This window comes from Hippocampus zosterae, chromosome 2 (genome assembly GCF_025434085.1).
Source record: "Hippocampus zosterae strain Florida chromosome 2, ASM2543408v3, whole genome shotgun sequence".
NCBI classification, from domain to species: domain Eukaryota; kingdom Metazoa; phylum Chordata; class Actinopteri; order Syngnathiformes; family Syngnathidae; genus Hippocampus; species Hippocampus zosterae.
The window spans coordinates 10954279-11074776 of NC_067452.1; the positions used below are offsets into that span (position 1 = coordinate 10954279).

Sequence of the window (120498 nt, forward strand, 5' to 3'; positions counted from 1 at the left end):
CTCCTGGAGGCCTCTGGAGGAGTGAATCCCATGTGTGTGAGAGTAAAAAAAACCCCTCGGTCTCTGTTGAGCGTGTGGGTGTTCCTGATGTCTGGTGTGTCTTTTATAAATAAATGTATCCTATGGATATAAAAGGTCCCCGTCACGTCGGCTGGGTTCAGGAACGTTAGCTGATGCAAGATGTCACAGTGCTCAGCTGACAACCTCTGAAGAAAGCGGGAGTGAACGTTGAAACTAGTAAATGTAAATACAAAACTTATTGTCTTTAAAAAATCATTTTATGTACTAGAAGACAAGGTGGACCTGTCCCCCAAGTGCCCACCCTCTAAGATTCTTGTGGCCCCCACTTGAGGCACAGATCTCTACAAATAAGCTTTTTATTTTTTTTTATTATTTACAAAGTAATTTGCATTTAATTTCATCTTAGTAGCTATCTTTGTGTAGTCGTTGAGTTGTTTATCACTAAAACAATGGTGTGACTTCATTTTTATGATGACCAGTCTTCTCTATAGCAGTCTATCGTAGCCTTAATGAAAATACTTTTAGGTGAACAGGCCTATAGGTGACAAATTTGTGAATGTTGGAATGCCTGAGTCCCACACATGTATCAAAGTGAATCTGCAATTTTTTTTGTGGCATGCAGAATCGCCCCCTCCCATCAAAATGCTTGTGCCTCCCCGATTTGAGCCATGCATCTCTAAAAATAAACTGATTAAATATCATTTTATTTCATCATAGTAGCCATCTTTTTGTTGCGAAATGCTAATGTGGAGTTTCTTATCCAACCGGTTCAGGGTGTCCCCCGCTTACGTCCCAAAGACAGCTGGGATAGACTCCAAGTCAAGTCAAGTCAACAGTATTTATAGAGCACTTTCAAACAGCCATCGCTGCATACAAAGTGCTGTACATGGAGCGATTTAACATACACAATAAACAGTAAGACGAAATGGTAATAAAGGCAGTAGAAAGCACCAATCAGTAAAATCATGCTGAGTCGAACGCCAAAGAATACAAGTGGGTTTTGAGGAGGGCTTTAAAGATGGGCAGCGAGGAGGCTTGCCGAATGTTCAGTGGGAGGTCATTCCAGAGAGAGGGACCAGCAACAGAAAAGGCGCGATCCCCTCTGAGCCTCAGTTTAGTTCTTGGTACTTCTAACAAAGACTGGTCCACAGACCTGAGGCGCCGGGCAGGTGTGTAGGGGCGGATGAGCTCAGAGAGGTAAGGTGGCGCGAGATTATTTAGAGATTTGAAAACAAAGAGGAGGATCTTGAAAATATCTCTAAAATGAATGGGGAGCAAATGAAGGGATGCCGGAGTAGGAGTTATATGCTCCCTCTTAGGAGTACCAGTCAAGAGGCGAGCAGCGGCATTCTGGACCAGCTGAAATCGGAAAATGGATGGATGGGTGGATGGATAGAGTTTCTGATCACCGAGACATTAAAAATATCAAGAAACAGCGGTGTGACTTTTGTTTGGTCGATGACCTTATCAAGCCAATAAGGCTTGGTATGTATGGCATGTGAGAATCCAGCACTTTTTAAAATAAATCTGCAATTTTATTTAAACTTTTATTTAGTTTGTCATGCATTGTGTCAACATGTCTATAAAAAAATTAACAAAGAAAAAAACCCAAATGTCCATAAAATCTGTGCATATTTGTAAATAACAAGGGCCAAGGACACTTAAGCAGACCGTCATTGAGCCCACTGCTGGTACTTTAAAACTCAACATTAATGTTATGTAATGTAAAGAGCTTACGTCGCTTTCGAAATTTCCTTGTAACAAGAAAAACTGTTCACGAACGTTTGTGATCTTGAACGAACCCTGATGTGAAAGACCAAAAAACTTTAGTGGGTTAAGGGCTAAAAGCCTGTCTATCACTAGATGGCAAAGATTTGCACTTTTGCGCATGTAGCAAATGTTTTTTGTCAGGGTTTCGTAAAGGGTTGTGAAAAAGGTTTTACTTATGGCAAAAAAAAAAAATCTCCTCATAAAGACATTTTAAACATGTTCAAAAAGAAAAATCGTTTGCAACATTTTTGCAACTCAGACAACCAACATTCGCTACTTGCGCAAATACTTGCGAGCAGTTGCGGTTCAGAGAGGTACCAGCTTTAATATGTTGGAAAACTGCAATAACTGTGCACCAAAACCTATATCGACATTGCAGTTTCAAAATTGAACAAAGATCCGTTGCATCTTTCAAAAAAATAAAGAAAGATACCCCCTGGCAACAACTGGCTATGGTTTTCGCGGTTCGTAGTGATAAGGAAAAGAGTTCTGCGGTACATCTGCGGTACAACTGATTCCTATCACTGCCCTTTTGACACTTGGTCTTCCTGTTCATTACCAAAACTGTTTCCTTCGTAAAGCTAAAGAAGATTGACCCTGTTTCTCAAAAAATACATTTTGCTTATTAATCCACCAAATAAAATGTAGCCATTCTTACAGTTAAACCTTCCCAACTGTCACACATTTGTCAATACCGGGCTTGGACACAGGACAAAGTTGCAGGGTTCAGAGTAAAGGGGAGATTTATTTGAGGGTCAGCTGGTCAGACCTGTGGCCAGAGACTGGAGTGCACACACAAGGACAAAACACACTGGAAAAGCACAAATGCAGGTGGGACTTTTTAAACAAGAAGTCTGGAGTAACAGGTGGAAACAATCAGAGCGAGGCTGACAATCAGACCGGCACAGGAGGAAGGGCAATGGATCTTCACCTTCGCACGGTGGGGTCCAGATGCGTGCGAGCATGGCGGATGACGCGTTTGCAGCGATGGGAAGTGAGCACATGCACCGAAAATTCACCAAGTATTTGAACTTTTTATGCGCTTCCCCTCGTGGCAGCCATTCTTGGCTTCGGTGCGTGCTGCGTCACACAGCGTCCCGCACACTTGGCGGGATTTGTGACCACATTTGAGAGCACAGTGGAGGAGATTATTCTTGTGGTCTCCGGACACTGAGCTGTATGTAAAATTCGTCCAGCTACTAGCGCCGCAACAAAAATAAACGTGAGCCAGCAGCGGAACTCCCGCTCTCTAATGCTAGCGAATAAAGCGAGGTGGAATGTTCGCAATGTTTATGACTGAGGTCTGGGGACGGGTCAGGCTGTGGGGATGTGCCCTTGAGTAAACATCAAGTGATTAACACCTCGTCAGTCATGCACTCTGTCTCTGATTGTTTGCTTTTCCTGGGGACGTTGCCTTCTGGCAAATCAAAATTTAAAAGTTAATACCTCATCTATTGCAGGGAATATATTCCAGTTTTCCGTCTAGGACAGACAAAATCCACAAAACAGCCATAAAACATTTATTATTAAATAGTATGATGTTTTTATTTTTTTTCCCCTGAGCTCGAAACCAATGCTATATTCATGTGAGCTGATTGTATTATTTTTGTCCACTCTGTGTTGCAACCCTCTCATTCTATAGTACTGTACTGTATCTGTGACTGAACGCGTGGCACTTTCAAAGCCGAGTCTTGACCTGGTGAGTGACGTGGGACTCAGCAAATACAGGTGTAGAGTTGGGTGGCTCTTAACTGACTCACTATTAGCGCCGTTGCGAGGAGACTGACTCTGCTTTTGGTGCTTGTGTTTATTTTGGTACCGTTGCTCAAAAACGAGAAATTGCACTGGTGGCTTAGTGAACTAAAGAATATTGGTCATTATTTGCCTTTTAAGCAGTCTTTCCTGCTAGCTCTCACTTTTGCTCTACAGAATTAGTTTGTGTGGAAAAATCCCATGACATATTAAAAATAATCTGCACTGCAACTTTGCTGCAAAAAGTGAACCACCATACAGATACTACTGTCTGGTACTACTGACACACATTTGGCAAAAACATGTTTTTAGGAGGTACAGTGGCGAATTCACTTATTACTTCAGCACCCTTAACTCCTGACCTGGACAGTTTGTGATGGTTGTACATTCTTGGACCAGGAAAACAATTTTGAAAAGCAAATGGGAGTTTTGATCACATGGCTGCTACACTACAATCACTTCCTTGACTCCCTGTGTCTTTTAGGATTCGGTTATTTATTTATTTATTGGATGTGCGTGAATGGTCTGGCTCCTGTATACAGTATGTCACAAATGTTGTGGATGAGCCCTCTGGTCTTGTGGCCAATTGTTGCCAACCTGGCCTCATTCAAGGCTGAAAATCACAGGTGAGAGGGCTTTTGCGGTCGCAGGACATAAGCGAAGGAATGAGTTTCCTCTGAACATCCGCTCTCCTTAATCTGTCGAGTTTTTTAAGTCATTCTTAAAAACACATTTGTTTGCACTGCCGTTTAAGAGGAAAGCTCGACATTTGCATCTTATTGTTTGAACTTGAATTTTTATTTCAAAATGTTATTGATAGTATGTGTTACACCTAAGGCTGTGTATTTTAAATGCGCTATATAGATAAAGCTTGCCTTTTTAAAATGAACCCTAAGGGTGACACAAGTGTTGGCTGAAACTTGAGATGCTCTCCTGCTGTTTCTACATTCACTGCTTCTGCAGTAATGGAAGAGCACATTGGAATGCAAGTCGCTGGACATATTTGTTTGGGGGACGTATTTGGAAAATGTGTCGCACTCACACAAAATTTGACATTCTGCCCCTCCCTGAGCCTGAATAGCATCGCCGGTGATTCGGTCAATCGTGGTGATGGCATATTCGCTGTTGTTTGACAACACTGATCACTCCAGCTGCATATCTTTCCTGCAGATTGCTAAAGCTGAAATTGTCTGCATTCCCCATGTGACTGATTCACATTTGATATTGTCGGCCGGATGCATTGGTGGTGATTTGAATTCAGCACCATCACCGAGGACTCTTTCACATGAGCGTGCACACACGGTGATGATGATCACACTGCAACTACAGCTCATTCACGCACTAATGACACAGCATGGGGAAGCAATTAGGGGATTCACTATGAGGCTTGGAGACATTTTAACACTTGAAGAGACTGGAGGATCAAACCAACAATCTTTTAATTGCAAGGCAGACGCTCAGCCTAAGTCGCGTCGCCGCTGCTGCTCCATCAAGGCTTTTGCTTTCCTAACCACTCATTCTACTGCGTCAATTTCAAATGAATTGAATTGGGATGGATGTTTGTATTACGAGGGCCTACGTTCTCATTCCTCCATGCACTGAATTTTTGAACTGGTATTTGCCTGCGTCTTTTAGATGTTTCCCTCCTCCGTCACACCTGATTCAAAAGATCATGATCATTGTCAGGCTTCTGCAGAGGTTGCTGATGAGCTGCTCATTTGAATCAGGCATGTTGGAGGAGGTAAACATCGAAAACATGTAGGATAGCAGCCCTCGAGGAATGGGATTGGTCACCAGCATCATAGAGGCCGCCTAAAACTGAAGCCACTTACAGTATTCATTCAGTGGAAGGTATTGTGTCAAATAATTCACCCGGAACTTGCAAAGCTATCCTAAAGTTTGGACGTGATAATGGCTGTTTCTATATGTATGCGTGTGTGTTACGGGCTGATAAGAGTTGCTCGGACGTGTCCTCTGGAGGTCACAATACCCTGTGGGAGAAGGTGTCACAGAGGAGGATATCAGGCAGAACGAGGACGACGCCGCTCTGTGATTGGTGTAGGGGCAGGGACCTTTCCCTTCTCGACGGCTCTGTTCATTACAGTGTCCCAGAACTGGCAGTACACATTACTTGGTTCCTATTTCATTCATATTTACATGTTAGGTATATTTTGATTATGTTACTGTACTCTGAGTTTTGAATGAAATGACATATTTTCTGTCACTAATAATAAAACAATATTCATCCTTATCACAGAATCAGAATCATCTTTATTGGCCAATTATGTAGAACACACAAGGAATTTGTCTCCGGTATGACACGCTGCATTAGTATCATCGTAAACAAGGACATGACAAATAGGTATGCAAGGACATTTCGTAATGTAAGTGAACCGTAGTGCGGTGGTACCACCCAGTGACAACTGTGAGCGATGTGCAAAGTATCAAGCAGAGCTAAAGTGAACAGTGGTAGAATACAATACTATGACAGTTTGTACAGTTGGTGCAAAAAATCATTGAACCATTTTAGGGTGACCAGTAGCAGTATTTGTAGTACAAGAACAGTGACTACTTCAGTGACTGTTTTGGGAGTTAATGGCTAGAGGGAAGACGTCGTTTAAGTGTCTACTGGATTTGGTGCGCATGGATCTGTAGCGCCTGCCTGAGGGGAGTAACTGGAAAAGGTGGTGGGCAGGGTGCGGGGGATCCAGGAGGATTTTCCGTGCCCTTGTCTTGATTCTTGCAGTGTGCAAGTCCTCAAGAGTGGGTAGGGCGGTGCCAATGATTTTTTTCGCCGTCCTAACTGTCCGTTGAAGTCGGATTTGGTCCTTTTTTGTGGCGGCCCCAAACCAAACCGTGATGGAAGAACACAGGATTGATTCGATGACTGCCGTGTAGAACTGTTGTAGCACCTCCTGTGGCAGGCCATGCTTCCTCAGCAGCCTCAGGAAGTACATCCTCTGCTGGACCTTTTTCAGGATGGAGATGGTGTTGACTTCCCACTTCATGTCCTGGGAGACTGTAGGGGTGTTCACACGGCACACATTTGCTCCGGCGCTGCACCGATGTACTTTGTTGCGATATATTTTGCACCGCACCAAATTGTGTGGAGCGTTCACACGTAGCCGCTGAGCGTAACAGCATCGGCACAGCGTCGGTGCAGCCCCACTTGCGTTCACACGACAGTTTCTGCAGCGGAGCAATGTGACAGAAAACAAATGAGCTGTCGTGTTGGTTCTTTTTAAAACGTACTGAATATACACAACTCAAGTGACTACTGGACAGGCACGTCCTTCTCCTTCTCGGTCTCCGTGCCTTCTGCTCAAGAGTGACCGCCCACGAAAACGTAAATCAACGATGACTTCAATGACACTCAGAAAAGCAAACACTAATGCACCAAACAGAAAATCAAGAGAGGAAATCACAAAATAAATTATATGGGAGTGCGGGGGGTTGTGAACAAACAACAAAGGAACAAACAACTCAGCGACAGCCCAGTCTCCTACAAAAGGAAAGATGTTACCAGCCAAGTCTTGTGTCGTTATTAAACAAACACATTACGGAAGTCCGACAGAGCACGAAAGCAACGCATTCTCGCCATACGTACTCTTCACAAGCATTTGCTCAGGAGCAAATTTAATCCAGTTGTGTTCACACGTGCAAATTTACATCGGTGCTGCTTCGCAAACGAGCATTTGCTCCGGAGCAAATTTTTAAACCACCTCCCTGAAGTGGATCAAATTTGGTCCGGTGTAAGCCTTTTTCCGGAGCTGCGCCGGAGCTAATTTGCACGTGTGAACGCTCTACTGGGGCAGCCCCGGCGCAGCACCGGGCCAAATCTTGCCGTGTGAACACCCCTTGTGATTCCCAGGAACTTGAAGGTCTCGACGGTTGACACAGGGCAGTTGGATAGTGTGAGGGGCAACTGTGGAGAAGAATGTTTCCTGACGTCCACGATCATCTCTACAGTCTTAAGCGTGTTCAGCCCAAGGTTGTGTTGGCTGCACCAGAGCTCCAGCTGCTCCACTTGTTGGCGGCATGCAGACTCGTCGCCGTCTTTGATGAGACCGATGACCGTGGTGTCGTCTGCGAACTTTATGAGTTTGACAGCTGGATTTGTTGAGGTGCAATCGTTTGTGTAGAGGGAGAAGAGAGGACACATCCCTGTGGGCCTCAGTGCTGGTGGTGCGTGTTGATGATGTTGTTGCTCCCAGTCTCACCTGTTGTGTCCGTCCCTTCAGGAAACTGGGGATCCACTGCCAGATCGTAGGGGACACACCGAGGTGGAGAAGTTTGGGGGTGAGGAGTTCCGGGATGATGGTGTTGAACGTAGGTCCCTGTGCTGTCGGTGTGCTTGAGGATGTAGTGCAGACCTATGTTGACTGCATCTTCCACAGACCTGTTTGCCCGGTAGGCAAACTGGAGAGGGTCCAGCAATCACACACATTTTTACCAGTTTAATAAACTTTTTTACTTCACATCTGACCATGATTAAAGATTATGATTTCTGTTCATCCAAGCCCGTTTCCACAAAATTTAGAATTGAAGAAAATAGAAAGTGCTGAGCAGCAGGTGAGCTGAATTCTTGATTTAGGAATGTGGAAGTGGTGTCTGGTGATGGTTGCGCCATCATTCATCCAATTACGTTCAGAACCTTGCTCATTCAATCAGATACAGACACCGAGATTGCCTCGCAGTTGGAAATTGTAAAAAAAAAAAAGTCTAGCCACTAATTCAGGTAATATAACTACAGGGTCGTATGATAATTAAAATGGCAGGAGAAGGGAATGCTTTGCATTCATGTATCGCAGTGGCTCTGCTCCTGACAGTGTTACAGAGATTCTTGTCGGGATTGTATAAATGAATACAGTGAGGCAGTAACGGTGCCGGCACTGGATTTGTGACTGGATTAGTCAGTTGGGCGGAAGGGTGACAACGTGTTGGTGTGTGTCCGCAGGATGCAGGCTTGAGTTAAACCCAAGCCAGGAATTTTGTTTTTGTCAGTGTGCTGGTTCAGGAGGGCGTTTTGGTCAATTTACTAATTGCTGCTCATCAGCTAGTGTCAGCAAATTACTTTTCAGATGGACGTTCATAACACTATTTTTGCTAGATTTGTGGATAGGCTTGCATATTTTGCAAGTGGCTGTGCTACTTGTTTTTGAAAAGTATTTCCACATGCTTGAGGTGCTACTGCTTGTTCACTATCCCGGCCAACCACCAGTTGGCTTCGGTTAGGCATCTGTGTTGTTATCGCCAAAACACGTGATTGACGATTCATTGACCTACCACTGATTGATTGAAGTTTCTAAATTAATGTCCACTAATATCCACAGGTTATTGCAGTGTTAATTTTTTTCTACATTTCAAATCGTCAAAAAGGCCGTAACATGCACCATAAAGTGACATAAGAACTTAGATTACTTGACTCAGATCATGAGCATGTTTGCCCCAATGTCTGTCCCGTTTGGTATAATTGCACACTGCTACTTAAACTTGTTAATTGCCAATCGACTGTTACTCACTCCTCTATAACAGTCCAGGCAGTACAGTGTCACGTTTCGGTTTTGCGGTCTGGCCAGCAGGTGGCATGAGCGGTCTTCCTAGCACACCTGCTGGCAATCGTTAATCAATAGAGACACTATTTAAGGACTCCAACGTTCTACACCTGTTGTGGGAGTATTGTTTATTGGCATTGCTATCCTCACTGTTCCTTGACTTAGTGGCTTTTTGACCTCGTCGTGATTTCGTGTATAGTTCTAGGTAGTGATGGGTCCAGCGACACCGATGCATTGACACATGCGCCGGGCTCACAGGGCAAACCACGTGTCGATGCATGTGCTGCTTCATTACGTCACGTGATTGACACGTGAACTGCATTGACACACCAGCTGCGTTGACACAGTCCAGGCTGCTAATTGACACATCGGCTGTGTTGACACAGTCCAGGCTGCTAATTGACACGTGAACTGCACCGGTGCAGTTTAGACTGCATCGGCTGCTTGGCACAGTCCAGGCTGCGCCACTTTGTCCAGGGGGCGTCGACTCAGTGCAGAGGGCGTTGACGCAGCAAAAGCCCGCCACACAGTGTTTATAAGGAACACCTGCCGAAACAAGCCAGACCTCACTCACGCTCGCTTGTCGAAGTTCGTGTCAGTGCAGACTTCGTGTTCGTGCCTTGGCTTCCTTGCCGATTATGGAGCAGAGACGCAAATCATCCGCCGTGTGGGACCATTTTGATGTCCTGGAGAATAAGGTATTATTTATTTATTTATTTATTTATTCAAATCGCCTTCTGTCGCCGAGAGCCTATCGGGCCGAGGCATTATCGGGCCAAGCATGAGAATGCAGTTCGCGATACACCCGGTATTACGCCAGGTATACAAACGTTCACGCATCTTTTCACGGTTGCTATGTTGATGATTAATTGACAATCAGTAATTATTATTGGTTGACTCTCCACTCCATGTTTGACAATCAAGGTTACAGGAAGCAGCTGTACTGGAAGGACCAACACACTTCTTTCCCAAACCTCTCCCACCTCGCAAAGGAATTCCTTTGTACGCCAGCCTCATCCGTCCCTTGTGAGCGTGTGTTCTCCACAGCAGGAGAAATTGCTTGTAAAAGACGCAACAGGCTGAAGTTTAAAACATTAAACAATAAAAAATTGTGAAGTCAAAGCCCACAAGCATCCTCATTCAAATGATCTTCACATTATTTGAACGTTGCAAAATGAATGCATGGATGTGAATGATATTGTATACACTTCATCATCAAATCGATGAATGACCTTATGAAAATGTTTTGGAACAGTTGTAGATGCAAAACCATGCTGGCAGCTACATAATAGATAATAAAAGAAAAATATCCCAAACCATAGGGATCCTCCCAAAACTAAGGATGTGCTGAATAAGAGATCCTTGTACACATTATACTTTTATTACTTCCATATTTGACCTATTGTGTGGAAATATGGGGAAATGCCAGTAAAACGCACTCTGTTTTAAAACTACAATACAAAGCAATCAGAACAATCACTGGCTCCAAATAGACGGAACCCACAAATCCACTGTTTATCAAATTAAACAATGAAATCTCATGACCTGGTTGACTTCAATTAATGTACAAAGCACACAACAACCTCCTTTGCCAAAACATCCAGAAGCTTTTTAAAATTCGAGAAAGTTGTCATAATTTAAGGGGTACTAACCTATACAAAAAAATCCAAAACACGAACAAACACCACGCAAAGGAGTGTATCTGTAATAGGTGTAAATCTGTGGAATGATTCTGAAACGGACCAGTAAAATGAGTAACTCTCTTGCTGAGATTTAAAATGAATTCGAGAGTAGTACAAGACAACTACACAAATCAGAATTAAGCTGATAAATTCGATACACTCATGAAATATAGCAATACATCAGAAATACATTGATGAGATTTAATATATTAATGAAATGTAGCATCAATTATGAATATGAGAAAATCGACATATACATGTGCTCCAATCAGTATGTACTGTATATACAAACCTAAAGTTGTAAAAATGTATAAGTACAGCAGACATAAGGGTAAAAGCATTTGTTGATATGTAGACTTTCTTTCCTATTTTGAAAAATGATCAATTCATATATAAGAAGGGGTAGGACTCGGGGTAGGTTTTTTACTTCTTTCTACTCCTTTGAACATATATTTGTGATGATGACTATTTTCTTTTCCTTTTTTTATATCTTACCTTCACTTTTTGCCAATTTATTACCGAATTGTATGTTTATATGTTCAATATACAAATAAATGTATCAGTCAGTTCAGTCTGTTAAGTGGGTTGGCTGCAGGGATCTTGAAGGTCCAGTAGGTGGCAGTGGTCAGTGACACAGTATCAGCACAGTATCAACACAGTGTGTCAGTGTGTCGACACGCCTCATGAGCCCTCATGGACCCATCACTAATAGAATGAATCCGGACCGTCAATGAAACCTGACTTACCCTGTGACTTCCCTGGTAGCTCTGCCTGAACTACGGCGGGAAGCTGGTGCCATACCGTGAGCTGATGCGTCACTTCCGTCATAATTTAATAAACGCAATATATCACTCCGTTACATATATACTGTGTAGTGACTTCTATATATATATAATTCACCACCAACTGCAAACGTGTGAATGCAATGTTGCATATGCGTGTCAGAGAGTTCACGATTTGGTAACGGGGTAGAAATAATTGCAGTCCCTTTAAGGACCGCCATGTTTATCTGCTGGTTTCTATGGAAACCGACTTTCGGCGGGTCTCGGTTGGCGTGGGAAGTTTTGCTGCTGTTTGTGCTAATAAAAAAATGCCACACTCTCTGAGTGCGAACGTGAGAAATTGTCGCTTTCTTCGCGTTGCTACAATTAACACGCTGGTGACCCTCAACGTTTTTTGCTGGACGATTCCAGACCGCGAAGATGTCCGTGAACGCTGTTTCGCTCAAGCTCCCCGAGTTTTGGGAATCATCTGCGTCTGTTGGTTCGCTCAGACTGAGGCCCAGTTCGCCCTACGCGACATCACTGCGGATACTACGAGATACTACTACGTTGTTTCCGCGCTGGGCGGTTCGACGGCGTCCAGGGTCGTGAGTTTCATCAAATCTCCTCCGACAGAAGGACGATATGATGCGCTGAAGGCTCACTTATTAAAAACCTTTGAACTTTCCGACGCTGAACGGGTCGACAAACTTTTTTCTCTCCACGGCCTGGGGGGGGGGGGCAAGCCCTCCGAATTAATGGATCGAATGCTCGAGCTGCTAGGCGAGCACAAACCGGACTTTCTTTTTCTTCACCTTTTTCTGCGCCAGGTGCCCACCCAGGTGAGGGCAGCTTTGGCTAATACCGCTATCACTGACTGTAGAGAGCTCGCTGCGGAGGCTGATAATTTTTTCCTGGCCGGCCGGCAACACTGTGCAGCGGCTCTCCTCCCCGTGACTGCCGCTAGTGCCTCCGATAATCACGCACTCGCCGCGGCGGCTGTCCCTCACCCGCGGCAGGCTACTGGTTTATGTTTTTACCACGCCAAGTTCGGACCGAAGGCTAAGAGGTGCCGCTCGCCATGCTCGTTCGGCGGGCCGGGAAACGCCGCGGCCGGCGCTCATTAGTGGCCATGAGCGTCGGCAACGTTAGCGGGCTGCTTTTCATCTGCGACTCTATCTCTGGACGGCGTTTCCTCTGCGACACAGGGGCACAGCGCAGCATTTTGCCCGCATCGCAGATCGACATGGTAGCTGACAGCCACGGCCCTCCTTTGGCAGCTGCGAATGGGAGCCCCATTCGCACCTACGGCATGAGGTTCGTGGAACTGTGCTTTGGTGGGCAGCGCTTTAGTTGGAACTTTGTTACAGCGCGTGTCGATGTACCTCTTTTGGGGGCGGATTTTTTGTGCGCTCATGGACTTTTGGTGGATGTGAAAAACCAACGCTTAATAGACGCTGCCGCTTTCTGTTCTTACGCGTGCACACTCGGACCGCCCGATGTTATCCGCCTCTCCAGCATAGTCCCCCTCACGGACGTTTTCCACCGCCTGCTTGCCGAATTCCCTGCACTCACACAGCCCACCTTCACTTCGGCGGCTGCCAGGCACGGGGTGGAACACCACATCACCACCACGGGCCCACCGGTCTACGCCCGAGCGCGGCGCCTGAACCCGGCCAAGCTGGCTGTGGCCAAGACAGAGTTCAACAACATGGAGCGCCTGGGAATTGTCCGCCGCTCGAACAGCCCTTGGGCCTCTCCTCTCCACATGGTCCCTAAACCCGGCGGCGGCTGCCGCCCTTGTGGAGATTATCGACGGCTCAACGACGCTACTACGCCCGACTGCTACCCTGTACCGCACATCCAGGATTTCTCAGCTCACCTAGCCGGCACGGTGATTTTCTCCAAGGTCGACCTCGTGAGGGGCTACCATCAGGTTCCCGTTCACCCCCCCGACATCCCTAAAACGGCAGTGATCACACCTTTTGGATTGTTCGAGTTTCTAAGCATGCCGTTTGGGCTTAAGAACGCTGCTCAGACCTTCCAACGCCTGATGGACTCTGTGCTGCGGGACCTTCCCTTTGTTTTCGTGTACCTTGACGACATCCTGGTAGCAAGTTCTTCCACGTCAGACCACATGGCACACCTCCGAACCCTTTTTCAACGGCTCAGTCAACACGGACTTATCATCAACCCTGCGAAGTGCCAGTTTGGTCTCTACACCATAGACTTCTTGGGGCACAGGGTCACGGAGGCAGGCGCGGTTCCTCTCCCGTCCAAGGTGGAGGCCGTCACAGCGTTCCCATGCCCAGTCACCGTGAAATCCCGGGAGGAATTTCTTGGCATGGTGAACTTCTATCATCGTTTCATCCCGGGAGCGGCTCGCACTATGCGGCTTCTATATGAGGCCCTTAAAGGCAAGAAGCCCAAACACACTGTTGACTGGACTGAAAGCAGGGTCAGGGGTTTTATGGACACCAAAGCAGCTTTGGCACGGGCTACGATGCTCCCACATCCCTCCTTTTCTGCCCCTGTGGCACTGACCACGGATGCTTCGGACTATGCGGTGGGGGCGGTGTTTGAACAATGGATGGATGGTACCTGGCAGCCTCTCGCTTTTTTCAGTAGGCAGTTACGCCCCCCTGAGCGAAAGTACAGTACTTTCGACCGTGAACTGCTTGGGATGTACCTCGCCATCCGCCATTTTCGACACATGCTGGAAGGCCGCCGGTTTACAGTTTACGTCGACCACAAACCGTTGACCTTCGCCATGTCCAAGGCAGCAGAACCATGGTCCGCCCGACAGCAACGCCAGCTGTCCTGTGTCTCCGAATTTACTACAGACATTCACCACGTGGCGGGGAAAGACGACTGTGTTGCTGACTGCCTCTCCAGAGCCATAGCTGGAGCGGTCCACCTGGGTCTCGACTACTGCAGTATGGCGAAGGACCAGGTTTCCGACACAACAGTGCAGCAGTGCCGGTCGTCCACTACAGGTTTGCAGCTGAGGGACATGGTTTTTGGCAGCTCCGGCACCACTTTGCTCTGTGACGTCTCCACAGGCACACCTCGGCCTGTGGTTCCCTTGAGCTGGCGACGGCCGGTTTTCGATGCTGTCCATGGACTCTCTCACCCAGGGACCAAGGCCTCTCAAAGACTGGTGGCAGCCAAGTTCGTGTGGCACGGCCTAAGGAAGGATGTCAGAGATTGGGCTCGTGCCTGCGTGGAGTGCCAGCGGGCCAAGGTGCACCGCCACACCAAGGCCCCTTTGGAACACTTTCACGTGCCTGAGCGACGTTTCGACCATGTCAACGTCGACCTGGTTGGCCCCCTGCTCCCTTCTCGGGGGTGCACTCACCTGTTAACTATGGTCGACCGCACCACACGTTGGGCGGAGGTCGCCCCGCTCTCGTCCATTACATCAGTCAACATGGCATGAGCGTTTATTGGCACCTGGATATCCCGTTTTGCCACCCCTTCAGATATTTCCTCGGATAGCGGCGTGCAGTTCACTTCTGAGCTTTGGACTGCAGTGGCAGACGGCTTAGGGGTGAAGTTGCACCGCACCACAGCGTATCACCCACAGGGCAACGGCCTTTACGAACGTTTCCACCGGTCGATGAAGGCTGCTCTTCGTGCCACTTTGAAGGATGGCAACTGGATTGACAGACTCCCGTGGGTCATGCTGGGCATCAGGACGGCGCCTAAGGAGGATCTCCGGTCTTCCTCTGTGGAGCTGGTTTATGGCCAGCCTCTGCGGGTGCCTGGAGATTTTGTGCCGACTGCTTCGACTCCTTGGTCGGCCACAACACAACGCCCCACCCACTTGGACAATGCCAGGCTCTTTGCCTCGCTGCCCACTTCTTGCCACGAGGTACCAGGTTCTCACATGCCCAAGGACCTTCTGTCAGCTGGTTATGTGTTCATTCGCGTTGATGGGCACAGAGGGCCCTTGCGCCCTTCTTATGAGGGCCTCTTCCGAGTTTTGGAGGCAGGACAGAAACATTTTGTCATTGACATGGGGGGTAAAGCCGAGCGGGTCTCGGTGGACCGCCTTAAGCCGGCTCACTTGGACTTGGCCGGGCCGGTTGAAGTGGCTCGCCCGCCGAGGCGTGGTCGTCCTCCTACTGGAAGCTTGTCTCCTGGCCTTCTCCCTTCTGACCCTTTCCCCGTGACTTCCCCGTCTTCGGTTTCTCCTGTTCCTCTGCAACCGCCCCCTGCGGATGCGCTTCCTCTCTCCCCCGTACGGCGTAGCCGTTACGGCCGCCGGATTCGCCCCCCACGACTTGAACTTTAGAGTGTCTGTTTTTGTTGGGTTGAATTCTGGGGGGACGTGTGTAGTGACTTCTATATATATAATTCACCACCAACTGCAAACGTGTGAATGCAATGTTCCATATGCGTGTCAGAGTTCACGATTTGGTAACGGGGTAGAAATAATTGCAGTCCCTTTACGGACCGCCATGTTTATCTGCTGGTTTCTATGGAAACCGACTTTCGGCGGGTCTCGGTTGGCGCGGGAAGTTTTGCTGCTGTTTGTGCTAATAAAAAAATGACACACTCTCTGAGTGCGAACGTGAGAAATTGTCGCTTTCTTCGCGTTGCTACAATTTCCACAATAGACACAATAGTTTCCCAACTTTTGACAATCATTGATATTCGGCTATTTTTGAGGGACAACATGCAAAGGGATTACGCCTGTTTGTGAATCCGTTACACACAGGTGCTTTCGTTTCTCAAAAAGTGGAATAAAGAGTCAACACTTTGATGTCTTTTCTTTTCATTCTTCCATCTCTTTCCTTCTCTTTATTCCAAAATCAAAAGTCGAGGCGAATTAGTCCGAATCGATTCTGAACTTTTAGAGGTTGACGCAGAGCGCGCTTAAACAGTTACAGAGATATGATAATATATGGAGTCGATGAAGTAAATGGGAGTGGAACAGTCACGTTCAATGTAAAACAGATACTAAAAAGGACACAAATCAAGTCGTGATCCGGTGTGGTCATAAAAGTTGGTATGTGTGAGGACACAGACAACTTGTTCCCCCTCCCCTCAGCTTGTCCTTTCTGGCTGGTGCCAGCGAAATATTGGAGATAACAGCTCCTTATATGATGTTGAACACATAAAATCACTATAATACATTTTATTTTATTGATAAGTGCCTTTCAATACACCAAGGACAGTTTACAATAACAAAACAAAAAAACACATGGGAGGGAGAGGGGGAGAAAAAAAACACGCTCGAACTATCCTCATTTTGAAGATAATTTGAGTTAGGCAAAGAAAAAAAAACTCCTGCACAAGCATATGACAGTTACAACAGGTCACAAGACATAAACAACGAAGGCGGTGATTGTCTGGTTGGGTGTGCGTGTCAGGCCGCAGCTGGTACGTCAAGGTCCTGGCATATCAGTCCATGGCCGAGAAGGAGGGGGTGATGGTGGGGGACTAGCTTTCGTGCGTACTTTCATCAGGGGAAGGTCGAGATAGCAGATGTTGTTTTGGTAGCAAGCTGCTCAAGAATTTAAGACAGCCTTGTGCCCGCTTAAGTCTCTTAAGTGGCGTGGATCAGCCAAATCCGTGATTTCTTTCAATATTTGAGCACAGATTTCAGTTTCTCCAAGTTGTTGACCATCTTGCAGTGACGCTCCATACCCTCAACCGTTTGTGGTTGAGCACAGTCTGAGTCCGAGTGTTGGACATCCGCACTATGCCATCCTTCGACTGGCAGCCTCTTCACTTCCAATAGAGCCGCTCCCGTCAGTTGAATTTTGCAATAGATCAGGAAACTGCTAACACCAAACAGCAGTTTTAGACAACAGAAGTATTAAATCCAAGTAAGCAGTTAATTCCTCTACAAATATGTTCTAAAATACAAACATTCTTTTTTCAAACTGTTGTTTCTCCACAATAGACGTGGCAATCCCTAAATTCTTCAAATTCACCAGTTTCCATTTATTTCAGTCGTCGCTGTGTGTTTCTCTCTTTTCATTACTTCATGAACAATTTTATCCAATGTGTACTTGTAATTCTGTTCTGTCTGTGTAGCCTTGTGTACTGTATGACAAGCATCATTTTACTTGTAAATAGACCCTTAAAATAGCTGGACTTTTTAGTGCATCGCAAAAAATAAATAAATATGCTTTCTCAGCAAGAGTGTCCCATGAATCGGTGTGACATCCTGCATTACATTCAGACCAAAACGCCTCAATTCAGACTTAGAAGTCAGCATTGTGGCTTGATGTAAATTTTTCATTACTACTGGGTGTGTAATTCATTTAACAATGTAATACTGTAAAAGAATATAGCAGGCCCAGAGCGGTAGTCGTGATTCCTTGTTCGCAAAAAGAAGACCATGAAAATGCCAGCGGCGAATTTTACCATGATGGAACGTGACAGTGTGGCCTTCACATGGGGAACAAATCTCCTTGTCAGTCACATTGTGTTTCTCTTTACTCCCCGTTGTGTGGCTCTACTTCCTATGTTACGTTTGGTGATTTTGTTCAAGGACAATTTGTGATGGATGGAAATCCCAAGGTAACTTTCTATAAACGCATGACGGAGAACATTTCAAATATTCAGCATAAAAATAAAAAATGCCAATGTCGGGTACATAATTTTGTTTAGCTAGTATTATTGCTGTTTATTTGGACGCAGACACTGTATTTTGGTGCAAGTGAAGGTCATTATGCAATCCCCAGGAGGGTCCAACTCTATCTTAGTGTTAATGAAAGTTTGAAATGCTAAATGTGTGTTTCTATGCATGAATATGAAGTTCTGCTTATCTCTCACAAAAGGGGTTGAGGAAATTGTTCTGCTTTATATACGCGCAACCACATGAGCTTTGTTGTTTATCACAACAGATAGGGGCCACCAACCTTAGCAATGCCGATGCATCACGTGCATGAATGAATGCCGGTTAATTAACATACACCACAGGACTAAACAGAGGCAGGAAATAAAGGACAACAATTACAGAAGTGTACAATTCTTCTCACTTTAAAGTGAGAATTCTGAGATTAAAGTGAGAATCTTGCCAACCTTATTTTTTCTTTCTTCATTGGCCCTAATCCTCTTCCGTAGGGATAGACCACAAATGATTACCAAAAAAAAAAAAATTCTTATCAGAATATGAGTGTTCACACCAGGCTTCTCCACCGTTCGCTCTCGGTGTAGATTTGAGTTGCGGAAAGATTTTGAATTTGACTATGTTTAGCTGCAAGGTTTGATATACACAAATACAATATGATGATGCTCGAGCATTCCACTATATTTGATTGGGTATATGCTAGCCAATCAAATAGCATTGATCTTCCGCTACCTCCACCCCATTTCCTGTACGATACTCTCCATTTTCCATCAATCAAACTGTTGATGTCTAGCTGTGTGTGGCTAGTAGGGGTGTAACAATATGTTTTTGGACCGATATGATATATAGTCTATGTTGCGCACTTCTGGCATCTGCGATTGGGTGAATGTACAGTACTGTACTAGGTGGTACTTGTGACAACATGCGTCAAAAGCTATTTGATTTGATTACACTGAAATTAAAGGCTTGTTCTTTTAAATATATATTTAATTATATAATATTTAATATTAAGATATTAAATATTAATTATTTAATATAATTAAAAAGAATATCTGTCGGACCTTATTCAAGCTAACCGTCACAACCCATGCACACTATTTAAAACGATTCTGTACTCAAACGCCCTCTGCCTACTTGCTCGGATTCTTCACCCGAGATGTGCAATAAATTCCTTCAGTTTTTCATTGATAAAGTCTCTACAGCTAGGACTCCGGTCTCAAATACCGCATCTGACCCCTCTGTCCATGTTCCGTGTTCAGCTGTGCTAAATTCTTTTGAAACCTTGTCCTTGGCGCTTTTGGAGGATGTAGTTCGCCAGACGAAGCCATCTGGCTCCCCTTACGACTCTCTTCCCCCGCACTTCTTTCAGGAGATTCTCCCAAGTGTTGGCGCATCGGTCTTGGATATCATCAACAGCAGCCTCTCTTCTGGTGTAGTTCCCCAACAGTTTAAACATGCTGTGGTCCAACCCATGATCAAGAAACCTGGTCTTGATACAGATGTGCTGTCAAGTTTCAGGCCGAGTTCCAAACTGCCTTTCATTTCCAAAATTCTGGAAAAAGTGGTGCACATGCAGTTGAAACTTTTCTTGGATGAACATAATTTCTTGGAGGTCTTCCAGTCAGGTTTCAAGATGATGCATAGCACGGAGTCAGCCCTGTTACGCGTTTCTAATGACATCCTCCTGGCAAATGACTCTGGAGACCATGTGTGTCTAGTTTTATTGGACTTAACTGCAGCATTTGATACAGTGGATCACAGTATTCTGCTGACTCATTTGCAGCACTTGGTGGGCATTGGCAGCAGTGCTCTTGAGTGGTTTAGGTTCTATCCAGCTGACAGAACCTTTTGTGTCAGCCTTGGCTGCTCTGAGTCACGCACTGCTCCCCTGTCATGTGGTGTTCCACAGGGCTCAATTCTGGGGCCTCTGCTGTTCTCGCTGTATCTGCGCCTATTGGGTTCCATCTTAAGGAAACATGGTATTCCCTTCCACTGCTATGCAGATGACTGCCAGATCTATGTCCCACTGAGCAAGAAAGACGCCTTCTCATTAAGGCCACTTCTATCCTGTCTGGAAGAAATCAAAACCTGGATGGCACAAAAAATCTTGAATTTCAACGAAAAGAACACAGAGGTGATATTGTTTGGTCCCAGTGGCCCTTGTACATTCCAACCTGTAGACTTGGGCCCCCTGTCTCCTTATCTTATGTCAACAGTCTCAAACCTTGGGCCTTAAACTGGACAGTGATTTTAAACACGATCGGCAAATTGGTGCCGTTGTTAAATCCAGCTTCTTTCACCTTAGACAGCTGGCCAAAATAAACATCTCCTCTCACATTAACACTTTGAGACAGTAACTCACGCCTTTGTCACATCCCGGCACGATTATTGCAATGCCCTTTACTTTGGAGTCAGCCGGTCCTCCATTAAGTGCCTTCAGCTGGTCCAGAATGCCGCTGCTCGCCTCTTGACTGTACTCGTAAGAGAGAGCACATAACTCCTACTTTGGCATCCCTTCACTGGCTCCCCATTCATTTTAGAGTTATTTTCAAGATCCTCCTATTTGTTTTCAAATCTCTGAATAATCTCGCGCCACCTTACCTCTCTGAGCTCATCCGCCCCTACACACCTGCCCGGCGCCTCAGGTCTGTGGACCAGACATTATTAGAAGTACCAAAACTAAACTGAGGCTCAGAGGGGATCGAGCCTTTTCTGTTGCTGGTCCCTCTCTCTGGAATGACCTCCCACTGAACATTCGGCAAGCCTCCTCGCTGCCCATCTTCAAAACCCTCCTCAAAACTCACTTGTATTCTTCTTCTTTGGCATTCGACTCAGCATGACTTAGATTTGTTCTTGGTTTTACTGTTTGGTGCTTTCTACCGCCTTTATTACCGATTTGTCTTACTGTTTATTGTGCATGTTAAATTGCTCCATGTACAGCACTTTGTATGCAGCGATGGCTGTTTGAAAGTGCTCTATAAATACTGTTGACTTGACTTGACTTGACTTAAATAAATAACACACGCTGTAAAGAGTGAAAATGAAATGATTTTCCGACTTCAAAAATGCAACTCCGATTTGTGATTGGATGATTGAGGATACAGAGGTGGAACTTTGCCCCCAAAAATTGTGGTATTCTGGAAAGAAGAAAAGTCGCAAGAAAACCTGCAAAATAGTGAGATAAAATTACAATAAATTAAGTTACGGTCACAAATAAACGTGAAACGTGATGTAATGAGAGCATACAGTAGAGACAGTGGTACCTCAATTTACAAGCCTAATTAAGTCATTGACCCCGCTTGTAACTCGAACCGTTTTAATCAAGGTTAATTTTCCCATTGAAATCAATAGAAATACAATTTTGTAATCCGTTCCAGCCTTGAAATTGTTTTATTCATATATATATTTTTAATGTTTTTTTCTCATTTTAAGCAGTGAGTAGTGATACATACAGATAAATAAAATAAATACAGTACAACTTAAGAAATAGGTGAAAATAAACGATCAGTGTTGGACCGGACCGAGTTTAATGAACAAAAGTTCGCGAACATTTTGGGCAAACATAAACTAAATATATTTTTGCCTGATGAACGTTTCCACAAACACACTCATTCTGTTTCTTTTTGTTTTGTCAAGAGTGTCAGGTTTTGTTAGTCTTCCGGGAAAAACCCTACTGAACACACATTGGCTAAAAATACTGTGAGAGCTGAGCAAGACTGAGTTAGTTTCAATCAGAAGAGAAAAACAGAGAGGAACTACCACGTGCACGGCTGGCCAGGAAATGTCAATAAATCTCCAAGAACTATGTCAATGACGATTCAAGCCCTATCATCAAACTACCCCCAAAACATTAACCAGTACAGACCACTGGGTGTTATTGATTGTACTCAGCGAAGTGACACTAATGACTTCATGCCTCCTGTAGCTGCTGAGTGGTCACTTTAACCCCATTGCATTCAGTACATACAGTTGAACCTTATTCTTTACACACATACATACACACACACACAAATACTCCCAAATGTTGCATTTCATGTTGAAGTTGGACTGAAGAACAGAATACATCGGTTGTTGACACCCCCTCACTGAAGAATATAGACGTCAGACTTAAGAAAAATGGAGGCTGATTCAGACAAAGGTGGATTGAAGTGGATGTTTTGCAAGGACCAGTTTATCCCTCTTGAACCTGGAGGATGAATAGGTTGTGTCTGACAACCTTCAGAGTTGCACCTGAAAAGCCATTTGACGTGGACACAATTTTGTTTCTACTTCTCGGGCCACATATTGTGATATTTAGCCTTATAATGAAAATGTGACATTAAAAGATTTTCAATACGTTTTCAGTTAAACGGTAAATTCCATCGTATTATAAAGTGAATGGAATTTGACCTACAGAACTTACTGACGGTGTCCACCAGTGAGTTTGGGGGTTGGTGCCACATCAGACACTGACCATCTTACGGCCACAACTCCGATCTGCCTGCCTCAACAATAGAGGTGGGGAACATGGTGGTCCACTCAGACTCAATGTCCCTTGCCTCTCCCAGAACGTGGGAGAAGCTTTGCCGGAAGATGAGCCAGATGCTCCCAACAAACCCTCACAATATGTTTGTGTTGATGGCAGCTATGGCTTCACCATTTGCACCATGAGCAGCCCCTGCACCATCTGTGGTGAATGCACCGAAGGCCGCTTGGTAAAGCAAATAAGTACACTAGGACAAAATACGTAAGTGATTTTAAAACGGGACTTTAAAACATTGAAATTACACATTTAAAAATTATTAAGTATGTACCGGTAAGAAACCTACATTTACATCTGAAAATATTTTGGCTTGTCATAGCTCCTAAACTGCTGCTCCAATTGACCTAAAATTTGAGATTTTGTGTTTTGTCATCACTATCAACAAGTGCACTACGTTTCAGTCGGCAACTTTGCTGAGGCCTTATGGTTTTGGTGCTCAAGTGAGGGTTTGCATTTTGGCAAATTGGACATGGCATTTCAAATTGGGGACTCACTCATGCCAGACTGGCCACTTTGCTGGCCCTGGTGGATATTTCCCATCTTGGTTGACAGCCAACTTTGTGTCATACTGACTTTTGTTGACTCCCCAGACTTTGGTTTGTTTATCAGCGCCTCTACAGAAGCACTTAAGTCGTACACCTGGAAGTAACAGTCCTCCTGTGATAGAGCATGAGGGTGTGGACAACTTTTTGTTTGGTTGCTCTTTTAATTAACTGTTACCACTTTTGATTGCTGTGTCAGTTGTGTGTGTGTGTGTGTGTCACTCAGCTTGAGTTACTCTTTCCCTCCTTCAGTCTCATTTTACCACAGTAATGCTGAGATTCATGATGCAATTCTGTTCAACCAGGGGCATAGGGAGATCTTTGGAGGGCCAGGTGCTCCAAGGTGACAAGGAGTAACAGATAACTTTTTAAGAATGATTATTATTGTGGAATGAATACAAAGTGTGCACTAATTTGCGGGTATTCTATACAGGTTAGAAAATTATGGCGCCCTTGTGAACACTTAGTTAAGCAAAATGAGAGCTCCTATTATGGAAATAGTCAGGTAGACGATATTGGAGGGATTGAATTTTCTTTTAGGCTGGAATTACTGTAGCAAAAAATCCATTCTCAAAAGCCATACTGTACAGGGAATTGATGAGAACAGAATACTGAATGCCACTTAAATTACAGAGGTTTCCAGCAAAGGTGCTCGCCATTTGCTGACAGAAATTTAACCAACAAATTAGAATTTTGTCCGCCCGTTATATCTATTTAATGGCCAAAAATTATTATTTTGTGCCCCTGTTTCCTCTATATTGTGGCTAAATCCCATGTCTTGTCTGTGGATCAGTAGATGAATCCACGCACCCACAGTCTCGCCTTCTGCACGTCGCTGTGTTCAACATAACATCTTGTTCTTGTTAACATACAATAGGTCCTGTCTGAATGTGGATAAGTTGCGACCATTGTGAGAAAGGAATACCTTTTCAGCTGAATGATTGATTGCTGGGGGTGCTGCACTCCTCTGCACCTGTGCAATTTCACACATTTCAACATCATTAGAATACAGGTAGCCTGATGTCAGGCGCCGACAGGTATGGCAGCCTCGGTCACACGCTCCCTAGTATTATCCCTGTTTTTGTCATTTTCGTTTGTTTTTGGCGACCCTGAGCGGCTTACTTACACGAGGGAAAAGTTGCTGCGCATTGGGGAGTCTACGCTCGGTCTTTTTTCACCAGTACACGAAAATACACAAGGTTTTTCTGAGCTAATCGCGAGCGGAGCGGCTGCGCTGTACGCAGCATGGAAACGCCGCCGGAGGGGGAAGCGAGCCGGCGTGCTCGTCAAGCTCCGGCAGCGTGGATTTCGAACCCCGCTCCCATCGATCCATCTTGCTAATCTACGATCTCTGCCAAACAAGATGGATGAACTTCTTCTCCTCACAAAGACCAACAAAACATTTGCACGTTCTGCTGCGCTCTGCTTCACTGAAACCTGGCTCAGTGACCGCCATCCAGATCCCGCGTTACATCTACCCGGCTTCCGCCTTCTCCGAGCCGACCGCGACACGGAGCTATCAGGGAAATCGAAAGGTGGTGGGATTTGCTTCTATATCAATGAAGAATGGTGCACTGATGTCACGAAGCTCGACGCACACTGCAGCCCGGACCTGGAGTCGCTGTCTTTAAACTGCAAGCCATTCTACTCGCCACGTGAGTTCACCTCCTTTTTACTAGTCGGTGTTTACATTGCGCCACAAGCTAACGCTAACACGGCGATACAAACGCTAGCCGAACAAGTAAACAAACTCGAGCTAAAATACCCAGAGTCACCCCTGATCATTTTGGGCGATTTTAATAGAGCACATCTTAACCGTGAACTTCCCAGATATAAGCAGCACATCGACTGTTTCACCAGAGAAGGCAACATTCTAGACCACTGCTATACAACAATCAAAAATGCATACCGATCGGTCGCCCGTGCAGCATTGGGTCTTTCTGACCACAATTTAATCCACTTAATACCTACATAGAGACAGAAACTCAAATGTGTTAAACCGGTTGTTAAGACTGTGAAAAAATGGACAGATGAAGCAAAGCTAGCTCTACAAGAATGCTTAGACTGCACTGATTGGGGCGTCTTTGAAACTTAAACGGGCACACTGGATGAATACACAGACACTGTAACATCATACATCAGTTTCTGTGAGGACATGTGTGTACCATCGAAGTCCTTCCGCTCGTTCAACAATAACAAGCCATGGTTTACTCCCAAACTCAGGCAACTCAGAAAAGAAAAAGAGGCCGCATTTAGAAGTGGAGATCGGGCACTGTACAAACATGCCCGAAACCAATTGACGAAGGAAATTAACATCGCAAAGAGAAGCTATGCAGAGAGGCTGAAAAACCAGTTCTCTGCTAATGACTCTGCATCTGTATGGAATGGCCTGAAAGCAATCACTAACTATAGAATGCCATCCCCCCAAACAGTGAACAATAAGGGTCTTGCTAATGAACTAAACATGTTTTTCTGCCGATTTGATAAGGACACCCTCATTTCCCACACACACCCACCTCTACCAGAAACCACTCTACCTACCCCCCCCCACCCTCTTTTTCTCCACTACAGATCCACGAACAGGACGTGAGACGGCTCTTCAAGCAGCAAAAGATCAAGAAAGCTCCGGGGCCCGACAAAGTGTCCCCCTCCTGCCTGAAAGTCTGCGCTGACCAGCTGGCTCCGGTCTTCACACAGATCTTCAACAGATCCCTGAAGCTGTGTGAGGTCCCATCCTGCTTCAAACAGTCTACTATCATCCCAGTTCCCAAGAAATCGGCAACATCGGAACTGAACGACTATAGGCCTGTCGCCCTGACGTCTGTGGTCATGAAGTCCTTTGAACGCCTTGTGCTGAACCACCTAAAGAACGTCACTGGACCCCTGCTGGACCCTCTCCAGTTTGCCTACCGGGCAAACAGGTCTGTGGAAGACGCAGTCAACATAGGTCTGCACTACATCCTCAAGCACCTCGACAGCACAGGGACCTACGCAAGGATTCTGTTTGTGGATTTCAGCTCTGCGTTCAACACCATCATCCCGGAACTCCTCACCCCCAAACTACTCCACCTCGGTGTGTCCCCTGCGATCTGCCAGTGGATCCTCAGCTTCCTGACGGGACGGACACAACAGGTGAGACTGGGAGCAACAACATCATCAATACGCACCACCAGCACTGGAGCCCCACAGGGATGTGTCCTCTCGCCACTGCTCTTCTCTCTCTACACAAACGATTGCACCTCAACAGATCCAGCTGTCAAACTCATAAAGTTCGCAGACGACACCACGGTCATCGGTCTCATCAAAGACGGCGACGAGTCTGCGTACCGCCAACAAGTGGAGCAGCTGGAGCTCTGGTGCGGCCGACACAACCTCGGGCTGAACACGCTCAAGACTGTAGAGATGATCGTGGACTTCAGGAAACATTCTTCTCCTCAGTTGCCTCTCACACTATCCAACTGCCCTGTGTCAACCGTCGAGACCTTCAAGTTCCTGGGAATCACAGTCTCCCAGGACATGAAGTGGGAAGTCAACACCATCTCCATCCTGAAAAGGGCCCGGCAGCGGATGTACTTCCTGAGGCTGCTGAGGAAGCATGGCTTGCCACAGGAGGTGCTACGACAGTTCTACACGGCAGTCATCGAATCAATCCTGTGTTCTTCCATCACGGTTTGGTTTGGGGCCGCCACAAAAAAGGACAAAATCCGACTTCAACGGACAGTTAGGACGGCAGAAAAAAATCGTTGGCACCGCCCTACCCACTCTTGAGGACTTGCACACTGCAAGAATCAAGACAAGGGCACGGAAAATCCTCCTGGATCCCCCGCACCCTGCCCACCACCTTTTTCAGCCACTCCCCTCAGGCAGACGCTACAGATCCCTGCGCACCAAATCCAGTAGACACTTAAACAGCTTCTTCCCTCTAGCCATTAACTCCTTAAACAGTCACTGACATAGTCACTCTTCTTGCACCACAAAATGGTACTACAAAACTACTGGTATACTCTAAAATGGTTCAATGATTTTCTTGTTTACGATGATACTAGTGCAGCGTGTTCTACCGGAGACAAATTCCTTGTGTTCTACATACTTGGCCAATAAAGATGATTCTGATTCTGATTCTGATTCTGATACAGTCGGAGTTCATCCATGTTGCCGTTGAAGACAAAGAAAAAGTTTATTCATGGGTTTCCTTCAGTTGTTTCTTTGAATTGTCACATGCATTTTATCAGCGTGTGTCAAAGGAGATGCATGCAAAGCAAGGAGGTGACCAGCAACTGTTCATGACGGTGATAAAGAACAACAGATTCAAACAATATGGTATTGCTTGTGCATAGACCAACTCGATGGATTCAGAACCACTACTCAAGGGGTGCATTAGACTACAGGGCAGTAATGAAATGAATATAATCAATACTGACGCTCTCTCAAAGGACAATTATCCACAACTATCCATTTTGCAGCATTGTTTCGCAAGTCACCATCTCGTCCATAAGATTATATCGACACCCCTGGAAGCATTTCAAGTGGGCATTTTGGAGTGCTGGTTTTTATTATTTCAGGTTGATCATATATTACCCCAGCATAGCCATATCATGGTGTTTCTGTTCCACTCCGTGGGCAATCTGTAAAAATAAAGTGTTCTGAGATGTATGTAATGCAATGGTAATGAAACGTTTTCAACACGTTACAGCCCACTTCAACCCTGTCAGCTATTGTTTAGGTAGTTTTATTTTCATATTGGTTTGAATTTAGCAGGCGGGAAAATGTATCACAGTTTACCTGAGAAGCTAATTTATTCAAATAGAAGTTGCATGATTTGCAAAGATCTGCTATAGCATAAGTACGAAACAAAATATACTCTTGGCCCCCAAAATTACTTTTCCAAAATGATTTTTGTTTTCGCTTGTAGAATCCACTTCCAGCTTTCACAAGAAACCTAAGTGATCAGGGAGGAAGTGGCTAAATACTGGAATGATTGTATGACCGCGCTCATCCCCGAGTGATGGAATTGGTCGTGTTACAACTCTCCCCCAATATATTTGTATTACTGATGATAGTTAAGCACAAATACAATACAATACAATACAATACATGCTGATTTATATAGCGCTTTCACAACAGCGGCAGCTGTAACAAAGCGCTTTACAAAACAGTTAACATAAAGTAAAATAATAAACACAACACATAACATAAAACACGGACAGTCGTGCAGTCCTAACCACTTTTCCGTCACACGCTTTGTTGTTTGAAGCGGTTTGAGATGAAAGAGGAGAGAATCAAAGTGTCCTTTAACCAGTGGATCAGAGACGTCATGCTCAAAATGTGCACACGTCGGCTACAAGCTAAGTTTCAAAGTTTCAAATCATGAATTAGCTCCATGGAACACAATTTGTGATCACAGTGTATTATGAGAAATGATATGAAATGTTGGACAGCCCGGTGGTCGACTGGTTAGCGCGTCGGCCTCACACGGGGCGGAGGTACTGGTTTCGATTCCAGCTCCGGCCTTCCTGTGTGGAGTTTGCATGTTCTCCATGTGTTTGCGTGGGTTTTCTCAGCGTACTCCGGTTTCCTCCCACATTCCAAAAACTTGCATGGCAGGTTGATGGAACACTCTAAATTGTCCCTAGGTGTGGGTGTGAGTGCGAACGCGGATGGTTGTTTGTTTCTGTGTGCCCTGCGATTGGCTGGCAACCAGTTCAGGGTGTCCCCCGCCTACTGCCCATAGACAGCTGGGATAGGCTTCAGCACGCCCCGCGACCCTTGTGAGGATATAAGCGGATTGGAAAATGGATGCATGGATATGAAATGTCACTGTTGCATGTTTTAGATGCATCCGATTATAGTTTGTCATTATTTCATTCTGCCGCAGCCGAGTCTCTCTCAAAGAGTCTCCTCGTCTCCAAACTGTCACCAGTAGAGTCAATAATTCACATTGCAACATTTCCAATGCATATGTGTTGTGATTATAGAATACTTGTCCAAACTATTCTCCCATTTTTGTTTGTATCTACTCTGGCCAGCAGTGCAGGAAAGCCATCAGTCTATTTTCAGTCTTTACTTTGAGCACCTGCCCTTCCAGAGATCACTGCACAACTTGTATTTTCTCCAACATTAAAGCACATCGTTTTTTTTTTTATCTATCGTGAGTCAATGGGGAAGAAAAAGCTTAATTGTAGATTACATTTTCAGGGGAAGTGGGCATGAGAAGAGACGTGCATGTGACTTTTGACGATTGGTCACTTTTCTCACATGAAGGTGTTTTTTTTACTTTAAGCTGTCACAAAACAGACCAAATAGCAATTATGTTTGCTTGAATGTAAATTTAATTTCAAGCGTAGAAATGAACAATCTGTTTAACCTTTAGGAGAAGCGGCCAGCAGGATGAGATGGTTAAGCCATTTATTTTCTTTGTGCGTATCAAAATATCACTTATTGTATGAGGGTGCAGATATTGTCAGCTCCTGATGTGGCACTCTACACACGCTTTGCTTCCATCTAGTGGCAAGATTTCTCGAAATGCTGATTTCATGCACCAGCAGTAATGGACACCTGACCCCGCTTCCAAAAGCATCTGTGAAGCAAACATGCCGTTACGTTTCTTGAATAGCCCGCAAACCTTCAAACACTGAAGCCCATGGGGTATTGCCAAGGCTAAACTAAGAAGCTAGATCTAGTAAAGCAGACAAACTTAAGTGTGACTCTAATGACACCGGATCAGTTTCATAAGCTGTGTGATGATCTCCATGCAACGCACGTATGCAGTCACTCATGAAAAAGTACCAACTGTATAAGCATGAATATACCTTTCAGAAACAATGTACAGTATCCATATCACAATATTTTAATGACATTTTCTTTTAGGCTGGCAAATCATGATAAAGAAAATCAAACAATATTTCGAAACGTTCCCATATGTGGCATGACTCTACATCATACAAGCATTTCACTTTGAACTACTGAAAGACTTCTACAAAATGACCGTGGTACACCATATTATCAACACGGCTTTGATGTTAAGTAAGATCATGTGAAATTTCTCCCAAGTTACAAAATCATCAAGAGCTCATATAAATGCAAACATGATGACAACCATTAATTTATGGGATTGTTTATTTTTTTTAATTACTCACACATTGTTTGAGGCGATTGTATCAAAGCAATGAAACACACAAACATTGTAATAAATAAACAGCAATTCATTTGTAGTGACCTTGATTAGAGAAGCACAGTAAATTTTACACAAGCCACAATTCTGGCTCTATTTAAAGCATAGTGAAGTTATGGGAATCTTGCCCGGGGATATAAATAAACATTGATCTCATCAGGCAGCCTGACTCGCAAATCACGGCAAATTGTAATGAGTCTGAAGGTTTCTTTATTTTCATGTTTATTTCTCTCTTTTCGTTGCCAAAATGAGCTGCTGTGTGCATTTGACACTTATGAAATGTTACCCTCATTCAGTAAGCTTCAGCTCATCAGTGGTGCTTACTAAGTAAAACACCCGGCCAGAAATATTGAGTCATAAAATATAAAATGACACTATTGCACATTCTTCACCTGATACAAAGTAAACTTTTCACTGAAGCAGGATAAAAACGAAAGGTGTTATTGTATTTCTTTACTGTACATTCAAAGAGTCTGTGACTTCACAAGTAGCAAACACAGTGATGTCGTGTCAAACATCAGTGATTTGAATTAACTGCTTATTATGGTGCAGACAACGTGACATTCAAGTCAGGAACAATCCTTTTCACAGAAATATTTTGCCTCGGGTGTTTGCTAGTGCAATTTTGCTGAACTTCCTCATGAGAGGAACACATCCCAGTAATCTCTTCACATCACCATGGTGGCAGTTGAAAAGGAGAAAAAAAAAGGGCATGTGACTGAAGTCTTTGTGACTCTCACGTGCCGTGGAATATGTGAGCGATCTGTATTTCCATCTGGCGGAAAAGTGTTCACTTCACAGAAGCTCTGCCTCGTCGTCGTCATCCTCTGAACCTGAGGGACCCTGACGAACTTCTTCATACCACTTGTTGGTTAGAGTCTTCATCTGGATCCGTCCGTGCATCAGGTCCTGTTGAATAGACATTACAAGTTAGCTCATGTGAACACGCACCACATTCAATAACAGGCTGTCACATTCCAGAAGGCTTTTCAGTTATATTAATGCAGTGAGAAGCTTTGAGAGAAAGAAAAAAAAACACTTCTTGCCAAGTCAACAAAAACTACAAACACTACACGCATATTCCAGTGGACATCTCCAGAATTTCGATCATGCATTCTGATTCAAAAGCAGTATACAAAACCGCAGTGTAGTTGCTCTTCCTAGTGGGGCTCAATGTCCCCTCAAGCTTATAGTCTGACTTAGAAATGTCGCAACTTTATCCCGACTGAAAATATGTGAAGGTCTCAATCTAGAAATTCTAAATGCAAGCAACTTTAATCCAAAAGGTGCAGCAGACAAAAGCCAAGAGAAGCGTAATGGTACGCCTGCGGGATACCATTCACCCTTTCAGGGACAGCGGTTAGTTACTACAGTGGACAGCTGACCATGTTATCAGGTTAAAGGGTGCATGAAAGTATAGCTATATCAATAAGCCAAGAAAAAAATCCTTGATAAAACACGCTTTAATGTCAAAACTGTTTGGTACTGGCACTTTTTTGTAACTTGAAAAATCCATCATTCAGCCATATGCAGAGTACTTTAATTGGCTTAAAGGATTGCCAGCAAAGCGGCGAAGCGGCCTCCCATATGTGACGGACGATTTCGGTCTCTCTTGCCATCTCTTACCTCCTGGGTGAGTCTTCGGGTGAAGAAGGGGTTAAGGTACTTTGCATCAAGCCACATGAAGCCCTTCAGATCCTGTCTCTGGTATATGTGAGCCTCATATTCCTCCTCTGTCAGTTCTGAAAGATGCTCCGACTCAACAGTATTCCCCTGGTGGGAGCAAGAAGAGGGTGGTGTCAGATAAATAGAGAGACATGAAAGAAGGGCTGACTGACCAGCCAGAGGGGGAAAAGGATGATGCAAAGGAAGGAGGATCATGGGTGGGGGGGTGGGGGGTCCAAACGACAAAATTTGTGTCGAGGATTGAGAGTAAAGAGAGGGCAAAGGGGCTTTTAGTAGTAGGGAGAAATGCAAGTTGTATGATCTCGCACCCTTTGAGTGCAGCATTCACATTAGAAAGACCTTAAATAAGCAAACACTGCACAAAAAAATACAAAACAACAAACTGCCTTAATTACTTTTAGCAGTCATGTCGACTCATTAACAAGTTGGCATTTCTTTTGTATATTAAGCATGTGACTGCAATGACAGCGGTCATTGTGGAAATCGTGTGCCCTTCGTACACCATCTCCAATCATTTGGTGGTTTTTTTCCCCCTCTCAAGAGAAACCCAACAGTCTGATAGCAGAAGATGACGAGGATGGCACAGCTTGGATCAACGCAAGACATCCGCACGAGTGCGCGCGTGCGTTACCATTTTCTGCGTCTTGCTCAGATTGATGTCCTTCTTATTCTTGCGTCGTGACTGACTATCTTCAATGTCCATGAGACGAATGAGTGGCATGGTCCCGCCCCCGAGGAAGAGGATAGTAAAGAGCACGATGATGATGGTGGTGGTGCCAATGAGTTGCCGCTTCTCAATTGGCTCCAGGCCAAGATGCAAGCTCAAAGCATATGGGATAGCACCTCTCAAACCTAAAGGTGCAGCAATAAAATAACAAAACAAACACACAAAAAACCCAGTAAAACCAAGAGGCCCTGAATGTTTTTCTTTGCCCCACCGTCTAGACAGCGCCTCTACATATAAATGTTAGTCAGTAACTGCGTGTATGTGAAAATGTGAATATTTTGTCTTTGGAAAGGCAGAATAATTTGATCCAGCATTTGCATTGAGTCTCAAAATAATGAGCACATGGAAATAATATTGTGGCTGGTCCGTGTATAAGAAATATATGTGATAATCCCCAAACGTTTGAAGTCTGATTGACCGCAGCTATAGTATGAGAGCCATTTTGTCAGACATAGTTAAGCGGTAGAGCTGGCAAGAAATTTCATGAAACAGAACAGACTCAGTCGACATCTATGTCTTGGGTAAACGGTTGTGGTGGGAAAAAAAGGTTAAAGGAAGGGATGGATTAGATTGAGATTAGATGAACAAAAGTAGCCAATTTAAAAGCGGAACAAAATCTTGCCTCCTGAGTCGTGAACAACACATTTCAATGAGATCTCAACACTCAGAGGGATTCGAACCCTTGCAAGGTGAAACATATCACCAGCTTTTTGTGAGAACAAACGCTAGATTTTGATTACTCTCTGACAAAGGGCAACCTAATTATCACATGCACACAGTCTTCTTTGTTCTTGATTTTAGTGCTTGGTGCTTTCTACCGCCTTTATTACCGATTCGTCTTACTGTTTATTGAGTATGTTAAATCGCTCCATGTACAGCACTTTGTATGCAGCGATGGCTGTTTGAAAGTGCTCTATAAATACTGTTGACTTGACTTGACTTCTTTGCATCATCGTTAACAGCACCAACAATTTAAAGCATTACTTCCCGTTTTTCTTGGGAAAACAAATATTGACTGTCTCCTCTCACCACTGAACCACATGATGAACATCATCTTGGGTGTGATCTTGTGATCTCTGCAAAAGTTGAGGAGGAATGACAGAGGGAAGATATTGATGGCACGGCCCAGTAAAACCAGCACCTAGGAGGAGACAAAACGGGAGTTAGTCTTCACGGTGATGGGAGACGTAAGCCACCGGATGTCAACAAAACAACAAAAGCACTTACGATGCACCATATGACAAAGGATATTTCAAAGTTGTGAGGGAAGCTGAAGATGGATAGGCCGAGGAAGGCAAACACACACGTCTCTGGAAGGAACAAACCGGCTTAACGGAAACAGTCGTGAGATTCGCGATGGGAAATGACGGTGGGAAGTAACTGACCGCACATAAAAGCCACGGTGCGCAGTGTCTGCTGCATGAGGATCTGGGTGACAGGAGACAGGTTGTGATGGGTGTAATGGGACATGACGATTCCCGCAAACAGGATGGACATAATTCCTGTGGAAGGAGAGTGGTCATGGCTCACATGAGATATTACAAGCCTAGGGGAGGGGAAAAAAGATATCCAGTCGACCTTCGAGTGGGCACCTACCAGACAGTTTAATACCCTCTGCTAGACCATAGGGAAGGTAAGCAAAGATGATCATCATGCCAAACTCGAGTGAGGGTGTCTTCCTCAAGTCAAAGTGTTTTAAGAACTGGTGTGCCAGTTAAGGAGTACCAATAAGGCTGCTTGAAAACCGATATTCATTCAGTACGCCGTACAGAAACAGCACAAACATAAGTGGATACAAGAGCGGAGATGAGTCCTGTCAGGGTCCCCAAGGCAGCAGAACCAAAGAACATTTTGAGGAAATAACCCACTGCCTGCAGAAATGTCTCCCAGCCTGTGACCCTGCTTGTATCTGAGCGGGAGAAGAAACCCTCAGCAGTACTGAAAACACCAGACAGAGAACAACATGACTAGTAATACCTTCGACTGGCCCTAGAGGGCAGACAAACTCCACCTATTCGACTCTCCAAATGCAACGTGGATACTCTGCAGCCAAACTCATGAAATGACTTTTTGGCAAATGTGTAATGCATTGCCACAAGAAAACACATTAATGGACAATATGCGACAGCATTCATAAAATGTAACAAAATACTGTACGTGATGTGAACAACTACACTTTGTATAGCATATTTCTGTCATACTTGGATATCAATCATCTATATGGTTAAAAAAAAAAAAGTTGAATTGAGTACGATAGCCGGGGGGAAAAAAAAGAACTGATGAGTTGCCAACTAATATGCCAACATATTTGTTGTGCGACAACCTTGCCAAGACAGAAGAAAAGTGAAAATGGACTCTTACTTTGTGAGGACGATAGAGACTGCATCGTTCAGGATGCTCTCACCAAACACCAACATGTTCAGGACGGGGTCCACGTTGAGTGCATTAAAGATGGCAATGGTAGCAACGGGGTCTACGGCGGAGATGAGTGAGCCAAAGGCAAAACTACAGCAAGAAAAAGGTCATTTCAAGAAGACAATAGTTAATCAGTGATATTAAATTAAAAAAAAAAAAACTACAACTGTTTCAAAACTGAGAGGAATCAGAGAAGCAAAATTAACATAAAATAAAGGCAGATTTCCATTTAAGTTGCATCATTTGACCAAAAAAATTGACCAAAATAATTTCTGAATAAACTGTGTGACTGAATTACAGGAATAAAACCCTCGAAAATCTATTACAGAAGGAAGTAAAATAAAACAAAGAATGTTGTTGGACAAATGTGCGCATCTTTTTACAAATGGGTATGTAGTGGTATTCACAATCAACCAATCACATTCGAACTCAGGTTAAACCGAAGTCCGTGCACACTTGCCACCACTTAAAGTGCCTCTCATGAACCACAAATTAAATTACCGGTAAGCTCTTCTCATAGGCGTTTCCTTTTTTTCCCTTTCTTCCCTCGAGCAGAAGCCCCGAGATTTTGTGCCAACACTCAATGCTTTATGCAATGGTTCAAAATTCCCGCCACCTTGATTTAAAGGCCTTTTCACACTGCAACTGCATTGCTCCCTTGACGAAGCCATTCATTTTCTATGTGCTGCGATGGAATTCCCAATACAAAATTCCGTCATTGCGCAAGGTTGCCGTTGTGCCATGCCTGGAATTGAAATATTTTCACCTCTGAAGCGGCTTTGCGGTGATGTCAGGCGGCCATCCAATGCGAGAAGGATTGGTGGGGACATTTCAGAGTGCTAACAGCAACAGACCAAGCATCAGGAAAAGCATCCATGGCACTTTCTGGTAGGCTGCAAAGTAACCGCTTGCAAATATGGGCTTGTATCGGAGTGCCGTTGTCCATACGTTCTGCAGGCGGTGAACAGCAAATAAACTAGCTGCAGTGTGGAAAGGCTTTTTGGACCCAGTTCCAGCGGAAGGAGGAAAAAAGACCCCCAAAGCATGCCGTTTCCAGCACCATGCTTAACTGTTTTTATGGTGTTCTTTGGGTGATAGCCAATATTGCGTTTGTGGCAAAGTGACCCTTTGAAATTATCACCAAAAAGTTATTAATTTGCAACATTGGATTGTGAGGTTACAAGTGTGTTTTTGCAAATCGTAGCCTGGCATTGATCTTTTTTCTTTGTACTGTAAGCTAAGGCTTCTGTTGTGACACCGGGACTACCCCAAAAGCACAGATGTGAAGATGGGAGATGACCGTCTTACACATAGAATTGCTACAAATGCAACTTGACTGTATAAAATACAGTACAATCCAATCTGCACGTTAAATGAGCAGTGATTGAATCTCGTAATATTCACATTTTAATGAAGAAACAGCAGTGAATCAATTTTGAGCAACAACAACAACAAAATATAATCAATGATAGCTATGATACGTAAGGGCTCTTTGTAGTACACTTTTTTACAATACATGCCGATTTATATAGCGCTTTCACAACAACGGCAGCTGTAACCAAGTGCTTAACAAAACAGTTAACATAAAGTAAAATAATAAACACTTTACGATAACAGAAGGCTCACCTATCTGTCATGGTCATCTTGTAGATCACATCTGCCTAAGGAGGTTTAAAAATAAAAAAGGAAGGACACTCAACACTAACGCACCACACTTTATTTTTGATGACAAAAACATGGCCTGAGCATATCTTACCTGTCCAAGAAAATAGATGCCTCCTCCGACAATGAAGGCCGAGATCGCCGTACCGATCACAGCAAACAGGGTGATGGAGCCAATGTTCTGGAAGAAGTTACCCTAAACACATAGGGGGGCAGACTTTTAGTACAGTGCTGAGGCAACGTTAGTCACAACAATACTCTCAGCAAATAACGTCAGGATGTCTGGGAACCATTTTAATAGAAACACAGTTTGGGATGTGAACTGTATGTGTTGCAAGTCAGCAACGTGGCAACTACGGTAATTGTAAAAATAAACAAATAAATAATTGTATTCTTTTTATTTTAAGACAGTGAACAAATATTAGCGCCTGCTATCTGCATTGGGCTCAAGTTGCTGTTTAACAATACAATTAGGAAAGTGGTTTGCTCTTTAGTACTTCGGGTGAATATATATATAATACTTGCAAAAGTATTAGCCTGCCTTGAGCTTTTTGACTTTTGGACACATTTCCAGTTTCAAACAAATGTGTTTTTTTTCTGTAGCGTGTCATATAAATCAGCCCCAAAATACTAATTGCTTTGTCGATTACCTCCCAAAGGGCAATATAAATATGGCTCGGTGATTAAATGATCATGAATCTACCGGCTATGAGCATCAGCGAACGATCAGACACAACAAGCATGTGCGTGACAGCAGCCAACCCGAGTCTGGCTTTTCCTTCCCTATTTTGGTTTGCAAGGTGACGATGTACGCAGAAAGTACCGGGAAAAGAAAAAGAAGTCAACAATGACAGAATCCGCAGCTGAACACAAGATGAAACTATTTTGACAGGATCGTTTCTCCACAGGTCGGCCCGGCAGTCGACGGCCTTCCTGTGTGGAGTTTGTATGTTCTCTCCGTGCTTGCGTGCAGTTTCCTCCCATATTCCAAAAAACATGTATGGCAGGTTAATGGAACACTCTGAATTGACCCTACGTCTGAGTGTGAGCGCGAATGATTGTTCGTTTCTGTCTGCCCTGCGATTGGCTGGCAACGGATTCAGGGTGTCCCCCCGCCTACTGCCCGAAGACAGCTGGGATAGGCTCCAGCACCCCTCGCGACCCAAGTGAGGATAAAGCGGTTCGGAAAATGAATGAATGTCCCCCCGTTGCTTGCGTGGCACAACAGCGGCGTTGAGTAAATGAAGCGGTTGAGCAAGTTAAGTCCTGAAAAACAAGCAACACAACAATCCTGTTGCATCACTTCAACAATTCGGTCCTCAGACACCACGTTCTTGTTTGAAAAGGTCCGCGCCAAAAAGGTTGGGGACCTGTGCTGGAAAGACATGCTTGATTTTGTTGTGCACCCTCTGAAGTTACACAAAACAATGGCTATGAAAGACAATTTATACATCCATCCATTATCCAAATAACTTATCCTCACGAGGGTCGCATCGCAGGCAAGTGTTCCATTAACCTGTCATGCATGTTTTTGGAATGTGGAAACAAACCGTCCTTTCACAAACTCTTAATTCTGATGTTGAGTACCTTATGTAAAGAGTATCCTGATTCAAAGATGATTGGTGGCAGGAGCAAAAGGAAGAACATGTTGGGTCGGAACATTTCCTCCTCCTTTTGGAAAGCAAAAAGAGGAAAAGTCAAGCAATATTTCACACTGTAAAAGCAATGAACAAAAAATAAATATACCGGTACTGATTACATTTTAGCAAGCTAATAGTGAAAAAGCAAACCAGGACAATTCTTGTGAATGGCCATCTTTGTAGCTCTTGGAAAATTCAACATGCAAATTAGCATGAACCATTTTTGAACATCCTGAAATGAAAAACCAACAAATCTAAAAAGGGAGTAATCGGAGATTCCATTTTTACAAAGTTACATCAACTGGATTAGTTGCTTTAGTTCCGCACATTTGTCTGTGTAAATACCCACAAAAGGACAGAGTAAAGCATTGAAAGGCCTTCAATTCAGGTGTGCAAAGGCGATCATGGGTGTGAGTAGAAATTAACTGAATGCGGTTGTCCTGTTAGAAGAATCTATGAGCAAAATTGTATCATGTTTAAAGTTTCGGTTACCGGTAATTTGGGCATGTCTGGACATGCTCAGCGCAGAGGTGTCGGCCGTTTGGTTGGAGGGCATTTTTCTTGAGTAATCACGTCAAAGCAAGGGGGGCGAAGGCTAGATTCAATCACAGAGTGGGAATAAACAAATTGGGAACAAAGAATTGTTGAATACCAAAAGACAGTTTGGGAACAGCTGTCGCGCCCAGGTGGACATTAGTCATCAGCAAAGTCTGTGACTTGTGTATTCGGGAAGATCAGATCACTACCGAGGGGCCGGACCGGGGGGCGCGGTATGCTAATCTCTGGGGCAGGGTCTTTCTTGTATTTTGCAATAAAAGTTCGAACCGGCGGAGAGGGAGCCGAGTGTGATCGCGGAGCAACAACCGTCGTACGCTCTCAGAGGTCCGCTCCCGCCGATATTGAAGACAATTTTCCTGTGTACCGAGTCGTTTCTTTAACTTTGTCCGAGAAAATCTCTGACATGTCCTTACAGGACATTGCAATCTGACAGAAACCCAAGAACACCATCGGGGCCAGCCTACGTGCTGCAACATGCCCAAAATGTGGTATCAAAGATGAAACATTTAACCATCCGCCGTGTGGGAATGTCTACAGTACTGCTGACTAGGATATTCGGAAACTATAAGCTGGTAGGGCTGGACGATGAATAGAAATTTAAACCATGATTTCGATTTTGGCTTCTCTCAATCATTAAAACATTCTCATCGAAGAAAAAAGATGAATGTGCACAACGGCACGGTGTGTTGACATTTTGAAAGTACCCTGAATGTGCCACATGTCGCTTGCGTAGCGAGGGTATAGTCTCTACTAAATACCACCCACAAACATCGCTTGATTCAAACAGGGAACTTGATGCAAATACACCCCACAGAAAATGAAATTTGGTTTGTTTTGGTTTGGTTTGTTTATTGAACATAAAACATATACAGTAATAATTTGACAGAAAATAAGGTAGATAAAAAAGTAAAAGAAAGAAATCAGTCTTCATTCAACACAGTTATTATGTTCAAGGGAGTAGGATGAAGTAAAAAAACTTATCTAGTCCTACCCCGTTATGTGTTTATATCTACTAAATCATTTTTATATCAATCAGAAAAGAAAAAGTAATAAGAAGTCTTCATTAAGGCTCATACTTTACCCTTAACCGTGATATTTTCACAACTTTTGGTTTGTATCGGGATTATATACATCCTCACCCTGGCACTCTTGTGTCAATTTTCTCTTGTATTCATAATGGATATTGCAATACCTTTCTCTATTTATCAACTTAGTTCTGATTTATCATTATATTTAATGTTTAGAATTTATCATTTTAACTCTGATTGGTGTAGGTTGTTTGTACTATTTTTTTGAATTTGTTTTTGAACTCAGCAAGCGATTTACTCATTTTTAGGTCCGTTTCGAGATTATTCCACAGATTAACACCTTTGCTAGATACACTTCTTTGCTTGATGTTTGTTCTTGTTTTGAGTTTTTTGAATAAGTTGGTACCTCTTAATTCATAGTTGCTTTCTCGAATTTCAAAAAACTTCTGAATGTTTTGGCAGAGCAGGTTATTGTGTGCTTTGTACATTAATTGGGCGATTTTAAAGTCAACCAGGTCATAAAATTTCATCGTATTTAATTTGATAAATAGTGGATTTGTGGCTTCCGTATATTTTGATCTATTAATAATTCGAATTGCTTTTTTTTGTAGTTTGAGAATAGGGAGTGTGTTTGTTTTGCAGGCATTTCCCCATATTTCCACACAGTAGGTCATGTAAGGTAATAATAATGAAGTGTATAATGTGTACAAGGATCTCTTATTTAGCACTTCCTTGGTTTTGTAGAGGATCCCTACGGTCTTGGCTATTTTTCTTTTTACGTTATCGATATGTGGTTTCCAACATAGTTTTGAGTCTATTACTAATCCGAGAAACTTGGTTTCATACGCTCTTTCTATTTCAATTGAGTTAACCATAATTTTAGCTTGGTGTTTGATTGGTCTTGTGCCAAAAACAATTGACTTCGATTTTTTCAGGTTAAGTGACAATTTATTTCTGTCGAACCAGTTTTTTAATTTGTTTAATTCGTTTTCTACGGTTGTCAGGAGCTGTTTCAGATTTATTCCAGAACAGTAGAAAGTTGTATCATCAGCAAATAGGACACATTTAAATTGTTTTGAGACCTTGCAGATATCATTTATATATAAGATGAATAGTTTTGGACCAAGCACTGACCCCTGAGGAACTCCGTGAGTGATTTTCAGTTGATTCGTTATTGTTGAGTTGCACGTACTGATTGATATCTGTTTTCTAGATAACTTTTTATCCATTTATAAGCTACACCTCTAATGCCATATCTTTCTAGTTTTTTCAATAATATACTGTGATCTATTGTGTCAAAAGCTTTTTTTAGATCTAGGAAAACCCCAACAGTAAATTCTTTGTTGTCTATATTAGTGGCTATTGCTTCCACAAACTCCATAACTGCCATTGAGGTGGTCCGTTTTTCCCTGAAGCCATATTGATTCTCACTTAACAGCGCATGCTTTTGTATAAAACTATCAAGTCTGCGAGAAAATAGTTTTTCTAATATTTTTGAAAATTGTGGTAGTAGTGGCGGCCCGGTAGCCCAGTGGTAAGCACGTCGGCTTCACAGTGCAGAGGTACCGGGTTCGATTCCAGCTCCGGCCTCCCTGTGTGGAGTTTGCATGTTCTCCCCGGGCCTGCGTGGGTTTTCTCCGGGTGCTCCGGTTTCCTCCCACATTCCAAAAACATGCGTGGCAGGCTGATTGAACACTCTAAAATGTCCCCTAGGTGTGAGTGTGCGTGCGAATGGTTGTTTGTTTCTGTGTGCCCTGCGATTGGCTGGCAACCGATTCAGGGTGTCCCCCGCCTACTGCCCGAAGACAGCTGGGATAGGCTCCAGCACCCCCCGCGACCCTAGTGAGGATCAAGCGGCTCGGAAGATGAATGAATGAATGAATGTGGTAGTAGTGATATTGGTCTATAATTTGTAAACAGATGTTTTTCTCCACTTTTATAGATTGGAATAACTTTAGCAATTTTCATTTTTGATGGAAAGATACCAGCTTTGAATGACAGGTTCCATATGTGTGTGAAAGGTCGCACTAAATATTCTATAATCTGCTTGATTATTGTCATATCAATATTAAAGCAATCAGTTGACTTTTTATTTTTAAAAGTTTTTATAATATTTGATACTTCTTCTTGTTTTACTGCAGTAAGGAACATCGTGGAGGAGTTTTTTTCTACGTATCTATCCACTTCAAACAGGTCTGTTGGATCAGGAATTTGTTTTGCTAGGTTACTGCCGATGTTGACAAAATACTCATTAAATTCAGTTGCTATTTCTGCAGTTTTTTTCCAAAATAGTATTTTTGCCTTTGATAAAATGCTCTGGATAATCCATTTTTTTAGGACTATTTCTGATTACCTCGTTAAGTATTTTCCATATTTCTTGTGTGTTACCTTTATTCTGCTCTAATAGTGCATGATAATGATCTCTTTTACTGGTTCTTATAATATTTACTAATTTATTTTTATAGGTCTTATATTTTTTTTCTGCTTCTTCAGTTCTGAATTTTAAAAACAATTTATATAAATTGTTTTTCTTTTTACATGCGTTTTCTATGCCTTTCGTTATCCATGGCTTACTTGGTTCTTTATACTTTTTGGAAACTTTAGTTAATGGAAAATGTTTATCATATAAGAAGATTATGGTAGACTGAAATACTTCAAACGCTGTATTTGGGTCTTCGTTTGAGTAGACCTCGGTCCAGTTTTGTTTTTCTAGGTCTTGCTTAAAGGCATCGATGGAACGTTGGGTTCTTAGTCTTATTTCTGTTATACAAGTTGTTGATTTAGCTTTTCTATCGAAATAATTATGAAAAACTGCAAAAACAGGCAGGTGGTCACTTATGTCATTAATGAGAAGTCCACTTTCCATTTTATGATCAATCTTATTTATAAATATGTTATCTATTAATGTGGCCGTGTCAACTGTTATTCTGCTAGGTTTCAGGATTACTGGGAAAAAGCTGTTGCTGTACATAATATTTATGAAGTCAGTTGTTTTTTTGTGTCTATTTGGGTTTAATAAGTCAATGTTAAAGTCACCACATATTATTCGTGTTTTCTTATCGTTGCAGTAACTGAGCATATCTGTTAGTTTTTTATTGAATGTGTCAATACATGTTCCTGGTGTCCTATAGATGCAACTTATGATGATATTTGATGCCTTTTTATTGTGTATTTCAATGGTTAGACATTCCATTAGGTTTTCTATTGTGTTTGTGAAATGAACACATCCTTCTTGTTCATACTAAATCTAACACAAATATTTCTTATTCCTTTTTCTAGTGGCACCAATCATCAGCTGGCTTCAATACTTGACCGTGGTCATTTGAGGAACAGAAGAGCTGAGTCTGAACGGCAAGGAAAAAAAGGGCTTTCTTTGACAGGACGTATTAGTATGTTTGCTTCTGGATGACTGGTGCACACACGCATGTGCGCGCACGCACGCACACAGCCGATGCCAGCAAATTCACGCATGAATTTAAACAGAATTACAGAGAAACTCAAACACACATGCTATAAAAAGACATGTGAACCTCCCCCGAAGAAGAATCCACATACACAATGCCTGAGACCTTAGCTTTCTGATCATTTCGGTGCGATAATGAAATCATTGTTGCATCTCAGCTAAATGGGCCAGTCTAGGTCAGGCGTGGGCTTCATCTGCCCGTGCATTGCTCTCTGCTTGCCACGCAGTCTGTGCACGACAGACCATGTGTTCTTGCATGAACAAGTTTACCGTGTATGCACTATGAACACGCACGCACACATACTGTAGACTGGTAAGTGGATGTGATGCACATGCGTTATCTGCCCATGCATGACATTCACTTGGAGGTGAATGCAAAAACAGAGAAGCCGAGGAAGGAGCTGAGTAACAAACTGTTCAGCAGAAATGTCCATAATTTCGCCTAGCACAAGTTAGACTCAATACACTAAGTGCATTAGAGCAGCAAAAGTGGGAACGATCCATTTCTGGGTGGTGGCTGACTGGACATTTGTATCAGTTTTCTGTCAGAAAGATCGAAGAGGGCCGGTCCATATTTAGTCCATCTAGTCAACAATCTCTCCCTTTGTGTATAGGCAGCAGTCTTGACAGCTTGTTCGAGTTTCTATGCCCCAATGACCCCACGAGCAGATGGAGGCGAACACAGTCTGCAGTCATCAGCTCCAGGCACAGCATACCCACGACGAATAGTTCTAGTTTTTGATACCTGAGCAAAGTACACGTCGTACACGGTTATGTTTAAATCGCTTACTTGTTCGTACGCTACCAGAATGATGCAAAAGCCAAAACAACAACACTGTTTCGAGCATTGGCATTGCAGGTCAAAGGAGATCCCATTCATATGCCGTGCCACAGATAAGTAACAGCTTTTTTCAAGACCTATATGAAAAAGCGGCCACCCAATTAAAAAATAAAACTGAAAAAAAGAAGAAATAATACAGTATACAGTGCCCTCCATAAGTATTGGCACCCCTGGTTGAGATGTGTTTTTTAGCTTCCAATTATTTTATTTTTTTTCTAAATAATATGGGACCTTAATGGAAAAAAAGAGAAAAATCCAACCTTCAATACAAGTGCATTTATTCAGTGGGGAAAAAATCCCACATAAAGAAATAATTATTTGACATCAAATAATGTGTGTCACAATTATTAGCACCCCTGGTGTTAATATTTTGTACAACCCCCTTTTGCCAACAAAACAGCACCTAATCTTCTCCTATAATGTTTCACAAGATGGGAAAAGACAGAAAGAGGGATCTTCAGCCATTCCTCTTTGCAGAATCTCTCTAAATCATCCAGAGACCTGGGTCCTCTCCTCTGTACTCTCCTCTTCAGCTCACCCCACAGGTTCTCAATGGGGTTGAGGTCAGGGGACTGAGATGGCCATGGGAGGAGCTTGATTTTGTGTCTGGTGAACCATTTCTGTGTAGATTTGGCCATATGTTTAGGGTCATTGTCTTGCTGAAAGACCCAGTGACGACCCAGCTTCAGCTTTCGGGCAGAGGGCAACAGATTTTGATTTAAAATGTCCTGGTATTTCAAAGCATTCATGATGCCATGCACCCTAACAAGGTTCCCAGGGCCTTTGGAAGCGAAACAGCCCCACAGCATCACTGACCCACCCCCATACTTCACAGTGGGTATGAGGTGCTTTTCAGCATGCGCATCTTTCGTGGTACGCCAGACCCACTTAGAGTGTTTGTTGCCAAAAAGCTCAATCTTGGTCTCATCTGACCAAAGCACACGGTCCCAGTTGAAGCCCCAATACCGCTTGGCGAACTCCAGACGCTTGCGTTTATGATTGTGAGTGAGGAAAGGTTTTCTCCGTGCATGCCTCCCAAACAGCTTGTTGGCGTGTAGACAGCGCCTGATGGTTGATTTGGAGACTTTGTGACCCCAGGATGCTACCATTTGTTGTAATTCTGTAACAGTGAGCTTTGGAGATCTTTTGATTTCTCTTACCATCCTCCTCACTGTGCGTGGTGGCAAAATAAACTTGGCTCCTCGTCCAGGCTTGTTTACCACTGTTCCAGTTGTTTTGAACTTCTTAATTATTCCTCTCACAGTGGATATGGGCAGCTGCAGTTGAGTGGCAATCTTCTTGTAGCCTCTGCCTGACCTGTGAAGGTCGACGCACATCTGCCTCACTTGTATGCTGTGTTCCTTTGTCTTTCCCATGTTTAAGAGTGGATAAGAGAAATGGCCTCGGTGTCACGTCATATTTATACCCCAGGGAGACAGGAAGTGATGAATTACTAATTAAATGTTCCTACATACTCTGGTAAACTTTGTAAACTACTGTAGAAATGACAGAAATGCTTCAATTATATTTATTTCCTGGGAATTGTTAAGGGTGCCAATAATTGTGGAACAGGTGATTTGATGTCAAATAATTATTTCTTTATGTGGGATTTTTTCCCCACTGAATAAATGCACTTGTATTGAAGGTTGGATTTTTCTCTTTTTTTCCATTAAGGTCCCATATTATTTAGAAAAAAAATAAAATAATTGGAAGCTAAAAAACACATCTCAACCAGGGGTGCCAATAATTATGGAGGGCACTGTAGCTGGAAATGAACCAAAAGGAAGTTTTTTACTAATTATATAAAAAGATCTCTGAAATCACAGCCTCTCTTTTTCATCGATTTTTGTCAATTATTCAGGGCTCAAACCCCAAAACAGCATGCCAACACAAATCTATAGTAGTCTAAATACAAGCTGTTTAAAAGGAGGTCAATCATAGGGTCTGCATACAGAGAATGTGTGGTGGTGGTGGGGGGGGGGGGGGGGGGGGGGAAGAGACGCCTCTTTTGCATAGTTCCTCACTCTGATGTAAGCGAAAAGAGCCTGTTCAGAAATTCGGCTAAGTTGCTGCTCTACCGGAACTGCCTTTCAGGGGAAGCGAAAGGTCAAACGTGAATATTAACATCTGAGACTGAGGATGGTAGGTCATGCATGCACAGTGGCTTGATAACCATGTGCCTCTGCATGAGTGCACAAGTTAAACAGTAAAACAAAAGAATGAGTATTGTGGAGTGACTAAGCGCACCACACAGTAAGTCAAAATGTATTTAATTAGATAGATTTTTTTGTAACAATATGCACAATTTTATTTACTGCCCCAGGAATGTGTTTATTATATATTTTTATACAATGTGTTTAATGCACAGCATGTTTGCACTGAGGATTGAGAGGCAGAAATTTCATCTATGTTGCATGTCATACATAAATCATATTTGACAGAATCAGAATCAGAATCAGAATCATCTTTATTGGCCAAGTATGTAGAACACACAAGGAATTTGTCTCCGGTATAACACGCTGCACTAGTATCATCGTAAACAACAAAATCATTGAACCATTTTAGAGTATACCAGTAAAGATGACCTTCAACCTTGAAGGGACACTGTCACAAAAACAAAACCCCTTCATATCAATATCAATCGTTTAAAAAGTTAGTGAGGAGATACTGTATATGATCGACGCACCTGTTATGAACCTTTCATTCACCATGTGCTATGATGAATAACTTTTGTAAATATATAACCATTATATACATATTCAAATTTACTTTCATTTTGCTTTGTTTTACTCTGCTGTCTGCAGCCAGATCATCAATGAAAACTATGGTATAAACCGTGGTGTTCATCAAATAGTTCGATTTTTTTCGATGCATCAATGGATGCTATTTTCTTAACATTACGGTGCGAGCATGCAACTGTAACACAGAAAACGCGGTTTAAACTGTCGTCGCAGATCGCGGCCGCCGCCATGTTTCAATGTTGTTGACAGATGACAGGGCAAGCGACGCACGCGCTCAACTTGAATATCACGAGAGTGTGCACCGATGTAAACCCTCTACACAAAAATGTAGAGGCTTGTTTGAAAAAATGCCGACCATGAAGTTTATTTTCAACGTAGAAATTCTTAGTCGGTCGGGTTGACGGAAACGCACGACTTTTTTTTCTACGCCTTATAGGGCACATAGAATAGAAGCTAAAATAGTGGCTGTGGTTGCATTATGCATCGCCTAGATGGAGCTACGCTAAAGGTGATAAAATACAGATTTATTTCTATAGAGCTTTGTTTCACAACCGCTGCAGCTGTAACAATAATAATAATAATAATTCATTCATTCATTCATCTTCCGAGCCGCTTGATCATCACGAGGGTCGCGGGGGGTGCTGGAGCCTATCCCAGCTGTCTTCGGGCAGTAGGCGGGGGACACCCTGAATCGGTTGCCAGCCAATCGCAGGGCACACAGAAACGAACAACCATCCGCACTCACACTCACACCTAGGGACAATTTAGAGCGTCCAATCAGCCTGCCATGCATGTTTTTTGGAATGTGGGAGGAAACCGGAGCACCCGGAGAAAACCCACGCAGGCCCGGGGAGAACATGCAAACTCCACACAGGGAGGCCGGAGCTGGAATCGAACCCGGTACCTCTGCACTGTGAAGCCGACGTGCTAACCACTGGACTACCGGGCCGCCCATAATAATAATACATTTCATTTATAAGCACCTTTCAAAACACTCAGGGACACTACAATCAAACCAAGAATAATAAAACCACAGATAACATTATAAATATATAAAAGGAGAGATGAATTTAAACTGACACAAAGCGCTTTACAGAACATTTTAAAATACTACAGCAAAGAAAGTAGAAAATTGATCCATAAATAAAGCACATCAGATTCCCAGGCACTGTCGGCTTTTGAGAAAAATTGAATGCTTTTAGATGTGTGTGCAGGTAGTGTGGAAAATACGGTGCATAAAAGGTAAAAACAATCGGCAAATATCGACTATTTGGCCCCTGTTCGCAGGGACAAAATCGGCTGATTTAATCAGTCAACCAATTGATTTGTTGGGCCCTAAAAATACACTTGAAAAAGAAGACAATTAAAAGAAAACTTCAATGATGATTATACTTATGACTGTGCCACAACAGAAAGATGTGAGCAGAATGATGAATGGAGATGAGACATACTGTATTTGCTTAGTTTCCACTGAGGTTTGACTGTGACCGCACTTGATGAGCAAAAAGGGCCCTGAAACCACAATTAATCGCTCTGCCTGTGTTGGTCTCATTTCTTGGTGTGAAGAGAGTGAATCAAATAAAAGTCTGTGGTGCCCTTTTGAGTGTCAAAACACACCACAATAATCACAGAGAAAACCCATGAGCCCATCACAAAGAGACCACTAAACTAGGAGACAGGAGATTGTACTCACTCGCGGAGCTTGATGTATGTGCTTTGACAGCTTTCAGAGATTAAGCATCTTTCTAGTTTTTCAGAATGACTTTATTCAGAATCCAAAAGAATGGAAAAATATTTCTTCTCTTCTATGCACACAAGTGCAGGTAGTTTGCAGGAAAGGGCAACAAAATCAGATTGGTGGTGAAAGGCAAGGCCAAAGCCTTGAATGCCAGGATGCGTCTGCCTCGGGGGTCTGTACACCCTTGCTGGTTTGTGAAGCAATGCTGAAAGCCTGATAGACTTGGAAAATGGGCCAATTTTGGAAACATGCTTTCTGAGGGTGTGAGCGAGAGGGGGATGGAGAGGGAGAGAGAGAAGACGAGAAAGTGTCTCCCGATAACTAGAAGCATAAAGGAGCGGCCTGTTTGAGCCCTCATTAAAAACATATTCAATAAAAAATTGAATGAAAGGAACAGATTGTTTCCGCTAAATATAACGGTAAAAAACTATTCACTACTTGGCAACATTTTAAAAGACTTTGGAGATACCGTGACATGAGTTTGTGTTCCTTGAGAACGCTCATAAATCAAAACACTCAATTTGTGAGCAGCTTTCCCAGTTCTGCCGAGTGTGTGATCGATACAGATGTCAAAATCAGTCGGCGGCTGTACCTGGAGTTGGACAAAGACAACATCACGGAAATTCGGGATTTCCAAGAAGAGCTATCACCCACCCAAGACCTGATTGAATTGGAGAACCAGATAATGCAGGGCAACAAATCCACAGCAGATCCAGAAGAAAGGCATTTCACAACCAAAGGCTGAACTGAGGCCTTTTCACTTCAAGACCAGGCCGAGTTGCGGTTCGAGGCAGAGGATCCCAATATGAACGATTTCAAAAAATTTCAAGTGGAGTGATGGATTAGTGTATGGTGAGATCTGGGAGGAAAAGAGGAAGATTTCCTACCAGCGAGTACTTCACCAAGGTGGAGAGGCCAGTAGAACCTGCACAAGCATCCTCAGCCATATCTCTTACAGCCTCCCCTCCTTCTTCTCAATCCACCCAGTAGCAATGGTAAGTGCAGTGTCTCTTTTTAAATGTGTTCTAGTTTTTTGTTATACAAAATACTTTGACGTAAATTTCAAATTTAACGGTGAAATCTGACTTAGGAGGAAATTGGGGTTAGGTCACAGTCATCGGATTGGTACTTGTTTGTAAACTGAAGACTCCCTGTCCTAAGGTAAAGGTATGGTTATTTTTGGTGTGCGTAGTTATGCCTGAAAACAAGAGAAGGACGAAAGGATGACATTGCAACGTCCTTGCCTAATGCACTTAAATCAGTCATTAAATTGTCAGCGGAGGAAGCACAAACAAACTGCAGAAGCGCTTTCTGCAGCCCAACAGCATGTTCCAGCCTGATTGCTCAACACAAGTGAGTTCTTTTACACCAGGGGTGCCAAACCTTTTTGGATCAAAGATCTACTTTTCGATCAACTAACCTCAACCTCAACCCTTACCGGCACGTGCGCACGCACACACACACGCACACCATGATGAGAAACAGCCTGGAAAATGAGGCATGCGACGCACTTTTGCAGCCTGTTAACTATCGTAGCTCACACGTACCATTTTAAAGTGCTTCCCTGGGCCCTCCTAGATTCCTATTCTTTGCCCATGCCTTCTGTGAATTGTACACGAAGCAAACTCTGAATGAGAATAATCATAGAAAAGATAGAGCACAACAGTTCTGTTCACAAGCTGCAATTGCAGACTGCTGAGAGCTAACAACACCCGGTGACGAAATCACGCGCCACCGTAAATTCAAGATTTACCTACTTTATTTTATTTTTTAAAATATTTTCTTGGTGAAAATGAGACTGATAAGATGATTAGGGTGCAGTGTACATTAACACAAAAATATATATTACTAACATGTACTAAGACACACAAATGGTTGTTTGTTTTTTTTTCTCCTCGACACTCCTCGGATCTACATCGGACCTGTCTTAGATCTACCTACCGGTAGATCAGGATCGACCTAATGGGCACCCCTGTTTTACAGTAAACAATTGTTGAAAAAATGTCTGAGAGTATAAGAATGATTTGTTCTTTTTGGGGGGGTTATTTATTTACATTCATGTCATAGTTACATGACAGGTGGCACAGTGGTTGACTGGTTAGCACGTCAGCCTCAAAATGCAGAGGTGTAAGGTTGGATCCTGGCTCTGGCCTTCTTGTGTGGAATTTGCATGTTCTCCCCGTGCCTGCGTGGGTTTTCTTTGGGTACTCCGGTTTCCTCCCACATTCCAAAAACATGCATAATGGAACACTCGAAATTGCCCCTAGGTGTGAGTGTGGATGGTTGTTTGTCTGTGTGTGCCCTGCGAGTGGTTGGCAACCGGTTCAGGGTGTCCCTCCCCTACTGCACAAAGATAGTTGCAAGACAACACATTTCTTTAAAAAAAGGCTGCAAGTTTGATATATTTTCCCTAAACAAAAAAAAAAAAGAAATAAGGGACCAGATCGATTAAGTATTGTAAAGAATTGTAGTATGAATAAAATCTTATCAATACCAATCCCTCCATACGGATAAAGAGTACTGTACCATCGACACAGCTCCTCTCTAGATTTTTGAGGACAGCAATAATATTAATCGTTCTTTGTAGAGGATATAGAATACATCGTGTGACTATTACATTGTCTATGTGCTTTGTTGTTAAATGTTCAGATGCTTAAAGGGGAACAACGCTGCCACAAAGATGCACATTGTTGTAATGTTAGCTCATGTACCAAAATAAATTCCATTTTGTTTACGAGGTAATATTTTTGGGAGGTTCTGAACACACTTTCTGAGGAGATAAAGAGCACCAAGGGCTCACGTTACTGGGGTCAATGACTACACTGAACCCGAAGCGGCCCAAAGGGGGACGGGAGGGGGGACGACATACAATGGCTCCCTGTGTGTACAAAACATTGACATAACCTGTCCCCTCCCTTCCCTCTTTTCTCCGTATTTCTCTCTCTCCTCTTCATTCATTCATTCATTCATTCATTCATTCATTCTTCACTCGATGGTAGAGAATGAGGAATGTTAATTAAAGGCTCCAAGTTCCACAAGAAAGACAACAGGTGGTACAGGCAAGGCTCTAAGAGAGAATGAGTGAGCAACAAACAGGCGTGAGCAGTTATGGGGTAGAAATCTATGCTTCATGACAAACACTAACAAGGGCAGAAGAGAAATGGACAGAAAAAAAATGGGGGTGCAACATGCCACTGCACGCAGAAACACAAATTCTAACCCAATTACAATTAATCTGGGAAATTGTGTTTTAGCAAATAATCACGAACTTAAAATTTGATGACTGCGACACGTTTCCATAATATTGAGACAGGTGGTGAAAAAAAAGACAAAGAAAGTTGAGGAATGCGCACCAAACATCCTTTGAAACATCTCACAAGTGAACAGGCTAACTGGGAAACAGGTGGGTGCCATGATTGTGTAGAAAAGGAAAACAGATGGGGAGAGGATCACCTCTTTGTGGGCAACTGCGTGAAAAAAGGGCCAAACTGTTCCCCAATGTACAATTGCAAGGAATTTAGGGATTTCATCATCTGCAGTCGAAAATATCATCAAAAGGTTCAGAGCATCGGGAGAAATCACTGGACGTAAGCGGCAAGACCAAAAATCCATCGTTGAATGCCCGTAACCTTCGATACCGCAAAACAGCACTGCAACAAATACAAACATTCATGTGTCAAGGATAGATTTTGGAGAGAAAGTCAGGGAGGCCAGACTGAGATGGTTTGGACATGTCCAAAGGAGAGAGCGTGAATAGATTGGTCAAAGAATGCTGAGGCTCGAACTACCAGGCAGGAGGCCGAGGTGAAGGACCAAAGAGGAGGTTTATGGATGTAGTCAAAGAGGACATGAAGGGAGCTGATGTGAGAGAAGTAGATCCACAAAACAGGGTTAGATGGAGGCAACTGATTCGATGTGGCGACCACTGATGGGAAAAGTCGAAATGAAATGAAGAATGTGTAAAGGATATCATCACATGGGTTAAAAAAAAACACTTCAGACAACCAATGTCAGTAAATACAGTTCAACGCTACATCCGTTAAGTGCAACTTCAAATTCTATGATGAAAAACAAAAGGCATTTATCAATAACTCCCAGCAATGTCGCTGGCTTCTCATCTCAGATGAACTGCTGCAAAGCGGAAAAGTGGTCTGTGGTCTGACGAGTCCACATTTGAAATTGTAGATGTCATGTCCTCCAGGCCAAAGAGGAAAAGAATTAACATAACTAACAACTGTCATAGACGCAAAATTCAAAAGCAAGCATCTGTGATGGTATGGGGCTTTGTTTGTGCCAATGGCATGGGTGAGTGACACATCTGTGAGTGCACCATTAATGCTGAAATGTACTTACAGGTTTTGGAAAAATATATGCTACCGTCCAAGCAACATCTTTTTTTCATGGATGCCCATGCTTATTTCAGCAAGACATATCCAAACCACATTCTGCACGTGTTACAATAGCGAGGCTTCATAGAAAGTGTGCAGGTATCTAGACTGGCCGCCCTGCAGTCCAGACATGCCTCACAATGAAAATGTGTGGCGCATTCGGAAGCTTAAAATACGATAAAAGAGACCCCAGAATGTTGAACAGCTGAAGCTGTACATCAAGCAAGAATAGCAAAGAATTCCACCTACAAAGCTTCACCAATTACTGTCCTCAGTTCCCAAACGTTGGTTGAACGGAAAAGGCGAGGTAACACAATGGAAAATATAACTCTGTGCGAGCTTTTTTGGAACCCGTTTAAGCCATAAAATTCTAAATTAATGATCATTTGCTAAAAACAATGATGTTTACCAGATCGAACATTAAAATATCTTGTCTTTGGGGTGTATTCAATTAAACACAGGTTTAACATGATTTGCAAATCATTGTATTGCATTGCATTTTTATTTATGTTTAACACAACGTCCCAACATCATTGGAATTGGTATTGTACAAGAAACAACAAACATGAGTCAAACCGTACCTTCCAGTTGGCCAATTCTTGGAACTCAATGATCTTAATAAATCCTCCCATTAGAATCCCTAAAAGAAACATAGAGACAAGAGAATAAAATACTGTACCACTTTTGATATATAAAAACTAGAGCTGTCAAACGATTAAAATACTTAATCTAATTAGAAATGCAACTGTCATAATTAACTCAAATGAACAAAAAAATTAATCGTTATTACTCACACATTTTTTATCGTTTCTGAATTTCCTTTTACATTTTTTGTCCTATTTTTCCCCAGTTTAATGCTCTCAACAACTTGGAATCATGAATCAGTTTTCTATGTGCCAAATGCAAATATTTACTGAAATTTAAATTTTCAATTTTACATGAACATTTTACACATGGAGCAGCTGTTCACACATTATCACTCACACAATATTACTGTCCATCAACAACTATAATATTTTGTCACACAACAGCTGCTTTAACAGCTTTTTTTAATTAAATCAAAACAGAGCAATATAACATTATAAAGTGCACATCTAAGGTAAACTAGTATTTAGCCTATAGTGGATTTAAACCATGGTTGCATACTTCATTTTTCTCAAGTTTGCTTTGAACACAGCAGCTGTTTCTGTATGTTTGTTGGAGAATAACGAGACCCCGGACACCAGTGTTCGTTATGTGCCGCTGTATTCAAAACTGCCGGCTGTACAAACAGGCGCAAGCACTTCCCCCGTGCTGCTGGGGCAAACCATTCTGAAAGGAGGGGGGCTATGTTGATTGTGTTAGTCCTTCTTGCGCGGAAGTCTCTCTACGGTTTTTGTGTCTACCTCATTTCGTATGACGACACTTCGTTCGATGACAACACTGGAGACATTTGATTTTCGCAAGGTCGCTACAACAGCAGCGCGCTGTCACTGTCAGACGAATACAGAGAAGCTCCACCCGCTCTATTTATGTGGACACGGAACGCTGTAACCTTCCACACAAAATAGTTCCAAACAAGTAACAATCGCGTCAGTGGCATACTTCGTATACCTGTATGATACACAGAGAGAGAAGAACAGGTAACTTTGGTCTTGTCAGTGGAGCAATCTGGCAACTTTTTAAAAGTAAACTTTCCATTCATAAACTCTTCAAGTATCAGTTTTCGGTGTCTCGCGCTGTGGTGCCTGGCAAAACAGACATGCGCGTGGACTTCTGCAGCGCGCTTGTTTTGTGTATTTATAGAGCAACGTAACATCCGCTTGTGACACGTGCCACGTTAATCTCGCGAGAAAAAAATTAATCCCGTTAAAATTCATTTAAATTAATGCCAATAAAAACGCGCTAAACTGACAGCTCTAATAAAAACATTTAATTCCAAACACAATGGAGATCAAAGACAAAATGGAGGCAAGTTGTCCGTTTAGAGCATGGGTCCCCAACCTTTTTTGCCCCACGGACCGCTTTATGTCAGACAATATTTTCAGGGACCGGCATTTAAGGTGTGGCAGAAATAATACAGTGCACTCCGCTTAATAGAACACCGGTTAATAGAATAATCCACTTACCGTATTTTCACGACTATAAGGCGCTATTAAAAGTCTAAAATTTTCTCCAAAATGGACAGTACGCCTTATAATGCGATGCGTCTTTTCTATGAGCCGAGTTCCAAAATCTGGCTGAGACCCGACATGCTGTTTATATAGAGAAAAGGCGGAAGTGAGGTCGGCCAATCAGTGAAGTGCGGGGAATCGGTCGGCCAATCAGTGAAGTGCGTCCGCGCACTTATATTTACATATCTCTCTCTCCATAATTTACATATATGAAGAGAGGTGGACGTGAGGGAGGACAGGCACGCAGGGGGTGGGTCCGGCAATGAGTGAAGGGTGGGCGTGTAAGGCACGCCTCTAGCAGGTACCAGCACATGTATAAAATGTGAGTGTGTGCATTATTGCAAAACAACTTCGGTTTTGGTTTTCAAGAACCCCCGAAAATGAGTTCCACAAAGAGACACGCCTACGAAGCGCAATTCAAGCTCCAAGCCATCGGTTATGCAGTGAAACACGGGAATCGAGCAGCCGCCAGAGAATTTAATATCAACGAATCCATGGTTCGCAAATGGAGGAAGCAGGAGAACGAGCTTCGCCAAGTCAAAAAGACCAAGCGCAGTTTCCGTGGAAATAAGGCGAGGTGGCCAGAGTTGGAAGACCAACTGGAGCGGTGGATTCTTGATCAAAGAGCAGCCGGCAGAAGCGTCTCCACGGTCACCATTCGACTAAGGGCGAAAACGTTAGCCGAAGAATTGAAAATTGAACATTTTCAAGGAGGTCCGTCTTGGTGCTTTCGCTTTATGAAACGGCGCCATCTATCTATGAGAGTGAAGACGACCGTGGCTCAGCAACTTCCAGCGGACTACAAAGAAAAGCTGGCCGTTTTCCGCACCTACTGCAGTAAAAAGATTGTCGACAAACGCATCCAGCCTAACCACATTACCAACATGGACGAGGTCCCGCTGACTTTCGACATCCCGGTGAACCACACTGTGGAGAAGAAGGGGACCAGCACGGTTGCGATACGCACAACGGGGCACGAGAAGTCAGCTTTCACTGTCGTTCTTGCTTGTCATGCTAACGGACAGAAACTGCCACCTATGGTGATTTTCAAGCGAAAGACGCTGCCGAAAGAAAAGTTTCCAGCCGGCGTCATCGTGAAAGCAAACCAAAAGGGCTGGATGGACGAGGAGAAAATGAGAGAGTGGCTAAGTGAGGTGTATGTTAAGAGACCGGATGGCTTTTTCCATGCCTCGCCGTCACTCTTGATTTGCGACTCCATGCGTGCCCATCTCACACCAGCGGTGAAAGACAAAGTCAAGCAAATGAACTCCGAGCTTGCCGTCATTCCCGGAGGCTTGACGAAAGAACTCCAACCGCTGGACATCGGCATCAACCGGGCGTTCAAGGTGAAGTTGCGAGCGGCATGGGAAAAATGGATGATCGATGGCGAACACAGCTTCACGAAGAGTGGGAGGCAGCGCCGGGCTAGTTACGCCAAGATCTGTGAATGGATTGTAGCTGCTTGGACGAACGTTGCTCCTAGTACAGTTGTTCGAGCTTTTGGCAAAGCCGGCATCATTTCCGTGGAGCCACATGACGACGAGAGTGACTCTGACAACGAGGGGGAACCCGGCGGTTTGAATGGATTACCGATACTTGCACAATTGTTTAATTCGGACACAGAAGATGACGACTTTGATGGCTTTCTGAGTGATGCTTGAGCAAAAAACGTGAGTACCTTGTAAATAAAATACACCCGAACTCAGTTCTGCTTTCGTTGCCTTTTTAAAAACGTGTTTTAGCTTCGAGCTTCAGTGTGTGCTTCAAGCTAACGTGTTAGCGAACGTGTTAGCATGCATGCATGCCGTATGTTTAAGCGTATGTTTTACCACTTTAAAACTGCGCCTATTCGTGCGGTGCGTCCTGTATATGTGTAAAATACAGAAATGTCACCCATTAATGAGACTGCGGCCATTGGTACGGTGCGCCGAATAGTCGTGAAAATACGGTAATAGAGCAAAAGGCTCTGGAACGGATTTGCCTAATGCAATTTCCTATAAAGATACTCCGCTTAGTAGAACAGATCTCCGCTTAATAGAACAGGCCGTAAGCAATGAACATTGTAAACTAGTGGTTTTCGAAGTGTAGCTATCGCGATACTGTACCACTATCGCGAGAAAACGCGGTAGTTCTAGCCGTATACAGTAACAGGTAGCACGCGTCACTCCACACATAGACACACGCACGTCACAATGGCTTCAACTTCATTCAAGAGACGAGGGCTATCACCTGCGGATAAGAAGGACATACTCAGACGATACGATGCATTGCTGGATTCTCAGAAGGTACGCCCGCGGTTTCCAGGACTTCCCTCTTATCCAGTGCATTGAGAGGGAAGTCAACCGCAAAATTACGGACTCCTGTTTCCAGACAAAAGTAACGAAATTTTTCTCTTGATTTGAGATGTTTGACCGAAGTTGATTAAAGTTGTTGTTTTGTTGTTTGATTAAAGATATGGACGTCCACAGTCGAAATATCTCTTCTAACTCGTCAGCAGGGGTTTTTCTGCGTGCATAACTTGGTCGTCGACGTGTCTGAAGGTGTACCTAATAAAGTGTCTCCGGTTAATAGAAACCCCGCTTAGTAGAACAGAAGCGCTTCGGCCCAATGGTGTTCTATTAAGCGGAGTGCACTGTACAACAAAATAATATGCTATGAGCTGCATGAAAACTGTGGCGTTTTCGAAATGTAATAACAATAAAGAAGGAACGTATAATCCGGCCGCAACACTCTGATCGCGTTAGTAATGTTTAATGCATTCAAAATACGATACAATGCAAAAAAGTGCAAGAAAATAACGACTCACCACAGCCCGAGCTTGATTTTCTGCAACCAGACGGTCCCATATCGTAGTAATAGGAAACAATGACACATCAAGTGTGTGTTTTATGTCCAGTCTACTTCGTAATTTTGTTTTAGTCGCCGTTGCTGCAGAAAACCCCCGCCACACACAGGTAGCATGTGGGAAATAGCAACGGTGCTATTGTGGCGATCTCGGAATATTCAGCCATAACTTTAATCCAGTTGTCTCGAACATCCTTTTAAGGCCGCCGTCATTTGCGATCTCCAAGAGTTTTTTAACTAATTTTTTAAAGTCTTTTTTTTGGTGTAATCGGTCACGTGACGCAGAAGCGTGGTTTGACGCGTGTCAAGCGTGACAGAGACGGATGTAACGGAGAATCCGGTCATTTTTCTAACTAAAACATCTTTCGTATTCCTAAATAAATAAAATGGAATTAAGGCAAGTTCTTTCTGTGCGGCCCGGCACCAAATGCCCTGCGGTTGGGGACCCCTGGTTTAGAGGTTAAAATAATGGACTCCTCGTACAACATGTTGAATTAAGTTACTGACTATTATATACTCCAAATAGTGTCCCAACACGCTTTAACACTCATGCAAATGGGAATGCAAACAGGGTGCGTGCTCTCAGTTAACCACATGGCCAATGAGTTGAAAGAGGGAGTGGTGAAGTAACTATTACTCATATTCTCCACTGGCAAAGGGCCAAGTCGTCCGTCAAAATTGCCCTGGGAAATCCTGCCTTAAAAGCTATAAAGTACCGATGTCCCATAAGAACCTTAATGAAATTACAGTAACATACTGGGCTTAAAATTTCATACAAATGAGGCAGGAATTTTATTCTTAAAATATACCTGTATATGTATGATTGTAAGCCATTGCAACTTGATGTTTATCGCATCAAAATCAAGATATGAACATTCAAGATATTAATATCTAAATGAGGACAAGATTAGTCACGTGGCCTTGTCAGACATTTGCATTGCATGTAAATTTCATTTCAGCGAAACGCATTCTTCATTCATTTTCCGAATCGCTTTATCTTCACTAGGGTAGTGGGGGGTGCTGGAGCCTATCCCAGCTGTCTTCGGGCAGTAGGCGGGGGACACCCAAGCCGATTGTCAGCCAATCGCAGGGCACATGGAGACGAACAAGCATTCACGCTCACTCACACCTAGGGACAATTTGGAGTGTTCAATCAGCCTGCCATGCATGTTTTTGGAATGTGGGAGGAAACTGGAGGACCCGGAGAAAACCCTCGCATGCAAACTCCACACAGGAAGGCCGGAGCTAGAATTGAACCCGGTACATCTCCACTGTGAAGTCAACGTGCTAACCACTCGACTACCAGGCCGCCCTTGAAATACAATAATACTTCCGAATTTGGCGTTGATCGACAGATCAAAGAAGCAGATGGCAATCATCTTGCGGAGGGAGCGAGCGAGCGAGGGACACACAAAGTCGCTGTTGCCTAGACAGCACACACCAAAGAATACATTTCCATGTCTGCTGCCAAGTATATACGGACGATACGCATAGATTGTCTTTCATACTCAGAGCCCCTGCACTGGACATGAAGAGTTCAATGGCCTTGCCACTTGGTTTGTCATTGACCATTGACCATATTTATAATTTCAGAATTACCTATGGATAAAACAGCAGTTTGTCGTAAAAAGGAACAAGCGCCTTGCCGAAGGCACTATCCTATTTTGGTCACATCGTAACAAAAACTTATACAATATAACGTAACATATAATGTTTTTGTAGGCGGGGCTGAAATGCAGGGGGAGCTGAGGCCACCAATCAACGGCTCCCTTACTGATGAGAGTAAGGATGACTTACTGATGATGACTTGGCCCATTTCTTCCACTACAAATACAGTAAGCCTTAAAGTATGCCTACATAATGTCTTTACCATGTGCACATTACTACATACACATGTGGCAATAAACAAGACAGCGGCAAAACAAACGGAATCTCTTAACTCACTACTCTTAAGTGTAGCTAGGAGAGTTTTATCTTGTGTAGCCACATTGGCAAAGAAGGTTCATGACCCAGTGCAGACCCTGACAAAGATCTGTAAGAGAGCACTGGAAGAACAAGATAACAGGGAAACTATAAGTGTAAGCATCAAACTAGAGAGTTTCAGATCTACAGGCACGTTTGATGGATTGGGATGGCGAGAAGCAAAGCAGACAATTAGTGGATGACAGAGAAGAGATAAGGAAGGAAGAGTGGTGTCTCCCTGGTTTGTTCGCACATTGTTATCTCTCCTCAGCAGAGTCCTGCTCCAAACACTCCCACATCTCAATGCGATTGAGGGGCTTGGTGGGGACAAAAAAGGAAAAGACCTTTGGGGCAGATACAGATACGCCCCTGAGTTTGAGGGAGTGTATCTTAACAAAATTATCCAGAGGTCGATTGGACTTAGAGGTAGCACAACGCACCTGACAACACATCGCTTGGCACTTTTTGCTATGGGAAACTTACCGGTACTAAAACTTAGTGAAGGTCTTAATAGTGCATGTACTCTCTTTCAGCTCTGCTCTAGTCCCCTTCAGTTCCCGTAGGAAATTAGCTACAAACTCAATCCCCATCCACCTTCTATGTTTACCAGCAAATTTAGGTTTGTGTGGCTTTGCCAAGTGGCGCATTGTGTTTTCCACCTTAAAAAATAAACAGAGTTGAAAACAAGACAATTAGGAAAATGTTTTGACAAATTAAACTCACCAAGGGACACAACAGCAACACTTTCTGGAAGAAAATGTAGCTTGAACTTGATAAGCAGATGAACCAAGATGATGCAGGTACCTGTGGTAACAAGAATGAACAAAAGAGCACAGATTGAGTTCCAAGATGCTCCTCACAGAGATGGGGAAAAACATTATCGATCTCAATTATATGTATGAAATAAACATTAGTCAGCAAGTTTGACGTCATCGATTCACCTATAGGTACCAGGCGGTTGACATTTCATCAATTAGCTTCCTGGGTATTTCAAACTGGTCACATGATATTTGCCAAGAAGGAGAAGTCGTTGCGCGTCCGGATTCGCACCTCACTGGGCGGCCACACCCTAATGCATATCCTGCACTATACTGAAAAAGCTCAGTGCTGCAATGGCTTGCGTTTAGCACCCAAAAGAACATGCCGTACCTGAACACTGACTGATGTGTAATCCTGCATTAAACAATGTGGTGTATTATAGAAGAGGGGCTCGAAAACGTTTTTGTATGAAGTGGAGTTGTCCATAAAGGCCGTTAAAATGCATAACGCAGTCTATATCAATGCAAGTGGAACAGATCCAATCAAGTTTCTTTGGTGCATTCCCACGTGACAACGGCATGTATTTGCTGTGGACTCAAAAACACTCATTGTTAATAAGCAGTTAGATACATTAAATTGACCCAAACTAAAAGAGCTCTCTATGACTGAAAAATGTCTATTAACCAAAGATCAGAGTCAATAACAATGTGCAGATGGTTTAAAATCAAAACTACAAACTGAGCTAATGTCAACACAATAAACTGTATGTACACTGATACTTCAGTATAAAGGGTGTCCACAAAAACAAAAAAACAAACAAACATTGAGTTAAAACACATAACTGTAATATGGCACACTTTGGAGCAAAAGTCACATGATTTCATCATGTTGTATCGAGGGGAATTCCAGACAATAAATGCATGCCGTTATTTGAGTAAACATCGCTGCCTTTTTTTTGTACATACCGGTACTCAGTATAATGTGGAGCGGTCATGCATATCGCTTCAGTGATATATATTTCTACTTTGTGTTTTTCAGCTCAACCAGGGTTGCAGAAAGATAGTCTATGGTGCTTGCAGAACACCTGGTCGTCTTCGAGAAAAATCCTTCTGCTCCCCATGCCACAGGAAATTATAGGAAATCGTGCAAATGTAGAGACTAACTGAAAACTGTATTGAAGTTACGCCTTACAAAAATCATGTGTCTTTCAACCTTAAAGCCAAACGCAACTTTATTATTGATTATGGCATTACCTCATTGACACGATGATACCAAACCCAAACTATCAATGGCTTGAACATTTATACACGATTGGCACAGCTTCAGAAACTACTCGGTATTCTTAAGGAATCTTCCACAAGACTGACCGTGAACTCGGAAAGAAGCCGGAACCTGTTGCAGCAATGTAATAAGGCTAGGCGATTAATGGAAAAATAAAATAACGATCATTTTGATTGAGATTTAAATCACGATTAACATAATTATTATTGATTTCAAAACTTTGTATTGTTTTCAAAAACTAAAAAGCCCATTTACTATTACATGTTTAACACTTTATTCGTGAACACCTTATTCTTTTTGTCAAGTACAAAATGACCATGTTCATTCATTCATTCATCTTCCGAGCCGCTTGATCCTCACTAGGGTCGCGGGGGGTGCTGGAGCCTATCCCAGCTGTCTTCGGGCAGCAGGCGGGGGACACCCTGAATCGGTTGCCAACCAATAGCAGGGTTAATTTGTAAAATTCAAACTCATGCTGTGAGATCCACACTTTTGACACCTTGCATTTTTAGCACAATTGAAGCTGTGAATTCTCTCTTCATCGTACTTATTTTAACTTATGTTATTTTCACAAGTCCTTGGATTTACTGGGCTAACTATGGACCTCATGGGTTGTGCCATGTCATGTGAAAAATTGTGTTGGTATGACAATAAAAAAAAGTTTGCCTGCGAATATTCGTTATTGGAAAGACTATCATAACCCAAGTCGATACTGCACTCATTTCCTGTTAGCATGTCAATGGTACACTGTATTACATTAGCCCCAGCGATGTTCTAAAACAAAGCATATTTTGTATTCAAGTAAAAAATGCTTGTAATTATTTTTGTTGTGTGTTTAGTTTTAAAGTAAACTCCAACTAGGGTGTCATCAAACAGCTTGAAGCATGCTCAGGGACAGCAAAATCACATACAATACACGCTTGCCAAGCAAAACAATATGGTGTATACAGGATACTTTCACAACGTCGGGAACTGTTCCGTATGTAAATCTCTTTTCTTCAATTATAATGTTCTAAAGATTGAGAGAAGCTATAATTGAAATCCCGGATAAATTTTCAATTAATCATTTAGCGCTACAATGCAACCACTCTGCCAGTTGAAAAACTGTCACAAATCAAGGTCTGCCTGCAATGAGCGCTCACCAAAATATTTTGTCAGACAGTATGCACAACCAAATAAAAGTTTGCGCAGCCTTTCGGTGTTATAATTTAGAAATTTCCTGAATTGTGAATTAATATGATAACAATCGATAAGAAGTGTTGATTGAATTATTTGGTAAACACAAAAAATGTTAATCAAAACGGAATATGTTGAATAATCTACATTCTTCAAGATGGCATCTTTTTCCAGGATAACAGCTCTGCACAGAAAAGACATGGAGAAGCTGCGGCACTGGTCACAGAAGAATTTACTGTTGATGCGTTTTGACTCAAAGATTCTTCATCGGGCCCAAATTAGGGACAAGCCCAATTTCTCGATCAGCTCATTGCTTACCAATAACCAATCTATGTTAAGTGCATACAATTCCATTTGTACATTTCAGAGATCATATTATCCATGACAAACTGGATTCCATAATATTTTTGACCCTGTATGCTGCAAGTAAGTGCCGTACCCAACATCCTGTTTGGTCTTCCCTTGTTGCTTATGGAGATGAACTCAATGAAAGGCAACCTACCAATAACAAGAAGGCTGAAGAAAATGGTCAGCCCGTTGGACTGCTCTTCTTCTTGAGCCTGGACGCCTGTTTGCACGGGCAGAATGGCCTTGGGATTTGGGGGTGCTGGCATTGTTGGCTTGGTTGATGATGATGTGAAGTGGATGGACTCATTTGCGCGGTTATCTGTGTCATTAGTCTTGCTGAAAAGAAAAAGGCAGAACAGTTTGAGTGGTGGGTGAACAGTAACAAGTTAGTTTTACTCAAGAAACATTTCTTCAAAATTTTACCCGTTAGAGTCATTTTCATGCAACATACAGTACTTTCTACATTTCTTTGAGGATTTTTGCTACATAGAGACAATACTTCTACTAGGTGGCACTGAGCTACATTTCGATTGCTACTTATAGTTTTATCTGCAGGTATTTATTACTACTTGTGCACTCTATTTTGAGAGGTCAGACAGACTTGTGTCACATGACTGTTTCGCCAATCCAACATAACTACTAGTAATGTTTGACTCCATTTGAAAAAGAAAAAAACACCTCTGCTAGAGTGATAAACCATCTAAGTAGTTTGACTTGTATTGCTTACACAATGCCAAAGAGACGATACATTTCTGACTAGAGAAAGGAATTTAGTTTTGACACATGGCTAACCTGTTTTGGGAGTGCTATAAACTTTTGCGGGTGATCCATAGTGTTCCGATGAATCATGCAGATTATTTTGGGCAAAACCACTAAGTGAATACAGAGCAAAGCAATTAACAATGATCTTTGCTGTTTTGATGGTACTGACTCCAGGTTTGAAAAAAGATCTTGTTTTGAAGTGTGTGTGAACAGGTTTGGGAGAGACATGAGAGTTTGCTAATGAGCTGTACTGTTGTGCAATAATACAAGACTGTTTAGCCAAATGAGAGGTGGTAGTTTTAAGAATGTCATTTCTGATTCAAGAAATGAGCCAAATCAATGGAGGAAAATGTTACATTTCAATGTGCGTCAATTATACGCACATTTTGTCAAGTGCTGGGACAATCCCAATCCCAGGTGAAAAGTGGAGATGGATTTGACAGTAAATAAATCGCTTAAAGAAACTGGATAAATTGTTTCGCCTTCTGATCGGATTTGTGATTGGTTATTGATTTGAATTTGTATTTGTAAAACTGAACGGGGAAAATATACAGAATAGAAAGAATTCAGATTCTTTCTGAAAATTAAAGATTATTATATAGATTATATAAAGATTTATTATATAGATGGCAAATTAAAGATTTATACAGAATTTGAAGAAATATTTTATTATATTTTGAAGAAAATATTTCTTCAAATTCTGTATAAATTCATAACAGATTCAAATAGAACATGCAAATTCATTTTCTGTAATCAGATTCAGTGTTTCAAGTTTAGTGATTTAAATTCCAATATAAATTATTCAGATTCAGTTTTTGGTGGCACATATTTTTGCCCAAAAATTACATCTAACAATGACAAACGTACGTAGCCTTCGAGTGGTTTCGTCCATCCGGTATTCTTTTTTTTTCCTTAGCAACATATTGAGAGCTATAGGCTTCTCCACAAAGGACTTAAATTAAAACCATAAGATCAAACCTGACAGTCGGTATGTCTTCGGATCGGTCGAGTGAATCGCGTGCCTCTTCAGTGTCATGTTTGGTTGATGAAAGCCGGTTGTCAGAAAGAGCATAATCCTTATGGAAACCGTCCCTTCCCTCGTTATCTCGCTGCAACACATGCAAAGTCTTTACTGTCTCTGTTTTTACTGACATGCACGGGTAGGGAAACACAACTAATACCAACAACAGAACGTAAACTCTAGTATTTGCCATTATGTAAAAACATCAGTCCAAACAAGAAAACGAACGTTTGAACTCAAAAAGTGGAGCACTTCCATATCGACGACGCCATACCCGTTTCAATGTCAAAATTTAACTTCCGGAGTGTATGTTTCTGGGAGTAGTAGTTCTACGTATACACGCATGCGCAGCAAAGATCAATGTAGTTTAATTTGCGCTTCGCTGTTAAAAATTTGATTTCATGTGTTTATATATTAATTGAGGGTTAACATAAGTGGTTATGAGTTTCTTTGAATAAAAACATTGATGTTTCACGTAGTAGTTTTTAGTAAACAGACGCAATTTCCCAAAAGCCATTGCAACGGCGCCAGTTGTCAGGTGCCTTCCAAGTGTGTAACGCAATAAAGTGATGCTTTATGGAGGTAGGTAGCGGCACTTAAGAACCCTGCTACCAAATGGAGAGGGAATTTGAGGCTTTTCACAAAAGAAAGTCGTGAAGCAAAATGATGTGGCGTTTCGCGATACAGTCTTCGCATTTGGCGGTTTCCTTTCATAATTAACTCCAGAGCCCCGTTCGTTCATAGATGACGTCGTACGAGCCGTCCCCGAAGGCAATAACGAAAAATTTAAAAATAATAATTCGCGTGTCTGTGTCTGTTTCAATGCGAATATATGCCGCCAGAAACCAGACCCCCCCCCCCCCTCCCACACCCCACCCTCTCCTCCGTGTACTGTGGAAAGGCACGTTGCAGTGGTGCTCGGCGTCTACGCCCACTGAGGTGCCGCTGCTCATTTTCCTGCGGGAAACACTCATCACGGCACGGCAAGCAAGGAAAGGCAGACAGGCTAGAAGGCTGGGAAGGAAAGATCAGGCGCGTCCGAGTTCCATCAGCGACGTACATCGTGACAAATGATGGCCCAGCAGTGAAAAACGACAAGGCCGCCGGGTTGCTTCGCTCTGTCACCGCTAAAGCCCGTTGTTGTCGTGTGCGTGTGTATGTGATTTTATGATTTGCACCCCGGACTTTAGCCGCCATTAGAGCCGAAGCCACCCCATGCCAGAAATGGAATTCGTATGACTGGACTGATTACCGGAGGACCGCTCTTGTCAACCTGCCGAGGAAATCGACGTGAGCTTTTGTCGCCTGCTGCCTCGACGCTGCCGCAGACAGGCACGACCACACCGCTCGGATCGTTAAAAGCGTACCACTGTCCGAACCTTCGAGCACCTGGACACATCGAAACCTCTGCTGGCAGTGTATAGATAACGCGAACGTGCCACCGTGTGCTTCTTGCTGCCTGTATAATGTCGACACATTTGCGTTTCCGGAGAAGGTCATACCTTGGGCTTTTATTCCTCTTTTCGCTTTCAACCTCGGCACTGTATTTCATCTACTCCGCACCTGGTATCGGTAAGTCACATTAATTGTTTTTATATGTCATTATCTTGTTGTCTGGGATCGGCTGGTTAAGTCATGTGTGACAGCCGTTGGGAGTGGAGACATGCGCCTATATGGGCTGAGGCTCATCAGTTCCCAATCTCTCGACGATGATGATTCCCAACTGGATGGAGCTCAATTCCATTATGATAATGATGATAATGATAAAGTATCATAATGCATAGCTCACTGTGATTAATAGAACTACTGGCTACTGTAATCCGGGTCAAATTAGCAGGCCTAACTACTATGATTACACAGTTTAAAAATGCTTTTGCTTCAATTGTGAGGCCCACTCAACAGTCCAATTTGACCATGTGTGTATTGGGCAAATAACAACCGCAACCCACTGCTTATTGGTGTGCGAAGGGTTACGCCGTGAGTCATGGTGCTTGAAAAATGGTGCTTCTCAAACTAATTTCACTGTCAGTTTACTGACAGTCAAGTGATTCAGGCAACCAATCTCATCATTTTCAGCCAGGAAGTCATGTGCATGTGGGTCATCCCACGTTACTTATTTCTATCTTCCTTTGCTTGCCTCTTTTCAACGTGTGTGGAAACACCAGTGTCAGCCAAATCTCTTCCAATAACTGCATATCATCCATCCCTTTGATGAAGTCCTCTAATCTTCGGTCATGGTCCAGAATTTATCATTTGAGATATGAAGAGCCGATCCCAGTTGGTGGTGGAGGATTATTATCCAAGATGCAAGGCTGTCTAAGCTCAAAGGACAGATGCATGTACAGTGATCCCTCGCTCTAATGCGGTTCACTTTCCGCGGCTTCGCTGTTTAACATTTTTTTACTGCAGTTTTTTTTTTAATGCTTTGAAACAATGAATTGCGTTCTGCATCCTGATTGGCTAAGGCACTGACCAACGTGAACAGTCTCCGCACCTCGTCTCTGTACAGCTTGCTAAATTTACCGTTGCAAAATATTTGGTCTTTGGTTTCATTGTATAGTGACTGATGCTGGTCTGTCAAGGAGGGGAAGCTCAATTTCGGCCTACATCATAACATGTATCCGTTTATTTATACGTGAATTATACTCTCTGTTCCTTGTTTAAAAACCCCACCATAAGATCGGTGATTGGCTCATTTCGCTGTTAATCAAAAAGAAGATTCAGCCTCAGACAGATCATCCATCATCATCCAGCTTATAAACGCCCACTATCCATAGACTCCCAGAGACGCCGAGTGTCCACGTTGGACAAAACTGGCATTTATCCAATGACTCGTCTCATTTCAATGCATTGGGACAACCTACAATGAACTCTCGAGACGCCCAGCGTACGTGCGGTCGACGCTCAGCGTCCACACAGTTTAAAGCACAGTGAAGATACAGGAATGAATAAGAAGAGAGTCGTGTCGCAACCAGTAATAAGAAGCTGATTCGGAACAAAAGTTGGGCGCATTGTAGCACATATTTGGTCAATGACATGTCCACACAATTGTACGTACGCACATATATTTGATCACTTACCTTTTGACATTTTAGGGGAAGCTGAGCTTCCCTTGCAGTCTTAGAGCAATCGTCTCCGCATTGTATACAGTAAATATTCTCTAGTACGGACTCGTGTTTGCGCTGTCCAATTTGTCCTGATAACAGAAATTCCTCATTTGGGAGATGAGCATGGTACATGTCCTTTATGAACCTGCAAGTATGTTGACTAAATGCACGTGTAACAACACAATCAATAAAATACAAAACTATACTGTCCAAAAACTGTTTACATAACAAAAACTGCAATACAGGTGTATCCCAAAAAAAATCACAACAGTAAAATACATACAGTATTTTAATGTTTATTTTTTTCTGTCTTGGGGAAAAATGTGTATTTTGGATTGTTTTGTTGGATGCATTCTTTGGTTTATGACAATGTTTGCCTGCGTGTCATAGTTTTATTGCTAGTTGCAAGTAACTGTCCCGTTGATCACCGATATCTGGTAATTCTTGTGCATACTGAAGGATTTTTGTTGCCATTTGCATTGCTTCCTTGCTGGATGGTGGCTTGTCATCAGGAGTTGCATCGATGCCTTGTTTTTTTTAAAGTTTCGTCAATTTGCGTCTTTCCGACTCCAAGTGTCTCCGGGTCTTTTTAACTTTGTGTCCAGCCTCGCTCAAACGGATGCATTTCACTCGCTCCGCTCCAGTCGTTACAATTCTTCTACGTTTCGATGCGATGATCTACACGACGTAAGTGAATAAAGTTAAAATATTTCGCAATTACAGTAAAACGCACGCCAATAAAAAGTCGCTTACACGTCTTCGTTTCGAATCTGATGAATGAGAACGGCGAAGCGAACACGTTTCTTCGGTCATGTCGAGTGGGTGCTGCTTTTAAGCTGGTGCCACGTTCTCCAGGACGTAAGTGAATAAAGTTAAAATCATTCACAATTACAGTAAAACGCACACCAATAAAAAATCACTTACAAGTCGTCGTTTAGAATCTAATGATTGAAAAACGCGAAGTGAAAATTTGTTTTAGCGTTGTCTTTTCCGTCGCATCGGCTGGGCGTTGCGTGTATCCGGGTTACGGGTAGGGGAATTTCCGCTTCCGTAGTCAAAATGTTAATGCATAGGTTTTTATTCCGGGTGAGGGATATTGCTTTCCATAGAATTCCGGGGATGGGAATATTTACTGTACATAGTTCAGTATTGTATAATAACTAACTAAAATAAAAGCTGACTATCAAGTACCACGTACAACTTTTTTTGTCAAATGTCTGAAATTTCGTCCCTCTCACATTTTTTTGCTTTTTTTTTTTAATAAATCCTACTTCACGGATTTCACTTATCACTGTTTTTAGGGGATGACTGGGTTACACTCATACACTAAAACCTTTTGGTTCACTTGATCATTTTGTGTAAATTCTCATCTATAATGCTTCCACAAAGTACCAGTAGCAGAAACACTAGAAAAGTACAATGTACATGTGAGAGGCCTTTTCCATTTACTGCTTGAGTCAGCATCAGTTGGATATCCTGTTGTGCTGGCAGAACAAGGCACTCTTACTAAAGCCGGGCTGCTTTAGTTAGGTGTCATTCATTCTAAATGAACCTGCAAAAAAAATTGATGGTGACCAAATGTTCAAACTGATTTGAAAATGTAAAACGTGAAGTCCCTGCGAAGTGGAAATACATTTATTTAAAGTATGACACACCATAGAAAAAAAGTGTTGTCAGCAACCCTGACAAATTTGACTAATTAAAAAAAACGTTTATATTAATTGAGGCTTCAGAATACAAAACAACAAAAAAAAACCTTGACAGTTGTGTACTCTCTCAAACACTGTGGGTGTGTTCACTGAATTTTGAAAGCACGACCTGTTGAGATATCAACACTATTTCGTCCAGAGCAACCTTCTAATGAATACACATACATACATGATTTAGTTGTGAACATCTGTCTGCTTAAAGTGCCTGTTAGCTGGAATATATGCCACCAGGTCTTCACGGAGCTTTCCATGCCATGACCAGAGGCGCTAGCTTACAAGTCAACAAACACTTGAGGGGCACATCTCGGTTAGTGAATAGGCAGTGAGCCCACCTGCGACATCACCTAATGCTGTTAAATTTCAATAATAACACTGAGCCATTCCGTAAATTGTAGCATTCTGCAAAGATGCTTTTCGGGTGATGTAAACACAGCTAGCTCGTGGTAGAATTGGACTTGGTCATAATAACTCGGAATTGTGCCAGATATCTGCTGATGTGAACGAAGGCGGCCAAGTTATTGTTCAGTGAGGGACTGGAACTCTTGCTTGTCAACAAGTCTGTCACTGGGCACCTGTTTTAGCCATACCTAAAATAAATCAGGAACACGGAAACGGGGAAAACACTTGGACACGATATCTCCACAATTCAATACTTTGTAGTCATCAATTATCTTCAAACGTGTAAATGTATTTAGAAACAAATCTCCAAATTCACATTACAGGGTATTTTCTTGTCCCGGAGCGCTTGTGTCTTGCACCTGTAATAGGCAGCATTTTTCACAGCCCCGCTTTGTTCAGCGGAGAGATCGGTGCTGTTGAACGGTCTGCGGCTGGATGGATGTAAGGCTTGAGGAGCCGACGATGAGAAAAAAGGAGCGTTGGTGCACAGCGCCGATGCGGATGTGGAAATGGGAGTCGCGGCTTGGAACTAAAGTTGATTTACATGGGACAGGAGATGTGAGCCAATCTCTTTTTCGTTAATGGATGCTACAGTTTCGTGTAGCTTGTAGCAGACGTGTGCACATTTTCAGCATGACGTCTCTGATCCACTGGCGAAAGGACACTTTGATCCTCTCCTCTTTCATCTATAACTGCTTCAGACAACAAAGTGTATGCAGAAAAGTGGTGAAGATTGCACGACTGTGTCCTATGTGTTGTGTTATTTTTGTTATCCTCTTTCTGCTTGGCTCTCGACGAAGGCGGACGCTTTTTTGCACAGCTCCCCTGCCCTCGCACTTTTTTTTTTTTTTCCCTGCTCGCCACTTAGTCTTTTGTGCCGTCTTTGTCCAACTTTTTTCCCCTAGCCTCCTACACTGTTTTCATCCGAAGAACTAACCATGGAATTAGTTGGCTGGTCTCTCAATGTAATCGACAACATTTTTTGACGGAAAGAGCGGGGAGTGGGGAGCCTGCTTGCCCTCCGGGGACACTTATAGCCGGATACGCCCTGGATCCACGGAGAAAGTGGAGACCGTTGTGCCTGACAGTACTGTCCGTTGAGGATGTGGAAGACGGTGTGCTGTTTGGTGATGGCAGCTTGCTGTTCTATCGCAAAATTCAACCGACGTGAGCGGCTCTATTGGAAGTGAAGAAGCTGCCGGTCACTCCGGATGGCTTGGCGCAAATGTCCAACAGTCGGACTCAAGCGGTGACTGAGCTCAACCGCAATATTGTTGCGATTTTGCGGTTTTGGAGCGACTCCGCGCGATTTAAAATACCATGGAGACGTTGGAATCCACGCTGCGAAAGAATTTTCGGATCTGAATGATTGGCGCCAGTGAGGAGATACAGACCAAGGACTCAAGGCTGTCTGGAATTGTTGGCGGCCGTCTCTCCAAAACAAACAACGCTATCTGGCCTTTCCCCTGGATGGAAATACGCATGGAGTCTAGGGCCCCCACCACCACCACCCTCCTTCTTGGCCATGGACTGATAAGCCGGGACTGTCTTCATGATGAGCAGACATCGACGAAGCAGCTATGACCTGTACACGCATACACATACACAACTGGACAAGCACACGCGCATAAACATCCTTGTTATCGCCGCCTTCATCGCTCCGATTCTTTTTCCCCCCGTGACGTGGTTCGATAATGCGGAGCGCAACGGTGACCGTGCAGCTGGTTATTTTCGGCCGCGTCGCGGAAGGAAAATGGTGATTGATCCATTCTTGCTTTTTACCTGCTTTGGATAACAAAGTCAAAATTGAAACTATGGTGCCTTGCATATGAGAATAGAGACAGGAATATCTTGTGTAATTTGTATATCCATGGCCAAATCCATCCTCTTGGGTGTGAGGTCCAGGAATGAAAAGGTCATTGGCCTTGGCCTCTGAGTCAAGTTCTTGGTCCTTGGCCTTGACCTCAGGTTGCCGGTCCTTGGACACAACGAAGGATTTGAGCCTCTAATCCTTAGTCCATGGGTGGCCTGGCGTGGGGCTGTGCGGGGCGGGGTCCGGGTCTTCGAGACTCGACGCGTCGCTGCGGAGGAGGACCGGCGAGCGCGGAGGAAGGAGAGGGCCCTGCACCCGCCCGGCCCCCTAACCCACTTCTGTCAATCCTGCGGGCGGGGTTTTCGGTTGAAGACTGGGCCTCCACAGTCATCGGAGACACAAGCACCAGGAGCAGTCGCCCTGACCTGGGGGCCGCATTCCTCGATAACGAGGGCCTTCATCGACCGACCGACCGACCTTAGTCCACAGATATGAAGTGGGCCAGAGGACCGCAAACATCATGAAGAAATCAAACAAAATCCATCCAGGGAAACCCATGTTGATGACTATCTGGCGCCTTAAGAGGGGCGAGGCTGCCACTGACAGGTGACAGTCAGTGCAACGTGTAAAGAGAGGGCATCACAGTTAGTTTCAATCACGGTTCATTCCGTTCGCGATCGGCAGTTTAAATAGCGTGTAAAGCCTTTCTGTAACAGTGGTGTCTTTTATTTAGTTAATTTAGCACAGTCGTCACGTTTGTGCGGTGGCACTAGAATGTATGTTTGAACCAAGTATATTGCGTTACAGCTGGAGTCAATAATGCCGGCACTTCACTTCCGGGTTTGGCCGTTGGGATTTGGAGTCCTTTTGCTCGATTCCAATTATGTTTGCTGAATGCTTTTGGAATAATGAATATTGATAATATATACCGTAGTTTAAAATCATGGTTGATTTAATTATTGTCTATTATTACTGTGAAGTTGAAGGTATTAAATTAATTAATGTAGTATTAGTGGGAGTGGTAATAATTATAGAGAATGTTTAGAGATCAGCCATCTTGTTACATCTGCGTCCCGCGTCCTAGACGCATAATTTTCCCACGGGACGCACAGTTCCAAACGATGTGCGTTTTTGGGACGCGAAAAAAACTACAGCTAGCCTGAGGATTTCACAGTAACAATTGTTACTGGTATTGGTAGTGTGTCGTTTCCGTGGCGTCATTTTCACGGTACCGATAAATAGTGTAACTATAAAAGTCACCGCACTTGACTGTGTGATCAACGTGATTTCTTGGACTCAACACTGATCTTTAGTAGTTGACATCATAAAGGAGCAATGTTCTCATTTCCCCAAAACATTAATACATCCTCCCACCTCACTTGTCTGTCAGTCTCGTCTCCTTGATGGAATTAGTGGTGGAAGGAGCTACAATATAAACAGAAGCAAGGAGGGAGAAAAAGTGGAGAAACCTCTGAAGTTGTTTTGTGTGCGCATTGAATTGAATAAAACTTTGTCAAATGTACATACAGCACAAATGACATTTCGTCTCTCTCAACATAAAATAAGAGCAGCACATCCATTCACATTAGAAGTCACATTTGTTCTTGTAATGTCGTGTAAAATGGGCTGTAACAAAATTGCAATTGGGAGTCAAACCGCACAATGTTGCTTCCCTAAGGTTTGTACAAGAGGGAATTGATTCCAACAAACATGAGCCCTGCTTCCTGTGTTCGTCAGGTGACTTCAGTTCAGAATGCCCCACTTACACAGCTTAGGTAAATTGTCTCCCCCCTTTCACGGGCTGCCCCTGTCTTTCCTTATTTGTCTGCTGCCACACACACTCATGCACTCACGCCGCCGCCTCTATGGTACCCCAGAGCGTGGATGCTGACTGATGCAGGGTGAGGATGCAGCTCACAGCTGTGCACGATTGCAGCTGGGTTTTTTTCTCATTATAACATGAGAGAATCCCATTGGTGCGAAAAGCTAGGGAAGACACAAATTCTATTTATAGGTTTGAACACGGATGCATGCACACACACCTCCACATCCAGGGGAAGCGGAGCAGAGGAGACGGGCCAGGTGGCTCCCTTTTGTCTCTGGAGACGAGGCTGATCTCTCCATTGAAAGGCAGTATGTAGTTGTGCTCATCTGAATCTGTTCATCTGCTGTTGTAGAAATGTTCCTGCGTTTATCTTCTTTTGAGGGTTTTTATATATGTACCGTATTTTCACGACCATTCGGCGCACCATGTAGTTGGGCGCAGTCTCAGTAAGGGGTGCTATTTCTGTATTTGACACATACACAAAATGCACTGTATTATTGGGCGCAGCCAGGCATGGTAAAACATACGCCAGCTTAAACATACGGTATTCATGCACGCCCGCCCGTTAAAAACACGTTTTTAAAAAGGCAACGGAAGCAAAACTGAGTTCGGTTGTATTTTATTTCGCCATTTTACAATGTACTCACGCAATTGGTACTTGCGAGGGCCGTGCCTTTAGCGTCCTCTTACACGCCCACCCTTCACTCATTGGCGACTGGTACCTGCGAGGGGCATGCCTTTAGCATCCTCTTACACGCCCACCCTTCACTCGTTGGCGACAGGTACCTGCTAGGGACATGCCTTTAGCATCCTATTACACGCCCACCCTTCACTAATTGGCGGACTTCCGCATGCCTGTCGTCACTCACTCCGCCTTTTCTCTATAAACAGCGTGTCGGCCAGAGATGCTCTCAGTCAGGCTTTGGAACTCGGCGCATACACTAGACGCTCCCCATTATAAGGCGTCCTGTCCATTTTGGAGAAAATTTAAGACTTTTAATGGCGCCTTATAGTCGTAAAAATACGGTGTATATATACACACTTATATTTTATATACACACACACATATACTGTGTATATATATAATATATTGTGTGTGTGTGTGTATATATATATATATATATATATATATATATATATATATATATATTAGTGCTGTCAAACGATTAACATTTTTTAATCATGATTAAAAACGCAACTGTCATAATTAACTCAATCGTGATTACTCACATTTTTTATCGTTTCTAAATTTCCTTTTCTATCTTTTTGTCCTATTTTTTCATGTTTTAATGCTCACATCAACATGGAATCATGGATCAGTTGTCTATGCAGAAAATGTAAATATTTACTGAAACAACAATTTCGATTTGAATTTCAATTTTACATGAAAATTTTTCACGTGGAGCAGTTATTCACACATAATCTCTCACACAATATTACTGTCCATCAACAACAGTGAAAAAAAATATTGTGTCAAAGAGCTCCTTTAGCAGCTCTTTTTATGGAATCAAAACAGAGCAATATAACATTATAAAGTGCACATCTAAGGTAAACTAGTGCTCAGCCTACAGTGGATTTAAGCCAAGGTTGCATACTTCGTTTTTCTCAAGTTTGCTTTGAACACAGCAGTCAGGCTATGTTGATTCTGTTGGTCCTTCTAGCGCAGAAGTCTCTATTGTTTTGTGCGGACATCATTTCGGATGACTACGCTTGCTTCGAGGCACAACACTGGAGATATTTTCTTATTTTCAGTGTGGTCACTCCCACTGCACCTCTGAACTCTCGATGTTCCTCAGCGCACCGTCACTGTCAGACAAACACAGAGAAGCTCCACCCCCTTTATTTATATGGGCATTGAACATGGTAACCCTTCCACACTAAATGGTTCCAAACAAGTAACAATCGTGTCAGTGGCATATATCATATTCAACATGCTACCTGCTCTTTATTCACCAGAGGCTCATCAACCTAGTCACTTATTTCTCTCCCGAAACAGTGTCTTCTCCCTCTCGGTGTACCTTAGCCTTCTCCGCTACGTACAATTTCTCTTCATAGCTTGTAATGGAGGCTCTCGCTGGCAATCCGTAGTGGAGTCGTTAGAGGCAATGCGAATGACTTCAGCTTGAGTCAAGCTGTGGACAATGTTGACAGGCTTGCATGCAGTAGCCATACATTTAGCTATGGCTTCAGCAAATTTGTTCTTCGTCATGTTATCCATTTTCTTCGGTTTGAAAAGATCTAAGGCTGTCTGTCTTAGACGAGGGGGCGGAGTACTCACATCAGCTGTGTGCTTGGCCATTAAGTGGTATTTCAGACTCGACGTGCGATGATGATGGCTCAGTTTACGACTGCATAACATCCAGGTACTACAACTTTTTAAAAGTAAACTTTCCATTCATAAACTCTAAGTATCCGTTTTCAGTGTCTCACGCTGCCATGGCTGGCAAAACAGACATGGGCGTAGACCTGTGCAGCGCGCTTGTTGTTTTGTTTCTGGTTTATTTATGGAGCAACGTAACATTCGCTGTGATGTGTTGCCGCATTAATCTCGCGATAAAAAATGTAATCACATTAAAATTGATTTAAATTAATGCCGATAATAACGCGCTAAACTGACAGCACTAATATATCCATATAAAATATCCAGTCATCTCGTTACCTCTGCGTCCTGCGTCCGAAACGTATAATTTTCCCGTGGGACACACAGTTCCAAATAACGTACATTTTTGGGATGCAAGGAAATTTCTCAGTCAAAACAAAAAAAAGAACTATGATACATCTTTTTTTCCAGCAACGCAGTGTCGCGGTTCGACAATCGCCGCCATTGTTGTTTTGATCTCGCGTTAAGTAATCTCGTGTGACGAGATTTCCGTTCTTGCACATCAGCTGACCTCAACTCTGAACAGACTCCACAGTTTACATCAAAACTGCACGACAGTCTCTCAGGGTTTTGCTTCATCATACTGCCACATACCACCCGCAAGGCAACTGACTCTGTGAGCGATTTCATTGTTCGATTTAAGCCGTTCTGCGGGCCAGCCTCATGCACAGCAACTGGGTTGACCCTCTCACGTGGGTCATGCTCGGTCTCCGATATGCTCCCAAGTACAACCTTCACACCCCATTTGCTCAACTGATCGATGTCCAGCCAATGCGTGTTCCAGGGAAGTTCTTCCCAAATGCTATAGCTCCTCGGTCTGCTGCCATTTATTGCGCTGTGTCCCGGGTTTTTCCTTCGTCCACCATGATGACCAGTGGACCCCTACTAAGGGCCCTTCCAGCTGGTGTAGGTAGACCCGAAGAGCTTTGTGGTAGGCAGTGGAGTCAGCCATGACGGATCACAATAGCTCTGCTCAAGCTTGCTCACGTGCACGTTGATTATCTGTTGCAGTTGGTTCTGCCACTACAAGCCACCCCGACCCCAGCTCCGGACCTACCCCTGGTCCCTGACCCTCCTCTTGTTCAGCGCAGCCGTTTTGGCTGCTTTTGCTGGTCTTCACCGTGTAAGCTTTTGTTAAATTGTTAATTATTATCATTTTATATTCATGCATTATATTCTTTTATGTTAGTTACCTTAATTATACTCTGTTTAATATGTCCTGAAATATTCTTAGGTTGCTTACATGTGATTGGAGAAGAAAAACAGGAAGGCGGGTCGTTACCGGAAGGGGGAGTGTTCATTGGAGAGTTAGTGGGGGGAACGGTTGAGAAGAAAAAAAATAAAGAGAAAGAGCTGTGATCAAACGAAGTCGTCCTCTCCTTTTTGCCCATTCTAAACGTAGAGCAATCCATTTAAAACCTGCGAACCCCTCAACTTACAACTGCATTGACTGTTTTTCTTGATATTGTTCATGAGTGGGGGTGGGGGTGTGTGTTTTTGACCCACAAGAGAGAGACAATAATCAGATGAAAGGGTTGAAGGAAGTTTGCTGCTTTTTCTGGAAACGATCAGTTTTGTGTGGAGAGTAAATTTGGTATGACTTGCCTTTGTCTCCTCATCTTGTCATTTATCACATCTCCACAATATAGCAATTATCATCTGATAAATAAATGAATAGATAATGGTCTCTGTGAAAACCCATAATAGATTGATCAACCTAATTAGAGTTCAAAGTTTGCTGATGTTTGTGGTACAATGGAATGATTGATAAAGTTCTATCAGCATGCACTGCTGTGGTATATTGTGATTTATACTGTACAGTCACTGTCCTACAAATGCAAACTATGCGTAAAGATTTGCAGTCTCTGTGCCATGTTTCACTTAAACTTACACGTTTGTTTGTTTTTTTAACGAGAAAAATGCGGATTTTTGTGCTCTATAAATACAGTTGAGTTGAGATCGGTGCATTGGCATGCACATACAGGATGTGATTGTTCAATCTATGTCTGGCTATCCTGTTGAACGTGCCTTCTTCAAACATATTTGAATCCTAATTTGGGTAAGAACTGGCACTTGATAGAGCCGTAGCCTACTAAAAGAGAACATGCGAATAATGTTTGTACCAATATGTTTGGGGTTGTGCAGATTGCACGTTGCAATAGAAGAAAACGGAATAAGACCAGAAGTATTTAGCCACAGTGTTGAAGCTTTAATATGACCCGACCTTAGTTAACAATGGTAAATGATTAATTTAGAACCTTGCTTCCTTGTTAGCTTGTTGAATAACACTTGTTTGAATTTTTGACATCACTGCCGTGGACATAAACCCCCAATCATAACCAGTTGGCATGACTTCAATCTCTTTGTATACCCTCTCTCGGCTCCATTTGAAGTAGCGAGTGTTTGCATTCCGATTTTTACACTACTATGTTTATGATCAGATTTCTATGTAAATAGGTGTGTGAACATGAATGCATGCACGCTGATGACTTCTTGCATTCATCAAATCTGATGACTTCTTGCATTCATCAAATAGATAGGGACAATACGGTCCCGGACCCACTGTAATGTTACATTCACCCGACCACCTTATGCTACCTAAAATATCCATCCATTTAACTCCTGCTTCATAAGGGTCCTTTCCAGATGATAACTGGTGTGAAAAGAGAGCTAATGTATGCAACTTGTAATCCAGCTTCTTACAGAAGCATTTTTAATTTTTTAATTTTTTTTAGCTAACAGCCTTAATAACAAACAACATGGAATAAAAGGACAACATAGGGAATTTAATGGATGCCGTTTTAATCACTGTAATTCTTGCGTCTGGAGCATGAAAGGCTAGTGTTTGACATTTTCACTACAGTTGCCATGGGACCCACAGGGCTTATTCCCATCTAGGACTAACTCTTATTTATTGTCACAGAAACCATAGAAACCCGCTACTTGTGATAACACGTGTCCTGCTCTTTTCCAGTGACTGACTGGAGCAATGGACCTGCATTAATAAATAAAAGGGGAGCCATTTTTTTGTTTCTGCACCCAGCTAGACAAATGTATGCTGGAGAAATACACCTTGTCTTCTATACATGTATGAGCACAGACTAAGGACATGTGACTAAAAAAACCCCATTCCGTTGTTAATAGTCTTTTTAGTTAAACATCAATAGCGCAGGAGTTCATTGCACTCGGAGTCAGTCAGAGGCATGAGCAATCCTCTTAAAGCCTTTTGTTGACCGTGCATGCTCACGCACACATAGCAGGAAGGAAATGAGGTACATACCTGTTTTGGCTGGGGACAGTGGAAACTGAGAAATGTTAATTCTGCTTTGTGTAAGTCACTTTAAAGCAAGACACTGGCTGTAAATCTTTGAACACCCTTCTCAAATGGCAGGTATTTGTGACTTTAAAAAAAACACACACAAGACCAAGATAAATAATTTCAATGCTTTTTTCACATTTTATGTGACATGTATGATCCAAAAAACACACCATGAATGGGGAAAATAAAAACACAAATAAGCTAGTAGCATATCTATGCCCACTCTCAACATAATAACATAATAACATCTCAAATGGAAATGCCATTAATCCATTCCAGCACCCCCCCAAAACATTTTTGGTTTGTTTTGGTTTAAAGTACTCTGTATTGTAATTTATGAAACTGAGTAAAGATGCAATTACATAGAATGTAAAGAATTAAACAAGTTGTGCATCATGATTTAATGCTGCAAACGAATTCAATGTGCTGTACCTGCTTGGTCACCGGGAGGCCATACGGTGTATTTCAGTCATGTAGACGCAAATGAAGACGAATGTTTTACTACTTCTGTTAGTGACTTGTACAGTAAAATATTGTTATCAAGGAAAAATAATTGATGTCTGTGAGTAATTATATGTTTAATTCTGTTGCTCCACCGTTTGTGTTCAAATAGCTGGTCCTTATGTATTGGTTAGTAAGGTTGTAAAGTACATCACAACATGAGCATTTATTTATTTATATTTTTTCCTGCTCTTCAAAATAAGGACCTGGAGAAAAAAAAATGTTGAATTTAGGTGAATTTATTTTAAAATATAATACTTAACCTTAAATAAGAGGTCAAGGCAGCAATGGAAAGATCAAATTAACTGGTCAATTTAAAGAATAAACATCTCTTTAAACATAATGTGCTTATCAAGGCAATGGGAATCACGATGTACGTATTAATTTCAGTCTATCGATAATTATTGATTTTTTTAAAAGATGCAGTATTTAAAATAAGAGACACACTTAAATTGATTAAAGAAAAAATTAAGAACTATTAAAATGATTAGGGAGCACTGCACCGCAGCCCCGGGGGAAGCAGTGTGTGGCTTAACCTTAACTTCTCAAAAGTAAATGGCCAGTTGCCTCAGTGCAACGTTTGCAATATGATTATATTGTGCGTACTAACACAATCAAACACTTTCAAATGGAAATAATGTTGTGGAAATAAAGTACTTGCTAGCTCTGGTGTTAACCAGTTCCGATCCTCTCAGTGTCACACTTCACAGGCCGTAAAACAATGTCCTATGACATGACCTATAAGCCACCTAAAAAGATGAAGTCACCCGAAGATGGATGCTCAACTGTGATGCATGCACTCCAAGAGAGTATTAGTTCGCTACGCTTACATTGTTTGAACAACGAATGAAGGTTAGTGTAACTGCATCAACAATACTGCTTTGGGGTATAGTATCTTCCAAAAATAAGCATTTATGGCGCAATGCCAGAGGGGCATGGATGTTCACATGGCATGTTGCACTCCATTAATTTTACTACCTTGAATGAATGGTATTTTTCCTCTGATTGTTGTGCTTAATTAAATTTGATCTGTATTGATTTATCAATTTGAATCTATTTAATTAGTTTTTCTCATTTTGTGTGGCTAAAAAAATGTGTTATTATCAGTCTTGACTGAAATGAGTTACTTATACTGTGAAACATTTTTCCACCTTGGTTTCATATGACCGTAACACATTTCCCACACACGTTTGGGAGCTTTCAAGTGTGTTTTTGCAGAACAATAGGGTTTGGATGTTTTTCTCTGTTAGCTAAGAGCCTAACAAAGCTCAGAGAACTGAAGATGATAGGAGATTGTTGTCACGTAGTCATCAGCTGATACTTGCCAGGAATTCCTGTAGCTTCTATGGTGTTGCTGTTGGCCACTTAACACCTCCCTGACATGTTTTCTCCTCATCTTTTCATTAACTTCAAAGGGCCTTGGTAGTGTCACTGTTGTGCCATATTTTTTCCACTTGATGATGACTGTCTTCCATGGTACATGGCATTGGGCATTCTTTTATTCCCTTCTCCAGACTTTGAACAATGTGATCCATCTGATGCTGGAGAAGCTCTCTGTAGGCTTGTGAATCAAGATGTGACTGCAAAGATGTCAGAAAAAGCCTACTAGAAAATCTGAATTTAAGCGTTGAATCAGAATAATGGCAAATGTGTGCTGACTTACATTTAACAGGAGTTGAAATGTGATTGGTTAATTCCAAACACATCACCATTTACAAGTGGGCATTTACACTTGTGTAATGTGTGTAATCTTACGTGTTTATTTTTTCTTATCTTCTATGTATCTCCTCCTGTTTCTTGTCTCGAAAAACGTTGTCTCAGTTGAGCTGTACAGGTTGTACACCCTGTTCGAAATTATTATACAAAAGCTGATTTTTTTTTCAAATGTGTATAGGTCTTATGCAAATGGCCCTCATCCTAGCTTTCAAGACATCAACGAGAATAATTTGAATGTTTTTAAACAAACCTTACAATGACAGCAGCATTTTAATTTTAAAAATGGTTACAATACACTTTTCTTATTTGTTATGGACAGCAGTGTTGCAAGACATATGTAGGTTGTGAAGAAGTGAAAATAGCTATTCGTTGAATTTGCAGCATTAGAGGTTGCAAAAGCTGAAGTGTCAAACTCAAGACAGATCTGGCCCACCACATCATTTTACATGGCCTGCACAAACCAAATTAGCGGCATCAACTTTGTTTTTTGCTGAAATATCAAAATTGCAAAATGTCTACTTTAAAAACGTAGAGATATTGCAAGCACGTTTTTTTACCAAGCTTCCTTTTTGGCTACCAATCCCACTTTCAAAATAAATTTAAGAAGCAGTTTTTCTGCCAGTTGATTTCAAAAATAGTTACTCAGCAATGTGTTGTGTTTGTGGAATATGAGGCTATCATATACTTATTTGGGGTCACAGTCATAATGGCCTTCCGAAGAAAGCCGTACCTCCCATTCGGTCCGCGACAACAATGGATTTGACAAACCTGAGTAACGACCTCTTATTTGATAGCATCTTCGCAATTCTTGCAGCCATTGAACTGTTTTTCAATCATTTGGAACGCAGTGTAGGCCACGTTAACGGTGGGAAACGTTTGGAGTGATTTATTTGAGTCTCATTTTTTTATGATGAATACATACCTGGCATTTGAGCAGGTGTGTTTAGATGTACATCTGTTTGTACTTTGTATCCTCGTTTGTTGTGTTTATCCGTTGGTTCTTGTAATCTTGTATTTGGCAAAATGTGCCTAATACGCCTAATATGAAACTTCCAGTTTCATCATGGATTTTAAAACCCCAATTTACCCAACTGTGTACCAAGGTAACCTTGCAGCATCCTTCAGTTCCTCATAGTAGATATTTCCATGCGTTTTACTTTAGTGACCGTAACATGACCCTTGTCCAACCCCACAGACAGATGGAGGGGCCGAGTGCAATCGAGGTGATCCAGGAAGGCGGGCCGCTGTTTGTAGGTCTATGGGGAGAGTTGGGAGTGAGCACTGGGGTGGGCCAAAGCGCTTACGTTGCCGCTCTAATCATTTATGTAACCTAATCATCCTGAGGAGAATCCCAGCCTTTGTTGACTCGGCCTGGGCCCGCCTTTGTTACTGAAACTGTTACCGTGGTTACAGTGGCCCTGTGTTTGAGGACGAACTGTAGCCTGTAAATGAGATGGCCCAAGTGACGAGGCCACTGACTCATAACCCTAATGCACAAGTTAATAACAATGTGATTGCTGTCTGTTGTCTTCGAGTCGAGTTGATTAAAAACAAAACGCCAGAGATGCAAGTCACTCCTGAGCTCTTCGCTGAGGCTGTTGTGCGAGCACCAATGTGTCATGTCAATTGGTCTTTGTGATGTCATTCAGCCACTGAGTTGTTGTGTGTGAAACAAAACGTGCAAAAAATGATCCTCCCTCCATATCCTACTCTCTGTCCTCTCCCGTTGTGTGCAATGTTTGGAACAGGTGCGGATACCTGACATCCATTCATCCAAATTAGAGAGATGATTGTACAACTCCGCAAAGTGTGAACAACAGTTGTATTTGTTTTTTTCCAACAAAGTTGGCACCGAAGTTTACTCTGCTGGGAAATGCATCGGGGTACCTGCCAATGTAACCAGATCAACGCCTCAATTAGTAAAGCCCTGGTAAGATTCATTCGATTGTGCTTGTTTGATCTACCCTGTGGACGGTTTAGACCAGGGGTGTCCAAACTTTTTGCCAAGGGGGCCAGATTTTATGTGGTAAAATGTCGGGGTGCCGACCTTGGCTGACATTCTTTACATTGAACAACAATATTGTTCAACAAATTTTTGTAAGCCAGTCTGTTTCACATTTCCATTTTTATTTTAATTTCAACAATCTTAAGAATTTATTTTGGTTCATTTGAAACAGGTATATCACATGCAACTGCTTATTCGCTTGACTTTTTCTTAAACAGAAGTCTCCTGAGTGCAAATTGATTGATTTGAAACATAAAATGTATCACCATGACTTTTCAATAGTCACAAAACCTTTGACTCGAACAACGGGGAAATGAACAAGCAATACACATATCCACAACTGCAAGGATCATTTGAAATATGACATATCAGTCAATATAAACACGGAGTGATGTCTTGTTAACTCGTGAGTGATGCCCTCTAGTGTCTAAATGCTATTACTCATTTAGCCACTAGAGGGAAGCAGTACTCTATGAAACATCACTCACCAGTCTACGAGACCTCAGTCAATGCAACACGTGTTCCATTGCGCCCAACCTGCAGGCCAGACGGCACTGACTTTATGACAGGGGCCGAGGGCCGGATGAAATTCGACCGCGAGCCGGATTTGGCCCGTGGGCCGGACTTTGGACATGCTGGTTTAGACAATTGTAGAATATATGTGCCGAAAGCTGATTTCCAACCGCTTCATGGTCATATTCACAACCAATGGCTGATCATTAGCTTGCTTCTTTCTTTCTTACTTTCCTTCTTTTTTATGCATGTGTGCATCCTCCTCCTATAAACACAATTAAATATTCGCAATGTGCAGTGGAAAATATACTGTAGGTATGATGATTCCCTGTTGCACTCCGATTTCGCGTCTGCAGCAGAAATGTAACTGAGATCAGCCTGACTTGTAAAACATTTTATTGATCGTTAGAGCGGAAACTGTAGGTTGAAATAATGCTGGCACCCTGTTTTGGGGTAATGGGTGCAAGTTAGGCACAGCTGATGTGTGGGTATAATTAGTTTTTTCATTACAGCAACATTGGAATGGATAGTTCCAAATGATGACAGATAATTACAGTATGTGACAGATATTCAAATAAAAAGTCAGACAAATTTACCCAAAATTATGTTCGCGCTTTCCAAATTTCCATCTTGATGGAGTTTAAAAACGAAAATAAAATAGAACATATACCGTACTTTCAAAGTTGTTGCTTTGAGCAACAACTTCATTGTTGTCAACTTCACTACTTTGTAGCTGTACAGAATTATTTTTTTTCTGACCTTGCGAGCAAGTACTTTTCCAAAAGTCACTCATGCGAACGATGCCAACAGTGGTTTTTATGTTAGCAACGTTCTTATTTCCTGCAGGATCGAAGTAAGACATGGGAATCAGCCCTGATTTTAGGATTCCCAACTAAGAAAGGCGAATATCCATTAGCAGTTCGTGATCAATTGGCTTGGACGCTTTAAAACGAAAGATAAATTGATAGACACTGCAGTCATGGCTTTATCAATGTTTAAGAAATGGTGATATAAGAATAAGGTGTATTTATCCAATTCTATTATGACTGTTTATCATTACTTTTTCCCCTAATTATACCAACCTATATTGCACGTATATGACATGAAATTCCTATTGAACACGGGTGAAGTTAGTATGGCGTGGCCGTCGACCAACACTCCCGTTTCTCAAGTCACCATGGAATAGTAATTGCTCAACGCTGATCAATAGCCTTCTAATCAACTACAAATTTCTGTCGTGAGACATAGATTGTGTTCATAATTGTGTCTATTTCTTTCAAAATGTAAAAAGTCAGCCATTTTTTCTCTCTCCCTTTTACTGTGTCATTATTAGCGAACCAAGGTAGATGAATTATTAATCTTGGCCAGAGTATGAATGCAAGTATGCAACCATGCATGTTTTTCTATACATCTAATCTGCTATACTGTATGTGGAACCTTAACTGACAAACCCAATGAACATGATTCTTCACTTCCTGGGTGTGCTTCAATATTTATATGTGTATGTATAAACCTTTATGGACGGGGTCTTTGGACGAATGTTGAATTCATATATATTGTTTATTTATCCAAATATGATTCAAAGATATCAAAACGTGTATTCTAAACAACATTAACACAAAGATTTAAAAATGCAAAGTATGTACAGGTTATAATAAAAGTACAGAAGCAAAGCTTGTGAAATGAATCCTTCCCTCAATAACAATGTGCTTGTATTTATTCATAACAGAATAACAAAATACAAAAAAAACTAGTGAAGCTGATACAAATGTTGATAATTGTTTCCTACATTAAGTTTAATGTAAAAAAATCAATATTGTATTTCAATATTTACATAGAAATTATGTAATATGAACTTGAATAATGGGGATGGAGTAGATATTTAGTAGGAATGGTGTGTTTTTTTTTTTTTTTTTAAATATAAGTGAGTGTGTTTTAATGATCTGATACATGTAAACACTAACAAAGTCCAAGCATTGCCTAATGTCATCTTTGGTGGCTACGGTGACAAAAAAAAGAGAAATTGTAAACATCAAAGGTTCCCACAGGTGTTATATTTTGCTTCACCATTTACCTAAAGTAGGACAAAATACTTTTGACGAATGCGGAAGTAGGTTGCGCATATAACTAATTGTGACCACAATGGGCGTGGGGTAACAAACAGTAAAATGCAAAAACGTTATCTGCAGATATCAGACATGATTCTTTACTTTGTCTCTGTATGTGGTGTGCGCGCTGTGCGTCTTTCCTGTAGCAGTAGTCCAGCGACAACAATAACGTTGAGAATGTTCTGGGAGGCTGCCAAATACAAAAACCGGTAGAAACGAGCTGACAGAAGAGAGAGGTAGTTGGCCCTGCAGGAATGAATCATGATTTGGTGGCCTCAGTCCTGCCAGAATTCTCTCTGTCACCATCCTGTGAGACGGCAAATGGAATTTGCTTCTTTACAACAGTCAAATCAAGACCAGTATGTCTAGTAATGCGCTGTAATCAAATTGTCATGTCTGCCATTCATCATCTGAAAAAGTTTCTTCCTTTTGTTTCATCGAATTAAGAGATGGAATTGCAGCAATGTGCCAATGATTCAATGTATGTATTTGGACTTAAAATATTACCCGGACTTCAAATACATTAGAAAAAAGTAACACAGTGGCTATAATTGTGGTGTATCTAAACTTTTCACGATTTACATTCATTTTTCTGCACATGGTTATAAATACACACTAACTGTTGTCAGTTTGTCATTTGTGCTTAAAAGTATACTAAAAAGCTGTAGAATAAGCCTGGAGTAAAAAAGGATTTTTAAAAATAACAATGCATTAGATTTATGTAGTGCATGTACGGTACTGGTGCACTTTATGTTCTTTAGAAGTTTAGTGTGTCAGATACAGTCGAACCTCTTTTCACCGTACCCCGTTTATGTTTCCAACCCTATAACCTTTACACTTCTAAGTCCCAATTTCACCCAATTCCTTTTCCATTTACTGATTTTTCTTACAACGAACACCTTGATGTCGTAAAGGTAAACGACCAGATTTTTCCCACAAAATAGTGAGAAGGCCTTTGTTACAATGAACCGTGGGAGGGTATTTGCCGCCGCGACCTTGCTTATGAGCAAAATGTACAGCGCGGGATTCCCCTCCGTTGCATAGCAACGCTAATGATCGACATGTACATTGTTGTACTTTTGGAGGCACAGCGTCGTCCTGAGCACATGGTCTGAAAACATGCGGTAAACGGAAGCATGTATCGCTCTTTATGAAGGCTGAAATTGTCTCTCATTTTCGAAAGGGAGTATACCAGACGAAGCTCAGCGGAGACTTTGAATTGGCAAAGTCGACAATTGTTTTGTTTGTTTGTTTGTTTATTGAGCATATATATTACACACAATAACAGATTGACAAAATTCAAACAAAAATTATGAAAGGAAAATTAAAAAGTACCGTATTTTCACGACTATTCGACGCATCGTACTAATGGCCGCAGTCTCATTAATGCGTGACATTTCTGTATTTTACACATACACAGGACGCATCGTACGAATAGCCGCAGTTTTACAGTGGTAAAACATACGCCAGCTTAAACATACGGCATGCATGCGCGCACTCTAACACGTTAGCTTGAAGCATACGGTAGCATGCCAAGACATACAGATAAGATAAAAACACGTTTTTTAAAAAGGCAACGAAAGCAGAACTGAGTTCGGGTGTATTTTATTTAGCCATCGTACAATATTCTCACGTTTTTTGATCAATCATCACCCAGAAATCCATCAAAGTCCTCATCCTCTGTATCAGAAGCAGAGGACTGCACATCTCAGTTGTCATTGAATGCATCACATGCTAGTGTGAGTTGCTACGCATTGCCGAGTGGAAAGAAGGAGTAGCAACAGCAAAGTCAACATTTCTCTCGTGTGAAGCTTTCCCACATTTGAAAGTAAAGAACAGAGCGAAACATGGTGGCAGCGCGTGTGTGTGTAGAAAGAATTGAACAATTGTGCAAGTACCGTAATCCATCAAAAACGCCGCGTTCCCTCTCGTTGTTGCGTATTGTGGCGTAACTCGCCCAGCGCTGCCTCTCACTCTTTGTAAAGTTGTGTTTGCCATCGATCATTGTTCCCATGCTGTTCGCAACTTTACTTTGAACGCCCGGTTGATGCCAATGTCCAGCGGTTGGAGTTCTTTAGTCAAGCTTCCGGGAATAACGGCAAGCTCAGAGTTCATTTGCTTGACTTGATTTTTCACCGCTGCTGTGAGATGGTCACGCATGCCAAAAGCATAACCGGTGGCTTTAAGTTTTAACTGAGCTTCGTAGGCATGTCTCTTTGTCGAATTTATTTTCAGGGGTTCTTAGAAACCAAAACCGGAGTTGTTTTGCAACAATGCACATTGCCACACGCTATACAAGTGTTGGTACTGGCTTGAGGCGTCCACTTACACGCCCACCCTTCACCATTGGCGGACTAGCTTGTCTGTCCTCTCTCTCCCTCTCTCTCTATATATACACGCCCACCCTTCCCTGATTGGCCGACTTCTTTCACAGTCACTTCCGCCTTTTCTCTATATAAACAGCGTGTCGGCTGTCAGTCAGATTTTGGAACTCAGCGCATATAAAGGACGCTCCGCACCATAAGGCGTCCTGTCCATTTTGGAGAAAATTTAAGACTTTTAATGGCGCCTTATAGTCGTGAAAATACGGTAAGTAAAATAAAATTACACATCATCACAGTTGTATGCTCAAAGGAGTAGGAAGAAGTACCGGTAAATAACTTATCTAGTCCTACCCCTTATTATGTAGCAATTTGAATTGATAATTTTTCAAAACAAAGGAGAAGAAGAAAAATCTACATATCATCAAATACTTTTACGCTTATGCATATTATACTTTTCTATTTATACACCTTTCGGTTTGTATATATCATTATTCTTTCTCCTTTTTTACTTCAATTTTCTCATATTCATTATAACTAGCATTTCTTGAATACAATTGATAAGTTGATCAATTTCGACAATCATCAATAATGGCAACAAAATAATGGCAGAATTTAAGGGCAACAAATAGAAAGTTGATCGTAAAATTATTCGGGGCGTGGCACATCCTGGACTGGAGAAGGTACTTTTCATTTACTGAATGTTTTCAGAGATCAAGTAGTAATATTACAGTTGTTTGTTTTACATCTAATAAAATATTTTTTTTCTTGATACTGTATAAACATATTTGTAATTGACATGTTTATTCGGATTACATGTTCATGCTTTTACATCTATAAATGTTCATACTGCATAATACATCGTAGTTGGCGGCCATTTTGTGGGACGTGGTTACAACAAACTACCGTTATAACGTACAGATTTGTTCCATCCCTCAAGGTACCGGTACGTTGTAACGAGGTTCGACTACGTTTCATACCGCAATATGATCGCACACAACACTATGCTGGGACAGGAAGGAGTCACAGGTGCCTCTCTTGCATGATGCTTGCAATGTAGCACAATGGATCGTCTTTGATTCTGAAAATATATCTGATATGATCATTTTTTTGCTCTTTAGAAACAAGATCAGAGAGGTTGAAGGTGCAAACTAACATTCATATTGCCTGAATAAATAGAGAGTTCATTTGAATTATTTCTCCAGGACTGTTAACTGGACCATTTAGGGCATGGCTTCTTGGGGCCAGTTCAGTACCGGGGTCCATACCCATCCCTGCACACAAGTAAACTGTAAAGCTTATCTAAGCAGTCTACGAAAACACATGCAGTATATGTAAGTACGTATATGCTGTGTATGCTACAAGGTAAATATTAGTTGGCCATTTGCATTTGTATTTTGACCTACTCGTTTAGTACCAGTTTATCTTGTTGGTTCTCAATGTTAGCCTAAGACGTATTTTATTGTTTTACAAACCCGATTCTGACTTCGGTGCATTCGGTGCGGTACCAGGGTGAGTGTTGGAGCCAGAGTTGGTGGCAGCTCAGGAACATCGAATACAGGCCACAATCAACTTTATTCTATGTACGCAGACGTGTTTTATCATACTGTATATGAAAAGCACCCTGTGATATTATTTGCTTTGACTCGATTCTCGATGCTCAACCATACACACAAGCTAACTGCTAGCAATGAGCATCATTTATTAGGAAAGCCACAAAAAGTCCAGAGATTATTTTAAGAATTTTTCTCCAGTGTAAAAACAAAAATCCCTCTAAACTATAACCATGATTGCGATTAGAGATGCAAGGATCAATCAATTAATCAACTAATTGATTATCAAATACATTGATAATTATTTTTGATCATCGTTGGCCGGCTCGGAAAATGGATGGTTGGATTAATCCAATCCTTGTTTGATTTAAAATACTTCGAATCCTGTGAATTTCAGCCTCTTAACATTAAATGTTCTCTCCTTTCTGCAATCTGAATTAAGATGATTAATAATCAAAATGTATGCAATTTATTTCTCTGAAATTACAGCCCAAATCTGAAATTCTTAGTAACATGTAAATGTTTGTGCATTTTCTGCAGTATCAATTTGAGAAAAAAAAAATTAACTACGGAAATAAAAACATTTTTTCTTAATCCAATTCATCGATTAATAGGCCAAACAATTGACTGATTCATCAACTTTATAATCATCGTTAGTTGCTGCCCTAATTGTTTATTTTTGTTTGTTTGTTTGTTTGTTTTTCTAAAAGCTGGCACTTGCAGCTCTCTTCTGCACCCAATGCCATTTATTTGATGGATCTTTCTATTTACGCGAATCTATTCATGTTTTCAGTTGGTGCAGAAGGACGATTGAGTACTGCAACTTGTCAGTTCTGTTAACCTTGCTTACCCCATCTCTCAGGGCAGGCTATTTTTGCTCATTGATGCAGTCAATAGCGACAGCAGGAAAGATAAAATGAGTTTGTGCTCGGAAAATAGAGTGCATTTCCCTGTCTCCCTCTCTCTTTATCTCAGTCACTCACACACATACAAATACCGGTAGTTGAAATCTGTCTGCCTTCCTGATTCCATTTTTCACACACCCTCCCACCAATGTGTGTTTCACAATTTGCTTGCAGCAGAGGGGAAAACAAGGGCTCCTGGCACCTCTGCAGTGTCCATCCGCATGCTTGCAGCGCATCTGTTCTCCGTGCCATGTAACGTCTCAGTAGACGCGGTGACTCAGGGGAGGGTCTTGAATGCACACAGTTAGCTGATACGCACACATGGACTATGGTGCAGCAGAGCATGTAGGGGGCTTGAGTGGCTTGTCCAAGATAAAGGAATTCAACGCTGAGTAGACGTGTTCTCCCCCTGCTCTGTCGGTGTGTGCCATCTGTGCTTGTAAATCAGTGGTCACCAACATGGTGCCCGCGGGCACCAGGTAGCCCGTGAAGACCACTTGAGTAGCCCGCCAGTGCCTGGACATTGTGATTTGCTAGTAGAAATTATGATTTAAAAATGCAAACATTGGCAGTACTGTGAGACATTTCGAAACACGATCAAAGTCTGACAATTTAAATCATCAAGTATTAAAAATAACACATCCTCATATTATTGAAGGTATTTTGGACAAATATGTTATTTCAGACGTGTATCAATTTGGTAGCCCTTCACACAATCGGTACACATGAAGTTGCTCTCACCCTCAAAAATGTTGGTGACACCTGTTGTAAATGATCACACTGCAGTCTGTATTTTCATTGCACTGCACGTCACAACACACAGCACACAGTATGTTCGTTTTGGCAAGTGTAAATCGACACACAGCATATTTGTATGTACAGGTATACAGTATGCAAAATTGACAATAAAGTTGACTTGTCTTGGAGAAATTATTGGTTGTAACTCAGTGTTATCTCATTAAAGTACAAAGTATGACAACAAGGCTCCACCATTATAAAGAATGAATGCACTGATTAAAAACCAGCACTTGCACTAAAGAGTATTTGTCTCACAGGATAATATGAAATTGTTTGCAAGTGTTCTGCTTGATTAAACAAAGTAGCATATTCATTGAGACTTTTTGATCATTGGTCCGGGTTGATTTTAAAAAGACAATGAGGAAGCGAGGGCAACGGAAGGCTTGATGCTTTAGATAAATGAAAATTGTATTAATGAATGAAAGTGACCAGCCAAGCGGAAATGGGAAGCAGAAAAAGAGGGGCATGAGCTTATTTTGGAGACTCTCAGGAAGTAGGCCTGATGCCAGAGACTGTGATAAATGTTGTCATTTGTGGACTCTCAGGAAGTAGGCCTGATGCCAGAGACTGTGATAAATGTTGTCATTTGTGGACTTTCAAACCTGTCAAAGGGACATCTGCTCAGAGTATCCGTCTCTTTGTTTTGTTTGCTTCTATTGCCTGTATATATTACCTAGCCAGTGCTTTTGAGTTCCGATGCCCATTGGGCAGCTATGTCGTTTCTGGTCATTGTATTTCCACCCACTCCTGTCATTTTCACAGTGGAGTGCCTTGAATTGCACACATGAATTAGATTTGAAATGAATAGATATACAATTAATCTGTTTCAATCCCCAAGTTAAGTTATATCAGACGTTTCTTTTTAAACCGTGTGTAGTCAAAATATATATGATGTAATTTAGAAGCAAATCAGTGCTGTTGTTCAATCCAGCTTTTTTTTCGTCTGAAGCAACTGGCTAAGATAAAGTCCTAGTTTCTCAACATCACAACAGTAATCAGTGTCTTTGTTATTTTGAATCAGACAGTGCTCCCTCAAGCATTTCCAGTCGGTCCAAAATACTGCTGCTTGCCTCCTAAAACTACTGCTCGCCTCCTAACTGGTGCTCTTAAGAGGGAGCATATACTGTAACTCTAATTTTGCCCCCCCCCCTCTTTTCACTGGCTACCTAATCATTTTGGGCTCCTTTTAAAATACTTATATTTGTTTTCAAATCTTCAAATGTTCTCACAACACCGTACTTCTCTGAGCTATTCCACCCCTGCACGCCTGCCCGGTGCCTTGGGTCTGTGGACCAGATGCTACTGGAAGTACCGAGAACTAAGCAGAGCCTCAGAGGGAATCAAGCCTTTTCTGTTGCAGGTCCCTCCCTTCGGATTGACCTTGCGTTAAATGTTCGGAAGCCCCCTCTCTGTCCATCTTTAAAACTTGTTTTAAGACGCATTTTTATTCTAAGGCTTTTGACTCAGCCTTGTAGTCTTTCCTGGTGTCTGCTGTATTTTTGTTCGTATTGATCAAGGAATTGATTAATTTGTTGTTGGATAACTTATAATTGGTTGATGATATTGATTAAAAAAGTATGAATTTGTGTTATTAATTTAGTGTTTTCACTGTCTTTGTCATTGTATAATTGAGTTTTACTCCATGTAGAGCATTTTATATGCAGCAAAGGTCATGTCAAAGTGCGATATAAATAAACTTGAGATCAGTTGAGCCTCACACTCTGTCAATTTTAATTGCCTTATGTTTTAATTGTTAAACAAAGAAAATTTGCCGAAGCTCTCATGGTTTTGGTGGAACCGTTAAGGTAGAGATTGCAGAATGCTTCTGCAGCGTTTCAACCGAATACTTGACTGAAGTTTGATTAAACAAATGCGCTACTGTACTTCTTCTGGCTTGTCTTTGTGTTCTGTTATATCTATCCTTTTTCTGGATTTCTTGTTGTATGAGCTGGAGCCTATCCCAGCTGACTCTTGGCGAGAAGCAGGCTACGTCCTGGACTGGTCACAAGTCAATGACACGGCACATTATCAAACCTTTTCCATTTGTTAGGGTAGCAAAAGACACAGTTACATGTTGGTCTTATTTTTAATGTTCATGGAATAACATGATTCAGAGATTATATTTTTATTTACCCCATAATACATTTTAAGGTTAAGCTATGTACGACTTTTGACCCCGTGATACTCTGATTAGCTCAGTCATCATTACACAGTTTAATTGATATTCCACAACTTTTTCAAAATGATTTTTTTATTTATCATTGAAATAATTCAAATTCTTTGTCTGATTGAATGATTGATTTAGCCATTGTAGCATATATTTCTTTTCCTTGCTGATCACAACACACTTCCCCTTTGCTTGGGAATTCAATGTTACAGATTGGAACATGTTTCAATATGGGCTGGATCGAGGTGTTTACAATTACCGGTACACGCAAGAGAAATGTGTTTGTTAATCAAACATTTGCAGAGGTCGGTTAAAGTCTGCTTTAAATTTCTGCTGTAGGTTGGCTTTCTTTAGTGCACGTTCAAGTACTGACTGTGCCCTTGTGCCCAATGCTGGGGGGTTTCACAAGGACTCCCGTGATCCACTTATGACTGTCATGTGACTACTATTACTACTACTTCCTTTATGTCACATTAACCACACAAGGAAAGAATTACTTTTTGAGGCTTCCTTTGTGCCCGTTGTCTTGTGATTAATTCCATCATCAATGACGTCCTGCGGTTAACTCAGGTTTTCACTTTTTCCAGTTGAAATAAGTTTCATAACAATTGTATCAACAAATTTATGAATGTATGCTCATACAAACATGGGGAAATGTCTTTGGTTCAACCCATAAATGCCATTGCAAGCTTTATCAACCTGTTTCGTATAGAGGGCATCACAGAGTGTCACTGAACATATACACATATATTGTTTTAGAGCAGCATTTTATCATATTAACAATTTCATATGTACCAATGGATGAAATAGTGAATCTTGTGGATGTGTGTGAATTTTTATGAGTGTTGCACATCTCGCCGAATCCATTCAAGTGAATGAGAGCGAGCCCCGTCTATCAGGTTATTATAGCCACACATTTCCTCTTTTACGGGCGCTGCACCTAGCATCTTATCAGTCAAGGAAGACACACAGGTTGTTCCAGAAAGAGGACATGACCTTCAATGAAGGCCAAAATGGAGATATATTGAAAGACGGGTCTCACTCTTGAATCGGTCCATTCAAGTGAATGAAAGTGGTGACATGCGTGTCACTTGCAAATATTTTTACCACACGCTAGAGCATTTCATCCACAGGTACATATAACATTTTAAATATGGATGTGTTCTGTATATGCTATGTTCATGCTCAGAATCTGCCCAAACGTAGTAGCCAAAACTCTAGTGAACTCTTGAGTCAGAAACCCGCTGAATGACAAAATGGGTTCCCATGATAACATTAGGATCACATACATCTGAAACTGCTGTATTACGTTATGAGTATTACGCTGCTACATTGATCCACTCCAGCCTCAGGGTCTCGACATCACTTAGAGAAGCTTAAACGAGGCAATAACAGGCTCATTGCCTTTCGGGAAGATTAATAATGGTTTGTTTTTAATGGTGGCATATTTCACATGCTTGTTTGAAAATAAGCTCTATCAGAAATGCATAACCTTCAACATATGTATCCTCAGCATCCTCTGGGGAACAATACATTCAAATTATCATTGCTATTGGAGTTAAATGTGAGACATTATGTGCTAATGCGTTGCGAGCACAGCTTTTTACATCCCTATGAGATGTTGAAATGGGCTGTGGCCAGTTTAGAGTGGCACCTCACTCATGGGTGCCATTAATTTAGTTTTGACTCTGACATAACACTCATTCGCTGTTCACTGAAAACATTGGAACTCAGGTCCTCCACTACCTGGGTGTCTGTGGGCATCACTGATATGCAGTGGCAGTAAAAATGTCCCTTTTCTCAGAGTGACAGCTTTAATCCTTGAAAGATGGGAGTGCATTTATAGGGTGTGTGCTTGTGGTCACTGCGTGTGCGCATACAGGGAGGTAAACTGCCTTTCAGCTCTTATCAGTGAGGCAGCAGCGTGAGGCTGATCACCTAGCACCGCTGAGCTATCAAAGAGCAGTCAATTGCCTTTCAGAGGAAAAATAAAGCTGGGGGTGGAAGGGTTTCTTTTTTTTTTTGTTTCCTGGTGGTTTGGCTTTTTCTATTTTGATTAACTCAAGTTACAGTGTAAATTGCTGAGCCTCAGTCTGGAGTTGTCTACATAAGATGGGGCCCAATCCTTTTAAATTGTTCAATGAATCAGTGAGTACAAACAGATTTGACACACCGTTTTGCAAATGACATTACACAGGCAACAGAAGAGAGAGAGATCAAGTGTGGTGATAAAGGAAGAGCAGGGAGGGAGAGTGGAGGGGTATCTGCAATCAGAATGAGCGAAAGGTGGACGGGATTTGGCATGTGGATTACTTGCTCTGTCGAAGCTATAGCACATAAGGTTGTTCAAGGTCTACTTTCATGCTTGATAGATCCCCTTTTGTTTCTGGAGCACGATGGAAATGTGGTAGCTTTCTAATTTTGTATCGTCAATCATCATGTAGCACAGTGGAAACTCTGTTGATGACAGCGTTGTTTAATGCAAAACTTGGTGTACTTGTTGATAGTGATGGCACAAAACAAAATCTTAAATTTCGGGTCAATAGGCTCAGGGGTTTGGGATGTACGGCCCACGGAATTGTGCCCGTTTTGTTGTCCTCCTTCTTTTGAACCCTTATCTCTCAATGATCAAAATGGTGGTTGACTGGTTAGCACGTCCCTCTCACAGCACAGAGGTGCAAGGCACGATTCCGGGCACCGGCCTTGCCGTTTGAAGAATGTTCCCCTCTGTGCCATGCACCGTAGGTTAATTGAACACTCCAATTGTGAGTGAGTGAGTGAGTGAGTGAGTGAGTGAGTGAGTGAGTGAGTGAGTGAGTGAGTGAGTGAGTGAGTGAGTGAGTGAGTGAGTGAGTGAGTGAGTGAGTGAGTGAGTGAGTGAGTGAGTGAGTGAGTGAGTGAGTGAGTGAGTGAGTGAGGGGGAGAGGGGGAGAGGGAGAGACTGGACAAGCTTATTTCTCTGTCAGTGCTGCTACTATGTACAACAGCACAATTTTGTGCTTTTATTTTTCTCAGTGCTATGACCTTTTTTAATTATTACAGTAATGTTTTTCCTTTTTTATAATATCACTAACCTCCCACAATATTGTAGTAATTATCATATTGTGAGGTTCATGTCATGATAATATTGTATCGTGACATTTGGATATCATTCCATGCACATCCCTTAGCCACTGCTCAGTCTGGTACAAGTGGCCTTGTGTTGTCGACTGCCACATTTTCTTCCTCTGAACGCTGAGTCTCATATGTCTAATTGCATTTGTCACTGTTTCTAGCCTCCAATGCCTTGCACTCACCATTACTTCATTCCACAGAGATGCGTCTATGCTGCTTTGCTGGAAACGGAATCAAATGTTGACATTATCTGTCTCCTGCAAGAGTATTTCCCGCAAGCTCAACCCTTGAATGAATACAGTCACTGTGCTTTTAGAGGAGTGCCCACAATTTTTCAAGGAAAGCATGACAATGTCCAGGCCTTTATGCTTTGCTTCCTGTGCAGTGGAAGTATGCAGTGTGACACCGTAGTCACCCGCAATGGAAATTAGAACCAATTCGTGGGTTACGTAACCACTGAGAATAATGAAGATTGTGTGGAATAGGTTGTTGATTGATCACAATTTGAAAATCCCTCGAATGGGCCATGAATTAGTGCTGGGCAATATCGAAAAAATCATCTACCACGATAGTGATGATTTTATAACATGATAATGATAAACAGCAATATATTTTCAGTTATTCTAGACTATGACTTTATTTTGGAGCGACATTCAACAGACCAGTATCAAATGTGAAATGTATCCAGTGGTGCTACTCTATAAAGTTATCAAATGTAAACAGAAGTACAGAACATACTTTTGTCAAAGGTACTGGTATATGTCAATCTAAATAAGAGGCATAAAAATTAATGTTGCCGATAGAAAATTGTGGACTTTACTGTACTGAAATTTTGAAAACATTTATTTTGCAGATATCAAAAGTCAAAATCAATATTAAGAACTGTATTGTGAAATCAAATCACATTTTTAATATTGTATGCATTCAATATCCTATCTGCATCCATTTTTGGAATCACGTATCCTCAATGTTAACATACATTTAATCTTCTAGGCCTTTCTTCCTGGCTGACAAACAGAACGGCGTAACATTTATTGTTTAGCTTTGCGTGTTGTATTATTTTGTATTAATTTCCTCTCCGACACTTAAATTTCCTGCTATTTTTCTCCTCAAATTTGTATACGTGTCGCTTTAACGTGGTTACACCGAGACCTTTTTCAGGAACATTACACATTAATTATACAATATATGTAAACAAAAAAAGTTGCGTCCACACACTCTTTTAGCGCAACATTTAAAATGAAGCTGTTTACTCACGTTGCCAAGCACTTTAATTCTGGTCTTTTACGATTGCATAGCGTTAGCTTAGCAATTAGCATGGATTCTATGGTTTTCCCTCTGATTAATCACTCCTCGTAATTCCGTCATGAAAACGATACTTGTAAGAAGTGTAGTTCATACACCGCCATGGAGGCGAGCTATGGAGGCTGTGACTGCTGATTTAGCAGCGAAACAGCAACATGTTAAGCAGGCGGTGGTAGTCAACCAAACCTTATTGCTAACTTGCTATCGCTAGCTGCAGCGGCGTCTTGCCTCAACCTGCCAACTACCTGGCTGCAGCCGACATAACCGGCCCAAAGTTTTTTGGGGGAAATCTCCACCGTTCAATTTTGGAAAAACAGAAAAGATGCTGTTCTTTGTGTTTTGAAGAGGATCAAAGTAAAAACTGCTGTGCTTGTCTAGTTTGAGGGCATATGCAGCATGCCTTGAGTGCATTCGTTTTTCATAATTACGGATTACTTGTTAGTGTATTCTTTCCCAGCACAGTAATATTTATTTGTATTCACTCATCTCGTTATTTACTCATTTTTATTGTTTCTTAGACTTCATTTTGCACCGTAGGTTTGTTATGTACAATGACTCTTTTGTTTCACTTCCCTGTATATTTCAGTCTTTCACCTGGTGGCAGCAGTGCGCCATAAAATTGTTAAGTGAAAGCCTTTGCCCATCAAATCAAGCTTATTTGACGGATTAATTGCATGCAGTTTGATGCAGCTGACAAATGACGAAAAGACAATTGTAAAAAAAAAGTGACCTTATAAAATGTTATATATTTTCTTGGCAATATATTTTGTCCACCGCCCAGCTCTACCATAAATAGAGTGACCTTCACCAGGCTAACAAGTTGCTACATCATTCTGTCTGCTTAACAGCGGCCATGTTTATTGTTGAAGAGGGTTCAGGCTTGACTGTCATCGTCTGGACTTCCACCCATGCATCCATCCATTTTCTATACCGCTTATCCTCATTAGGGTTGCAGGTGAGCTGGAGCTTATCCCATCTGACTTTTTGTCGAGTGGTGGGATACAACTTGGACTGTTGTCTCTTTTTGTTTTTTGTTTTTTTGTCTGCTGTACCCCTTTTTTTAACATTTAAATGGTACGCTTTTCGACACTTATATCCGCTGTCATAATTTTCAACCTTGATAAATAAAATGTCAAGTGCGCAACCCAAGCATTCACTTGTATGTAGTAGCAGGAGTGCCATCTCCATATGCTTGGCAGTAATGGAAAGGACACTTGTCAAAGTAGGTTGGTGCCTGTAGGATTGGGTCACATTCCAGACGTCTCTAAGCAATTTTCCATCTTATGGCATCACAGAGTGTCATCAGCAAGAGAGATTGTGCGCGTGTGAGAGACATTTTCACGGGGGGGGTGCAATTATTTTCGGGAGTGTGTTTCGGCTGAGTCTGTCATGATATTCACATATACATACTTGGATACACACATACAATATTTTCTCTGATTCCCATTTGATGCTGATAACTTCTGTCAAAGTCGCTGTTTCACCTCGAGTGTCTCGTCCTGCAAGGTAGGCACTTTGTGCTGAACAAGATGAATGGGATGGAAACGGAAATACAATTACTGATGACAACTCACATCCAATGGATTTATAGCTCAGTGCTATTACTCACATGCACATGGACAATGACATGCACATGCATTCATCAAGGGGTGTGCATCATGTTGGGATTGCTTGCTCTGGATTACTGGTGGAGGGATTGTGCTGAGTTGCAGGTTTACAGAGGAAGCCATTCAACTGTAGCAGTGTTGTGCTAGCATATATTTCCCAGTCAAACAAAAAATCTAAGTGGTCAAAACACTGTTCAGAGTTGTGGCCAAGTAGTCTCATTTGTCATTTTTTCCATGTGCACGAGTCCAGTGCCTATCGATGTTGCTCGATCGCGGGGCAGACACATCAATACATCGATTAAATATATGTATCGTTCCACCCCTATCCAGAACAACATGTTAAACCTGTGATCGACGATAGGGAGGTAGTTCTCCTTTTACTGTTTTCTTTGGAAACAGTTTACGACTTGAGCAATCAACTGTAAGACCAAGACCAACCAGCCTTACTGCTTTTTCCGTCACTTGTTTCCCTGATCTCATGCTTTCATATTGAAAATAATGTGAACGTGTTCTTGCTCAGCATTCGCCCAATAAGTCTATCGGTGAGTTTTTATCTGGCATTCCATCAACTGATAGAACAACTGCAGCATATGTTTATCTTTTATCCTGTTAGTGCCCGTTTTTCCCTCCATTACAAATCATCATTGATGACTCGCAGTCAGTAGATGAATGTCTGTTGCCTAACAAGGGAACACACAGCAATTACATTATGACAGACCCGAGCAGTCAATTCATTCATCCTTTCCATTTCGTTTCCGTCCCCCCCCCCCCCCCCCCCCCCACCTCTACCCTCCCATGTCAGGAAATTCCCTTGATTGAGTCACCAAGGGAGAGAAAAATATTTTAGGGGCAGTTTTAGGTCAGCTGTGACGTTTTGTTTGGGGGTTTTAAACACTAGCTTTTCGTACTCTGTAGGTAAATGCTGTTTAACACAAGTTCATTGGCCAAGTCATTGTCACTTATTATTTCTCGTAGTTAGAAAGGACTTTCACAAGATTTATTTTTCTATACTTGGCAAGATGTTAATAAATTAAAGCATATAATAGAGTGTACAGTACCTGAGGTCTGTGGGATATCCACACCAGAGATGGATATAATCCAGTAGTTCTCAATTATTTTCTGTCATGCCCCCCCAAGCAGGAGGAAAACATCTCGCACCCCCCCTCGCATGACTATAAACACTGTAGTATCATTTGTCTATAAAATTGTTATAAGTACACCTTTGCATAACACTGTATCCTTATTAATGTATAAGAGAATATAAAAAGAAAGAAATATGGACCAACTTACAACAAAGAATAGCTTTAGTAACTGGAACAGAAAAGATTTAAAGTGCACCTGAAATTCAAAAATAACAATGAATCCTTAGTTCAACAATAAATATTTTTTGACTGACCATGTCAAACCATATGATACTGAAAAATAAAATGATAAACTCAATAACTAATAATGCATTCAAACTAATCACCAACATTATCTCAGGTGCACAATATTTAAAAAAAAACTAACCAGCAAAACAAAAATATATAAAATTATTTGCGCCTTTTTAAAATTTACTTAATCAAAGATGATGTCTGGATTAATGGCTACAATGAGCACGTTTTGCAATGCACAGCTTTTCGAAGCGAGGTTTGAAGCAGGACACAGCAACTCTCGTCTCCTGCTCATTTTAGGGATTTTAGTTTACTGAAGTAGCAGTCACAAAGCGGCATGATTGTTAGCAATATTCGGCACGTTTTCGCTGAAAAAAAACTCAAGCTGCTTATCAGCGTGATTGGGGTGTAATGTCTTTAAGTGGCGCCTTAATTTATTTGGCTTCATGCTCTCCACGACCAAAACCTTTAGACAAAGTAAGCACGTCGATCTTCCCTTGTCTGCCATCGCAGGCACATTGAAGCCAAGCTCTACATACGCCTCGTCATATTTCCTTCCCGAGAATCCTCCCTGCGCAAACTCTACCAATGAGAGCGCCACTGCCCCCCAACGTAGTGGAGGTGCAACTGCAAGTTATTTTAGGACAGTAAAAAAATAAAAAAACATGTTCCCCAAGGTCAAACGCGCCCCCCCCCCCCCGATGGAGCCTCACGCCCCCCCAGGGTGGCGCGCCCCACTATTTGAGAAACACTGATATAATCTAACCACTCAGTTTTTGAGCTCCTTGTTTGCTATTGTCGATCCAATAATTAATAGCTTCTTGGCTGATGGCTTAAGAGTGAATTACACGAAACAGCTCCCGGTAAGAATTCAGGAGTGGGAGGAGATGTGGGGATCAATGGTTACATTTACATATTACTGTATCTGTAAAGAAAGTGCCAGACTTTGTTTCGCATCGACGGACTATTGTGGACTCTTCCACCCACATCAGCCTGAGTTCTTCTTTGAATGTGCTAGGACGAAACACAATGAGTGGGAGCACAAACCTAACGTTTGTCTGTGTCTCTCTCCACAGTGAACGAGTATGTGTTCATGGTCCAAGCCAGAGGGATCCGGATCAGAGAAAATGTGAAGAATATCGGTGCTCAGGTCCTGGAGCAGGTGGTGCGAGGTGCCTACAGCAATGGCACAGGTACCTAACCCATCGTAGATCTTTCTACACTGAGGCCCATGAGGATTGTGGACGGCTCATGCATGAATAATACTTTCTAAGACACGAACTGACATCTGTGCCCGTTTCCAGATTACTCTTATGACTTTAACATGAGTGAGAGTGATGCCCCTCCCACTGCATACCTCCCTGAGGGCTTCACGTACCTCCACTCACAAGTTTGCCCTGAGAAGCTACCCTCTATGAGTAAGTTTATTGTTGATTTTGTTTTAGCTTCCCTTAAATATTTGTTGTCCGGGTTATTTTTGGTGCCTCTAATATTATGGCCGGTCCCGTTTTCCAGTCGTATTTGGGTGTTACGGGAGTCGGGATGGGAATTAATAAGAATTTAGCAATTCGGATTCTATCAGCTAAAGTATGACCCGATTCCTTGCTGATTGTCCTATCGATTCTCATTCAATGTTATCATTAATTTACCCTATCAAATATTATTATTTAACTTTTTCATATCCAACACCGATACCAATGTTGGTGCATCCTCCAGCATTGGTGGATACCAATGCTGGAGGATCGGTCCATACCGATCCTATACGATCCAATGCTTTTTGTCACTGTAGAAATTGTAGTTGCTGTTGATACTGACATCTAAAAGCAATGTTCACTGTATACAGTAATCCCTCGCTATTTAGCGGTTCGTTTATCGCGGCTTCAGTGCATCGTGGATTTTTTCAAACATAATTTATTTTTTTAATATATACATGGAGTACAGTACTGTATATGTCGCTCTATATGACTTGCTGTTGTTTTGCAGCTTCTCGCGGACCGTTTGTGGACTTAAATTATTATTATTTATTTTATTTTATTTTTTTTATCCTGTATGTGTTTATTGGTCGCTACTTCGCGGATTATCGTTTATCGCGGGTGGTTTTGGTCCCCATTAACCACGGTAAACGAGGGATTACTGTAACAACTAATCTTGTGCCCTGAAGAATGTGTCCAACTGTGGGCTTCTGCTTACGTGACGAAAACACCAGCACATGGCAACCGTGGTGACAGATTGTCTGTGCTGTGGCTTGTTGTGTAACCTGAAGATGAGGATATATGAGATAGTTTTGGCTTCGGGATTTCATCGGATTGGTTCTAATAAAAACAATCCATTACAAATCAAGTCATTTTGGCCTGGATCAGACTAGATATTGATCCATTGATTGGATCAGACCATCCCTACTCTTGTCACAACAAAACTTAGGAACTCATTGTACTTTGGAGCCCAAATGTGAGGGTTGTCATCCGGTGCGGGTCTACCACGGACCCCCCACCCCCTGCTCCCCATGTGGAGAACCAAGTTGACTACCCACTGGCTTAGAGCCTGGGCAGCTAACCCAATGACTAGCACTACTCTTCAGGCTTTGAGGACTGAAGTTTTGAAATTTTGGACATTGTGAGCTGGCATCTGTTACATATGCACACTGCAATTATTCGATGGTGTAACGGTATTCGCTGGATTAACCCTTTCAGGGATAGCGGTTACTACAGTGGACATAATATCATCTTAACATGTTACAAGGCACATGAAAGGGTTAACCATTGGTTGATTGGTCATGTCTGCAAAGTGAGGCACAAGATCACATAATAAAAAAGTGGCTGTCGTGTTACATTCTCGGACGCGACAGAGCAAACACAATGCCCCACACATCAACTCAACTCAACTCAACTCAACTGTATTTATAGAGCACTTCGAAACAGCCACCGCTGCATACAAAGTGCTGTACGTGTATCTACAACAATAAAGCAATAAATCAGGACGGACAAGGACAAGGACGGTAGAAAGCACCAAACAGTAAAACTAAGATCAAGTCTGAGTTATTCTGAGTCAAAATAAACATACAAACAAAAGAATGTTATGTCAAACGTTAGCCTCATGTTGGGAAAGTTCAGAACCAAAATACATGACTTGCCTGTGACATCATCACTGATTTGTACACTTAAGAGGAACCAATGCGGAATTGTCAGGTGAGCTAACAAGCGATTTCTAGGAAGTGAATTACTAAAAAGTGGTTACCCATTCCAAACTTGATGAACTTGTGTTACACATCAAGCCATTGTTCCAGCTGTCATACTGGTGGCGTCATCAAATCCAGTCGTACAAATGGAATCTTGAAAAGCAAATGTTGAAGGCAACTGTGCGGACCTAAAAGGTTGATGGATGCACACTTCACATCAAAGTCTCTCTAAAAAAGAAGAAAAAAAACTCGATTACTGTTACAATTTTATTCTCCAATAGGTTTTGGCATTTCAGTTTTTGGTTTTGATTGATGATTTATACAAATGTTAAGTCATTCCAGGGAATAGCTTACTGTGCCTAATTATGCTTCTGAGCGTTCAACCATCAAAGCGTTTCAATCACATTGCTCTTTTTCCCTCCTACATGCTGCTCCTCTAACCACTTGTTGTAATCATTAACGAATATTGCTTTTTGTCGTTTTCCTTACCACTCTTTCATATTATACAACCCGTGTGTTTTTCCTGCAAACACAGAGGGTAGGTTGGAGGTGAATATGAGTGAGGTGTCACTGGAAGATGTGGAGCGATCACTGCTGCAAGAGACTACTCTTGCCCCAGGAGGCCACTGGAAGCCCAAAGACTGTTTACCTCGCTGGAAGGTATGTCACCGCACAGTGCGGAGGAGCAGTCGCCAAAAAGCCCGCAGTCGCCCCCTGATGATCACACTCGACTTTCTCTGTCTGTTTAATTTCACTTGAAGCCCGACAAGTTGAAGCGCTAAAATCCTCAGTCATTCCTCTCATTGTATTCTCGGGGCATTGAATTGATCTTCTGGATGGCTGAGAAGTCATTTTTTTCAATAATGGAACAAAGAGTTCTTCTCTTTGCTTGTGTCCAGCAGTCCTGCATGCCATCCATATGTCTCATGGGGCTCATGAATGCCCCAGGAGGGTGCGCTGACAAACAAATGTTGATATTCACTCTCCTATACATCAGGCTTGGCTCTCTCAACTAACAATAAGCTCTCTGCGTGTGCTTTTCATTCATGTGACTTTTGTTTGCTTAATATTCACTTTCAAAGGAAGCTCAAAATGCAATTTTTGAATAGAAGCAACTCACGTGTGATCTCCACAACACGCCTGTCAACCGACATTGACTGCCCCGCTTCATCCGTGATTGATTAAATATCTTTTTTTTTTCTCCTGATCTAAGTCCACATGCATGTCAGCTCATGTCTCTTTGACTACCTTTTGTCGCCCTAGGTGGCAATCTTAGTCCCGTTCAGGAACCGACATGAGCATCTGCCCATCCTCCTGAGACATCTCGTGCCAGTGCTGCAGAAACAGAGGCTCCAGTTTGGCTTTTATGTCATTGAGCAGGTATGCTTGCATTGAGCTTTTTGCCAGTTTTTCCACCGAACATTTCGACCTCTCAAAATGACACCCTGTCAAAAGTTTAGTCCCTTCAACCTGAATACACCAAGAACGGTGAAAATTGGATATTGGGTTCCAGAGAAATTGATTTTTTTTCCATCCATCCATTTTTTGAAAAATGTTTTTGTGTGATATTGGCATAGATAAGCTGGTCAAAAACACCTAGAGTGTTATTATTAGACTAAAATACTATAGCTTGATCGGTCATGTGATGTTCTGCGTGTCGTCGAGTGTTTTTTTTTCCCCTCCAAATGTAAAGAGGCCTTTGAAGTGCTCATTCCATCTTGCAACCAAGTGGCCCTCCCACAAGGTGAGGACACGCGTGTTCCTTCATCAATTAAACATTTTGAATTTCTCCGTCCAGGCTGGCACAGAGCCGTTTAACCGAGCCATGTTGTTCAATGTGGGCTACAAGGAGGCCATGAAGGATCTGGACTGGGACTGTCTGGTGTTCCATGATGTGGACCACCTCATGGAGAATGACAGGAACTACTATGGCTGCACGGACATGCCCAGACACTTTGCAGTCAAGCTTGACAAGTACTCGTACATGTGAGTCCAGATACTGACTCCTTGGGGTTTTCTAGTAAGTGTGGCTCAAGCTTAATATTCATTTAATATACATCTAATTGTTCCTCTAAGGCTTCCGTACAATGAGTTCTTTGGCGGTGTCAGCGGCCTGAGAGTGGGACAGTTCAATAGGATTAATGGATTTCCTAATGCATTCTGGGGCTGGGGAGGAGAGGACGATGACCTTTGGAACAGGTAAGAACAGAGACACACACACCTACGCACACAATCCTCTCAACGTGTCCAATTGTAGCAAGTGACCAATATGACATTAAGTATGTCCAAGAGACAGATGAACCGACGAATCTGGTTGTGTGTCGTTTTTGTTTTTTTTTTTGGGGGGGGGGGGTTCCCGTCCCCGTCCCCGTCCCCGTCCCCTGCATCTACAGTACCTTTTTCCACACAGATTTGTCTTTCCACTTGGTTTGAGCATGTACAGCTATGCGCACACAGTACTGGTCTTTTCTCCTGATTTGAATCCGCTACTGCACTTGTATGTCCATAATTATGTTCCAGGCTGAGTCTGGTCAGGCATTCTATGAACATACGGTAATTTGTGTCGCCACCGGAGTATTCATGCATTCACGACTGTGTTTGTAGGGTGCTGTACGCCAATTACACCGTAAGCAGACCACACGGAGAGCTGGGGCGCTACATGTCCATTCCACACCACCATCGCGGAGAGGTCCAGTTCCTGGGGAGGTCAGTTCCATGCTAAATTCATTCACACGCACACTCGCACTCTCTAATTGGAGTGAAGCTTAGGCTCATGTGAGCCAGTCACATGAAAAACCCGAGCGGTGACTTGAAGGGAATTCGAACTTGTTTCAAGACTTTGCATGTGACATATTTCCAACCTCTCAGATTTCAAGTTGCATTCATGGCGGTGGAATTCAGTGTTATGTTATTCATGTCTTATGTTTATGTCTTCAGATGCTTTAAACATTACAAATGCAGTGCCTTGAAATACGAGTTTTTTTTAAAGGGCAACTAGTGCTCAGGAAAACTGTACTTTATAAAAACATAATAGAATTAAATAGTACGGAGACAATTACCGGTAAATCAATTATCCATTGTGGCTCATGCGGTACCGCGTGACCTGGCCACCAAAGCCCAAATGGAACACTGTCATTCAGACACAAATGAAGAGGAGTTTCACACCTGTTGTGAGTGACTCTGTTATTTTTATATATTTGACACAACATGGTCTGTGTGGTAACTGGACAAACATATACGTTTAATCCAAACATATGCTAAGTCCTCACTGTAGAAGTTAAACTGAAATACCTTGAAAAAAGCAAACGTGATGAATTGTGTGATTGCTCCCGCAGGTATAGTCTTCTCCGCCACTCAAAGGAGAGGCAGAAAGTGGATGGTCTGAACAACTTAAACTACTCCCCCCTAGTGTCCAAGAGGCCTCTCTACACCAACGTCACGGTCAGCTTGAGCAGAAGTCTTGCACCTGTAGCCGACTACTGATGTAGGCAAAGCTGGACTGAGAAACCACCTGGGAATCAAAAGTCCTCTGGGACATCAGCCATATCTCACCAGTTGCGGCACTGCTGAAAAAGCTTTTTAGTTTGTTCGTGCTTTCTTCCTTTTGTGGGTATTCAAAAAAGAAAAAAAAAAGAAGACTCGAAATAGGCGTGCTGGCTAAATCATACAAGAAAATCTGGAAAAATGCTGCACTTTTTTGTGCCACAGTCCACCACTTCACTCATCTGGGATTATCTAGTCTTCAGTGTCCACAGTCCACATGCCTTTTGCACCATTTTGGCCTTCAACACCCATCGAGTCATTAATTTCCTTCATTGAGTCTGCGATTAACTCATCACTGCACTTCAGTTTAAATTAGTTCTACAAAATAGGCCGTGAGACACACTTGCCACTCTTGCACGTGCGTAGCGGTTTGACTTAAAAAGTGGTGATGTGGTCTCTTATTTTGCTTTTGCACTTCTTACATGAATGCAGTAGTCGTGTGAAAATATTTGCATGCGCACACACACAAACACACACATTTTACTGCGTGGGAGCTTGCAGCTGGTTCTGCAAAACGTATGCCAAAATCTACAAATGAAAAGAACTATGAAGAGTGTTCAATCATCTACATGTGAGATAATTGACGCTAAATTTAGAGTTTATAAATACCTTGCTAATTTCCTACAATTATATTTTACCCTGTGAACATACCATTTGAAGACTGTGATATTTGTGTTTGCGTTGTTGCTTTCGGTGTACATGGCTGCCAGCGAGTGGCTGTGGGTGGGAGAGCGTTTTCTCGTCCTGTTAGCAATAAGCCGTAATATCACAGAGATGAATTTCGAACCGACTGCCTCACCATACCGATGCAATAGCGCAGGTGCTAGCATACACTCGCATTGGACTACAGAGACAGACTGTGTATGCAAAGCTTGTGTTCGGCGCAAGTCAACACATGAAGAACGACGTCTTCTCAGAACCTCTGCATTCTTGTCCGAGAGTATGTTAGCGAAGGAGAGCCGATGCACATGGACAATTGATCAAATTGTCGTGTCACCAGAGTGAGAGTGACAGGATTGACTTCAGACCCCACTTTGTTTGCCTTGCATAATCACAGACCCAATTTTGTGTGCGTGCGTGTGTGTGTGTGCGTGTGTGTGTGTGCGTGTGTGTGTGTGTGTGTGCGTGTGTGTGTGTGCGTGTGTGTGTGTGAGATCACCTCAGTTTTCACATGAGCTAACTGGAGGTAGAGATACTTGATTGCTGTCACTGTCCAGATAGTGTTTACAGGAGTTTTTTTGATCGATTCGTCAGGTTGCATCGTGCCCCCACCCACTGTAAACCTCTTTAGCATTGTATCGATGCCCGCCTTCAGTAATATTATTTTAAAATTAAATACGTCTTTCTTTCAGATCTGAATATTTAAGGCATCAGCTTCTATCTCGTCCATTTCCAACCCTGTCAGCTTGTTTTGTCGAGTCGCGAGCGAGTCGAACTTCGCGCACGGACATCAGCCAACGTTCTGCTAGTACAGGGCGGTCAAATAATTGCCCTTCTTTCATTTAAGTGTATGCTAAATTGACCAGTTCAACGTAAATATATGGGTCAATGAAATTTAAAAAATAAGAAAAGAAAAACAAAGAATGCAAATTCAGACATGCTCTCACTGGCTGTCCTCTCGTCACAAAGCGACTCCATTTCACTCATATTGCCTTGTATACATTTTATTTTTTGGGGGGGGCGAATTACTTTTGTTCCCACATTGAGGCTGGACCTCTTTTTATTTATTTGATCGCTTATGGATTATTTTCTTTAATTGTTTTTGTTTTTTATCATTTGACAGTTGATGTGCTGATAATGACGTGATGTATGACAAGCTGTGTTAGGCGCACTAAATCTCGTAGTCATGTGTATTTGTGTGGAGGTTGTGAGGTTCGGATCCTGTGTTTATGCCTGGGAGCAGCTTTATTTCACGCAGACTTGAGGTCTGATGAAATAAACCGGGACCCGTTTAGGACGGTGTGTGTTCAACTGCTCTGAGGACGCCATTTTGTGTGACGACCGCAGGAAGAGCAAGAAAACCAATTAATTGTGAGCTTTCCAATTCGTTCAGTGAGCATCTCCTTTGAAATGGAGTGATGATGGTGTTGGCCTGCTTGGGAGCTCTCTTCTCAAAAGTCTCCATTGCTCTTTTTTGGAACAATTCGAAGGACATGTGCCAGTACCAACATTCTCGTCATTCCTGTTAACTAATACCTCTTGTTGTACATCTACAAATCAAACCTAATCTACAAATGAGGAGGGGCCTGGGGGGTTAATTTGGCAGTTCAGTGGAGCCTGGGTTTTCATGAAATCATTCCAGAGAGTCTGACTAAAACTAACTCATAGGACATCCAAAGCAGTATTTCTCGTAGGAAATAGCAATTCCAATGTAATCTGTTCCAGACTTCCAAAATATTAACAAAAAATACATTCAATAGAGATTTATTTTAGTCATTTACACACACAATGTGAAATAATAAATATAAATGACTATTGAAGGGGATAAATGAACATTTTTATTCAGTACTGTTTATGGCGCCTACAGTTGGGAGGGGTTTTCTTTTTTGAATTTTGCCGTGTTTCTCTTTTTGTTGTATTGTGTAAAAAGGTTTAGCTGACGGCAAGGCGCATTTTACAATGTAAGCAAGCTTCTATGAACAACTCAAGGCTATAACAAGCCTCCCGGTCTGCTCGGCTTCACTTGGACAAGTTGGGGTAACATCGGCGTAACATCTGTCAAAAATCAAGCCTTCAAAATTCAAGCATGCCAAGAAGCTTAACCACGCTTTATTTGGCCTTTTGGCAGTCGCATTCAATCTATTGTGTGTTTGATTTTCAAGCACAACTGCTAAATATGCCCTCAATGTGGCCTGAGAAAATGTGGTGATACTGTTATTATACAGTGTGCTTTTATTTTGAATGTGTGACTTTAAGAGGATACGTTACATAGAGGTTGCCTGAATGCCGGACAGCAGACTGGAGGTTTATTGCTCTGATATGTTTATTAAAGCTTGCATTGTGGAATACGCGAACCTTTCGTACACAATTTGTTGAATATTATCAACAGGCATAGAAAAAAAAATACTCCCCAAAAACATTTCAGAGAAAACTAGGCTATATAAAAACAGAGGCTCCAATGTACTTGCTTGTTCTTGGACATGGTAAATTTTTCACAATCAGCAGATTGTTGGTTTGGTGTCTAAGCGCGTATTTAGCTCTAACGAAACGCTAATGAGGTGCCCAGTGGCAGTCGTGAATAGTCACAGTATTTGTGTGAAGGATTAAAGCTTCTCCATGCGTGTTTGAGTGAAATGGCGAAACCCTCCAGAGGTGGAACTGCACTCCTTCTAGAGTTGAGGTTTTGTAGTTTTCTTTTCCTGCACTGATAATGATTTAGAGGAGCCTGATAGTGAACAACTCAGCGGGTTCTTTCTTTTCTTGACACTTACATGAAACACTGTATATGATTTAGTTCATTGTTGCATTAAGTTAAAAGCTCAATGGACATATAGAAGACACCAAATGGTTTAGGTTAGGAGCATTCACAAAAGCATTTGACATGAAGGGTGCTTGCTACATGAAGAGACCTAATGAATCGTGTATAGTCAGTCTTGGGCTTTGTCTTCAATAATGTAGAACAAGCAGCTTCATTCAACTACTGATCAATTAAAAATGTTTAGACTGACTGGTTTACAGTCTTTGTTTTCAGTTGGCGATAGGAGCATGCTGGCCAGTCATACATACATACATACGTGTGTGTGTGTGTATGTGTATGTATATAAGTGTGTGTGTGTGTGTATATATATGTATATGTATATGTATATACACACATATGTATGTACACACACATACTGTAAATGGTCTCGGTCCCGACAAAGACGGAGATCTGGTTGCTGATCCATTTTATGCTGGTTTAAATGAAGGAACCATACTTGGGCATCTGACAAAACTGGCAGCCTTAAAAGCTTCTTAATTTATTGCAGCGTTTTCCACTCAAAATGTTTATTTCCATTTTTTTTTTACAAGCAAAAATATGTAAATTTCAATAAGTGCATATCAAGTTATAGATCATTGTAAATATTGTTGTGTGTAGTGTTTTAGAAAATCTATAAGGTCTTAAATTATGATGGTAGCATAAAGAACAAGGATTTTGAGTGGGTTTGGCTGGTGCGGGTGCCATTTAAATGAAGCTTACATCGCAATGACATCCATGTTTTTACATCACTGCTTCCCAGCACAGCATTCTTTTTCAATAAAAAAAATCCAATCTCCTCGCTTCCCCAAATTTTGATTCCTCTCACTTTTGTGGATGTGTTCTGCATTCAAGTGGCCCAACCCACCTAAGATGCTGCTATTTACTGGACGTGTCATGGCAGAAGTGGGCACCTGCCTTTGTATTTTTTTTTCCGCTCACGACATCTCCAAGGGTGACAGCAGCTGGGGTGTTGATGAGTGGGCTACACTATAAGGCCAAAAACACCATGTGCTTTAACTGCAACAAAAATACTGGCACCCAAACCAGCGACGCAATCTCCTCCAAAATCTCCCAAGTTATTTTCTATGGATTTGAACCAATAAAGTCAAGGAACAGACTCCACTATATTATTCCTGATTGAATTATTGACATGGCATTCTTGAATTTGAAACCCTCTAAGCCACTTGTCAAAACTTGATGTCAGCCTTACGTGGATCTGTTTGTGTATTGGCAAACTTATCTTTTGATTATTGAAATTTGTATGATGGGAATTTTCTTTTATACCATCATTGTTATTGTCAAAGTACACCAATAAAAAAAGTATAATGATACAGTGGCTCTGACTGTGTTTTTGTTTTGAACCGCTCGTCATTTACTGACAATCGCTGAGCCACCCCGATGTAGTTGGTGGTTGCATTTTTAAATATTCCAAATAATATTTTGATTACATTTCAAAGTAAAAGCCAGAGACATAACAAGCGAGAAAGCTGAGCATGTGCCACCATTTAATTATCCAGACATTTATGCTACATCTTTATTTATATAGTGCTTTCACACCAGCTACAGTAGTAGCAAATCACATTACAGAACAGTTAACATTAAATAACAAAATAATATAACAACACAAGGGCGGCCCCGGTAGTCCAGTGGTTAGCACGCTGGCTTCACAGTGCAGAGGTACCGGGTTTGATTCCAGCTCCGGCCCTCCCTGTGTGGAGTTTGCATGTTCTCCCAGGGCCTGCGTGGGTTTTCTCCGGGTGCTCTGGTTTCCTCCCACATTCCAAAAACATGCATGGCAGGCTGATTGGAAGCTCTAAATCCCTCTTCCTCAACTGGCGGACCGCGATCCACGACCGGACCGCCGACCTCCTCTGTCCGGACCGCCGACCACCTCTGTCCGGACCCTCGGCAAATTGTATAAAATAATAAATTATAAAGCGATTTTTACGTTATACATTTTCTATTTTTGGACTATAATCGGCGCAGTACCGCGATCGCTTGTTAAAATTATCCGTTGTATTATTTGCGTGCACAAACAGATGTATTGCAGAGGACGCAGCAGCGCGACTCTGTGTGTGTGTGTGTACAATGTTTGACGAACTGGAGACGGGGGCATGTCGGCGATAACGATGCGCTGATTGGCTCCTCTGAACTTAAGGTGTGCCCATACATCAGCGTCACGCATTCAAAATGGATGATTGTGTCAGGAAACAGACGCATGCGCGACGCCACAGTGTGCTCACAGCTTCAGCACAGGAGAGCCACACACAGACTTTAATAGGGATCTGGGTTAAATTTGCTCCAGAGCAAATGCTTGTGAAGAGTACGTATGGCGAGAATGCGTTGCTTTCGTGCTCTGTCGGACTTCCGTAATGTGTTGATTCATAACGACACAAGACTTGGCTAGTAACATCTTTCCTTTTGTAGGAGACTGGACTGTCTCGGAGTTGTTTGTTCCTTTGTTGTTTGTTCACAACCCCCCTCTTGATTTTCTGTTTGGCGCATTAGTGTCATTGAAGTCATCGTTCATTTACGTTTTCTTGGGCGGTCACTCTCAAGCAGAAGGCGCGGAAACCGAGAAGGAGAAGGACGTGCCGGTCCAGTAGTCGCTTGAGTTGTGTATATACAGTACGTTTTAAAAAGAACCAACACGACAGCTCGTTTGTTTTCTGTCATTTTGCTCCGCTGCAGAAACTGCCGTGTGAACGCAAGAGGGGCATCCCCGACACTGTGTCAGGGCTGCGCCGCTCAGCGGCTTTGTACGTGTGAACGCTCCACACAATTTGCTGCGGTGCAAAATGTATCGCAACAAAATATATCGATGCAGCGCCGGAGCAAATGTGTGCCGTGTGAACGGCCCTAATTAGACAAGACAAATCGCGGGACGTTTCGATTGTGTGCAGTTTTGCTCCCGTCTACCCGGGGATCTTTGCAGCTGTTTAACAGCAGAACACCGCAACATGTTAAATGAACATCCCAATGGCGTCCTCAAATAATATTTGCATGCCTCAGACATTGCATTCACCTTTAGTGGAACAACAGCACTGTACATTCCTGTGCTACCTTGTGTCAGTATTTAAAATGGTTCTTAACTCCTCTTCTGATATATTTTTCAATGATTTCAGAGTGGATGTGAAAAGGGGAATTGTACAAATGAAATAATATTTTTGTTTTCATTTTTAGTATTTATTTTGGTAAAATGAGTATTTTGATTTGCTTTTGTTAAATTAATGGAAAAAAGACAACTACTGTTTAACAAATTTAAAGTAAAAAATGTCTTATTTCCCTAAAAGGGCTATTTCTATTATTAAGCAGGCACAACTTAACAAAATAAAAGAGTTCCTCTGCCTCAACACAATACAGTGCACTCCGCTTAATAGAACACCATTGGGCCGAAGCGCTTCTGTTCTACTAAGCGGAGTTTCTATTAACCGGAGACACTTTATTAGGTACACCTTCAGACACGTCGACGACCAAGTTATGCACGCAGAAAAACCCCTGCTGACGAGTTAGAAGAGATATTTCGACTGTGGACGTCCATATCTTTAATCAAACAACAAAACAACAACTTTAATCAACTTCAGTCAAACATCTCAAATCACGAGAAAAATTTCGTTACTTTTGTCTGGAAACAGGAGTCCGTAATTTTGCGGTTGACTTCCCTCTCAATGCGCTGGATAAGAGGGAAGTCCTGGAAACCGCGGGCGTACCTTCTGAGAATCCGGCAATGCATCGTATCGTCTGAGTATGTCCTTCTTATCCGCAGGTGATAGCCCTCGTCTCTTGAATGAAGTTGAAGCCATTGTGACGTGCGTGTGTCTATGTGTGGAGTGACGCGTGCTACCTGTTACTGTATACGGCTAGAACTACCGCGTTTTCTCGCGATAGTGGTACAGTATCGCGATAGCTACACTTTGAAAACCACTAGTTTACAATGTTCATTGCTTACGGCCTGTTCTATTAAGCGGAGATCTGTTCTACTAAGCGGAGTATCTTTATAGGAAATTGCATTAGGCAAATCCGTTCCAGAGCCTTTTGCTCTATTAAGCGGATTACTCTATTAACCGGTGTTCTATTAAGCGGAGTGCACTGTACCTCTCATTATTTGCTGTGTACTGGCAAAGTGAATAATGGTTATTTTCATGCACCCCATTATTGGTTGGTTGTGAGGAGTGTTGATTTGTATAAGCTTGGCTTGACCATACTAAATGGGCATATAGCCCTGCTCCCCATGACCGCCGTGCATGGGACCGGACCTTGGTCTTATTAAAAAAAAAAAAAGTGGACCGACAGCATTTCTAGTTGAGGACCACTGCTCTAAATTGTCCCTACGTGTTAGTGTGGACGTGGATGGTTGTTCGTCTCTGTGTGCCCTGCGATTGGCTGGCAACCGGTTCAGGGTGTGTCCCCCGCCTACTGCCCAAAGACGGCTGGGACAGGCTCCTGCACCCACAGCGACCCACGTGAGGATCAAGCGGTTCGGAAAATGGATGGATGGATACAACAACACATAATATATGACACAGACAGTCTCAGACCGTGTGTTGGTTGAATTTCGGATGAGGAGGATGTTGGTTATCCAAATGCAGGCTCGAGTCAATGAACAATTTCTTTGAAGCTTTTAATAATAGAATATTCCGGGCACCGCGGTTTACAGACAGTCCTTGTGCTGTCTTATGTCTGACTTTTCCTAGCCTCCTGTCGTATTTACATCCTAAAAACAAACATTGAATTGGTTGGCTGGTCTCTCGATGCCATCGACAACATTTTCTCGATGAGAAGAGCAGGCAGTGGGGAGCCTACTTGCCCCTTGGGGACTTTTGCTGCTGGGTACACCCTAGATCCTTGGAGGAAGCGGAGAATGGCTGTCAACACTGTCCGTTGAGGATTTGGACGACATCTACATTTTCGGCCTTCCGATAACAGGTATGCTGCTGTTTGGTGTGAGCAGTTTCCTGATCTATCGAAAATTCAACCGACGGGAGCGGCTCTATTGGACGAGGCTGCCGGTCTAAGGATGGCATAACGCGGATGTCCAACACTCAGACTCAGACTGTGCTCAACCACAAACTGTTGCTGGTTTCACAGCAGGATGGTCAACAACTTGGAGAAAACTGGAATACGTGTTCAATAACTGACTGAAATCATGGATTCGGCTGATCGACGCCACTAAAGAGACATAAGCCACGGACTCAGGGCTGTCTTAAATTCTTGGGCAGCCTGCTACCAAAACATCTGCTATCTCGACCTTCCCCTGATGAAAATATGCACAGAAGCTAGTCTCCCACCATTACCCCCTCCCTCGTACATTCCCTTGATTCACCGTCTTCATTGTTTATGTCTTGTGACCTGTCGTAACTGTCATATGCTTATGCTGGAGTTTTTTTGCCTCACTCAAATTATCCTCAAAATGAGGGTAGTTCTAGTGTGGGGTTTTTCTCCCTCTCTCCCTCCCTTGTGGTTTCTTTCTGACCTTCGGGTTGAGTGAACGCTGGCGCGTTTTGGCTGCTGCCACTCAACCCGTGTTGTTTTGTGTTTTTTGTTATTGTAAAGTGTCCTTGGGTGTCTTGAAAGGCGCTTATAAATAAAATGTATTATTATTATTATTATTATTACCTTATATCAGCGGTCCCCAACCTTTTTTGACCCGTACCGGTTTAGCGTCAGGCAATATTTTCAAGGAACGGCCTTTAAGGTGTGACGGATAAATACAACAAAATAATATGACCTGCATGAAAAGTGTGGTATTTTCTAAACAATAATAAACACGAATCATTGCATGAGGAACGTCCTATCTAGCCACAAAACTCTATGGTCGCTATGGTAATGTTTAAACGTACCTTCAAAATAAGATACAACACAAATACTAAATGCATGAAAAATAGGACTCACCACCGCAGCATATTATGCAGACTGGGCTTGGTGCGTGGGAATTTCCTGTTGAGATAAAGCCATATTTTAAGTAGGACTCCTGATACTGTCGTTTAAATGTAGCCTTCTTTTTCTTGGAAGTCGTGGGCTCCTCTTCTGTTTCCTGGCTAGGCCTTTTCTCCCTCCCAAAGAAACTTTCCAAAGACGTTTGGGTTTTTTTTAGTCATTTTGCTATCTCCCGGTTTTCATTTTTGCGTAACCTATCAGGCGACCGAGAAGCTCGCCTTAACCTGCGTCAAGAGTGACATACTGTAGTGTAGACGGCGATAACAGAGAATCCGGTAATTTTACAAAATAAAAAATTTCAGATTCCAAAATAAATAAAACGGAAGTAATGTAAGTTATTTATTCGTTCTGTGTGGACCGGTACCTAATGACCCACAGACCAGTACCGGTCCGCGGCCCGGGGGTTGGGGACCACTGCCTTATATTGAATACACGTCAATACCGCACACCACTAGTGTGCACTATACTTTTTTCAAGTCATGGAAAATACTTTTTTTTTCCTCAGCCACCCCACATATTGGTCAAGCCCCCACTCAGCTGGGAGACAAAAAATATTGGTGTCGTGTTCGCATAACAAATGTACACAGCGCATCAAAAAAAAAGATGTCGAACCTGAGCTGTACTTATGTTGCATTTTCATATTCACCTGAAAAAAATGAGTCAAAAAGACAGAAAATTGTAAAAGTGTGTGAGCACTTTGGACTGAAATGCTCATTCATTCATTCATTCATTCATTCATTCATTCATTCATTCATTCATTTTCCGAGCCGCTTGATCCTCACTAGGGTCGCGGGGGGTGCTGGAGCCTATCCCAGCTGTCTTCGGGCAGTAGGCAGGGGATACTCTGAAACGGTTGCCAGCCAATCGCAGGGCACACAGAAACGAACAACCATTCGCACTCGCACTCACACCTTTGGACAATTTAGAGTGTCCACGCCTGCCACGCATGTTTTTGGAATGTGGGAGGAAACCGGAGCACCCGGAGAAAACCCACGCAGGCCCGGGGAGAACATGCAAACTCCACACAGGCCGGAGCTGGAATCGAACCCGGTACCTCTGCACTGTGAAGCCGACGTGCTAACCACTGGACTACCGGGCCGCCCCCATGTGTACATGCCACAGGAATAACAAAACAATGCATACTGGTACTGTGCAAAAGTCATTGACCACCTTTCGATTTAATGTTTTAGCACAGTGGTTCTTCACCTTCTTAGAGGTAATGAAAAATACATGTGTATATTTTTTTACAAATTCAAGATGTAAAAAAAACACATTTATTACAATCAGAAAAAGTAGATACAATTTCCAGCGATAAGTATACTTTTTTTTCTTTTTTTTGTAAATTGTAAGACACACATCAGGACAGTCACACGTTGATGACCGAGCGAACTAAATTTCCAACTACCGGTACACTGATTGGACAAGCAATGGAATGTGATCATCTGCAGCCAATGATGGCCAAGCGGGCGTGTCATAACTAATTGACATCTTGAGTCGGGTGTGTCTTAACCTCCATGGCAGAGGCTCCGTCGAACCCGTGAGACAGATTCACCGAACCCCTGGGGTTCGATCGAACCCAGGTTAAGAAACACTATTTTAACAATACAACAATGACCCCCGAAAAAAGGCATGTTTTTTTTAAAGGGGAACTAAACCTGTTTTTTTCTTTTTTGAAATATGTGGTAATGCCATTAATCTGTTCCACCTCCAAAAAAGGGGAAAACTTGTTTAGTAGAAATAGCAATCTATCATATTATAATTCATAAAAACAGTAATAACAAAATTAAATCAATTGTGAAGAATTCAATCGTTTGTGCATCATAACTTAATGCTGTTCTGTAATCCAATTCAATGTGCAATATCCACCTTGACCACCATGAGACCGTCATGTAGACATAAATAAAGTAGAATCTACTACTACTACTACTAGTACTACTACCACTACTGCTACTTATGTGATTGACTCGGCAAAATTTTGCCATATTAGTCATTTTTCATTCATGATATACAGTATGCCTGTGTCTGTTGTTAAATGATATGTCTTTATGCATTTCTCCACCATTTGTGTACTAATACCTGTTGCTTAACGGAATCCAAAACGGCCACTATCGTTGCTAACTGTTAACATGTAAATGCCAGTTTAGGTTGGACTGTATGTTAGCATTAAGCCAAATACAAAACAATGGACTCTCTTCATCCACAGCTCCAGTCTTTTGTTGTTTCAAATACACACCGTCTAATTCTTTTTGCTTTTTGATTAGTTTGACAACTCGGAGTGGCAAGGAACAAC

The 120498-nt window shown here is 42.3% G+C and overlaps 2 protein-coding genes across 2 annotated transcripts; one reads left to right on the forward strand and one right to left on the reverse strand.

Moving 5' to 3' along the window:
- Nucleotides 1-30018: 30018 nt before the first annotated feature.
- On the reverse strand, nucleotides 30019-65866 carry slc9a8 (solute carrier family 9 member 8). The gene is made up of 16 exons (XM_052056498.1): nucleotides 65516-65866; nucleotides 63930-64111; nucleotides 60935-61015; nucleotides 53834-53892; nucleotides 38443-38526; nucleotides 36950-37051; nucleotides 36820-36854; nucleotides 35140-35283; nucleotides 34575-34716; nucleotides 34375-34480; nucleotides 34164-34280; nucleotides 34006-34088; nucleotides 33808-33919; nucleotides 32683-32903; nucleotides 31992-32138; nucleotides 30019-31274 (listed from the first exon to the last, which is right to left on the reverse strand). Exons 1-16 carry the CDS (start codon nucleotides 65749-65751, stop codon nucleotides 31161-31163), a joined length of 1965 nt encoding a protein of 654 aa, XP_051912458.1. The 5' UTR covers nucleotides 65752-65866; the 3' UTR covers nucleotides 30019-31160.
- Nucleotides 65867-66428: 562 nt separating this feature from the next.
- Nucleotides 66429-111393, forward strand: b4galt5 (UDP-Gal:betaGlcNAc beta 1,4- galactosyltransferase, polypeptide 5). Its single transcript, XM_052056828.1, has 9 exons — nucleotides 66429-67130; nucleotides 103173-103289; nucleotides 103401-103514; nucleotides 105807-105931; nucleotides 106535-106651; nucleotides 107070-107257; nucleotides 107348-107470; nucleotides 107876-107977; nucleotides 108607-111393. The coding sequence occupies exons 1-9, from the start codon at nucleotides 67025-67027 to the stop codon at nucleotides 108752-108754; spliced, it is 1140 nt and encodes a 379-aa protein (XP_051912788.1). The 5' UTR covers nucleotides 66429-67024; the 3' UTR covers nucleotides 108755-111393.
- Nucleotides 111394-120498: the final 9105 nt, after the last annotated feature.

What these genes read in the sequence shown, in the direction of transcription:
- slc9a8 (XM_052056498.1), bottom strand. Translation starts at nt 65,751, where the DNA reads ATGGCAAATACTAGAGTTTACGTTCTGTTGTTGGTATTAGTTGTGTTT. An exon ending in AAGATGACCATGACAGATAG is followed by an intron (nt 35,284 to 36,819) that starts GTGAGCCTTCTG and finishes TTCTTGCTGTAG; the next exon opens with TTTTGCCTTTGGCTCACTCA. An exon ending in CAGGACTCATCTCCGCTCTT is followed by an intron (nt 34,481 to 34,574) that starts GTATCCACTTAT and finishes CTGGCACACCAG; the next exon opens with TTCTTAAAACACTTTGACTT.
- b4galt5 (XM_052056828.1), top strand. Translation starts at nt 67,025, where the DNA reads ATGTCGACACATTTGCGTTTCCGGAGAAGGTCATACCTTGGGCTTTTA. An exon ending in TGCCTACAGCAATGGCACAG is followed by an intron (nt 103,290 to 103,400) that starts GTACCTAACCCA and finishes GCCCGTTTCCAG; the next exon opens with ATTACTCTTATGACTTTAAC. An exon ending in GCTTTTATGTCATTGAGCAG is followed by an intron (nt 106,652 to 107,069) that starts GTATGCTTGCAT and finishes TTCTCCGTCCAG; the next exon opens with GCTGGCACAGAGCCGTTTAA.